Consider the following 126,987-nt stretch of genomic DNA (forward strand, 5'->3'; position numbering starts at 1 on the left):
AGGAACGTCAGCGTGCACAGGACAGGAGGAGCAAGAAGAAGAGCAGGGCAGGAATGCGGCTGCAAAAGCTTCTGCAGGTGGGTTGAGGACTCCCGCCAGTCAAACCAGGGGCCCGGATGAAATTTGTGGGGGCCCAGGCCCCCCGTAGCTACGCCCCTGCTTTCCATATTGCAACAATAAAACTGGAGGATGCAAGATGAAGATAAAGGGCTCTGTGAATAAACAGTGTATTTTAAGCCTGTAAAATGTATTGGATATTTTCCTGTATTGATTATGTTCTGGTGTATTTCTCCTATTTGGTGAGCAGGTGGTGTTTTCTTTGATATAAAGCTGTTACAGCAAACTGAGTGTTTTTTTTCTTTAGTTTGACACAAACAGGAAGCAAAAAGCAGTATATATTTGAAATCTTGTTGACTGGGCTCTGATTGGCCTGGAGTTTGAAATTACCCAGCAGTTGTTGCTTCAGTCTTAGCCTGGGAAGAAACAGAGACAGATCTCTTTGCTGAGGCTCTGTGAACAGTTATATGTCCTGACCTTCCCAGGTACTGTTTAGACAGTATATAGATGTTTAGTTAGTGTTATAATTGATCCATATTTCAGTTACCTGTTATTGTTTGCTGATTGCACATTTTTTGTTCATTGTTCCAGTGTGACAATAACCTGTTTAGTTTGTTGACTCTGCTGTCTGGACTGATAAAAAATCCTGGTGGTTTGTGTGTTGGGTCTCTGAGTGCTACCTGGGAACTGTGGGACTACTGGGAGTGTGGCCCCAGTAACCTAGAAATCACTGGGAATAATTTGAAAGTGGGAGATTCGCCCAGAGGTGGCTTTGACCCAGTCGGTGGGAGGAGGTTGCTAGTGTAGAGAACAAGTGGCAGGTGCAAGCTGACCTGAGCTGTGCTGGTGATAGACCCTCTTAAGCGGCTGCGGGGTTACCTCAGGCGGGTAGCTAGGCGTTTTGTGGCAGGCTTCCTTTACTAAGTCAATGTAGTGATTCCTGGCACGGCAAATGCCCATTCAGTTCTTATGGGCTATGTCGCATTTGCTGAGTGGAAATCACTACCGCAGCTTAGTGAAAGGAGCCCTAAGGGTGGTAACTGCAAATTCCTTACAAAAATAAACAAGTTGATAGCTATTGCTTTGTAATGCTGTAGTGTTACCATCAACAGCAGCTGTTTCCCAGAACCCCCAATTGCTACACTCAACCAAAGTGCAGTATGCACCCCAGCAGCAGCATATGCTTCAAACATCCCTGTTTCTGCTAATGGGCATATAAATTCTGCCCCAGCACACTAACTTGGGCAATGACCCTGCTACTAAATGCTACTAAATGTTGCTCCTGCCTTGACCAACCATCCAGCAGAGGCAGTTCCTATTCAATCAGTGCTACCCCTGCTTCCACCTTGGAGGTGGCTGCATCAGTGGCCAGAGAGAATAGTGTTGTTCCTTCCTCAGCAAATCATCCAGTTGGGGTGGTTTCTGCTCTGGCCAATGCCACCCATTTTTAACTTGGAGATGGCTACATTATTGACCAGAGAAAGTACTGTTGACCCTGCTGCTGTTTATACCGCTCAAGAACAGCAGAACAAGGAACGGCTCAGATCCTAATTCCCAATCAATCTCCTGTTGTTGCATCCACTTCTGCTGTAGCCAATCCAGTCTGCAAGATCTTAAGCTGTGGTTGCCTGTGACCCAGGTGGCTCTGCTAAGAAATTTGGGACAGAATAAACCTAGTGCAGACAAGAGGGTATCTCCCCAGAGATTGGTACCTACCCATTTGCTGGATTAATATAGCTGATATTTAGTATGGTTATGAAGAATCAGGGGTGGTAAGTTCTGTCCATTATATCTGGGGTTTATGCACTAGCCCTCTAATTCTATAAAGTGGCATGCCAAAATTTGCAACTAGTGTGCAAATTTGCATGCACAATTTATAGAATAAAGCCAGTTTAATGTGTAACAATAATTAGCTGCTAATTGGCATTAACCAGTTGGTAATAATTGCCATTAATTGGTGCTAATTGGCCGTTATGCAAGTAAATGCCCTTAATCAGGATTCTAGAAGTTGCATGCTCAAATTCTATAGCACACAACTGTAAGGGGTGGCATGGACCTGGGAGGAGCATGGGTAGGTCAGGGGTGTGGCAGGCAGTTAAGCATGTAGGTTATAGAATACTTACATTTATGCGCTTAGCTATCAATAGTTAGGCGCAAGCATTTACACTAGCCATTTGGTTGGCATAAGTGCTTGTGCTTATATTCAAATCTGTTTATTGAGAAAGCAACAAGACAGTACACCGCCTTGGGTGAATCTCTTCATAAAAGCAGTTATGTTTCAACAATTTTTATTGATATATTAATATAACCATGAAACTTGACTGTTATAACACATCCTTGTTATATGGATATATCCATAGTCCCTGTCATCATGCTTTTCTCATTTTCTCCCTCCTCCTCCCCTCCCTTACAACCAATGTGTTGGTGTTTTTGTTGTTAAAGAACAGTAAAATAAAATGATGAGTTCAACAGAGACCTTGCATTGTGTATTTCTTCTACTTGCTCTATCCACATTTCCTTTCGTCTCCTCTTTCTTCACTGGTTGTTTTATGTGTCAGCATTTTATTACTGACAGGTCAACATAGGTAAACCATCATTATGCCCATTAGCCTAAAACTTAATAACAGAGCTCACCGAGTTATTGACATATAAACATACCTACTATTTTGTCATCCTATTTGTGTTATTTCCTCTCCCTCAACCCCCTCCTTACCTTAACAGATCTCTTACTTCCTATCATTATCCCCCCCTCCCTCCCTATTCAATCTCTTAAAGGCAGTTAATAAATCCCAATAAATAAATAAAATTAAATTAAATAACCAGAAAGTAAAGAGTCAAACATCGCTGAGAGCTTGGTTTCTTATAGCCTCTGTCAGAAGTATAAACAAATTACAACTGTTCCTCCAACTGAACCTCTCCCCCCCAACCAAATATTCCGATTACGTGGAAACAATAAAGCAACACCAAAACCTCTTAACCTGTACTAGGTGAATAGATGTGATTCAGAATCAAACTCCTTGCTAGCTGTGTGAGAGACTGTAAATAGGGATCCCAAACAGATAAATAAATCTTCTCTCTCTTTGCAGAAAGGGCTGCATCTCTCGCCTCCCAAAATGCCACACGGTGGACACTGGAGCACCATGTCCAAAAAGATGGAGGTTCTGGATTCACCCAGGACCATAAGATGCACTTTCCCCCCACTATTATAAACTTTCTAGGTAGTGCCTTCTGTGACTTGCCCAATGTGCCCAACCCCCCTCCCCCATTAGGTCAAGTAAAACCAAGTCCACTGTAATATGAATATGAGTGTGTAATAAAGTACTCAAAGAGCAATGGCAGGCCAAAATTGCTGTATGACAGTACAGTCCCACATTGTGTAATAGAAGGTATTGTCACTGCCATTACACCTGACACATGTCAGAGAAGTCAATTTCCCTGCTCTGTGCATCTGCACCTGGGTGAAATATGCCTGATGAAGCACTCAGAACACACACTCTCTCAAATCAGTTCCCCAGACCAACTGGGGTATTCTATGGCTACATTTCATACTACCTGAGCCTCTTTCCTCCCGCCAGTGGCTGGATTGACTTACAAAGCCCTGAAAGTGAGCCTTCCAGTAACCACCAATTCAAAATTCTCCTTAATTTGGTTCCCAATTTCAATTTTACAATATTGGGGTCTAGGGAGTTAATGTGGAGGGGCATAATCGAACGCGAACGCCCATCTCCATGAGCGTCTATGTCCGAAAACGGGTATGTGATGAGGTGGGACAGACTGTATTATTGAAAAAGATGGACGTCCATCTTTCGTTTCAAAAATACGGGTTGGACGGACCAAATGCCATGGATTTGGTCCTGAGATGGGCGGTTTTTTTTTTTTTTTTTAGCGATAATGGAAACTAAAAACGCCCAGCTCAGAAACGTCCCAATCCAAGCCATTTGGTCGTGGGAGGGACAAATGTACAACACTACCATAGCTCTTAGGGGTGAAGGGGGCAACTACATGTGGGTACAGTGGGTTTTAGAGGCCTCCCATTTACCACCACAAGTGTTACAGGTGGGGGGGGGGGGGGGGGGGATGGGCCTGGGTCTGCCTGCAGTGCACTGCAGTACCCACTAAAGGTGCTCCAGGGACAGGACTTGTTGCTGGTGTATAACCTTGGCACAGCAGTTCACACCTGAAGACTAATCTTGCTGAAAATGTCCTTTATTTGAATAACTACTACTACTACTACTACTTAACATTTCTAAAGCGCTACTAGGGTTACGCAGTGCTGTACAATTTAACATAGAATGACAGTCCCTGCTCAAAGAGCTTACAATCTAAAGGACACGTGAACAGTTAGTTTGATAGGGGCAGTCAAATTGGGGCAGTCTGGATTTCCTGAAAGGTAAGAGTTAGGTGCTGAACGCAGCATTGAAGAGGTGGGCTTTAAGCAAAGACTTGAAGATGGGCAGGGAGGGGGCTCGCCGTAAGGGCTCGGGAAGGCTGTTCCAAGCATAGGGTGAGGCGAGGCAGAATGAGCGGAGCCTGGAGTTGGCGGTGGTGGAGAAGGGTAATGTGAGGAGGGATTTGTCCTGTGAACGGAGGTTTCGGGCGGGAGCGTAAGGGGAGATAAGGGTAGAGAGGTAGTGCGGGGCACGTTTACTCACAGTTAACTGCAGATCAGAGGTTGTGCCCCACTGGCAACGAGTCTCCCTGGTACTGAGATTAGCAGTAGGTCCGAGCTGGCAGAATGGTGTACAATGCCCTCTTTCAGCAACATTCAAGGTAAGAACTAAGTGCTGTAACGTGGCTAACACATGAAAGGGATCTAAAACTGTCTTACACAAATGGCCACTACCTCATGGACTACCGGAAACAAAACAAGGCACACTCTGACCCAGTAAGCAGAGGGAAAAGCACCATGGGAGTAGAGCCTACCAACTACCAACATCGTGAGCATTTAACACAAGTTAGTGAAATCACGGAGCCCAATACCCTACACCCACCACAATGCATTGCTGATGTGACCCTGCAGTGCCCTTAACAGAAAAGGTGTCACACTCACCCGAGACCCACATCAGAACCAGGGAAAGGCTGACAGAGGATAGAACACATTCTGCTGTCATGGAGGTGGGTACGGCATTTGAGGCTGGCATACAGGCTGGGAAAAAAATTTTTTAAAGTGGATTTTTTTTTGGTGGGAGGGGGTTAGTGACCACTGGGGGAGTCAGGGGAGGTCATTCCTGATTCCCTCCGGTGGTCATCTGGTCAGTTGGGGCACTTTTTTGGGACTTGGACCTGAAACAAAAAGGGTCCAAATAAAGCGGACCAAAGTCTTGTCAAAAACGCCCTTCTTGTTTCGATTATCAGCTAAAGACGCCCATCTCTCCTTGGCCGATAACCACGCCCCAGTTCTGCCTTCACCACGCCTCCAACACGCCCCCGTCAACTTTACCCGTTTCCGCGACGGATTGCAGTTGGAAACGCCCAAAATCGGCTTTCGATTATACCGATTTGGGCGCCCACGGGAGAAAGACGCCCATCTCCCGATTTGGGTCGCAATATAGGCATTTTTCTCTTTCGATTGTAAGCTGGATAGTAGCCTATGTAAGTCTAAGTGCTTTGAAAATGAACCCCTAAGGTCCTATCAAGGATCATCACTAACCACACCCTCTCCAAAGGACATTACGTGATGTGATACCTGCAAGCTAGCCTTCTCCGGAGTAGCCCCCACACTCTAAAATGCACTGCCTGAAAGGCTCCGCTTAACACAAGAGTACGTCTACTTTTTAAACCCAAAGGTGAATCCGAAGGGTGGTTGAACAATTCAGTGTAAACTGTGTTGTTTTTGACTTTACTTGTTTTGGAGTGCTTTGGGTCCTGCTAATCTGTACATCTGCTGTCTGGAATTTTGGAAGGTGGAAATAAGAAAATAAAAATTCAATTTTGGATGTACTCTGTAGACGTTGTTGATTACTTCTGCAATGTGATGGATGCCTGTTCAGGTGTCTTTAAATAGCTGCGTATACTTATGGCTATAATTTCTGAACATGTGGCATCATGAAAGGACAAACTTTTTAGTGCCCATTTGGGTACATATGCTAATCTCAACTTGTTAAATGTTTCAGACGTTTCCATCTATTTCTTCTCATGATATAACTGAATTCTATTATTCTGTCTCACTGTATTTTCAAATATAAGCCACACTGAACCTGACTTTGCTTGGTTTAATCCTCCACCTTTTAAGACACTGCCTACCTACTGAATAGTGAGGGCATAAGGAAAGCAAGTTTGGTCCAAAGAAGACTCGCTCAAAATAACCTGTTCCTTAGCTGGACCCTAGTATTACCATATTGAAAATGTGACCATACCATGCATCTGTGGTTATGTTCCACCAATAAGTTAAACGATTAACTGGATTTCTTGAAAGGATTATATAAACTTTGGATGCATAACTAGGGGCACAAACATTCACTTTTATTCAGTATCACAATTCCTCAAGTACAGCCACAAAACAGCCTTTTAGAGTGGATAGTGTTCACAATGAGCTCCTTTTATTATCGACCAGATAGAGATAAGAGTTTTCAGTTTTGGCACAGTATAAGTCATCACAAGAACAAAATGTAAGAAAACCAATGGACTGCATTAAGGGCTTATAGCCAAGTTAGTTAGAAACATAGAAACATGACAGCAGATAAAGGCCAAATGGCCCAGCCAGTATGCCCATCCTCTGTAACCACTAACTCTTCCTTTTCCTAAGGGATCCCATATGCCTGAACCATGCTTTTTAAAATTCTGACATAGTCCTCATTTCCACAACCTCCACCGGGAGTCCATTCCTTGCTTCCACCACCTTTTCCGTGAATGAATACTTTCTTAAATTCCTCCTAAGCCTATTTCCTCTTAACTTCATTGTATGCCCCCTCAGTTTTCCTTCATTTGAAAAAGGCTCACTTCTTGTACATTAATGCCCCTCTATCATATCTCCTCTGTCCCTCCTCTCTTCCAGCATATACATGTTGAGGTTCATAAGCCTGTCCCTATATGTTTTATGTTCAAGACCACTTACCAATTTTGTAGCTGCCCTCTGGACCAACTCCATCCTGTTTATATTCTTCCATAGGTACAGTCTTCAGAATTGCACACAGTACTCTAATTTCTAGTTATATTTAAACACAAGAGATCTGCATGAAACAAAATATTTATTTTTATTTTGACTTATAAAACCACTTGCTCTTGAAACATATTCAAAACAGAATAATCCATTTGTGCATCTAAAAGGTAAACCTCTACAAAACAGATGATGTGATTCCATGTGCTCCAACGAAAGCAGAGTTTAATTCTACCTCCTTTTTATTCCATCATCCTTATAACACCAGGCTTCTCAAGGCAGATTACAACAACCGTTAAGATGTACCCATCAGGAGACAGGATATCCTTACTGAAATGTGGCCATCTGTATTGTATAGAACAGTGTAGCAAAAGTATTACAAAATACGTTTATCACTGCTTTTACTACCAGCTACAATGATTTTTTAAGCTGTTTTAGTGATATTCAATTTTTATTTCATTATATTATATCTACATATGGGAAACTTTCTAATAAATTAAAAAACTGTCCACAAAAAATAAAAAATCTTTTGTCCTCCAACTTTTAAAGCACTGCCTAGACTTACATAAGAACGTAAGAGTAGCTATACTGGGTCAGACCAATGGTCCATCTAGCCCAGTATCCTGTTTTCCAAACAGTGGCCAAGCCAGGTCACAAGTACCTGGCAGAAACCCAAATCGTGGCAACATTCCATGTAGAACCCCAAGGAATAGCAAGATTCCATGCAGAATCTCAAAGAGTAGCAACATTCCATGTAGAACCCCAATGAATAGCAAGATTCAGGAATCCTAAAGAGTGACAAGATTCCATTCAGAATCTCAAAGAGTAGCAACATTCCATACTACAAATCCCAGAGCAAGCAGTTGTTTCCCATGACTGTCTCAATAGCAGACTAGACTTTTCCTCCAGGAATTTGTAACATAGTAGATGACGGCAGAAAAAGACCTGCACGGTCCATCCAGTCTGCCCAACAAGATAACTCATATTTGCTGCTTTTTGTGTATACCCTACTTTGATTTGTACCTGTGCTCTTCAGGGCACAGACGGTAAAAGTCTGCCCCGCACTATCCCCGCCTCCCAACCACCAGCCCCACCTCTCAATCACCGGCTCTGGCACAGACCGTATAAGTCTGCCCAGCACTATCCTCACCTCCCCACCACCGGCTCTGGCACAGACCGTACAAGTCTGCCCAGCCCTATCCCCGCCTCCCAACCACCAGCCCCGCCTCCCGATCTTGACTAAGCTCCTGAGGATCCATTCCTTCGGCACAAGATTCCTTTATGCTTATCCCACGCATGTTTGAATTCCGTTACCGTTTTCATTTCCACCACCTCCCGCGGGAGGGCATTCCAAGCATCCACTACTCTCTCCGTGAAAAAATACTTCCTGACATTTTTCTTGAGTCTGCCCCCCTTCAATCTCATTTCATGTCCTCTCGTTCTACCACCTTCCCATCTCCAGAAAAGGTTCGTTTGCGGATTAATACCTTTCAAATATTTGAATGTCTGTATCATATCACCCTGTTTCTCCTTTCCTCCAGAGTATACATGTTTAGTTCAGCAAGTCTCTCCTCATACGTCTTGTAACGCAAATCCCATACCATTCTCGTAGCTTTTCTTTGCACCACTTCAATTCTTTTTACATCCTTAACAAGATACGGCCTCCAAAACTGAACACAATACTCCAGGTGGGGCCTCACCAACGACTTATACAGGGGCATCAACACCCCCTTTCTTCTGCTGGTCACACCTCTCTTTATACAGCCTAACAACCTTCTAGCTACGGCCACCGCCTTGTCACACTGTTTCGTCGCCTTCAAATCCTCAGATACTATCACCCCAAGGTCCCTCTCTCCGTCCGTACCTATCAGACTCTCCCCGCCTAACACATACGTCTCCCGTGGATTTCTACTTCCTAAGTGCATCACTTTGCATTTCTTCGCATTGAATTTTAATTGCCAAACCTTAGACCATTCTTCTAGCTTCCGTAGGTCCTTTTTCATGTTTTCCACTCCCTCCGGGTTGTCCACTCTGTTACAGATCTTAGTATCATCCGCAAATAGGCAAACTTTACCTTCTAACCCTTCGGCAATGTCACTCACAAATATATTGAACAGAATCGGCCCCAGCACCGATCCTTGAGGCACTCCACTACTTACCTTTCGCTCCTCCGAGCGAATTCCATTCACCACCACCCTCTGGCGTCTGTCCGTCAACCAGTTCCTAATCCAGTTCACCACTTCGGGTCCTATCTTCAGCCCATCCAGTTTATTTAAGAGCCTCCTGTGGGGAACCGTGTCAAAAGCTTTGCTGAAATCTAAGTAGATTACGTCCATAGCTCGTCCCTGATTCAATTCTCCTGTCACCCAATCAAAGAACTCAATGAGGTTCGTTTGGCACGATTTCCCTTTGGTAAATCCATGTTGTCTCGGATCTTGCAACTTATTGGCTTCCAGGAAATTCACTATCCTTTCCTTCAGCATCGCTTCCATTACTTTTCCAATAACCGAAGTGAGGCTTACCAGCCTGTAGTTTCCAGCTTCTTCCCTATCACCACTTTTGTGAAGAGGGACCACATCCGCCGTTCTCCAATCCCTCGGAATCTCTCCCGTCTCCAAGGATTTATTAAACAAATCTTTAAGAGGACCCGCCAGAACCTCTCTGAGCTCCCTCAATATCCTAGGGTGGATCCCATCCGGTCCCATGGCTTTGTCCACCTTTAGCTTTTCAAGTTGTTCATACACACTCTCTTCCGTGAACGGTGCTCTATCCACTTCAATCTCATTTGTACTTTTTGCAGTCCATTGCAGTCCTTCTCCAGGATTTTCTTCTGTGAAAACAGAACAGAAGTATCTATTTAGCAAATTTGCTTTTTCTTCATCATTATCCACATAGCGGTTCGCAGTATCTTTTAGTCTCACAATTCCCTTTTTAGTCATTCTCCTTTCATTAATATACCTCAAGAAAATTTTGCCACCCCTCCTTACATTTCTAGCCATTTGTTCTTCCGTTTGCGCTTTCGCCAGACGTATCTCTCTCTTGGCTTCTTTCAGTTTCATCCGGTATTCCTCCTCGTGTCCCTTTTCATGAGTTTTTTTTGTATTTCTGGAATGCCAACTCTTTAGCCTTTATTTTCTCAGTCACTTGCTTGCAGAACCATATCGGTTTCCTTTTTCTCTTGCTTTTATTTACTTTCCTTACATAAAGGTTCGTGGCCCTATTTATAGCTTCTTTCAGTCTGGACCACTGTCCTTCCACTTCTTGTATTTCCTCCCATCCCATCAGCTCCTTCCTCAGGTATTCCCCCATTTTACTAAAGTCAGCATGTTTGAAATCCAGGACTTTGAGTTTTGAGTGGCTACCCTCCTCTTCAGCCGTCATATCAAACCAAACCGTTTGATGGTCACTGCTGCCCAGGTGGGCACCCACTCGGACATTTGACACATTATCCCCATTTGTGAGTACCAGATCTAGCGTCGCTCCCTCCCTCGTGGGTTCTGACACCATTTGTCTGAGCAAAGCACTTTGAAAAGCATCCACGATCTCTCTACTTCTTTCCGATTTCGCAGACGGAACCGTCCAATCTACGTCCGGCAGATTGAAATCTCCCAACAACAGCACCTCTCTTTTCTTCCCCAACTTTTGAATATCAGCAATCAGATCTTTATCTAGGTCCTCCAATTGTGTCGGAGGTTTGTAGACAACACCCACATGGACAGAGGTTTTATCCTCTCTTTTTAAGGTGATCCATATCGCTTCTTCCTTTCCTCAGTTCCCTGTCATTTCAGTCGCTGTGATATCATTTCTCACATACAGAGCTACTCCTCCACCTTTACGCCCCTCTCTATCCTTCCTAAAAAGATTATAGCCTGCATCCCATTCATGGGAACCATTGAGCCATGTCTCTGTGATTGCAACTATGTCCAAGTCTGCCTCCAAGATTAGGGCATGAAGGTCATGAACTTTATTGCTTAGACTGTGAGCATTTGTGGTCATCACTTTCCATCTACAATTCCAAGTATGTGTTTTGGTTTTAGTGATTTGGGGGTGTCTTTTCTCTTTGGGTACCTTCATATCTTTTTGTTCCACCTTCTTTGCTTTTTCTTTCTCTTCCTTTTTTAAACCGAGATACGCTAACCGCTGTTACCATCTCCTCGAGTGAAAAAAATATATCCTATTTGTTTTAAAAGTATTTCCATGTAACTTGGAGTGTCTCCTAGTCTTTGTGACTGGTAGGTCTTGCATTCCTGCACTACAGCTGTAGGACTATTATCTGACCACTTATCCCGGCATTTAACTCTAAAATCATACAAGAAAAGTGCACTTATTCCAGTGGGGAACAAGTGGATGAATGTTGAGTACCATAGATTATATTGATTTACTAGTACACAACTCATCCTGCTCTGGTGGACGCAACCCCTTGTACCACACACATGGTTGCGTTGTAATTTAACATAATATCCGGATTTATATTCTGACTTGTTACAGATGGGCCACGCATAGGCAGTCCCTTCTTTCTAATAACCTTTTGCTATAGCGCTTTAGAAATTATAAGTAGTAGTAGTTTTCAATACCGTTTGCTGTGGTTGGGGTGTACTAAAACCGCGGCAAGCTCCGCCTCCGCGTACTGGCTTCAGCTCACATAATGTACTAGACAGGCTCACTTCGTCTTCTGTTTTAACCAACCTCCTTGCGCTCACAAACACAATCCCTTTTATGTCTTCTGGCGCTGCGTCTTCTGAACGTTCCTAAATCCATCCGCCAGGCTAACACTTCCAACCCTGCCCAAGAGAGGAGCATTATTATTATTTTTTTTTTTTTTTTTGGGGGGGGGGGGGGGGATTACACTATTATGTCAATAGTTATCTGAAGCTGAAAATACCCAGGAGGACCCTACACAGGTCAGAGTACAAAATGAGGCAGCTACCATAAGAAGCAGTCTGCTCACCCTGTTCCTACCATTGGGCTGGGCGAAAAAGCAGACAGACAAAGGGAGGGGGGGGGGTAAGACTAAATAAACACACCTTCAACCACGCCCCTCCGCGCCTGTCCAATCTCTAGCGTCATAACCAAGAAAGCTTATTATACTACCTGGTCAGGGCACCAATGAGCTGCGTAGGGCTTAGCCTGTTTACCACGCCCTCTCTAATGGAGATGTGTGCCGGCCTACGGTGTACGCATGCGCGGTATAGCTAGTAGCGCTGTCACCCAGCTCGGCTTATACCGCGGCGCCGGTTGTTCTGTCTGCGTGCTCGGTGCCGAGAAGAGCCGAAGGCCGTGGCTATCTGAGCTGCCGGAAGAAGGGAGAAAGTGGCCCTTACGAGCATCGGGCAAAGCGACCCGCAAGTGAGTGTCTGAGCCGCAGGAGACTGCCATCTGCTGCATGCCGGAAGCTCCTGTTTCGCTCCGGCCACGGGTGCTATGGGACTGGGTTAGAGCTTGCGCTATTGGGCTCCAGAAGTATGTTCCTGCCCCTTGCATCCCGAGGCAGGAACGTTGCAGTGAATTTTTTATAAACATAACTTGTGGGTATTTGCCATTTCTGTACAGAGCTCTGTACGAGCTACAGGAAGCGTTAGAAAACGAAACTAAGCCTGTGCCCGTGCAAAACACAGTCGTACCGGAAGTAGTGGAAACCGGGAACGCTAGAGAAGGAGGCACATTTCCACGTTAGGATGTAGCACGATATCTGGCAAGGCAACATAGAGGAATCTGAGGGAGCCTGCTGACTTGGGGTGCCAACCTTTTGTCCAATTGGAGGCTGTATGGCTGTATGATGGGTATGGCTGTATTACGCATGATCAATCTCACAATTTGAGAGAGCTGATAATAATAATAATAATATTAAAGTATTAGTGACCTGGATTGGCCACTGGTGGAAGCAGAATACTGGGGTACATGGACCATTGGTCTGACCCAGTACGACTATTCTTATGTTCTTAAAAACCTTACTAGACTTATCTTATTCTAAGGGCATGTCATTAAAAAGATATCCAGCTTCTTCCACAGTTTCACAACCTTCCTCAGTTTCTTGGAAAATAACAAATCTTAACAGTTCACCCACAGTTAATTAAATACAGGGATTTTGGTAAACCTCGAGATAGCCCCTATATTTCGTACAGAAGTACTAAAAAAAAAAAAAACCACACATTACCAAGACAAGGAACAATATGGTTAAAAATCACCAGGATCCAGTACTTTACGTAACCTCGGTTATATTTGTATCCCACATTATCCCACCTTTTTGCAGGCTCAATGTGGCTTACAATTCATCGTGGATACTGGAAATAGAAAAGAATGTGCATTTGGTTTTGCAGCAAGTTTTGGGTACATGATGGTGAAATACATAATATTGGAAATAGAAAAGAGTATACATTTGTTTTAGCAGAAGTTTTGGTTACGTGATAGTGTTAAAGCCATAGACATTAGGTGCATGATAGTGTGAAAGCAGAAGAAATTAAAGAACATTCCTGGATATCTTAAAGAAGGTAGAGTTACGCATGTTGTTCTTTATGATATATTTTGTCGAAGAGATAAGTTTTCAGGAGTTTGCGGAAATTGGTCATTTTGTAGGCCGATTTCAGGTTACGTGGCAGTGAGTTCCAGAGCTGTGTGCTTGTATAGGAAAAGGTTGATGCATGCATTGATTTGTATTTCAAGCCTTTACATTTGGGAGGATGAAGATTGAGGAATGTGCGGGAGGATTCTTTTGCATTTCTGGGTGGTAGTTCTATTAGGTCCGACATGTAGGCTGGGGCGTCACCATGGATGATTTTATGGACCAAGGTACAGAGTTTGAACGTGATGCGTTCTTTGAGTGGGAGCCAGTGTAGTTTTTCGCGAAGGGTTGTTGCGCTTTCGTATTTTGGTTTGCCGAATATAAGTCTGGCTGCCGTGTTCTGGGCTGTTTGGAGTTTTTTTGAGTATTTGCTCTTTGCAGCCGGCGTAGAGTGAATTACAATAGTCCAGATGACTAAGTACCAGTGATTGCACTAGGTATCGGAAGACATTTGTTGGGAAAAATGGTTTGACTCATTTCAGTTTCCACATTGCATGGAACATCTTTTTAGTTTTTTGCATGGTTCTCAAGTGTTAGGTGTCGGTCAATGGTGACTCCAAGGATTTTTAGGGTGTCTGAGACTGGTAGACTTAGATTAGGTGTGTTGATGCTGGTGAATTCCTTCTTGTTGTATTGCGAGGTGAGTACTAGGCATTGGGTTTTTTTGGCATTTAGTTTCAGTTGAAATGCATCTGCCCAGGAGTTCATAATGTGTAGGCTTTGGTTGATTTCGTCGGAAATTTCTCTTAGATCATGTTTGAATGGGATGAAGATTGTTACATCATCAGCATATATGTATGGATTTAGATTCTGATTCAATAATAGCTTAGCCAAGGGTGTCATCATTAGGTTGAATAGGTCGGTGAGAGAGGGGATCCCTGTGGAACTGCGCATTCAGGTGTCCATGTGGCTGATGTTGTCGAGTTTGATGTCACTTGATATGAGCGGGTGGTTAGGAAACCCTTGAACCATCAGAGAATGTTACCTCCAATTCCGAAGTATTCGAGGATGTGTAATAAAATTCCATGGTCGACCATGTCGAATGCACTTGACATGTCAAATTGTAGCAGTAGTATGTTGTTGCCGTTTGCTATCAATTGTTTGAGTTTGGTCATTAGCGTGACTAGTACGGTTTCTGTGCTGTGATTAGAGCGAAATCCTGACTGGGAATCGTGCAGTACCGAGAACTTGTTTAAATACTCTGTGAGTTGTTTGGTCACCATGCCTTCTGTTATTTTGGTGAATAGGGGAATGGATGCTACTGGTCTATAGTTCGTTAGTTCATTAGTATTTTTCTTTGCATCCTTAGGTATGGGGGTGAGTAGAATATTACCTTTCTCCTTTGGGAAGAGTCTATTTTGTAGCATGAAATTCACATGGTTTGTTAGGTCCATTATAAATTGTTGGGGGGCCGACTTCATGAGGTTGTTTGGGCATATATCTAATTTACAGCAAGATTTGGCGAATCTTTTAAGTGTCTGTGAGATAAGATCTTCTGGTAGTATAGTGAATTCAATCCAGGTCCTGTCTGCTGGGTGGATTCTGGGTTCTGGGTCTAGGCATTCTAGGAGTGTAGTATATTCTATTGGGCTGGCTGGTATTTTGAGTCGTAGTTTTATGATTTTCTCGTTGACGTATTTCGCCATGTCGTCGGCTCCTGGAGTGTCTTTGTTGTTATTGGTGACTGGGGTTGTGTCTAATAGTTTATTCACGAGTTGGAAGTGTTTGTGTGTGTCTTTGTAATTTGGCCCGACTTCGGTTTTGTAGTATTGTCTTTTGGTTTGTCTTATGGCATATTTGTATTTCCTTCGGAGTAGTTTCCAAGCGTTAAGGGTGGGATCATCTTTTTTTTTAGTTCCACGTACGTTCTAGTTTCCTAACTTGTGTTTTGAGTTTTTTCAGTTCTTCATTGAACCATGGTATTGAGTTTTTCCTGTGTGAGGTTCTGGTTTGAATTGGGGCGATGTTGTCTAGTATCAAGTTTGCATCTATTATCCCAATTAGAGAGGAATTGGATTGTGTCTGTCTTTGTTGTCCATCCGTCAATGTAGATCTGTTGCCAAAATTCAGCTGGGTCTATTTTTCCTCTTGTGATGTAGGTTTTTCGTATTTGTTTGTTAGGTAGGTCTTTCCTTCTCCATTGGAGGGTGATGTTTGTTGTGTAATGGTCTGACCATAGTACAGGTGACCAATTAGTATTGGTTAATTTTAAGTTTGCGTTGTGATCAAATTTGTGTGTTATGATGTCTAATGTGTGTCCTTTTTTGTGTGTCGGTTGCGTATTTGGTTCTTGTAGGTCCCAGAGCTGTAGGAATTCTTTGCAGTCTTGGGTGCTTGTTGTGGTGAGATCTTCCAGGTGTAAGTTGATATCTCCTATTATGATAAGGTAATACCTGACAGAAACCCAAATAGCAGCAACATTTAATGCTACCAAACCCAAGGCAACCCCCCCCCCCCCCCCCCCCCCCCGTGTCTATCTCATTATCGAACTATGGACGTTTCCTCCAGGAACTTGTCCAAACCTTTTTTAAAAACAGATATGTTAACTGCAGTTACCACATCCTCTTGCAGCGAGTTCCAGAGCTTAACTATTCTTTGCGTGAAAAAATATTTTCTCCTGTTTTTTTTTTTTTTTTTTTTAAGTATTTCCTTGTAATTTCATTGAGTGGCCCCTAGTCTTTGTACTCTTCTACCCATTCTACAGCACTCAGGGTTTTATAGACCTCAATCGTATCCCACCTCAGCCTTCTCTTTTCAAAGCTGAAGAGCCCTAACCTCTTTAGCCAAGTTTCATCCCCTTTATCATTTTGTTCGCTCCTCTTTGAACCATTTCTGATTCTGCAGATTTTGGTGTGTTTTTTTTTTTTTGAGATAAGACGATCAGAATTGAATGCAATACTTGAGGTGAGAGCGCACCATGGAGCAATAGAGGCTTTATAATTCCTCCAGTGGTCATCTTGGTCTTATTTTGCATCCTTTTCCTAATAATTCCTAGTGTCCTGTTGGCTTTTTTGGCTGCTGCTGCACGCTGAGCAAAAGATTTCAGCATATTGTCAACAATGACACCTGGATCTTTTTCTTAATGCTGACTCCTAAGGTGGACCCCAGCATCAGGTAACTATGATTTAGATTATTCTTTCCAACGTGCATCTCTTTGCATTTATCCATATTAAATTTCATCTGCTATTTGGATGCCTAGCCTTTCAGTTTCCTAAGGTCTTCCTGCAATTTTTCACAATCCGCATACGTTTTTACAACTTTGAATAGTTTTGTGTTATCTGTGAATTTAATCACCTCACTCGTGATTCTGTTTTCCAAGTCATTTATAAATATGTTAAATAGCGCTGGTATGAGTACCGATCCCTACGGCACTCCACTATTCATCCTCCTCCATTGAGAAAAATGGCCATTTAACCTTACCCTCTGTCTTATTTATTTGTTACATTTGTATCCCACATTTTCCCACCTATTTGCAGGCTCAATGTGGCTTACATAGCGCCAGAGAGGTGTTTACAAGCTCCGGGGTAAACAAATACAAAGTGATGTTAGGTAGAATAAAGGTAAAGTTCATGTGTCACTGCCACATTAGGGGATCGTTCAATGGAAGAATTGTGTTATGTCCATTATGTTCTTTATTGATGTTGTGTCGCGGGGAATCTGTTGGTTATGTTGGGTCGGTAGGATATGCTTTTTTTAAACAAGTGAGTTTTTAGCGTTTTTCTGAATTGTAGGTGGTCGTAAGTAGTTTTCAGGGCTTTTGGCAGTGCATTCCATAGTTGTGCGCTGATGTAAGAGAAACTGGATGCGTAGGTTGATTTATATTTGAGTCCGTCTTCTGTCCAATAACCAATTCCTAAACCATAGAAGGACATTTTTAATTTTCTCAGGAGTCTTTCATGAGGTACTTTGTCAAAAGCTTTATGAAAATCTAGATGCACTACATTACCTCACCTTTATCCTCATGTTTATTTATGCCAACAATGAAATGATGCAAATTGATGAGGCAAGACTTCCCCTTGGCTGAACCCATGCTGACTCTGTCCCACTAAACCATGTTTTGTCTACGTGTTCCGTAATTTTATTCTTTATAATAGTTTCCACTATTTTCCCCTGCACTGAAGTCAGGCTTACCGGTTTGTAATTTCTAGGATCACCCCTGGAACCCTTTTGTTACAGTGGTCACCCTCCAATCTTCAAGTACTATGGACGATTTTAATGACAGGTTACAAATCATTAACAACAAATTAGTGATTTCATGTTTCAATTCTTTCATTACCCTGGGGTGCATACCTTCCAATCCAGGTGATTTATCACACTTTAGTCTATTTGACTCAGTACATCTTCCAGGTTCACAGAAATCCGCATTGTCACCCATGAAAACCATTTCTGGTACAGGTAGATGTCTTAACATCTTCTTCTGTAAAGACCTAAGCAAAGAATGGCCTTGTGCTTCTTTTGCTCCTTCATGATCTAACTGTCCCATAGATTTCCTCGCAGGCTTTCTGTTTCTGACCTGAAAAAAGGTGTTACTATGAGATTTTGTATTCGTAACAAGTTTTTCTTCATATTCTCTGTTAGCCTTCATGATGAATGCTTTGCATCTAGCTTGACAGTGCTTATGTTGCTTCTTATTTTCTTCATTTGGATCCATTTTTCATTCTTTGAGGGGTGCTCTTTTGGCTCTAATAGCCTCTTTCACTTCACCTTTTAATCACGCTGGCTGTTTGCCTTTCTTTTCACCTTTGTTAATACATGGAATACATCTGGTCTGGGCTTCCACAATGGTATTCTTAATGTCCACACCTGATTTAAACATAAGAAGAACATAAGAGTAGCCATACTGGGTTAGGCCAATGGTCCATCTAGCCCAGTATCAACAAGCCAGGTCACAAGTACCTGGCAGAAACCCAAGCCGTGTTAACACTCCATACTACAAATTTTATTTATTTTATTTTTGTTACATTTGTACCCCGTGCTTTCCCACTCATGGCAGGCTCAATGCGGCAGGCAATGGAGGGTTAAGTGACTTGCCCAGAGTCACAAGGAGCTGCCTGTGCCAGGAATCGAACTCAGTTCCCCAGGACCAAAGTCCACCACCCTAACCACTAGGCCACTCCTCCACACACAAATCCCAGGACAAGCAGTTGCTTTGTCTGTCTCAATAGCAAACTATGGACTGTTCCTCTAGGAATTTATCCAAACCTTTTTTTAAACCCAGATACGCTAACCGCTGTTACCACCTCCTCCGGCAAAGAGTTCCATAGCTTAACTATTCATTGAGTGAAAAAATATTTCCTCCTATTTATTTTAAAAGTATTTCCATGTAACTTCCTTGAGTGTCCCCTAGTCATTGTACTTTTGAAATGAGTAAAAAAAATCGATTTACTAACTTTTACGACTGAACCTTTTAGCTTTTTTTTTAACCGTTTTTTTCATAGTCGCCCTTTCGAAAAGCTGCTACAGTACATTTCTTTAGTGACTTCACTCCAGATATCAGCTCAGATTTGATCAAGTTATGTTAACTGTTTCCCAGTGGATCCAACACCCTTACCCTCTTGTACCATGCCCTGCATTGCACTAAGGATTAGATCTAACATAGTTCCCCCTCTTGTTGGCTTTTGGAATCCAGATTTTGTGCTATTCTATTTAGAGCATTTTGAAATTGTGATCTGTAGGTGCTGTATAACATGTATCCTAGCGTGCTTTTGGAACCATAAGTATTATGTTTTACAAACTGGGGAGCTGAATCACTTTTCTTCTTTATTAGTTAAGTAATATACTTTTAAATGGCATCTCCCATTGACTTGTTTTAGCTGCCCAGTCTGGAGTACATAGTTTTTCTGTGTTTACCTATTTAAGAGATTGAAGCATTGCAGTTCTGTGTTGTGACCCAAATCTAGGGATTTGTAGAGTTTCCTTGATTGCAGTTCCGTATCGTAGTAATATTGCCATAAGAAACTGGATGAAGGATACTACGAGTTGACACTTGCTGTTTTTCCTACATTTTTCTTTGGTTGCTCTAGGATCAGGTAAACTCAGTCCATGAGAGAAATTATGGGTGATATTCTGATGCAACACACGAGATTAAACTAATTATCATATGTTTGACATTTGTGAGCAGTAGTGCTAGTCAAAGCTTCAACCCTAGCTAAGGTTTAATATTTCTTGCAGATGCATTCATAATAATCTTTAAAAAGACTTTGCATATGTTTTTTCAAAGTGAATGCACATTTTAACATTACCCATTGTTCTGGCAGTCCAGTTCAATGGGGGTGATATCTGAGAGAGGCTAATTAGGCATATTTTTAAATAGCAGAAGCAAATCTGTTTACTTCTTCAAAAAGTGCAGAGGCTAGGGAACATGGCATGTAGTTACTAAGTAGTACACTGGAGCACCGATTATACGTGCACCATTAATGTATGTGATCGGTTTTTATGCGGTAATAACCTACTTCCCAAAATCATAAAATTGATTTGTGGTACTCAATAATATGTGGTAGGCTGTACTGGATATGACCTGTCAGTAGCAAGAACAAATGTCCTTTCTGGTCCAACTGTGACAGAGGTGAGATGTATTTCTGCCTAATTCTGCATTTTTTTTTTCAATTTGAGATGGATGGAAATAAGCGAAAGCGCTGCTACTTAGTTTGGATAGAGTACACAAAAGAGTCTCAAACTAAAATTTTGAAGGACCTCAACATTTCTTAACACACAGAGGTTTGCTTGGAAATGAAGGTAAATTGCGTGACTTAATTAAAAACATTGAAACTTCACAAGGACTGGATCGAAAGCGTGTGCTTTAGGCAGCCAAACCTGAGCTTGATAAAGCGCTGCACACATGGGTCGCATAAGAGCGAGATAAAGGAACAGCTCTTAGTGGCCCAATACTCCAAGCATAAACTGAAAGATTTAGACACTTGATTGAGCATGAATTTTGTGCTAAATAGGTTCAAGAAATGCCATGGAATTTCAGAAGTGTTGATTTCTGGGGAAAGCTGATCGGCAGACAAAGCTGCCGTCAGTTTGTTGCCCAGCGAGTTAAAGGCTGTCCTTGAAAATGGAGGCTATACAGAAGAGCAAGTATATAATTGTGATAAAATGGCCTTATTCACAAAACTGTTACCAGATAAAACTTTGGTGTTTAAACATGAGCCCAATAAAACAGTAGGCTATAAGAAAATTAAAGATTGCTTCACTCTGCTGTTATGCACAAATAAAGCTGACATTCAGAAACTACCTTCGCTGCTGGTTGGATGATTTGAAAATTCATGGTGTTAGTCACTTAAATAAATCAACATTTCCTGTAATTGATAAAAGCAGCAAAAATACTGGATGACCAGTGCCTTGTTTGATGAATGGTGATTATTTGTTCCATCTGGTTGGAAGCATTTGCGTTTAAAAAGGCTTAAGGAAAAGGCACTCCTGTTGCTCGATAACTGCCCTGCACACCCTTCAACGGAGTCTTTGATCTCTAGAGACGGGAAACTTTGAGTTCTTTACCAAATTCCAACCACTGGACCAAGGCATAATTAAGAACTTCACATACAGTTACACATGAGAGGTAATTTTTGCTCTTGTTTCATCAGAAAATCCTAACATTCCTGAATTTCTGAAATTATTTATATCATTAAGAAGGCATTGGATGTTGTAAACCTATCCATAGCTGGGTGATGCCTTTGCCAAAAGCAGTTCTTCCAGTGACTATGGGAGCGAGTCTGACTTAGAAGGGTTCACTGAAGCAGGTGTCATCAATATGGTTAACCAGACAAATGAACAAAAAGCTGCCCATATCTACAATATATTAAGACTTTGATATAGAAACTTTTGCAGAAATGATTAGTGACATGTTAGAATAGGACAAAAATAATGATGCAAGTGTTCATTATGTCAGAGGAGGACATTATACAGGCTGTTCAACCACAGCATGCTATCCCAGAGAACACCAGTGACAATGATGATGATGTGCTAACTATGAAAATTTCACCTGTTGAAGCAATTGCTGCTCTTGATAGAGTTATCAGACAGGAACAAGGGATAGAACCTTTGGAAATCGTGCACCTAAGACTAATGAGAGATTTTGCAAGAAAAAAATAGTTACCCTGTAACAGCTAAATATTACCAACTTTGAAAAATATTGTACTGTAGAGTTTTGTTTTGTTTTTTAACAGTTTGTTGCAGAAATAACTGTATATCGTCTGTCAATAAGGTGCGCCACTGTACATTTAAAACAAATCGGAGAAATTCTCATTCAGGGGATATTTGTTCTGAAATTTATTGCCGGAGGCTGTGTTAAAAGCAGTTATAGCGGGCTTAAAAAAGGTTTGGACACATTTAAGGAAGAAAAGCTCGTGAACCCAGGATTTTTGCAAGGATATTAGCTGCCCTAGGCAAATTTTGAGCCTTGTAGTCTCCTGCTGTCATGCCATGAAAGTTTTTAGGCCCCTTGGAGAGGGTCCCCCCCCCCCCCCCCCAACAATTATTCCCAGAATAATTTAGATAAATGGGCTATTAGCTGTTTGCTTTGCCCACTCAATGCTAGTAAAAGTATTTCCTTTTGAGACTCTGGAAACAGGGTACTGAGCTAGACCCTTGGTCTGGTCAAGTGTGGCAATTCTTATATTCTTGTATTATGTTGTTTGAGTTTGTGGAATTGTCAGGACTTATCCCCTCTGGCCTCATGAAAAAGTTGTCAGAAGCACTGACTTCTTCCTATTATCTGTGCTCACATCCAGCCTCCCTAGGGCTATGTACCGACTACATGGAAAGCCACCACTATAAGACCTAAACTTAAAGGCATCATCAAATCTTCAAATGACTAGCAATAGGACAGAAATTGTCACAATCTTACCCTTACAGCCAAAATAGCAGAATCAATTCAATCACAACTATAGGACTTTCTTGAGAAAACTAATGTGCTTCAGCTTAACCAAACTGGATTCAGACACCACCATAGTACAGAAAGAGCTATGCTGGGCATTACCACTTAAATCTACTACCACCTAGCTCACACTAAATCTATTCTCCTTCTTTCCATAGGCCTTTCTGCTACCTTTGTTCTGGACAATCACTCTCTTCCACTGCTAAAGGATAATGTTCTTGTTTGGTTCGTCTCTTATCTATCAAATTGTATTCATACTGTTCAAGTTGATGGATCTACTTCACCGCCTTTTACACTTGCCCTAGCACCTACACTATTTAACATTTTACTGGTACCCCTCCTGACACTGCTCCAATCACTGGACTAGTCTCGATTTGGGATTTTCTCACCTACCTCTCTCCCCACACACTGTCACCGAAGCCGCTGTTGCTATTTCCCTCCTTTTTTCTCCTCATGCTGTCACCCAAGCCACTGCAGCTGCCCAAGTTCTCTATGTTAGCGCAGGCAAGAAAGTCTCTCTATTGGCATGTAGCTGGAACAGGAACTGACTTCGGGGGGCAGGACCGGCAGACAAGCAAGAAGGTTTAATAGACAGAAGTGGAAGTGAGCCGCCTATCTAGTCCACTGTAAGCAAGTAAGCCAGTTTGGTTAATCTGTGTGTTCACTTCCCCTGCGCCGCCGTCATTGCCATACACTCCAAACAAAGGAAGCAAACCTGTGAGCTGCTGCTTTCCACGATGTCGTTCTTTATTGTTGGTCCACATCTGTAACAAGTCTAAAGCTATTTCAGTTGGATAGGCAATGTCTTAAAAGGTGGAGGAGAAAAGAAATAACAACTGAATATCACTAAAACAGCTTCACAAACTATTGTAGCTGGTAGAAACAACAATTATAAACTCTGTAGCAATTTTTCTTCACTGTTCTTCTATACAATACATATGACCAGATTTCAGTGAGGATATCCTGTTTCCTGATGGGTTTATCTTAACTGTTGTTGTAATCAGCCTTGGGAAGCCTGGTGTTTATAAAGATGATGGAATATATTGAAATTAAATGGAAGTAGAATTAAAACTCTCCTTTCATTGGGGCACATGGAATCACATCTTTATCTGTTTTGTAGAATTTTAACTTTTAGATACACAAATGGATTATTCTATTTTGTACGTGTTTAAGGGGCAGGCAACCCATTGGTTTAGCTTTGAGCAGCAGCAATAAAATCACAAAGAAAGGTGCACCTGCCGAATGTGACTATGATCTTGCCCAAAAACTCGTTTGTTTTGCAGGCTTTTGAGGAAGCCACAACAATTGCGTCTGAAGAACAGTATGTTTCTGTGTAAGCCAGCCAGCTCTGTGCCCTCAGAAATATATTTTTTTGCTTCTGGACAAATTATAGCTGTAAGACGCAGTTGTCTGAAGCCAGCCAAAGTGGACAAAATGAATTTTCTTAATAAAAACTGGAAGATGTAGGCCTTGACCAAACTTCACTTTCCACATGATGTAACACTGCCGTGGTGTACTCACACTAAAGTTTGCCTTTGTTCAGTTGCTGCTACCTGTGTGTTATAATGTTAGCATGTGGGCCTCAATATTTCAATCAAGTTAAATCAAATTGAATCGAAAAACCAATTTTTTGAAAGAATCAAGTTGTATCAAATTGAAATTTTCTTTTACTGAATCGGACAGCACTACTCTATACTCCTGCCCGGGAACTCCACTCATTGGGTGAATCTCTTACCTGCACCCTTTCTCCTCCACTGCTAATTCCAGACTCCATTCCTTTTATCTTGTTGCACCATATGCCTGGAATAGACTTCCTGGGCCGTACATCAAGTTTCATCTCTGGCTGTCTTCAAATCTAGGCTAATAGCCCGCCTTTTTGATGCTGCTCCTAACACTCACTCTTTCAGTACCCATGTTTTATCATTCCCACCATAGTAATTCCCTTATCCTTTATTTGTCCTGTTTGTCTGTTCTAATTAGACTGTCCCTGCTCGACAGAGCTTACAAAATCTCTTCATGTTTAAGTGTACAGCGCTGCATATTTCTAGTAGCGTTTATAGAAATAAATAGTAGTAATAGTATAGGAATTAGGGCCAGAGATCTCAAACACCTTCAAATAATAAAAAATACATTAAACTCCTCACCAGACACAGAAATATGATCATGTTGTGCCACTAGTGAAAGAAGCCTACTGGTTACCAATCCAACATCATCAAACATATAAACGGCGAGTGACTGACTCACTCGCAAATGCGCAGTAGAGACTTCCCTCTCTGTCCCGCCCCCGCGTCAATACGTGATGACGAGGGCGGGACAGAGAGGGAAACTGCACTGCCGAGGTTGATACCGCTCCCCCCCACCCGCCCACCCGAGGTCGCCGCTACCGTTACCCCCCCCCCACACACACACACACACCCGGCCCGGGCCCTCTCTCCGCTACTAAACTACACATCCATTCGCCGGAACGCAGCACGCACATCAGCTGAGCTGCCGTCGGCCTTCCTTCCCTGCCTGTGTCCCGCCCTTGCTGACGTTACGTCACGGGAGGGTGGGACACAGGCAGAGAAGGAAGGGCCGACGGCAGCTCAGCTGATGTGCGTGCTGCGTTCCGGCGAATGGATGTGTAAGTTTAGTAGTGGAGAGAGAGAGGGCCCGGGCCGGGTGGAGGGATGGCGGCGGCGACTCCGGGGAGGGGGGGGGGGAACGGTAGCAGTGGCGACCTCACGGGGAGGGGGAAGGAAGGAAAACCCCAATACCAGCCCGTTTTTACGGGCTCAACGGCTAGTATATATATAAAATACTCCTTTTGGTATATAAAATCTGGACCTCCAGTGAACTTCTATTCCTTTCTCGGTAGTTAACTCCATACTGCCTGCCTAGCGCACTCGGATCATCTCAACAAAACCAGAATCTCGTCCTCTCTTAGAGAAATCATTTATGACACTACCAGGTGGTCTGTCTCGTTGATCCAGCGTCCGGAGCTCTGGAATCTACTGCTTCAACAACTCGGCCATCAAACATCCCAACTAAAAATGTAAGGTCTATTAAAAAAAAAACAAAACATTTCTGTTCACTGATGCTTACACTTGATTACATGACTTACTTGGTTTGAGACTGGGCTACTATGTGCTTCTCCTCCTTTTCTTGCTGAAATTGTAATTCCCCCCTTTTCCCATTCTCTAGTGTTGAATTTTTTATTATTATTTTTTTTTAACATTACATTTTCATTGAAACTTTTTATTTCCAGTGCAATGAATATGCATAAGATAGATTTACATACCAAGGAGGTAGTGAATGCAAAACCAACTCATGTATATTTCATTGTGGAGACGCTGAAACTCTGACTGACTGGGTGTGCCCTGAGGACTGGATTGAGAAGCATTGCCTTAAGGTTCCACTGCACATCACCCCTTTAACAGGTGAAGCAAAGAGACAATTGCCTCTCACACAACCTCACCCCCCCCAACCTTCACTGAGTCTCATATAGTTCCTGTTATTCTCTCTCATGTTCTTCACTCCAAAGCAGAAGTTCTCAACCGAGTCCTCAGGACACACCTAGCCAGTCAGGTTTTCAGGATATCCACAATATGCATGATAAATCTGCATTCACTACCTCCATTCCATGCAAATCTGTTTCATGCATATTCACCATAGCTATTCTGAAAACCTGACTGGCTAGGTGTGTCCCAAGGACTGGGTTGAGAACCCCTGCTCATCTAATGGGCTTGTGAGCATGTGGTCTATTCACCTCAGCTCACTAGCTGCAGAAGAAACAGCCATGTTTCCCATTCCCCTGCTGTGAGTTGGCTTCTGTAGGCTTGAGCCACACAGTGCAAAAGTTCAGGCTGTTATGAAATGCAAGACCAGCCCAAACTTCCTGCAAGAAAAATAAAGCGGACTCAAGGGAAATCCAGATCAGGAGAGGGAAAGATACACCATCTTCTAATTATCTTTCTCCTTACCTTAGACTCCCCCACACACCCCCACACAGACACCGAACCTCCACAAACCACTACTCTGATCTCTGAATCGCACCAATGTGAACCTTTTTCTGTCCCTGCACTAATCCAGGCTTGCTTGGAAGACAGCAGCAGTAGTGCCAATTTCTCCTTCCATGAAGCCCAAGTCACTCTTTGACCAGAGACATGGCAGCATTGCACAGTTCAAAGCTCAATCCAAAGATACACAGAAAGAGGTGCAGCTTGAGTCAGCACTGCTGTGATGTCAGAACAAATTCTTGTGGTTTTCCAAGCCATAACATAAAGGGCACATCCAGTGATCTTCTGCAAAGCTGTCAGATCCTCAGAGCCATTCCTGATGGCACAGTGATATAAAAAGGGCACCATCCTTTAACTTGGCCTCTCTAAGCTCTCATGGACTTAACATAACTCTTCCGCTCTACGATTCCCTATTGTGTTCCACATGAACCTTATTTTACCACAGCATCACTTTGTATTTGTTCATACCGGAGTCAGCGAACACCTCTCCAGTACTATGTAAGCCACATTAAGCCTGCAAATAGGTGGGAAAATGTGGGATACAAATATAACAAATAACTTACTATTGGGCTAATTTTTATATTTCAACAATTTGATCAATCCAACAAAGCGTACATCCAACACTTAAGGCAGAACTATGATCATAGATATATTCAAGAACCGCTACACCTTGTAGCACATCATCAAAGTATGCCAAAGTTGATTAGTATGCTTAGTAGAACGAGAGGACATGAAATGAGATTGAAGGGGGGCAGACTCAAGAAAAATGTCAGGAAGTATTTTTTCATGGAGAGAGTGGTGGATGCTTGGAATGCCGTCCGGCGGGAGGTGGTGGAAATAAAAACGGTAACAGAATTCAAGCACGCGTGGGATAAACATAAAGGAATCCTGTTCAGAAAGAATGGATCCTAAGGAGCTTAGCCGAGATTGGGTGGCAGAGCCGGTGGCGGGAGGCGGGGATAGTGCTGGGCAGACTTACACGGTCTGTGCCCTGAAAAGGACAGGTACAAATCAAGGTAAGGTATACACAAAAAGTAGCACATATGAGTTTATCTTGTTGGGCAGACTGGATGGACCATGCAGGTCTTTTTCTGCCGTCATCTACTATGTATGTTACTATGTATTATGATCTACTATATCAAATTTGCTAGACATATCGAACTGCATTATTAAGATCTTAGACCCTATGCTAATTTCTTTTCTGAGATTTGATACTAGGGTAGTAAGGACAGTCTCGATGCTATAGCATGGTGTGAAACCTGATTGTGATTTGTGTAGTAGGGAGAAATGTGAAAGGTAGTCCATAGTTTGTGCTTCTACTATTCCTTTCATCACCTTTATCATCAAAGGAATGGAGGCTACTGGTCTGCAGTTTGTTACTTCAGTTATCGTGATTGAATTGTTTTTTGGTATTGGTGTTAGCTAAATGTTTCACTCAATTTTTAAATCTTCTCTTTGTAAGATTGAATGTTTAGTCGCTTATTGGTTACATGAGTTTATCCTTTTAGAGTTTATTTCAACTCCCCAGGCATAGATAGGTTTAGTTTGGGTTCCTTCCTTTTCAAACTGTTGTACCCTTCATCAATGGACATTGAATGGACACCCGGCTGATTATTATCTGTACAGGTGATGATTTCTCAATCATCAAGAGGGGAATGAATTGATTTGCACTTTCCTGACCACTGGCAGGCATGACCTATGACCTACAAAGCTAAAGGCTTAAATCTTAAAACTGCCTGAAAGCTGCATTTTTTTCTGTGTTCTCTGTATTATTGCTAAGAGCTGTACATACAAGGTCACACTGTACCAGCAAAGAGTGCTCTTCCCCTCACCTGACAGAAATGGTGCTGCTGATTCTACGCTGACAAGGACACTGAAGAATATGTTTACAGTTTGGGAGTGAAAAGTGTTGAGGACTTAGATAACACTATGATAAGACCGGGGTCCTAGGCAAATTCTTGTAACGAAATGGCACTGCAATCTTCAGTAAAAAAAAAAACCTTGGACTTATTTTAAGATGCTGGGTTTTGTAAACATTCAGATATCGTGTTCTGTGTTCCAGAACATTCAGATACTGTGTTTCATTCTATGTAAACAATGGGGTGAGACAGAAAGTAGCTGAGATTGCAGGTTGTGGACTGGCTGGGAGGGGGATTGATGCTCAATCCACTTTATATAAGGCACGGTTATGTTGTATCTAGTTAGAGTGGGTGAGATGGCCAACTGAGTGACTCTTTATCACAGTGGTCTCTCTCTCTCTAGTAACAAATTGCTACTGCCTGATTTCTTTGCTATTTGTTACTCTACCTAATTACTTTGCCTAATTCCCTAATTACTATGCCTAATTACTTTGGTTACTTTTTCTGATCACCCTGTCCAATTACTTTGTCTAATTGTTTTATTGCCTAATTGTTGCCTAATCATCTAACTGCTTTGTTATCATCTATGCTGGAATAAAAACTATCCCTTTGGAAGGAAAATAGCCTCTGTCTTTGCTGTCACCCCATATCTCATAGGTGGCTGGTCCATTGTATCTTGGGTGGGTGTTAGGAGGTAGAAACCCTATTTGCCCCATATTTCCAAATTGTATATTTCTTATGGTAAGTAGGTATATCAGAGAAATAATTACAGCCCTCACTGATACTAGGTTGTCAGAGGGGGCCATGTAAGAACTCCACTAAAAAACATAGGATAATAGAACCTTTATTATCAGGGAAAGTGCTGTGGTATAGTAGGAAGGAGATATGCTGCTGAAGCAGATTGATGAATATCTTAGGAGCTTCCTTCATTCATAAGGTAACTAGGACAAGGATCTAGTATACATTGTGTGTTTGAAATATTTTAGGAGGTAATGTTTTACTGTGTCATGGGTTGGTAGTTGGAAGGGAGACCAGATTCTGTTGGTGGCTATTCCTGTATGTGTATCTGACTGTTTTTCGTAAATATCTTGATGGGGTTGAACAGTGGACAGAGGTTAAATCTGGAGCTGCTGGGGTAAGTGGCCAATGCAAAGAGAGCAAGTGTTGTAGCTTCTGGGGATTAGTGGGTGGGTGCTCTGCAGCTTTAGCCTCTTCCCCATTGCCCCAGCAACCACAGCCTAGTGCATCTGGTTTCCAGACTATAAAATTGATGCCTTGGGCTCTGATTGGCCCTGGATTTCAAATGTAGCCTGAAAGTACTGGATTTTCCCCAGACTCAGCCAGGGAGCGGAGAGAGAAAGATCTCTTTACTGAGGCCCTGTGAGCAGTTATTTTATAACCTGTGAGCAGCTACATTTCCTTAACTCCCAAGTACTACCCAGGTAGTAAACAAATGTTTAGATTAGTTTTATAATTGATCCATGTTCAGTTACCTGTTATTGCTTGCTGAGTTCACCTTTTTCTGTTCATTGTTCAAGTTCTGTGACATTATTTATTGACTGCTGTCCTGAACTGACTAAGAATCCTGGTTTGCGTTTTTGGGTCTGTGGGTGCTTTCTAGGAACTGTGGGACTCCTGGAGTGTGGCCCCAGTGTTCTAGAAATCACAGGGGAATAACCTGAGAGTGGGAGACTAGCTCAGAGGCAAGCGGGTCCCAGTCGGTGGGAGGAGGGTGCTGGTATAGAGCACGTGCCCAGGTGCAGGCAGGCCTGAGCAGTGCTGGGGACAGACCCTCCAGATGGCTGCAGGGTTAACCCCAGGCGGGTGCTAGGAGTTTCGTGACAGTACGTAAGAAGGTAAGAGAGATTTTTCATATTACAGCAAAATAGTATCCTCTTGTAAACTTTCACAGCAAATCCTTGATGAATCTGTACACACAGAACTAAATTACACTGCCTCCCTCCTTTAAAAGTACAGTTTCAATCCTGCTCTTTGCCTAGCATAGGCAGCTTCTGCTGTCAGTTTTCTGTCAAGATTGAAAATATTTTGAGTACTGACTGTGCTTAGTGCAAGGATTTCCCCATAACCCAAATGTATCAGCTCTACTTCCATTTCATGAGGCATAAATGCAGCTGCTGTCAGTGTGTCAGCAATGTGTGTCTCCTTCTGAGGATATGTGGTACGGTTATGTTAAAAAGTATACCACCTTCACTATTCAGTGTTTAATATGGCTAATAGTGATAAAGCCCCCTCCTTCTTTGTAACCACATGCACAAGGTAATGTATAACCTTTAGGCTGTGTTTGAAAATTTTACCCTATTACTTTAACATGGGTGGTCATATAGGGATAGTGTCACAGATGGCAACATACATATTGTACCTGCATGAGCTAGTTGGATACAGCTCATATTAGGGTATCTGTGACTCTGTTTCAGCTGTGATTTTTTTTTCTAAAGATCAGAATAGTGCAAGGGTGCAGCTTTAATTTTAGAACAGACCAGCTGAAGAGAGGCTTATTTCAGCTTTCTTAGTGGGCTTTGAAAGGTTGCACTTGGGTATGGTTTTCTTTGAACTGTTTGGCCATTTTTGGAGAGGGGAAGGTAATCTAGCTTTGGTGTTTTATTGCTGTTTTTCATCATATGCAGCCCTGGTGGCATATATTGGCACAGGACTGCCCTCCTCATATACCAGTCACTTCCTCACGCTGTGACCTTGGACAGATCTCTTGACCTTTCCTATGCTCATTCTGTCTCCCCTCTCCATTTTGCATTCCCTAATTCTTCCCACAGATTTGGCAGCTAGAAACTTAATATATAATGACTTAAGTATACTCCATTTTTAGTTTTTTGTGTAGTTTAAGGAAGCACATTGATTCTGATTTTCCCATGATAAAGCCTTTTAAATGTTTGTTATTTAGGAGTCATAGGCTTCAGGTTATGGGTAAACTTTTGGATACTGCAGCGTAAAAAAATTGTAAATAAATAAAACTGAAGGAAATGATGGATGCTGAGTGCATAAGGAGAAATGGTCCTCAACAAGCACCAATGTTGTTCATATGTTTTCCAAAAGTCTAAAATTGGTCATATGACACTTTCATATTCATTTTTCTATTGATTTTCCTTTTTGTTTGAAGGTTTCCCTTTAGTTCAGCCCTTTTTCTTGGCTCTGTGGCTGCATTGTCTTTTATATCAATTGAGAATTCTAATTTATTCTCTTTGCTCTGTGGCTGTGCACTAATGTAGAAGATCATAGGTGTGTTTTATTAATTGTTATGTTTGAAAGGATGGTTGGGTGTTTTCTTTTCTGAAATCTTTTTATTTTTAGTTGGTTAGATATGAGTTTTGTTTTCTCTCTCTGTCCTCATCCCTTTTCTGTGCCTAGAACTCTAGTAGGTGGTGCAGTGTGACTTCCAATGCAGAATTGTTTTGGCTTTTTGGCAACTTGCCTGGCAAACAGTTGTATGAGGAGCTGTAGTGCTGGGAGGCTCTCTTCTGTGATTTTACAATTTTACTGAGCATTTTATTTCTCTTTTATGGATTAGTTGCAGGCTAAATGATTTAAAATATGGTTTCTCATTTTAACCATGTAGCAGCTTAATCCATTTGTCCTTTTTATGTAGAATCATTGTACCCTATGATAAATTCCAACTGCTGCTCACATTCTTTCATTCCAAAGTTGTCAGAACTATATTACTCTGGTTAGTTTGAGGAAACTGTAGTGCAGAATAATGAATATTCTGAACAAGTTTAAAACTTAATGCCAACAATGGGCAAATTTGAGTCTGAACCGATCCAAACTTAGACCAAACAAGTGGAGAAAGCATGCAGAGTATATGAGGCATTCTTTCCAACCCTTGTGTGTGTATATTTGTATTGGTGTTGTCTCTGTGTGATTTGGCAGGAAGGGGGGGGCTGTACTTTGATTATTATTATTAACATTTGTATAGCGCTACCAGACGCACGCAGCGCTGAACACCTGACATAGAGAGACAGAGTGGTACTCAAACATTATGTTGGCTTGGAAAGAATAATAAAATTGGAAAAAGTATAATTTAATATATTCAACCATTAGATGCTGCTTTCAATAGATTTCCAAAGGATGGTGAAGTGGGCCCCTGTTGGGGTTCTTAAGGAGGCTCCGGCCCTCGATTGCCTGTATTCCTTCACCCTCGAGGAGGTGGAGAAGTGCTAGGCATATACCCTAAGTTGGATGTTCTCTTTACGACATTCACTAAGGCGACAACTGTCCCTGTTTAAGGGTGGTTCGGTTCTCTGGGAGCTCCACAATAAATGTGTGGTTTATCAGTAGAGGCATCCAGCATTCAAGCAGCAATCTACAGTGGCTATATGGCATGTGCCATGTCACACTGCTGCAGCTGCTGCCGGAGTCCACAGAAGATTCCCATCTTGACAGCCAACTCAGAGCTCCAGTGGTCCATCCTACTCAGTGAGAATGCACTGGGCCTCTCGGTTGTTTGAGTATAGGTCAGGTTGTCCCTCTTCTGTAGTGAGTAGGCCCACATCTCCCTGATCCGGTGGGTTCTGGAGGTGGTTCAAAAGGGATACTACCTGGCGCTCTCCTGCCCTGTTCCCAATGTCTTCCCTGTGTGGCTTGGAGCAAAAGCAATGGGCTGTTGCCCTTACTCTCAAGCACCTGTTGGAGCTTGGTGCTGTGGAACTGATGCTTTGCGAACAGTGCAGTCTGGGATGTTGTTCCGTTTATTCTGTGCTCCCCAGGACCGGTGGATCTTTCCTTCAGCATTTTTACACGGAAACTCTTGGGTCAATGATCGCTCCAGTTTGACTGGGCGAGTTCTTGATGGCCCCCAACCTCATGGAGGCCTATGTGCACATTCCCATCGCAGCCCATCACATGCTTTACCCTTACGAGTTTCAGGACTTACCCTTTGGACTCTCCACGGCTCCCTGCACTGTTTCCATGGTTATGGTGGTGGTTGATGCTTAACTGCACTGCTAGGGAAATCGGGGTGCATTCTTATGTGGATGACTGGCTGATTCAAGCATACTGCAGCAGAGGCCAGCCTGGCCATTTCTTGGTTGGAGACTCTAGGCTGGGCTGTGAATTGGAGCAAGAATCACCCAGGCTCTAGAGTACCTGTAAGTCTACTTCGACACTACCCAGGGGATGGTGTTTCTCCTGGAGGACTGAGCGAAGAAGTTTTGAGTGAAGATTGTGCGAACTCCCAATTCCCATGATATGGGACTACATGCAGTTTCTGGGCTCCACAGCAGTGATGCTGTAGTTCCTTGGGTGAGGGCTCACATGGGCCCCCTGCAGTGGGCCCTATTGTTTTGGTGGGCTCCAGTCTCATAGGTCTTCCACCATCCATGTCTTTTGCCAACGTCAAGAATCGATCTATCCTGGTAGGAAAGCACACTTCACCTCCTGTGAGGTTGTGGGGGGGGGGGGGGGTGCCATTGGATCCCCCAAAGTGGGTGGTTGTCACAATGGATGTGAATCTCAGCCGGGCTACATTGCCTGGGCTATGTAGCTCAGGAAACCTGAACCCTGCAGAAGGCAGTTTGGTCCATCAATTGTCTGAAGACACAGGCAGGTTTTCCTGGATGTTGGAATTCCTACCACTTCTTTGACAGAAGGCGGTCAGGCTGATGTCAGTCAGTGGCACCTCAATGGCTTAATATCAACAAACGGAGGCACCATGAGTTAGGCGGTAGCCTTAGATGCAATATGCATCTGTCGATGGGCGGAGAGACACCTGCAGGCTCTCACAGTGGTTCCTATTGCGGGCAAGGACAATGTGCAAGCAGACTTTCTCAGCTGCTCTCACCTGGATCCAGGAGAATGGAAGCTGGTGCAACAGGCCTTTCAGCTCATTGTGAACCGCTGGGAACCCTGCTGTTCGATCTTATAGCTTCTGCAGCAAATGCAAAAGCAGAGCATTTTGTTCTGTTGTTGGAGGAAGCCAACCTCTCAAGAAAGAGGTAGTCTAGTTCAGCCATGGCTAATGGAGGAACCCTGCTGTCTTCCCTCCTTGGCCTCTGATAGGCCGTCTGTTACCTAGGATTGTGTGTCATCCTCATCTGGTCTTGTTAGTAGCTCTGGATTGGCCCTGCCGGCCGTGTTATGCAACTCATGTTCTTGTTAGAGGGTGACCCTCTCCCATTGTGCAGGGGCCAAGATCTTTTCCTTCAAGGGCCAGTACAAATGGGAGATCAGATTCCTTCCAGCTTACTGTGTAGTCATTGAGAAGAGGTGCTTAGAGAAGCGTAGTTTTTCTCCTTGCTGTGCTCTTGGAAGTCCTCCACATCTCTGGCTTAGGACCAGTGTATGGAAGGCTTTTGAAACCTGGTGTGTGGGATGGTTTCTGTTCCTTTGGAGGGCACAAGTCCCCAGTTCCTAATATTCTAGGCTACTTGCAAGAGGGACTGGACCAGGAGGATCTGACTCCTCAAGGGTCCAGGTAGCTGCTCTTTCCAGTTTTCAGGGTCAGCTGAAGGGCACCACCCTGGCCTTGCATGGGGAGGTGTGCTCAGCCTCCATTAATTTCTCACTCTCAAGACAGTCTTTGTGGTTGCCATTACCTTGGCCTGAAGTGTTTCAGATCTGCAGACTCAGTCTTGTCGGGACCCATATCTCCATTGCAGAGGATTCGGTTTCTCTTTACATGGCCCCTTTTTCCCTAAGGGGGGTTTCTTCTGTGTGTATCAGAAAGTTTGCTTGCCCTACTTTGTGAAGGAGGGCTCTGTTCTCTGGCCTTCTTCACAAGCTGGGTGTCCGGAGGATGCTGCTATGGTACCTGGAGGAGGTGAATGATTTTCACCTCTTTGTTCATTTTTTATGGCCCTAGAAGGTGCCAGGCAGCCTCTAAGGCCTCCATTGTGAGGTGACTCAAGGTGGCCTTAGGTTCCATCCCTGGCAGATGCCCAGGCGGTAGCTCTTGAAGAGATTTGTAGAGCGGTGATGTGGTTCATTTGTCAAGCACTACAGATTGGATGTGTCGGCCAGGGTCCGTTTTTGGACTTCAGCAGGGCTGTTGTTTGGTGGGGGGTGGGGGGCCTTATCTTTTCCCTCCCATTAGTTCTGCTGTGATAACATCTTACTTGTGTAAAACAGTGTAGCTAGATGCTAAGGAAAAAGAAATTTATGCCTTAACAGAATTTATCTTTCCTTTTGTTAGCTGCACTGTTTGCTACCTGTCCTTGGTAGGCTTGGGCACAGGACTCTGGGTGCACTCTGCACTTTCCCTTTCAGTGTTTATTTAAAAAAAAGTCAAATCACACATTACAATTACAGCAGTACAGAATTCCTGTGAGATTGCTATATCCTGGAGTATGCAGGGTAGTGACTGCCAGCCTGGTGGTGGTATGCCTGCTTGATTATCATTGCAGCTGCAGTGATTGATTGGGGGCTTGAGTGTGTTTAAAAAAAAAAGGGACCTAGATGTATGCCGGATCTTTCCAGGGAGCACCACCAGCTAATACCGGTGCGGTCATTCAGGTTTTTTTTTCTCTATTTCTATCTGCTGCTAGGATTGGATAGCACCCCCACTTGCGCAGAACAGTGTAGCTGACAAAAGGAAAGAGTTATCAGGAAACCCTGGTCAGATCTGGTCCATATTCAAACTCTCTTCACCAGTTTTCTTTCACTTGGTTCTGTTAAATTTTCAGTTATTTTTGCCGCAGACACACAGTTTTTTTTTGTTGTTGTTTTTGTTTTAATTTTTGTTTTAAATTTTAATATTCAAAATGAAATTAAAAGAAAAAAATTGCATATTGAAACTAAGTCAAATTGAGTTGGTGTCATTCAAAAAGAAATAGGAAATAACACAAATTTTTTTCAGACTCTTTCAAAATGGGGAAATAGATGGGGAGAGAGAATAAGAAAAATGAAAAAAAAAAATAGAATTAAACCAGAGTACCTGTATTCGACAAATCCTGTTACAACTAACATTCCTCATATCCTCAGTTACTGGAAGGTGCTAAACTAACTTGTTCTTCACACATTACTTGAATAAACGTCTTTATGTACAAGAGAGAGACATTTTTTGACCCCTTTATATATAATTTCTTCCCAACATTCCTTAGGGTTGAAAAGAAGAAATATATTGGGTTTGTACTTTGGTCTGATTCCAGCCTTTTTTCTGAGTGCATTATTTTAGTTGAGAGCTGTGATTTTGTTATACCAACCATGATGTATTTTGCATCTGTTATTTTATTTGATGTAATTTTATTTTTGGGCCTGGCTTACTCATTTGACATTGAGGTGTCGTCAGCCCCTTGCAATTCTACACACCTCCAAGGACACTATGGTCCGTTCAAGGACTATTACTAACCATGCCCTCTCCAAAGGACACACAATGTGATACCTGCAAGTGAGCCTTCTCCGGAGTAGCCCCTACACTCTGGAATGCACTGTCTGAAAGGCTCTGCTTAACACAAGACTACCTCTCCTTCTGGAAGCAGGTGAAAGCTTGGCTTTTCAAGTCTCACTCACACACACACACGGAGTGACACGGACTGCACATACTGCAGCAGGATATGTTTATCCACTCCTACCCTAGCTGAGAAAATATTTAACCATCTCTCTGACCTCATGTGCAATTTTCGTCACCTTACTTTCTAACTCTTCTTACTCTCTTACCTATATATATGTTCCATCTTAGCGTTACCCTTCGCTGTCATTTAAAATGTTCTATTACGTATTGTGTTGACATTGTAAGTAGTATACTATGCCAAACTTTGTATTGTTGTTTGAATATTTTTACTGCTATAATTGCCTGTTGCTCATGTTTGATCTATTCTTACTGTATACCGCTTTGAGTGAATTCCTTTAAAAAGGCAGTAAATAAATCCCAATAAATTACTAGATATTTTCCCATTTTATAACCCCTCTTCTGGTTTTTCGGATTTAATTTTGGACTTTCTAAGAAGATAGGAGTAGAGATTGAGCCTTGTTTCATACAGATGCAGGTCCAGGATCCTGAACACCTGAGAAGCAGCTGCTCATTTGAGTGGCTTAAACCTCAGCTAGAGCAAACAGTCACATTCTGACTGGCATTTTTACCTTTTTTTCCAAGAGGGTTTTGTTGCTGCTGTTCAAATATTGCATTTATAACCTGTTTGTTGTCCTATAAACATATAGACATAAGGTCTGTCCTGCATCAGTATTTCAACAGAAGTAAGCCTTATGTCCACAAACAGGATGCAAAATGGAGTTTCACTCTTAAATAGAAGTGTTTTTCAGATTAAGAAAGCTGGAAATATTGGCTTCTTCATACTCTGTGTGCAAGATATACACCAAGGCTGGTAGTTTCGTCTCTGTGGCTTTTCTTAATTTCCCCAAAAGTAGTTCATGAGAGCTACACTTTGATGCTCCACCATTATATGGTAGAAAGTAGCATAGTAACATAGTAAATGTCTGCAGCTAAAGACCTGCACAGTCCATCCAGTCTGCTCAACAAGGTGGTTAGAGTTGTATTTGGCACTCTGCACAGGTTCCACTTCTTCATGATTAAATACTGGCATTCTTTAGAGGCTCATTTTCAAAAGAGAAAAATGAGAAAAAAGTCATAAGATGACAGACGGCCATTTTTCTCTCAAAAAATTCTAAGCTGCAATTTTCAATACCTTGATTTTAGACATTTGCTCTACAGTTAGCCCAGATTTGAAAGGAGCGTGGTGGTGGTGGGGGGGGGGGGGGGGTGCATTTTGGGTGGGACATGGGTGACACCAAAAGAGATGGGTTTTTTTCCTGCAATAGTGGAACAAAATGAAAATATCTAGGGCCAAAAGTAGACGTTTTTGGTTAGACCTGTTTTCAGTCACGACTAAGTGACCAAAACTTGCCCTGGATTTTCAGAAAGCGTTTGACAAAGTACCTCATGAAAGACTCCAGAGGAAATTGGAGAGTCATGGGATAGGAGGTAATGTTATGGATTAAAAACTGGTTAAAAGATAGAAAACAGAGAGTAGGGTTAAATGGTCAGTATTCTCAATGGAGAAGAGTAGTTAGTGGGGTTCCCCAGGGCTCTGTGTTGGGACCGCTGCTTTTTAACATATTTATAAATGACCTAGAGATGGGAGTAATGAGTGAGGTAGTTACATTTGCTGATGACACAAAGTTATTCAAAGTTGTTAAATCACGGGAGGATTGTGAAAAATTACAAGCGGACGTTACGAGACTGGGCGTCTAAATGGCAGATGACTTTTAATATGAGCAAGTGCAAAGTGATGCATGTGGGAAAGAGGAACCCGAGTTATAGCTATGTCATGCAAGGTTCCATGTTAGGAGTCACGGACCAAGAAAGGGATCTAGGTGTCGTCGTTGATGATACGTTGAAACCTTCTGCTCAGTGTGCTGCTGCGACTAAGAAAGCAAATAGAATGTTAGGTATTATTAGGAAAGGAAAGGAATGGAAAACAAAAATGAGGATGTTTATAATGCCTTTGTATCGCTCCATGGTGCAACTGCACCTCAAATATTGTGTTCAATTATGGTCGCCGCGTCTCAAAAAAGATATAGTGGAATTAGAAAAAGTGCAGAGAAGGGCGACAAAAATGATAAAGGGGATGGAATGACTTTTCCAGCAGAGCCTTAAAAAATTTAAAAAAAAACAAAAAACGTTTGCTGGAGAGCATGGGACAAAGTATCACTTCTGAGCTTTCTCACCTGTGGTAAGAGTTGTAGAGACTGTGAGCTTAGGGGCAGAAGCCTGCAGTGGTAAGTCCAGTTTAACGTGTGACTCAGAACCACTTGGAAGACTTCAAGAGATCCTGACTTACTGCTTGGGACACGTGCTGTGCTTATGACAGTCGGGGTGAATAGTGACTCCCGCAGAAGGTGGTGTTCTTGTGTGAGACCTGCTAGCCAGCATTGGTGCATTGCAGTGCGTGCAAGTCAGGAATCTTACGGGTCACGGAGGAAACAGTCATCTGCAGAATATCTTCAGACTTGGCACAGCATCTGAATATGCTGGGGTCTTTGAGCTGTCCAGCAAGGTTGGTGTACAATTTAATGCAGGCGAGTACCAAAGCAGGCACCATTATGTCGGGGCCAATTGGTAGTGAAGAACAGCCTCTGTCTAATCATGTGCGGAACATGGCCGCCATTTTACAGCCTCTGGGCCTGACAAAGCATTCAGCTGCATTGGGATCTTTGTATTCTCCAGAGTTTATATTGCTCTTACACCAGACCTATTTACTGAAGCAGGGATGGCTAGAGTTGCTCTAAGGTGCTTGAGTTTCTTGCCCCTCCAACTCCTAAGAGATCTCATGTAGACCTCCAGGAGTAGGCAGATGAGGCTATCTTCGTTTCTTCCTCCTTATCTGATGTGGGCTCAGACTATTCAGAGAAACTTGTTGAAGGAGGCATTGTTGGAGCTCCTTCTTGAGGAGGGGGGATGATCTGAAAGTACTGAGGTTGTTTCATAAGAGGAGCTCGTTATTCTTATTTCTGAGTCACTGGTGGTGGTTTCCATTGAAGAGCCTTCTGCTTCAGGGTTAGGAATGTCATCTTCATCTATCATGAGGGGAGCTTACTACTACTACTACTTCTTAACATTTCTGTAATGCTACTAGACATATGCAGTGCTGTACACTTGAACATGGAGAGACAGTCGCTGCTTGACAGAGTTTACAATCTAATCGGGACAAACAGGACAAATGAGGGACATACTTAGGTGGGAATGATAAAACGGACATGGGTACTGAACAAGTGAATAGGGGTTAGGAGTTAAAAGCAGCCTCAAAAAGATGAGATTTTAGCCTAGATTTGAAGACTGCTAGAGATAGAGCATGACATACTGAATCAGGAAGTCTATTCCAGGTGTATGGTGCAGCAAGATAAAAAGAATGAAGTCTGGAGTTGGCAGTGGATGAGGAGGATACAGAAAAGAGACATTTACCCAATGAACGGAGTTCCTGGGGTTGAGTGTAGGGAGAGATAAGAATGGAGAGGTACTGAGGAGCTGCGGAGTGAATGCACTTTATAAGTCAATAGGAGTTTTGAACTGTATGAAGAAATGGATAGGGAGCCAATGAAGTGACTTGAGGAGAGGGTTAAAATGAGCATAGTGACACTGGTGGAATATAAGCTGAGCAGCAGAATTTTGAACAGATTGGGGGAGAGAGGTGGTTTAGTGGGAGACCTGTGAGAAGCAAGTTGCAAGAGGTCCTTTTAAGGCCTTCCCGATGAATCCAGACATTCAGGACCCGATTACAGTAGAATGGGTCTCACCTGATATGGGGCTGAGAGTGGGAAGAGCTGTGGTTTGCCTCTCTTTACCTGTTAGCTCTGGAGGAGAAAAATAAATTGCAGCTTCCCAGGGTGGACTCCCTGGTTATGGCAGTGGCTAAAAAGACTACCTTGCTGGTGGAAGAGGGCATTCCCCTAAACAACCTACAGGATAGGAATCTAGAAGTCTTGCTGAAACAAGTCTTGAAGTGGCCTCTTTGGGCCTTCAAGAGACAGTGTGCAGCTCATTCATGCTAAGAGCATGTCTGAAGTGGCGTCAGCAGTTGGCAACACAAGATGGGTGCTATAACACCCAGCTGGAAGCAGGGTTGGCCAATTGGCAGATACTATTTATGACACGTTATGGCCCGCAGTATGTCTTTGGCTTTCATGGCAAGTTGGCAACTCTGGTTGCAGCCTTGGGCAGCAGATGCAGTGTCGCTCACATCTAGTTAAACTGCCCTTTCGGGGCATGATTTGGAGATCATCTCAGGAACTAGGTGAAAGAACTGGGGAAACTAAGCCACTCCAGTTGCCTGAGGATAAGTTGAAATCCTCATGTCGTCAGGCAGGACTCATTTTGAGACTGCAAATGGTATTGATCTGGTTGTCAGCAATATGGTCAGAAGTCCTGCTTTCAGGCATTCCAGTCTTTCTTTTGTGTGGACAGGGCCTTGGAAGGCCTTTCAGTCAGCTAGAGCACTCAGTGCCTCCTGAGCTTCGCAATGATGTGAGGCTGGTCCACTATTCTCTTCCTCTGGTCGGAGGGCATCTTTAGCAGTTTCAGGAGGTATGGGCCAGAATCACATCAGACCAGTTGGTTCTGGATATTCTTAAGGTTACAAGTTAGAAGTTAGAGTTCTCCTGCCCAGTCGCTCCTCTTCTTGGAGTCTCCTTGACAAAAGGGAACCAAGGCATCAAGGTTCAGGCAGATTCCTTGTTGGCATTTAGGGCTATTGTACAGTTCCCCAGGCCAAACCAGGGACAAGGCAGATACTCTGTCTACTTAATTGTCCTAAAGAAGGAAGGCACTTTTTTCATCCAGTCTTAGTGTCTCCATGCGAAAGCAAGACACTTGAAAGCAGCAGTTTAGACCTTTGAGATCTAAGAGCAGTCATAGCCTTGGCAAGTGAGAGAATTTCTCATTGCCCTCGAACTCGAGGCATACTTGCATATACCCATATGGCTGCTGCATTAGAGGTTTCTACGTTTTGCAGTGTTGGGCCATTACTTCCAGTTCTGGACTTGGCCCTTCAGTCTCGCCACTGCTCCAAGGTTATGGTGATGGTAGCGTCCTTTCAGCTCTAGGGAATCAGAGTTCATGTGTATCTCGATGACTGACTGGCTCATTTGGGTCATCCTATTTGGACAGTATAGTGGTGATAGACAGTCTTCTACAGTCAACTTGGGTGATCAGTTTTGAGAAGAGCAGACTAACTCCATTGTAGATGCTGGAGTATTTGGGCATTCTATTCGACACAGCATGAGAGACTATCTTTCTCAGGGAGTGCAGGAGTTTGAAGCTGGTTCATCTTCTCGTCAAGGCAGGCCCAGGATCTGAGACTACATCCAGGTTCTGGGGTCAGTGACAGCAGTGATGGAAGTGGTGCCATGGGCAAGAGTATATATGCAGCTGTTACAGAAATTTCTTCTCAGTTGCTCATCTCCAGTGTTTCAAAAGTACAACCATCTTCCTTGAATGCTGGTTGCCAGACGGAGTATGCAGTGGTGGTGGTCACCCAGGAATTTGAACGTTGGAGCTCCCTTTTCCGATAACACAATGGGAGATGGTGACAATGGATGCCAGCAAGTCTGGTTGGGGAGCTCATTGCAAGTTCCATCTTGGCATAGGGCACCTGGACAGAACAGGAGTCTCAGTGATTGATAAATCAGTTGGAGCTTAGGGCAGTACGGAATGCTGTGCACGACTTTTCTCCTTTTCTGGTGAGGGTGCGGTCTGAGTTTTCTCTAACAATGCGGTGGTGGTGGCTTATATCAACAAGCAAGGCAGGAACCACAGTCTCATGGCAGTGGAAGCAGTCTCCCTCATGGGTGGAGAAAAATCTTCTCTGCTTGTCGGCAGCTCACATCATTGAGACCTTGAATATGGAGGTGGAGTTTTTCAGCAGGCACTCTTGGACCTGGGAGAATGGGAACTATCCAGCCAGGGGTTTCAGCTAATAGTGGGCAGAGTTCTCCACTTCTGGACTTGATGGCAACAAACAAATGCCAGAATTTCCAAGTTCTTCAGCTTTTGAAAAGACCGGGTTCGATCAATGCTTTCTGTAGCCCTGACTGGAGGCACATCTATTGTGTATCTTCCCTCCTTGGCCTATGGGAGGCTGTGTGTTGAAAAGGAATGCATTGCACTGGGGTAGAATAATTCTCGTAGCTACAGAGCGTGCGGTACATGGACTTGATTCGACTACTGGACAGGGTTCTGTTGAAACGAGGTCCAGTTCTCATGGGGGAATCAGTGTTCCTTTGGTCTTATGACTTGACATTGAAAGGGTTTGGTTGAGACATAAAGGTTATTGTGGTTCGGTCATTGCTACCTTGCAGCAGGCTAAGAAATGCTCTACATCCAAGGCGGATGTGAGGGTGTGGAGGGACGTGCACGGGCTGGTGTTCTGAGATCAGACTATCTTCCTTCTCTACTCAGATTGCGCAATGTTTCTCCAGGCAGGTCTTCAGAAACAATTGGTGTTGGGATCTCTCAAAATTCAGGTTGTGGCTTTGGCCTGTTTCGGGGCCAACTACAGAAGACATCTTATTTATTTATTTTTGTTACATTTGTACCCCGCGCTTTCCCACTCATGGCAGGCTCAATGGGCTTACATGGGGCAATGGAGGGTTAAGTGACTTGCCCAGAGTCACAAGGAGCTGCCTGTGCCTGAAGTGGGAATCGAACTCGGTTCCTCAGTTCCCCAGGACCAAAGTCCACCACCCTAACCACTAGGCCACTCCTCCACATCTTTTGCGGTTCACCCGGATATTATTCAATTCTTGCAGGGACCAGAGTGGAACCTTAATTTAGTCCTTTAGGGCTCTTCAGAAACCTCCTTTTGAGCCAGTCCAGATAAGTACCTCGAAAGATCTTAAGCTAAAGACAGCTTTCTTGATGGCTATTGTGTCAGTGCATAGGGTTTTGGAGTTTCAGGCTTTGTTGTTGGGATCCTTTACTTTGTTTTTTTGGATGTGGGAGGGGGTCCCTGTGCAAGGTTCCTTCCTTTCTTCTAAAAGTGACATCAACTAATCTGTGGAACTTCTGCCCTTTCACAGAGAAAGCTTCTTGAAGCTTTTTGATGTGCATTGTCCTCATTAGGAAGTCATGAATGAGTTTTGCAAATCAGACAGACTGGGCTTTTTGGTAAACAGAGGTTTGGTCTCATGGCTTCCCAAGTCAACATTTGCTAGGTGACTGAAGGAGACTGTCGCATCATTTCATTTGCTTGTGGGGAAGCAGGCTCCTCAGGCCTCGCGGGGCTCATTCTATGAAGCGTACATCAACATCCTTTCTGTCTCTAGGGAATTTTTGCAAGGGGGCATCTTGGTCAATGCTGTATACTGTTGTAGAACACTACAGTGTGGACTCTGGGGCTTCGGTCCTCAGGTGGTGGGGGTGGTGCCAGGATCCCACCCACTCTAGGGATTGCTTGTGAACATCCCCCAGGTTCTGGAATAGAGGTGAGCTATGTAATGGAAGAAGACATTAGGTCTTACCTGATAATTTTTCTTTCCATTAGTCCTTTCCACAATTCCAGAGGCCAGCTCAAGGTTTCTGAGATGTTTAGTTGGTGCGAACTGTCACCTTGCATGGTGCTTCCTGCATATTTCTTCTCTACAAGTTGCCAAAGATGAGAGGTTCACATGTTTGCTCATATGGTTAGTGTTAGATTAGCAAGTTGTTTATGGTTATTAAATTTATTCTGAGTTTCTCCTTACTACTTATCTATGTAAATACTGAGAAGCTGGACTGGATGCCAAGAAAGATGTCTTGGCTCAGTTTTCAGTTCTCTATCTCCACCTGCTGGTTGATAGACTTTACTATCCCTATAGGTTCTGGAATAGTGGGAAGGAGTAATGAAAAGAAACTTATCAGATTAAGACGTAATTTCTGGGGGGGGGGGGGGGGGAGCTGCACACAGTGGTGATTTGGCAGATAAAAATATTTTAAGTCAAAGAAAAATTTCTTACATCTAAGTTTAAAAAAAAATCTTTATAGCACTGATCATCGGACCCTTGTTTGCTTTGTCAAACAAGTTCTTCAATGACAAATCTGGTGCATACTGTTTAGTTCTCAGACAGACAAGGTTCTTGGTCCCTCTGTGCCAAGAATTTGGAGCACAGCCTGCTCTCTGCTGTTGAATATCATTTTGTAATATTTTTAATAGTAAAAATCAGTATATTTTTACATTTAATAGACTAAAGAGAGGAAATGACTAAAAATGCTTCAGCCTGTTTGCTTCTGCAGAAGCATTTGGCATTCATAGACACTGCTTAGTGATGGCTTAGTATTCATATACACTTATTATGCAGGCAGACCAAATGATCTTTTTAGTGACGTGGGAAAATATTTGTCTTCTATGAAAAATCTAGAAAGACTATTAATACAACTAAATGCCTTGAAGGAAGTATTTGCAAATAACACAGTTTAAAAATATTAATCATTCAGCATGAATACTAAACTTTTAAGATTGGATGTTGTGGATAGGTCAATAAATCATGACATTTGAGGGCTTTACATTTTAATTAGAAAGCAACTTTCCTCATTTTCCATAGTAAGAATGATAGTGTTTAAAGGCGGCTCAGTGAGATTTGATGTCATAAGGGTCATTTTCTGATGGTTACAAATAGCAATGGAACTATAATGATATGGGTGGCAATTCTATGAATTGGAGCCTTGGTCTAGGTGCCCCAATGCCCTGGGCTTAGTGCCAATTCTATTATAGCATCTTGATGCCAAGATTCTGTTATTGAATACTGGTGTAAGACAGCATTGGCATGCCCATGTTTAGGGGTGCGCTCTTACACCATGTCAGTGGCAGCTGTAATTGGTGGGCATAGTTTATAGACATACCTGTGGTCCACCAATATGTTCCCCCCTTGCAGTTAGGCAGTGTGGCACTTAGGCACTACTTTCTATAATAGCATCTAGTGCACATAGGTGCCTATCTGTCAATTAGTGGCACCTATCTTGGTGTCACTTTATAGAATTGCCCCCATGCTTTGCAGTATCTTGTTAAGATAGTAAATTTGGGCACTTATAACTGAGACCACCTTTTTAAAGCTGCTTTTAACTCTTAACTCCTATTCACTTAATTCATTCCCACTTTAAGTAATTCCCCTTATCCCTTATTTGTGCTGTTTGTTTATCTTGATTAGATTGTAAGCTCTGTCTGAGTAGGGACTCTCTTACTTAGGGAAGCTCAAAGCAGCTCTGAAAACTCACCTTTTAAAAATTGCATACCCCACTAATTAGTAACTTTGTATGTGTTTTCTCTCTGACTTTCTCTTTTCTTGGCAGCATAACTTGATTTATTGTGAACTGCACAGAAGCCAACCTTGGCCTTTTGCGGTATATCAGAACACTGTAAATAAATGGTATACAGTGCTGTGTATGTCTAGTAGCGCTATAGAAATAAGTAGTAGTAGTACTACTATATACCTCTCCTGAAGTTTTTTTTTTTGGGGGGGGGAGTAGGGGGGAATCACTGCAGCTTCTTTAGCCCCCTTCCCCCCCCCCTTTTCTTTGTCTGTGGAAAAGAGCATAATAAATCAGCCCTTAATGTGCCACTGCACAGTGCTGGCTGAAAACAGCCCCTGTCCTGCACCAAACTTGCAGTCAGTAGCATGCTGGCAAATGCTGATGCATGAAACAGAAAGGCAGTCACCTTGGGTAGCATCACCATAGCTTGGGTCCTCAGTATGTGTGTGTCTTATTTCCCTGTCATTACCCAGTGCCTGACTCTTATTCCCCTGAACCTTGTTATCCACTAGTCTCTCATATTCCCCTGCATGCTGTCATCGTTTTTTGGTTTTTTTTTTCTCATTTCTCTGTCCCCCATCTCCCTGTCTCATTCATGTATCCTGTCAAACCCATGTCTTCCCCACCAGTTCCAATCTCCTCGCCTCCTCCAACAAACCAGCCACCAGTCCCAGTCCTTGGACAAGGATAGTCCTGCACGGTGCAGCTTGGATATAATACTGATTGAGATGGGCTCTGGTTCTTTCAGCAGTGGCAGCCACATAAGAAAATCATTGTGAGTGAGAAATCCTGGGTGCCATGGTGACCTGGCACACATTTGTCGATCTCTGAGTTGTTTGCCTCCACTGATAAACCAGTTTTACATTGGTGTCCCACCAATTTATGAATGGCACTGGGGTTTGTGTTGACTAAGGCATTACTATCTAACAAAGGGCAACAGTGACACAGGAGTCTGAAGGGAAAGAGAGAAAAATCAGAGAAGAGAGAAAATGCAAGGGGATCTGAGTAAAACAGCACAAAAAAAAAGTTACAAAGAAATATTTTTTTACTTTTGTTTCTTAAAAATTTTGACTAGTGCTCAAGTTTTTGAAATGTCTGCATCCCCGTTTTTTCACATGGTAGAGGTCATTCAGAGGAGGGCTACCAAACGGATGCATTTCCTGCATCATAAGCCATATGTACAGAGGCTGAAGGGAGTTAATATAATCTTCAGTACAGTCACTTTCAAACACTGGGTGGTACACTAGTACTGAATCATCGCCCCATTCCTGTCTTTGTACCCATTCCGGTGGCACTGTTGCAGCATTCTCCTGTCAGCTTATAGCTCCATGCAGTCCTCTATATCATGATTCTCATTGAGAAGTAGAGTACGGGCACCACACAGTTCCAGAAGTTGGCATACACATTAGAGAAATTGATCAGTTTGAGGGACTGGGGTGGGGCTAAGAGTGAGGGCTAGAGGGAGGTTACAAGTGTCAGTAGTGTGGGGGCTGTGTGTTTGGGGGGGGGCAGAGGTTACAAATGTGAAGATGGTGAGAGGAGGGTTTATTTTGCTTGTTAGTGCTCTGAGTCAGGGGCATATCTGAGGTTTGGCGGTGGGGGGGCAGGGTCTAGAGTGAGGGGGCATATTATAGCCCCCCCTACCGCCGTCAACCCTCCCCCCCTACCGCTGTCACCTACCCCCGAGGTCCGCTTCCTCCTGCCGGTTTTTTAAAATATTACTTCAGCTGGCAGGGGACCCCAACCCCCGCCAGCCCAGCCGAGGTCTTCTTTAACTTCTTCATCCTCGTGCTGTGAAAGCTGCATCCTTCCAGTTGGACGGAGTCTGACGTCGCAGCACGTTGTACGTGTGGACGTCAACGTGCTACGACGTCAGACTCCGTCCAACTGGAAGGATGCAGCTTTCACAGCACGAAGATGAAGAAGTTAAAGAAGACCTTGGCTGGGCTGGCGGGGGTTGGGGTCCCCCGCCAGCTGAAATAATATTTAAAAAAACCGGCAGGAGGAAGTGGACCTCGGGGGTAGGTGACAGCGGTAGGTGGGGAAAGGGTTGATGGCAGTAGGCGGGGGAGGGTTAACAGCGGTAGGGGGGTCCAGGGCGAAATCTGCGGGGGCCCAGGCCCCTGTGGCCTCACGCAGATACGCCCCTGCTCTGAGTTGTAATGAGTGCAGCCTCCTTTCTCTCAACAGCACAATGCAGATTAGTGGTGGCCTGTTTGACCCATCTCCTTAAAGGTATAAGGTTGGGAAAGCAGCATATCTGTTTTAGAGTACTAGTGCTGCTAGCCTGCAAGCTCTTCATCTGTCAAGGAGGCAGGTCCAGTGGGATTGTCCACCAGGATGGAAGGAGCACTTGCTCACTTTTACTGCACTGGTTTTTAGCCTTTTTTTTTTTTTTGTCTGTTGGGACACTGGGCGATTCTCACATATGTGACCATCAGAGTGTAACATATAAGCATACACGCTGTTTTCCAAGATCCCTCATTTCTGCATCAGTGGGTATGAGTTTCCCCATAAAACCCATTGTAACAAAAAATAAAATCAGATTCTGATGTCATCAGCAATAGCAACATAAGCTTTTTTTTTACTACAGGGATGTTGTAAAATGCAAAACCTACAAAAACAAACCCCACTCCACCTCATCTCGTCTAACATGTATACTTACCACATGAATAGCAAAGCTGCCATATCATAGTAGCATTAAATTCCAGGAGTCAACAGCAACAACCCTACCTCTGAAAAGGCAGCACTGCAACACCAATTCATGTCCTGTTGAGAAAATACAACAAAGACTGCTACATATTCCTCTGTAGTAGAAAATTCTTACCTTGAAAATACATACAACAGCTGTATTGTCAGGTACGGAACAACTGACAAATACAATTGTGACGACAAAATTGAAACAGAAACACCAATAATCCACTTTCTCTGAGGACAAGCAGGCCATAGGTTCTCACAAGTGGGTGACATCCTCCAATGGAGCTCCGGTGCAGATTTTACCCAGAGTACCCAGAATCTTAAAGAAGCCTTGGGTAAGCCCGCACCGTGCATATGAGAATGCCTGCCTGCCTGCCCAAGCCATTTCATTTAATCCACGGAGCTGTCTTTTGTCGTAGTGTAGCAAGTTGTGATCTTTGTTTCACTTTTTTGCCTTTCTGCTTCTCTTTTGTGAGTAACGCAGGATTTTTCTTATTTTGTTAGACTTTTCTCCCTTCCTCTTTTTTTATTAGGTTTTTTTGGCTCTTCTGTTTCCTTACATTTTTTCGCAGCTCCCAGTCATTTTTAGACCTGAGCTCTGGCCAGGTTACCTCCAAAGCAACAAAACAAAAAAAAAGCCCATAAGGCTTCTTTTCCCTTTTTCCCCCCATCCTTGAACCATTTTATTTCACTCCCAAAAACCTCCATTGGGTTTAATAGGACCATGTCTGTTACTGACCCACATGATGTGGCTATTATGTCTGGGACCTGATCATGACAAGTCCTCTGATCTCTTCTGCATTTTAGCATAGGTTATGCTAAAATGCAGAAAAGAACTTGGAAAAAGTAGAGAGGATATGCGTTGGAGGTTTCTCAGCACAAGGAAGTCTGATATATCATCTTCATCATCACTACTGGAGCTGCATTGGTGCTGAGGAGGACTCCCCCTGCCTTGATGTTGAGTATCGGTAGTGATCACCCGGGCTGAGCATCCTTGGATACAACTCAGGAAGCATGTGGATTCTGCATCATCTGGCTGCCAGTAGGAAGGGATACCACCCATTAGTTCAGAACAGTGTTGCTGACTAAGGAAAGGAAAATTTATCATCTAAGACATAATGTCTCCATTGCCCTGCCAACATTTTTTCCCAAAACCTCATGCCCATTCTGGCAAAAGCACATTTACACACCTTGGACTGCAAGTGAGCATTGGTCTTCAATTTGGAGTGAATGAAAGCCCATAGACAGACCATCCAGCTTTTTGTTTCTTTTGACCCAAACAGGATGAGGCAGCCATAAGTAAATACATTTTGTCCAATTGGCTAGCAGACCTCATTTCCTTTACTTATTTCCATCCTGGGCTAACTCTCGAAAGTCATGTTACTTTTCATGTCAGAGCCATGGTTGCTTCAGTAGCCCTCTTGAGGTCAGCTTCCATTGAGGAAATTTGCAGAGCTGCGATGTGGTCTTCAGTCCACACATTCACATTCTGCTTTGAGGAGAATTCCCAATGTGATTGGTGGTTGGACAGACAGTTCTGCAGAATTTGTTTGGGGTCTAGAATCCAACTCCACCATCCTAGGGTCACTCATTTCTGTTCCAGGCTGCACGTTCACAGCAGTACTGTTTTTTGTTGTTAGTGTTATTGGCTCTGGTTGGCCTTGCCATTGCAAGTCCCTATTGACTGTTGTTTTGTTTTCGGTGAGTCTTGTAGCTAGGGATTCCCACTTGAGAGAAACCTATGGCCTGCTTGTCCTAGGAGAAAACAAAGTTCACCTGTAGCAGACGTTCTCTGAGGACAGTGAGCCAAGGATTCTCACAATCTCTCACACCTCCTCTAGTAGTTGTATTCTTTTTCTCTCTTTTTTTTCTTTTTTTTTTTAAGTAGAGAGGTGTGGTAGCCGTGTTAGTCCACTCTTAAAGGTTATCAATAGAAATCAAACAAAATAAAACATGGAAAAGAAAATAAGATGATACCTTTTTTATTGGACATAACTTAATACATTTCTTGATTAGCTTTCGAAGGTTGCCCTTCTTCCTCAGATCGGAGGAAGAAGGGCAACCTTCGAAAGCTAATCAAGAAATGTATTAAGTTATGTCCAATAAAAAAGGTATCATCTTATTTTCTTTTCCATGTTTTATTTTGTTCTCTTTTTTTTTTTAATCCAAATGCGATTCTCGCATGACTCGTGCATGCATTGTGCAGACCTACCAAAGGCTTCTTTAAGGTTCTGGAAACAGGAAACACTGGGTAGCATCTGAACTGGGGGAAAAAGTGTGTCTTATAGTCTGAAAAATATGGTACTTTTGGTCCTGATGAAGGAAGACAGAATTAACGGCTCACTGGGTCCAGAAGAGGAGCTGGCCATGTCCTGCTTAGATCTGATGATGACTTCTTGAACAGAGAAACTTTTCTGGGCATGTGTGAACCATTGCTTTTAGCGATCCCTGCTTGACCTAGTGTCCAACTGATTAAAAAAGCTATCTGCCTGAGGTAAGGGATGACCTCGCCGTCTGCTTCCTCCACGGCACAGGGAAAAGAGATTAGGCCTCTGTTCAGAGCTCATGTCAAGGAACTGGCTAAATGTAGGTGCATGACTGGGGCAGTGTCTGGGGCAAGAGTGTGTGTGTGTGCATATATGTTGGGACAGGAGAGTATGAAGAACAGGGGCTCTATGTGAGTATATATTAAGGATGGGGGGGTGGAGTCAACTGTATGGTGGTGTGGTGTTTGCAGGTAGCAGGTGTTTTGACATAGGAATTCAGGTATGGTGTTAGGGGTGCAGTAAACGGTTCAGGAGAACACTGTCTCCACTCATGCTCTCTTGTTACTTCCTTTTCACCCTCCTCCCTCTCACACGCACATACATAAAGTTTCAAATTAGGCTGGGACAGTGGGAGGACATAAGTGGGGCAGCTGCTTGGCTTACTTCCAGGAGTGTGTTACATCCTCTTGACCATCTACTTTCATCACCCCAGCAAGACTGGCACCAGAAGAAGCACATAAATGCATACCTGTCCTTGGGAGCGAATCTTGGGGTAAGAGCTGTATCAGTTGTTACTTTGGTACTTCAAGCCTTCGTCTGCTGCCAGTCTTATTAGGATTGATGAAAGCAGCAAGATATCATTGCAGTAGGTATGCTCTGTGTCTGCCCTACTTTCCTTCTCCCTGGGGCCAATGCAGAAAGCTACTGCGAGCCTAACTGCATACTATATGTGTACATTATAGAGCACAGAATGCAGAGAGGACTTGAACACACAAATTAACTTGCATAGACGACATGGTCCAGGTGCTGTATTAAAATGTATGGTAATAAGGTCATTTAAGTATTCCGTGATGAGAGTATGCCACTCTTTTGATGCACATACAATGCGAGAATTTTCTCACCAGTTCCAGGGTGGCGTAGAAGGATTTGCAGAGGATTTTATGGCTGTTTTTGAAGTTTCAAAGGCAGACAGGAGATAAACATGTACGCACGTTCAAACAAAACCGGAAGTGAAAGTGCACATCTACACTTGTTCTTCTGCACCTAAATATGAGCCTTGCAAAAATTGCACGAGCAAGCAGTTTTTGCAGGGCTCATATTTAGACGCAGAACAAGTGTGAAGTTTCATCACAGTTACTCTTCACATTAGCCACAAGTTTTCCGCTCTTAAAATTTGAATGCTTTAGGTTTCTGCATGGCACAGTATTACACTCGTAGTAGAAGCTATATATATGTAAAGACATTTGCATGCAGTTCGACTGTGAACCTTTTTGCATCGGCCTCCTAGTGAGTCACTACCAGCAGGGAGGAACAGATCAGGCGCCTTCTGAGCCCATGACACACCTCCCAGTTCTTCCTGACAATACCCTAGTTGAGAACCACTGCCTTAGAGGGAACTATGTGCTTGGTCTGGAGAGCGGTAAAAAAATCCCCCCTCCCCTTTCACACTGCTCTCACCAAGTTTTAGGTACTTGCTTTCCTGACCATCAAAATGTTTTCTTGAATGGTTTCTAATTCTGATTGGGAACATAAGAGACACAAGAATAATGGAAAAAATGATGGTTGCAGTAGAGGGGAGAGACAGAAAACAGCAGGCCTTGATATTTGAACAAGAACTTCCATCATTTAATCCATTTTGGAAGGGATCAGCAGCAGTCAGGCCCACCTGTTACATTAAACCTAGGTGAAACAGCTTGTTGTTAGGGTTTGTTTCCCTTTACCATGTTGACTTTTTTATTGTGTTTTAAAATGATTTCAAGTAACATAATCTAATGTTACTCACATTTTAAATATTTAGAAGATTCAGTGAAGTACCAGGGGGAATATCATGTTCCTTTGAACAGCTCAAAAACAAAAGGACATATTTTGAGGCTGAAAGAAGGGGAACTCTTTAAAATAATACGAGAACTTTTTTTTATTGACTGGGCATTTGTAACAGATTTCTAGTGAATGTAGTAGAAGCTTAAATAGCATGGAATTCAAGCATGTATGAACAAACCTCAATAAACGTAGAGCAAAAATGAGAGGGTATTGGTGATTGCTGAGGATGTGCTAATAGAATAGGTACAACTTGGCAGATTAGACTAAGCGGTTCACGTTCCGCCAATATCATTTTTTTAAAAAGGTATGTTAATTATGGCTGAGAGCAGAATTTATCTTAGGAGGACCGAACAAGATCAAATCTGTGTTGAAGGCCTGGAATTTATTCTTTGGAAAATAAGAGGTCATAGTTGGGGGGAAAAAAACACACATGTTTCTGTGGCAGGCAGTAACACCTGAACTGCACAACTGTTTAGAAGACTGACTAGCTTTTTATTGTAAATAGACTTGTACTTTTCATAGTCCTTTCTTTCCCCCCTTTTATAGAGACAAGATGGCTGAACCCAGCAGACCACAGCGCAAAATGTCCCGGACGGGAGAGAGTCTGTACCTAGTGCTAGGGCTAGAGAAAGGGGCTTCACAGGATGATATCAAGAAGGCATACAGGTAGGGGCAACCCCCCCTGAACTTTAACAGTTGTACTTTTAGGACTTGAAGGCTGATTGGAGTCAAGCATGGTGATGTTCTGGCAGGGGCTCTTGGGTGCCCCCTTTTTAAATTATAATTCTCTGTTGGGTAGAATAGCTATTTTACTTTTGACAGTGGATTACAACCATTCTTCTTTAGTCTTGCCCTTAGTACCATCAGACATCATAAGAAGATAGCATGTGACTTGAAAAAGGTCTGACTTTGTAGCAGACACTGAATGAAAACTTAGACATGACCTGAAGTTCAGACAGTAGAGATAATGTATTATAAACAGATCTCTGAAAAGGGGCATTGAGCAATACATAGACACTTAAAAGTATTGAGACTTTTATAATTGTAGGTTACTAATCATACATTATTGAATTTAAATGGTCAAAAATAATTTTAAAAAATGTATAAAACCCTGTAGTAGAATGACCAACCCCCAATAAATTAATTTAGTGATGCAAGCAGAAAAGAAACTTGGTTCGTTTCCCAGTTCAGGCTTGTTTTCCTCTGACCAGTTGTGGAAAGGCAGAGTGAACCAATACTTAACGACCCTTCCTGCTTAATCAGCAAGTATTGTTGAGCATGGCTTTGAAGGAATGTCTTGCACTTTCTGCAGAAAGATGGAGTAAGCCTTTGTCTATCCTAAGCAGGATGAATGTTGTGAGTGGTGACTTCAATTAGATCCAGAATGGGAGGCGTAAGAGGGACTTTTCAGAAAAAGGGAAAACCTAGCTATGCCTCTGAGACTTGCCTTATGGTGTGTTTGTATAATGCCACATGAATCATGGGTCCCTTTAAGTTTGCAGTGTTTTGCTTATTGTTGTATAATACACAGAACATTTCCAAGGGTCATATTTGGATTACTGTCCTCACTCTGTGCCTGTTAAATTTTTTTTGTTAAATTTGCTCACATTTCCTGTGTATAGAAAACTTGCACTGAAGTATCATCCAGACAAAAACCCAGACAATCCTGAGGCAGCAGAGAAGTTTAAAGAGATCAACAATGCCAATGCCACCCTGAACGATGAGAACAAGAGGAAGATTTACGATGAGTATGGTTCCATGGGGCTGTATATGGCTGAGCAGTTTGGTGAGGATAGTGTCAAGTACTACTTCCTGATGTCCAAGTGGTGGTGCAAGGTGTGTATGTAGTGTTGAATATTACCTCTAGGCTCTAACTTGGATCCTCCTCCCTAAGCAAGGCCTGTTTCTCATACACTGTGGCAGCAACAGCACCCCTAGACATAAGTCTGCCTCTTCTGTTCTGAAGGCTTCAGTACTGGTACAGGGCTCGTCCCTCATGTAGCTGATGTTCTGTCCTGTATTTTGAAGGCAAGAGAGATCCTAAAAGTGGGTTATAGCTTTTCTGTCAGGTGAGAGTTTTTCTCTCCGCTCCTCACTGCAGTGTCTGTGCAAAGAGCCTTGGCTAGATCTCTCCCCCCCCCCCCCCCCCCCCCCCCCAAGAAGATGCCTTTCACATGGGACAACGTACTCCTACAGAGATCTCCTTCCTATCTTAAACTGTCCCTTTCTCTGTTCAATAGCTTGTTGAATTTGTGGAACTTCTTTAAGACCATAATAGCTTCTAAACCTGAATTAGTGGATCACTTTCTTTTCCCATTCTGCTTCTCAGATAGTTCCCCTCCTTTCTGTTTTTCCTCTTCTTAGCTGTGATTTTTCAAGGATCTATCCCCTTTTAACAGTAATCTTCTGACATATATAACCTCTTTTTCTTTGTTAACTGGGGCTTTGTAAATAGTAGGCTCATTAAGGGAGATTAGCTCAATTTATTTGAAAAGCTATGTAGCCAGTATTCTGATTTTCAGTTTCTAAATTGTAACCCAGCACAAGATGCTCAGGGGTCCCAGGTTTTAAGCTTTCCTTCTATGGTATTTTGTCCAAAGCCCAGCAACAGGTAAATCTCCCACATGCCTCACACTTCATGACTTCCCCCCTCCCTCCCTGTGCATGATGATAATGTTTTGGGAAATATTACATGTAACCTGTCTAAGCATCACACCCTAGTTTTCATGGAAGGCATTGATGGGATTATTTTGGTTAATCTTCCTCTGTCCCTTGCATGCTTGCATGACATGAGATGATTAGGTTTCTCATCTGTAGGCAGTGGCAGGGTATTTTTTATGTTTTCTGTATTGTAATTTTTAGTATATAATCACAAGCAAGACATCTTGCTAAAGAAAAGAAATTGGAATATCTATAAAATAATTAACAAAAGAAAAAATTATAATCTAGTATAATTTCCAATTTTCACTAGACCAGTACTTTTAAAATGATCCATTTCACAATACATAGGTAAAGGAAAAGAAGAAAAGTAGCCTGTGTTCTGTAATTAGTGACAGCATAATTAGTAATACAATTTACTAGCAACCTTAACTATAGGTGAGCTAGTCAACAATCTCTACAGCTGGAACTGTGCCCAATGAGATTTGGAGATCACTAATATAGACAAAGGTTGAGGTTCATAAATATATAGCGAACACCCTGGTATTTAACTAAACATTTGCAAGGATAATGCAAAAAAAAAAACAACAACAAAAAAACCCACCCAGCTTCAGTACAGTAGGTTTAATTAAAAAGAATTCTTGCCACCTTTTCTGTGTATCTTTAGACACATTAGGGAAAAACTGAACTTTAGAATTCAGAAAAGTATTACAGTACAGTCTCGGTTATCCGACTTTGTAATCCAACCATCCAGCATATTCGACAGACTCCCCGGTGATGTCATCGCATTTATTTCTGTTAATCTTTGTGTTAGAACAATTTTTGAAAATCCAGGAACTTTACCTTTTTGTTTGTTTTGTGAGGGGATTATGCAGTATTTTCCATATTATCCGACTTTTTCAGCTATCCGACAACTGGTTGATTCCGTTTACGTCTGATAATCAAGACTGTACCGTATCTTTAACATGAAAGAACATTTTAAGGAGCCAGTCTCTGTCGAGGTCCAGAGGACAAGTTGTCAAAGGCAGCAGCAGGTTCTGATAGAGCTTTGCCTGATAGACTACTCTGTTCTTGTCCATGGTCACTGCACTGAGTGAGAGCACAGATTTTTAGTTTGGGAAGCTATCAGCCACTCATTTATGCTCAAGGCTGATTGCTATTCATGTCTGTCAACGAATGACATGATGCCTGCTGATACTGACAAGAAGTCTCACCTCATCACAAGAAAGATAATCCTATTGTCTTTTGACAGTTCATCATTACATTAATTTAGGTTTATGCTGACTACTAGACAGCTGCTTTGCAGCTCACAAAGCATTGTGACTGTGTTTGCCTTTGAGTTGTAAATGATAGTCTAGCTCTGAAACATTAAAGTGATCTGTAAAATTCCAATAACTCCAGCTCCCACGTCTTGCACACCCTCCTCCTGAGCTGTTAGCAGCCAGCAGAGTCATTGCTGGCGGTGAATAACATTTTTTTTTTTTTGCTCTCTCATTGTCGCCTGCTTTTTCCTAATTCTTTCTTTTTCCTCCTTTGCTTTATTCTCAATGTTCTGACTTAGTGAGTGGTTTATGTTGTGGCTATGTTCCAGGCCCTGGTGATCTGCTGTGGCCTTATCACGTGCTGCTGCTGCTGCTGTTGCTGCTGCTTCTGCTTTGGACGCTGCAAACACCTTGATGAGGATGATTCCTACAAATATGTGGACCCTGAGGATTTGGAGGCACAGATCCGAGCTGAGGAGGAAGGTAAGTGAGGGCTTAGGATGGGAAGGTTTGGCAGGATAAGCCAGAATTAATTTCGTCAAGAATTTAAGTTTGCATGTCACACATGCACTAGGCTTCAAAGCCCCAAAAGTCTGAATGTTACACAAATTCTAGTAGAACAGGGAGAAGCAGTCCCACCTTTTTGGTTGCTTGTGATGTCGAAGCATACCACCTGAGAGATGCCTGCTGCATTATTTTTTGTTAGTGGCTCAGTAGTAGTGATTGCTACACATTACAATGTGTGTCACTCATGTAGAAACAGCAGTTCCATGACTCCCTCTGTCCTGTTTGAATTGGTTTGGGACTGGGAGACTTCTAATGAAGTAGCACTCAACCCCTGGGAGTAGAAGAATGAAGTACTAGTCTACAGTAACAACTCATTAACTTATAACAACCTGCATTGGCCACAGTGTTTGTGTTTTCTCTAGGAGAAAGTATGAAAATTTCAGGAGATTGCATTCAGTGATTTCCTGATGAGACTGGGATAGGAAGGAATAAGTTAAGAGGCATTTGCAGGGAAAATAAACAAGGGAGGGGATAAATCCTATGCACAGAGAAAACAGTAATGTATACAGCTACAAGAGTCTCCCTGCCAGTTACATGCAGCATTCAAATTTGAGGTTCCAGTGTTAAATCTTAAAGCTAAAATGTTTACTTGGTGGTATGGTATGTGCCATGAGGCAGCAAAAGATGAGTTTTTCACATTTGTCCATGTTTTAGTGTGCCAAAAGTGCAGTATTGTCACCCTGGGAGGTAGGAGCAGCTGTGATACAGGTGGTTACACCTTCCTGGCTGACTTTATAGATGTTGCTATGCAACTATGAGATGTCAGTTTAGTGTGGGAGGGGGGGACAATGTGCATATATATGTCTTGGGGGACATTGGGTAAATGAGGCTCAAGGCAGATAGTTCCTTGAAATCAGGAATGATGGTCCCATGGCACCAGATTTTTCAGACTCCTCTGTGGTAAGCACTGCTGTGGATTAGAGAAGAAATGAGAGAGATTTTATATGTACATTACTGCAAAAGCTGTAGGTATGAGTTTAGAAACTGCATCAGTTTTAAAATCCATCCATCCTTAAAGATTGTAATATGGCATAGCCAGAGTTTAGTCTTTGATCCTGTATATCAGAAACCAGTGTCCTGTTGTTGCAGAGCTATGTTAAAATAAATACAGTTTAGTTTTCTTTTCACGCTGATCCTTGTGTCCTAAAACAACAAGCCCAATAGAAATGATCTCTGTAATTCAGGAACTGGATTGGGCCAGGAAAGATTTGTTTGGCGAAGATGTCCTTGTGGGGCAAAATGTTAAAAGGAAAATAATCCTTTATAGAGAGAGAATTTTAAAGGGGGAATTATCAGTTGTTGGCTACCATTAAAATGGGTTATTTTACTCTTAAGACCTGGTCACTAATAACTGGGGTTATTTGCATAAAATGGAAATTGTTTCTAAAATAGCAAGAATTATGATAAAGCAACATGTCTTTAATAGTAGCCAACATTAAAAACTCCCCCTCCTTTAGTGTTTTACAGCAGCTTTATAGAGTTTTTTTGTGTGAGAAGATTAAAGGCATAGGAATCCAAAATTGCCTTTAGCAGATTTATTTTGGTATTAGTCATCTATTTTCTTAGACTTTGTATTAATAATGTATTCTTTACAGCTCTGGTTTGTCTGACTTTTGAACTAATCACTGCAATCAACCACTGTATCTAGTTCCAAGATTATAGTCCAGTGTTGATGTCGGTGTGCACTGACATTTCAGAGCTGGTTTTTAAAGGTGTAGTCTTCCTGTTTTGGCTGCTCCAAGTGCAGTGTATGGCCTTTAGTAGAGACGAGAAGCTTTATAATATGGGAAGATTATATGCTGCCACATGAGTGCATAGGGGATAGGGTGATAGCAGTATTGCTGAAGCAGGAGGATTGCTCTCCCCCTCATTTTTAAAAAGTTTTTAGTTTGAATTAGGAAAATGAACTTAATGGGCAAACAGTATCAAATAATAATGGTATAATCAGATCAAAGAGGATTCATTAAGCCCAAAAATAGTTCATAATTGTAGGGAATTGAGAAAAAAATAATAGAGGAAGCAGTTATACAAAAAGGGTAGAATTGAGAGGGGAAAAAAAGGCTAGTTAAAGCCTATTCATAGGACATTCTAGACCACTCCTAGATCTACTACTTCACAGATCCCTTGGCCTCCAGAAAAAAATACATAAAGAGTGATTATTATAGACTATCAGATGTTTACAAGAGTATCTCAGCTGAAATTAAACCCCAATAGTCAGGACCTTGTTGTCTGAGGTTTAGGAGCTGCTTCTGTCTGCCTTTGGTCTATCTAGAAACAAGAATATTGCCCCCCCCCCCCCCCCCCCCCCCCCCCCCCCCGGAAACTACAATCCTTAATTCTGGAAAAAAAAAGGCATAATAAGGAATCTTTATCTTGGAGGAAAACAAAGGTAACCAGTAAATTTGATCTGTACACTATTTCTTCAGTGGAACTCTCCAATTTGTCAGAGGAGACATCCATGACTGATTGTGTATTGTGTCTCTGGTGTTAAAGGTTTCTTAGAGTGATTATTATAAACTATCAGACATTTACAAGAGTATCTCCGCTGAAATTTAGCACCAGTGTCCAGGACTCTTGCCTCAGGTTTAGGAACTGCTTCTGTCTGCCTTGGGTCCATCTAGAAACATGAAAATAAGAATATTGCCGCCCCCCCCCCCCCCCCAACAAACTACAATCAATTCTGAGAAAAAAAAAAGGTATAGTAAGAAATCCTTATTTTGTAGGAAAACAAAGGTAACCAGTAAATTTGATCTGGACACTATTTCTTCAGTGAAACTCTCCAATATGTCAGAGGAGACATCCACTACTGATTGTGCTTCTGGTGTTAAAGGTTTCTTAGGAGTTGACAAATAGATTTTAATGAAGAGGAAGCTAAGTCTCCTCTATATTTAAAGACTTCTTTCAATAACTTATAGTAGAGGAAGTCAGAATCTGAGGAAAATGTAATATCCTCAAGTTTTAAGTGTTCTGTATATAGTTCCCAGAGTTATCTTTCTCTGAAACAGCCTGTCCTTTCCGAGGTTTACACTTGTTGGATATGATGTACGTGGGCACTTAAATCATTCAGCCTTAACAGAATATCCAAGTTGTGTTTCCTACATTGTAGGCAGTACTCCAGAGCAAAGCTTGTAGAGGGATTCGGTGGCTGATCAGGGTGAATCCAGAGTGAGCTCTTCAGGTCTCACTAATGGAGGGATTTCCAGTGGTCTTCCCTCTAGGGTCCCATCTGCATTCTCTGGAGCAGGATCCAAAACTGTCACGACTAAAACTGGAATTCTTTCCTGGGGCACCAATAGATGCCATCCTTCTTTTAGATGCTGTTGGCTGCACTTGTGATTCTGCCGCCAACAGTCCCATTATCAGTTACAGTAGAAACATTTTAATAGTAATGAGGTGAATGAAGAGCCACAGAATAGCAAATGGTCTGCTGTCATTTTATTGTGTGAATCCTCTGCAGTTAGTGTGTATGTATGTTCACGTGTAACATGATTTACATATTGCCCAAATTCTTTGTGTGACATATTTATAATATAAATTGCATTTTTAGGAGTAGACTATCCAAAGAAAACTAATGGTTGCCTTAGAGAACCCTTTTAGCGAAAGGTCCTTTTGCTGTAGCACAGGGTTATGTAAATGCAGTCCGCAAGGGCCACCAATCATTTTACTTGCAAAATATCTACTATAAATTTTAATTAAGTATGTTTGCATAAACTGCTTTAAGAGTTGCAAATTTCAATAATCCTGAAAATCAGACTTTAAGGAACACACAAATTGGTCTCATGATCTGGACATCCACAATAAATATTCATGAGAGAAATTTCTGTTCATTGGTTCTAAGAATCTAGTTGTCATTGGTTTTGGTACTACTAACTAAAACCAGATCTGTAAGATCTGGGTTGCTATGCTGTCTGGTAATGACCTCTCTTGAATTGACCAGCAGTGAGAGTTCAAGCCTTATAAATCTGAGAAGCCAGCCATTGAGCCTAGAAGATCCTTCAGTTGAGCAGCTGTAGTCATTGCAAAGATGTATTTAATATAGAGTAATAATCTCTCTTGGTTGGACACCGAGTACATATTGGACCAAATTCTGTAATTGGCTATGCTGTAAACCTTGCCTAAAGTCAGGCACGATTTATAGACTATACATAGTGACCATTTACACCAACAAAAACCTGGTGTAAATGCCTGTGCCTGACTTAGGCATGGATCAAGCACATTCTATTCTGTGTGCATAGTTTTTAGGAACTCTCATGATCTCATGCAGCTTCCACTGCCACATCCCCTTTTGTGATCTGCATATTAGAATTTACGCGCAGCGCTTTACAGAATACGCTTAGAAAGTTGCACGCATAAATTCTAATTATTGCTGGTATTTGCTTTAGTGATCAATTATCAGCACTGATTGACTCTTTAAACAACTAAGCTGACTTGCAATTTGGCCACTTGGCCAAAATTGCACATGCATCTTTAGTTGCTATAGATTGTATCTCTGTCAGGGTACTAGTAGGGATGTGTTCTTTTATTTATTAATAAATACAATTATACAAAGCAATTACAAGAAACATCTTGCTTTAGGAAAGACCAGAAATAATCGAGTAATATTTAAGCAACTACAACTTTGAAACCGTCCACAAAGAAGGAGGAGTTACCAACTTGATCTACCTGACCGTCCAAGGGTTCTTCACCTCACCTCTCCAACCTACCCATAGCTGCTTCCTGTACCTGGCAGTAAATTCTTTTTTTATTTATGTAGTGTGCCAAACATTTTTGTAGCATGTATTAAATGTTTTAGTGCATACAGACACAAACATACTAGTTCAATGCACATTAAAATAGCTCGTGTATTTAAAAAAACAAAACAAAAAAACACACACACATTGAAATGGAAAATAAAAATCAAAGCAAAAAATGTAAGAGCAGAAAGATGAGCTCTGCTGAGTCAGACCAAGATCCATGAAGCCTAGCAGGCTGTCAAAATAGCCAAGTCTTTAGTTTCCTGTGAAATAATTTATTTATTTCTAATCAGAGTTTAGTAATTTGATTCCATTCACAAGATCCTGCTCCTGATAGGTTTTTGTAGTCCTATTAAATCTGCATTCATAGGAACATAAGAATAGCTATACTTGGTCAGACCAGTGGTCAATCTTTCTCAGTATCCTTCTTCCAATAGTGGCCCAATTCAGGTCACAAGTACCTGACAATCCCAAATAATAGCAGCATTCCATGGTAGTAGTCCCAAGTCAAGCAGTCGCTTCCCCATGTCTGTCTCAATAGCAGACTAAGGACCTTTTCTCCAGGAAGTTGGCAAAACCTTTTTTTTAAACCCAGATGTGCTAACTGCTGTAACCACAACTTCTGACAACGAGTTCCGGAGCTTAACTATTTCAGTGAAAAAATATTTTCTCCTATTTGTTTTAACAATATTAACATGTAGCTTCATTGAGTGTAGGGACTGTATTTGTAAGCAAATATTAGTTGCAGAGGTTAGATTGCCTTGGCGAATATAGTGATGCAAGTTTACCTAAGTATTGTAGAGCTTCTCTCCCAGATTCTTATGTACTGTTACCAGAAGTTTAAATCTAACTCTTTGGGGCACAGATAATAATGAAAATGTTAGTATTGGCGTAACACTATCCCATTTTCCTGCTCTTGATAACCTTGGTGGCAGTATTTTGAACAAGTTATGTCTATATAATGATCTCTTATCCAATCTCAAATATAAAAGATTACAGTAGTCTGAGAAATAACTAGATGTGTGCATGGGGATGGGGGCAACTGGGAAATCCATGAGTATCCGCGGTGTTTGTCACAAAACAATCATTAATATGGGGATGGGAGGTGATGGATCCAAAGTGAATGGGGATAGGAGGGGATGGGGACATTGTTATGTCCCTGTACACACCTCAACTCAAACTTCAAAATCCTTATTTGACAAAGTGTAATGCCTATTGTTAAAAAACAAGTTAGTGGACACTTTTTAATGTCTTTTCTGAATATACAAGATCTTTTAAATGTGGATGGTGGAGGGATGGTACCAGTATGATGAGGATGGGGTGGAATGGAAAAGAATTGACTAGGGCAGTGATGGGCAACCTTTTGAGCCTGGTGTGTCAAAATTCGCCAAAAAACCGAGCATAACTCGGGTGGTGTGTCACTTCGAGAAAAAAAACCATAATTTCGCGATATTTATAGTTTAAATAACAAAAATGTATAATTGTAATATATAACTGTATTTAATAAACCAAAAACTAATTATTTAACTTACCTGCCGCTATTTCTAATGGCGGGAAATGGCACCCATGATTTATTCTCCCTTTTTGTTTTCCCTCTCTCATAACGAATTGCTTCAAACAAGTAGTGAAAGGAGCATTATAAAAGTGATTTCTTAGTTGGACCGGTATTTTTAGGAACTTCCCAAACAAGTGTGGAGCAGGAGCAGCAGTCAGTGTCCAAGCACAGCTGAGCTAAGGCTGTAACAGGATCACAGAGAGGAAGAAAGCAGCCGCTGACCCGACTTTATTTGTCTGAAGAGAGCAGCAGCTGCCTGGGTTACTCGCACTCAGGTTCAACATTTAATCACAATTGCCTCGAGCCTCAGGCAGTTTTTTCATCTGGCTGAGCTACAACTGCAGTGAGCTGTGATTGGTTATAGGGAGCCTGTCTGGCGCCTAAAAGGGCACTCCTAATTGGATGATTCTGACGAAGAGGACTGCTTGTTACCAAGGCTGCGAGGTGGGGTGGATCAGGGGGGTTCCGACTTGGAGGGGGGTTCTGAAGCTGCGATAAGACCACCAACGCCCCTGTTGCCCCTGCCTAAGACCGGCCCTGACAGTAAGAGCAGGTAGGCTGGGTTCTATTTGCTGCGGGCTTTCAACCCGCGTGTCATCCAAAATGGCTACGCGTGTCAGTGCTGACATTCATGTCATAGGTTCGCCATCATGGGACTAGGGGATAGTGAGGGGATGGTAGCAATCTGATGGAGATGGAAAAGAATTGACTGGAATGGGTGGGAATGGGAACGAGTTGTCCCCATGCACACCCCTGGAAATAACTGCTACTTGCTTATATGTTTCAAGTTATCCTTTCTAATTTGAATGAGACACAGGCTTACTATCTGTTTACTATCCGTTTCTCCTGCATTAATCCTGAATCCATTATTTACAGTAATTTGATATATCGTCTGAACTAACACATAGACCTAAGTGGTTTATATTAAAAAAAAAAAAGTAAAAACAGAATAAGCACAAGGAACTACACATTTCTGATAGGAAAGCAGATAGGACATATGCTCATATGGACCAAGACATCCAAACAGGTGAGGCAACCACAGGAGGGAGGGGAAAGGGGATGATGTTTGAAAAGGACAGCTGTAGACCACGAACGGCTAATTTACACCAAGACTTCTAATTTCATTTTCTAGCTTTGTCAAGTGTATATATGGGTTGCTGAGATTGAAGAGCCAGCACCTCCAGTCAAAAGGATTTCAGTTTTTTTAATTGTTTTTTTAAAATACACTGTAATTTGTCCTAATCCATATCTATATTCTGTAATACAACCGACAGTTATTATACAGGTGTCCTCCAGAGAGGAGCTCATCAGAAACCACCATATCTGTATATTAACATAAGAATAATAGAGCAAATTTAAATCTAGCAACTGACAAAAAAAATTAACTCAAATATACATTGAATGGTATCTAGGATAATGGTGAGCCCTGTGATATACCGTACTTTTCTACCCAAGAAGTTCATCACCTTGTATCGCCATACAAGATCTTCCAGTTAAACTTATAAACTAGCTTAGAACCTTTTCCTGTTATTCTCCATCTGTCAAGTTGTGAATTTTCCGACTTGTTCAGACCTCTGTTGCTAATATCTCTTGTTGGTCAACCTTGAGCAATATGTTTGAACAAACAGCATGTGTGTGAGCCAGAGCACTGGCATTTTATAGTCGTCCTAGTTCTCAGCACTGCAGCCTGTCAGTCAAAATTTGTTTTTCTCAGGGTACAGCTGCTGCTATAGATCACTTCAGTGACATAAGATACAGCTTTAAGAAAGCATTTAATAGTCTGGTTCAAGACTATAACAGTTGTTTTCCTTCTGTCCTTTAGATTGTCAAAAAGTACCTAGATTGTTCTAATAATGGAGCAGCAACCTCTTTATAGTAGCTACAAAACCAAGTAGTTTAGGCACTCTGATAGAATAATCCTAGGTCCAGCTGGACACAAGTCCCTCTGTCTATATCTTTAGAGTGGTTTGCCAATTGCCATTTTGGTATGCTAAGTTTTTTCCACAAAGATGCAGTGCAGCCTAACAAGTGCCTGAATCCACAGCACCAGAGAGACTGGTCCCATTTTTCATATTTTGTGTGCTTATTTTACTGATTCTTAGTAAATTTAATGATGGTTGGCAACCTTTCTGACATCTGGGTGTACAGGGTTGTGTTTTTTTTTAATTTTTATTTATTTTTTATTATTTAAGAAGAAATAGAGCATTGGGCAAATAGGACCTCCTTTTACCCCCCCCCCCCCCCCCCCATGCAGTTGGGTCACTTAGATTCCAGCATCCAAAGTAGCCTTAAATAATATGTTAACTGCAAAAATCAAACATTTGTTTGAGAAACTGAGTAAGAAATCAGACACCTGTAGAGAGACTGGTATAAAGTGCCATATGTCATATGTATGATTATCTCCCAGTTGGTGAGAGATCATGTGTATGTACTTGGTGCAGAGAGTTCCTAGCTCTTAGAGTCTGATCTCTTGAGGCTAGAGTAGCAGACTTGGAGGAGCTGAGGCAGACAGTCTGTGTTCAACTTAATGAATGGCTAGAAAAGAGTAACTGGCTAGATCCATGTCAATCTGGATTCAGACCTGGTTATGGAACAGAAACGGTCCTCATATCCTTGCTAGATGATCTTCACAGCTTTTGACTCTGTGGATCTTGATACCTTGCTAGCACGACTGACAGAAACAGGTATCAATGGAACAGTACTTGCCTGGTTCAGATCCTATCTATCAGGCAACAATCCATAATGATTGGCAGCAACTCATCACCACCATGGACACTGACCTGCGGAGTACCACAAGGATCGATACTGTCACCTATTCTGTTCAGTATCTACCTCAAGCCACTTGCTGAGCTGATTCGGTCAATGGACACTCAGTTCTACATCTATGACAACACAATATGTACTAGAACATTATAATTGGTAGTGAAGGGTAAGGCAAAGTTGTAACATATAGATGAGTAAGAAAGTAGGAAGAATTAGAAAGTAAGGTGACTGATTTGAAGAAAATTGCAGATGATATGAAACTATTCAAAGTTGTCAAATTGTGAAAAGTTGCAGGAAGACCTTAGGAAATTGGAAGACTGGGCATCCAAATGGCAGATGAAATTTAATGCGGACAAATGCAAAGTGATGCACATTGGGAAGAATAATCCGAATCAGTTACCTGATGCTAGGGTCCACCTTAGGAGTCGGCACGCAAGAAAAAGATCTAGGTTTCATTGAGGCATATTTTCAAAGCACTTTGGGAGGCTAAGTTCCATAGGTTTCTATGGAACTTTGGGAGGCTAAGTGCTTTGAAAATGAGCTTGATTGTGAACGATATACTTAAATTTTCTGCCCAGCTTCTTACAGGCAGCATGGCTACCAAAATGGCTGCAGGAATGAAATGCCAACACTTAATTTTCCACAATGATATGGATAGGTTCTTCCCCTGGAAGTTCAAAGTCATGATGTAAAATATTGGCTCTTTACCTCACACTAACAAAATTCACTTCATTCCACTACAGTGTTCAAACCACTTATCTCTACTATATTTAGAAAATAAGGAAGACTAAAAAATAATTTGAAAAGATGCTTGCTGTAGATGCAAAAATTTGTAATAAAATATTTTTTCAGATGCATTAGAAGCAGAAAGCGGTGAGAGGAGTCATTTAGACCATCAAGGAATAAAAGGGTCACTTAGGGAGGACAAGGCATTAGCATAGAGACTGAAAAAAAAATATTTGCTTTGGGCTTTACTGAGGGAGGATGCAAGGGAACTACCTGTGCTAGTTAGCAATGGTATTTTAAAAGTGACCAAAGGGGAGGAATTGAAACAAATCTTGGTGAAGATGGAAGAAGGTGGTATTGGTACAGATCCCCCTGGACAGATTTAAGGGGGGAGATATCAGTACTCGTTTATTAGCTATAGAACAACGTTACATTTATACATGGGGAACAGTGGTGCCTATGGGCCTCAATCAGGAAGTAGAATGGGTGTAAGGGTATGTCTCTTTAAATTCAATAGGTGGGGCTGTGCATCATGGGTAGATTTAAATTTGGCGTTGGACACTCCCCAGTAAATTCAGAGACACGGCAGTTGACTTCCGTGCTGAGAAAGTCTCATTCAGGCATGCAGCCGAATAGAATTGAATGAAGTAAGTGAAGTTAAACACATGAAGTATTGTAATTTAGTGAGTAGAAAGTATATTTTGAATTTGGATTCGAAGGGGTGATAATAGGATTGTGTTATTGTAGATGATGTGGTGGTTCCTCCTGATGAAGAGAGCGAAATGCGGTCCTGCATAGAGGAACCGGCGTTTGTATGAGGACCAAGTTAACAGCAGATGTGGGAGTGACATACTCATTCTGCTCATCAAGTACCTGAAAACGACTGAAAGTTGTTTTACTCATTTTGAAAACTGTGTTAGAGACTATTACAACCATCTCCAGAACATCATTGTGAAATTGGGAAATCACAGAGAACTGTGATAGACGGTTTTTCTAACTCTGTGGAGATCACTTGTGATTTGTGAAGTAGCAAGTATTTATGTGATAAGTGGTGTTAAAATATTCAGGAAAACATCACTAACGCGAGATGGTAACAAATTATAAAAGCATAAATAAGTATAAGCAAGATCAGTACGAACATTATATATATACATCCACTAGACAGGTACTACGAATGAACGAATGTGTATGGAAGGTATGAGTGAGTATTTTTTGTTATAGGTGGTTTTAAATGCATGTGCGTTGTTTTGAAGCACATGTGTTCAATAAAGATATTTTGTAACTAATAGACTGGAGCGAGTTTGTAATTCATAGTAGGCGTGTTCCAGCAGCTCTATTGTGTCCCTAGTTGAGCGGTAGAAGATGGAAGAAGCCAAATCAATAGGTTATAAGAGTAAATCACTTGGACTGGATGGTGTACATCCTAGAGCAGCGATTTTCAACCGGTGTGCCACAGGTAGCCAAGCACTACTTTGAGGATCCAGATCACCAAAGGGCCCAGCATTTCTTCCACTCTCCTCTCTTCCCCCTGCCCTGTTCTACCTTAAACCGCATCTTCCAAGGAGGTTCCCCAGCAGCGCCAACAATTCACAACTGCTGCTTGCAGCCTCTCTTCTGCCATGACCCGCCCCCTTCTCATGCAACTTTCTGGTTATGCAGGAGCAGGCTGCAAACAGTGGCTGCGAATTATTGCTCTGCTGCTGCTGCGGAACCTTCTTGAAGTTGTGATTTAAGGTAGATGGGGGGAAGGGGTTTGGAGAGAAGGAGAGGTGCACCTGGGGGAGGAGGATGAAAGCAAGAAAGAAAGAAAGACAAATGCTGGAACCATGAGGAGGGAATGGAGGGAAGAAAAAGAAAAATGCTGGACCCATTGGGGAGGGGAGAAAAATACTGGTTCTGGGGAGTGGAGGTGAGTTAGGGAAGGAGAGAAAAGACATGTATCGGAAGGGAAGGGAGGGAAGAAGTGAAGAACAGGAAGTAAGCAGAATTGATGGACCTAGAAGAGGAGGGGAGAAGTGATTAGACCTAAGGGGAAGGAGAGAAGAAATGATGGATCCAAGGAGTAGAGGGGAAGAAAGAGACATAATGGCCCTGAAGGTGGAGGGAAGGGAGAAAGAGATGTTGGGCCACAGGAGCAGGGAAGGTGGGTGTGGAGCCAACAATTGAGGGATGGAAGGAGGAAGAGGGAGGGGAGAAACTGAATAGGGGAACCATGAGGGAGAGGTCATGGGGGGGTTGTCAAGGAAATGAGTGAGAGGAGAATAATTTATACAAGAGTAAAAATGCATTAATGGAGTAGAGGAAAGATAGAAGGGATTAGGAGACGGGAAGGAATGAGATGAGAACTGGGAGAGCTAGGGGTGATAGAAAGAGATGGAAAGTTGATAGGTAGTTGAAAAGTAAAAAGAAATAGAGAACTGCAGAGTGAGAAAGCAGTTGAAATCTGTATTGACAGAGGCAGAAAAAGAAAGGGAGGAAAGAGCTAAAAGAGAAATCAATATGTCAGACACATGTAATAAGAGAATGGAACGAGACAAGTGGAGAGATGAGAAATGGATAGCAGTCCCTGGAAAGAGGAGAAAGACAGGAAAACAGAAAAGAAAAATTAGAATCACTATGATTTGGGGGGGCGGGGTGTCCATACAAAAGTAGAAAATGTGTTATTTTGAATTAACTGTTAGCATAGGAAATGCATATCATGGATGTCTTTGTATTATGTTCAGTATAAAAGGACATGCGTTTCTGTTTTTTTTTATTTCTCCCAATGTTGTGGTACATGCCTAGTTTGATGACTAGGAGTTCCCAGCAATTTTTGTCTTTGTATTTCAAATTTGTGATACAGTTCTGTAGTTGAAGAGGGTCTGTCTTTGTGTTGCGTGTGACTGGGATATGCTATTCTGTGAGCCTTTAGCTTCTGTGTAGAGATCTGTAGTTGTCCCACTTGTTCTGCTTCACCAGTAGGAGTAAGTGTCTTGGTGTGTTTGGACCCCAATGTAATATTTGTAGTGCTGCCTGTTCATACGTAGGGTTCTTGCTATTTGAATTATAGGAATTAGTACTACCGTTGTATGACATATTTGTACATGAATGTTAGGATTTTTTTTCAGGCTTTTTATTTCAAATGGAAAGTTTTTTTTTATTTTGCTATAGCTCAGATGACCTGAGAATCAGAATATTTGAATGCCTTCAATGTTTTTGAATGTGTGTTTGTGGCTAATTTTGTTATCTTTGAAGTGTATTGTTGCCCTTTTGCCAACTTTTGACTTCAAGAAAAATGTTCATCTATAAAGATAACACAATGATTAAAAATGTAATCATTGAACTTTGTATCCTAAAAACATGGGTCTAAAAACATGGGTTCTTAAATCAGGGTTCTCAACACAGTCCTCAGGACACACCTTGCCAGTCAGGTTTTCAGGATACCCACAATTAATTTTTATGAGAGATATTTGCATGTCCTACCTACATTGTATTCAAATTTATCTCATGAATATTTATTTTGGGTATTCTGAAGACCTGATTGGCTAGGTGTGTCCTGAGGACTGGGTTGAGAACCCCTGCCTTAAAGGGGGAAAGGGAAACAGACTTGGATATACTGTGTTTCTGTGGTTTCTGCAACTACATTCAGAGCGGTTTACATAGAGGCTCATTTTCAAAGCACTTAGCCTCCCAAAGTTCCATAGAAACCTATGGAACTTAGCCTCCCAAAGTGCTTTGAAAATATGCCTCATAGTATATACAGGTACTTATTTGTACCTGGGGCAGTGGATGGTTAAGTGACTTGCCCAGAGTCACAAGGAGCTGCAGTGGGAATCAAACCCAGTTCCCCAAGTCCGCTACACTAACCACTAGGCTACTCCTCCACTGATAGTGTGCCTTGACTATCTGCTCCTTGTGTGCCGCAAGATGAAAAAGGTTGAAAATCACTGCCCTAGAGTATTGAAAGAACTCAAAAATGAAATTGCAGATCTACTGTTAGTATCTCATTAGATTGGAATGTGGCCAATGTAATACCAATTTTTTTTAAAGAGGATTCTGGGGGTGATCCATAAAATTAGAGACTGATAAGTCTGATGTCAATGATATCTAAAATGATAGAACGAAATTACTGAATACAGACAAACATGGTTTAATGGGACAGAGTCAGCATTACTTTAGCCAAGGGGGCCTCACCAATCTGCTACAATATTTTTGAATAATCATGTAAAGTAAGGTGAGTTCATGTGTGTATCTAGATTTTCGGAAAGCAAAATGAAAAAACCATGGGATAGGAGTCAGGGGTAGGGTAAATAGTCGAGTTCCATAGGGTTCTGTAGTGAGACAAAATTATTCATTTATAACAGGTTGAAAAACACCGGTCCCAACTGCAGATTTGATCACCTGACTTATTGTTCCCATTTCTAGATCAGTTATTAAATCACATGCAGAACTTGCAGGGGGACCTTACAAGACTGGAAGACTGAGCATCCAAATGGCAGATGGCCTTAGTATGCCCAAATGCAGGTCTTTCCTGTGCACTAAGGCTATTTTTACCGTAGGCTGAAATGGCGGATTTTCTGAATTATTGTCAACTAGTAAAAAAAAGTCCATTTCTCATTGAAATGAAATGGGCGCTAGCAAGGTAATCACCTTCTGCCATTAATATTTTTAAGGGAAGTTCCAGGGTCCCCCCTCCCTCCCTCCCATTTCCAGGGTCGTCGTCCCTCCCTCCCTCCCATTTCCAGGGTCGCCGTCCCTCCCTCCCTGCCTTCCAGTTCCAGGCCCCCACCCTCCGAATTTTAAAAGTCTTCCTGACTTACCTCGTCGGTGTTACGGCAGCAGCAGCGGTAAAAAGTGTGCAGGCTTGGCACTTACTGCAGTTTTCCTTTCTCTGTCTCTCAGCTCTGGTCCCGCCCTTGCGGAAACAGGAAATGAGGGTGGGACCAGAGCTGAGAGACAGAGAAAGGAAAACTGGAGTAAGTGCCGAGCCTGCACACTTTTTACCGCGCGAGGTAAGTCAGGATGACTTTTAAAATTCGGAGGGAGGGAGGGACGACGACCCTGGAACTGGGAGGGAGGGGGGACCCTGGAATTGGGGTGGGGGGATGCTGGAACTGGGACGGAGGGGGGACGGACGACGACCCTGGAACTCTGAGGGCGGGAAAGAACTTCTGGTGGGTGAATATTATATGCAGCCTTCCCTTCTCTCCGAGGGCGGGGCACTGAGAGCGAGTGCGAGGCCTGTGATTGGTCCCTTCTCCTTCTGACGTTGCGTTTCTTTCCCTGGGCGATTACAAACCCTACGAACACTACACGGCTTCACTGCCACGGAGTCAGCTTCAGAACGTTGGAGGTGCGAATTATATTAGATATGCTAATTTTACCATTAGTGTGCAGCTAACCCCCCCCCCCCCCCCCCCCCAAAAAAAAAGGCATGTGAGCCTATTTTGTAGGCAGTATGGGCTTAGGTGCTAATCATGAAGTAATTTAGATGCAGAAATTCCCCCTCCCAGAAAAATTACATAATATTTTTAGCATGTGGCTTGCATGCACAGATCTAAAACTTACCACAGGACACCTAAGTACATAAGTACATAAGCACTGCCACACTGGGAAAAGACCAAAGGTCCATCAAGCCCAGCACTCCGTCTCCGACAGCGGCCAATCCAGGCCCCAAGAACCTGGCAAAACCCCAAAATTTAATAACAATCAATGGACTTTTCCTTCAGGAACCTGTCTAGACCCCCCTTTAAATTCGGCAAGGCCAGCTGCCGTCACTACCTTCTCCGGCAATGAGTTCCAGAGTCTAACCACGCGCTGAGTAAAGAAAAACTTTCTCCAATTTGTTTTAAACCTACCACATTCTAATTTCATCTTGTGTCCCCTGGTTCTATTATTGTTAGAAAGCGTAAACAAACGCTTCACATCTGTCCGCTCTACCCCACTCATTATTTTGTAGACCTCTATCATATCACCCCTCAGCCGCCTTGGTAAGCCATTTTAACCTGAGGTAGGTATGTGTTGGTGCTTACCACAGCATAGTAAAAGACACTTTAATGTAAACGAGTGCAAAGTTATACACATTGGAAAGAATATTCAAATTATAGCTGCATGGAGCACATTATGAGTCACAAACCAGGAAAAGGATCTAGATGTCATTGTGGAAAGGAATGTTGAAATCTTGTGCTCAACGTGTGGCAGCAGCCAAAAAAGCTACCAGAATTACGATTTATCAAGAAAGGAATAATAAAATAAACCCAGTAATATTGTAATGTATTTATATTGCTCTGTAGTGTGACCTCACTGAAAGAATTGTGTGTCTCAAAAAAGATATAGCAGGAGGATGATGTGGTAAAAGCAGGACTCTCTCTCGTATATATTACATGAATATATTTTGGCCATATTAATACTAAAAATATGAATAATTATTCCTTTTGTTTATTAAAGGCACCCTGTAAGACATTTTCAATGCATATAACCCAGGAGCTGTCACAGCCAGTTTACTTCTCTTTGCGATTGTCTTAGGACACCTATTAAAGAGCTTTGAGTACCTTCAGTCTCTTGACACAGCCACAGGAGTGTGTACACCATGTCATAATAAATTGAGTCTCTAGATAGTTTAAGAGAAGGGTAGCAGCAGGTTGAGAAGTGAAGCTTGGGCTCAGAAGACAGTGTGCATATTGAAAAGAAAACTTAGAATTAATTAGGAGCTGCATCAGAAGATTTATATATTTAAACGATTTTTATTAGATTTGCAACAAATATAATCACAGCCATACAAGGCTCTGCAGTTAACCTTTAACATATCTCAAACTGATTATACAACCATTTGTCAATAAACTTATGGCATTTATACATGTTATGATACAGCCTTTATTTTATTGCTCTTATCCCATTTATCCTACCCCTCCCTCCCCCTCCCTTCCTCCCCCCCCCCTCGCGACCTGGAAGTTATTCATTGTAATCTATGGATTATCCTTCATTTAAGAGCAAACTTCGACCTCTCTGGCTTAGATTTTTCAGATAAGGCCCCCAAACAGCCAAGAACGTGACTCTCTTGTTCTTTGAGAGCCGGGATTCCCTAGTCTCCCAAGAAGCCATCTGGTGCAATTGATTCCTCCAGTGCCAATATGCTGGAGGATCTTTGCCTGTCCAGGACTGTAAAATACATTTCCTGGCTAGTAAACTCATCTTTCTGAGCAATATTGTTTCAAATTTATTTTGCCCTCTGAAGGCCCCGGGGATGTCCAGAATCAACTGCTCCGCTGTCCCCAAAATCCGAAGCCCCAGTCGCTCCTTCCAAAACCTTCGGACCTGTGCCCAAAATCTTTTTAAGGTGGGGCATCTCCAAAACATATGCAACATTGTGCCAAGGTCTTTTCCACATTTAAGACACATTGGTCTCCGATTCTCTCCCATATGGGCTAATTGGACTGCAGTTATATATCCCCTGTGAATACAACGATAGGCACATTCTCTTAAGCGAGCATCAGCTACTAGCAAAGGTATTCTTGCTATTGATTTAGTAATGTCCCATGAAACTACTCTAGTCCCTAGTTCTTTTTCCCATGCGCTCTTCAAATTGCTATAATCTCTGGGGGGTCGCCATCCTGATATTGTTTTATGGAGCAGGGATATCGTAGGTTCATTTTCACCCAAAGAGTGAAAAAAATTTATTACCCTATCCCCCATCCGAGTTCTCAATGGGTCTCCCGGGAGAGAGGCCACATAATGTCGCACCTGTCTTAAGGCAAATTTATTACCCCAGGAATCACCCACTTTCTCCAGTATTTCTTCTTCTGTAAGGGGCTGCCCACCTCCATCCGCCAGATGTGCCAAATTGGAAATCCCCTTCTTTGCCCAAGCTACAAAGTATCGGCTCGACAAGCCTGGTAAGAATTCACAGTTTCCACGTATGGTTAATAGATCTGTTACTTTAGGGTCTCCCCCTAGGTGTCGTATAAGTACTTTCCACATCTCCCTGAGCGGTCGCAACAGCACACACTTACTGAGCCCTTCTGGTAAATCCCCTGCTTTGTGATGTAAGAGTGAGAATAATTGATAAGGTTCCCAGAGTGCCGCCTCCAGCACAGTGGGGGTGTATCGTTGTGTGTCCAAGCACCAATCTCCCAGATAGCGCAATTGGCATGCCTGGTTATATAGTTCTAGATCTGGCATACCCACCCCTCCTCGACTCCAAGTACCTACTAAGGTCGCGAAGCGAATTCTTGGTTTTTTGCCCCTCCAGCAAAACTTTGATGCTAATTTATAGAAATTCTGTAAGTCTTTTCTTCTAAGCCACATCGGGATGGTTTGCATTACGTAAAGCCACCTAGGAAATAACACCATTTTAATCAAATTCACTGTACCTAGCATTGATAGTGGTAGATCCAGCCATCCTTGTAACACCTTCTGAGTTTCCTGCAGCAGCCTATTGATATTAAGGTCATACAGCCTTGCTGGATTTATGGGCATCAGTATTCCTAAATATTTGAAAAAAGTTTGTGCTTTCCTCAAGGGAAACTCGCCTCTCCACTGTTGCCATACTTCCTCCGAAGAGGCCAGAGCCTCTGACTTCTCTAAATTTAAACTAAGGCCCGCATAATCTCCATATTCGGAGAAGATCTCCAGCAAAGCCTCCAGAGAGTTCTGGGGATCTGATAAGTGAACCAAAATATCATCGGCGAATGCTGCCGCCTTAAAGACCTCTCCCCCTATTGATATCCCCGCTACCGCCTGTTGCTCCTCAATGTCTCTCAGCAAAGGGTCCAAAGTTAAGACAAATAATAGAGGCGATAGAGGGCAACCTTGTCTAGTTCCCCGATTTATTTCAAAATCTCTAGTTGTTATTCCATTGACTGATATTCTGGCCTTCGGTTCTGCATATAAAGCTTTTATCCCTGACAAAAATCTATCCGTGATTCCATATTTCTGAAGAACCGCGTATAGAAACTTCCATTTTACTTTGTCAAAGGCTTTTTCAGCATCAAAGCTTATTAACAAAGACTGTTTCTTTCCTCGATTTCTGGCCTCTAATGATGCCAGGACTTTGCGGACATTCCTCGTAATTTTCCGTCCCCTCACAAACCCCACTTGGGAGTCATGTATAAGTTTCGGCAAGAATCTTGCTAATCGGTTTGCTAAAATCTTAGCCATCAATTTCACTTCATAATTCAGGAGCGAAATAGGTCTATATGACTCAGCTAGCTCCGGATCCTTCCCTTTTTTTGGAATTACTATAATACAAGCTGTATTTAGATCCGGAGGCATCCTTTCCTTCTCTATTAGAGTGTTAAACATTGCGGCCAAGGGTTCTGTTATTTCTTCTCCCATGATTTTATAAAATTCCGCTCGGTACCCATCTACTCCCGGCGCTTTAAGTAGTTCACTTTGGTTAATCGCCAGATACACCTCATCTGGCGTGATAAGTGTGTTAAGCCATTGCCCTTCTTGGGGAGATAATTTTGGCAATCTGATCTGATCTAGATATGAACCACCCTCTAGGCCATCATCAGGTGGGGCCTCATATAGCCGTTTGTAATATTGGTAGAAATTCTCACTTATTTCCTTATCCGTATGAATTTGTTCTCCCTGTCCCTTCTTCATAGTCAAGATCCTAGCTTTGCCCTGTTTAGCTGCAATCAAGCGCGCCATTAAACGACCGCACTTGTTTCCATGCTTATATAACTGATATTTGTAATATGTTTGCGATTTCGCAGCTTTATAATGAAGTATTTCATTTAATTTCGTCTGTAAAAGCATTAAGTGCTGTCTATTCTCGGTGGAGGCCTGTTGACCATACCTCCTCCGAGCTTTACACACCAATTGACTTAGTCTCAATATCTCTCTATTCTGAGTTTTGCGTTTATGTGCTGTGTAGCTGATAATCTCTCCTCGAAATACTGCCTTAGCCGCCTCCCAATACAAAACTGGATTTTCCGCATGTATGACATTATGTTGTTTATAGTCTTGCCAACTCTGCTGTATAACAGCCTTAAAACTCTGATCTCGGTATAGCTCTGCAGGAAAAACCCATCTCTTTTCCCCTCCCTTCTCCTCTTTGGGCGCCCAAATCATCTCCACCCAGGCGTGATCAGATATCACAGCTGCTCCTATAACCGACTTCGTCACTGAACTAAACATCTGTTCTGAGATCAACAGCTAATCAATTCGTGCCTGTGTGCTGTGCGCCCCGCGAAAGGTGTGTGTAGTCTTTCCCCTGTGGATTTAATATCCTCCATACATCTACCAGTCCCACCTGTCGGCAAAGATTAGGCAGCCCTCTGGATGTCTGATTAAGCTCTTGTCTCCTTATTCCCGTACAATCCATCAATGGGTCCATTACCATATTAAAATCCCCCCCTGTTATTATAGGTAACGAATTATTTGTTAATAATTTCGAGGTGATCATCTTGTAGAACTTCCTCTCATATTGGTTCGGGGCATATACATTACCAAACAGCACCATCTGGCGTTGGATATGAGCCTCACATAGTATGAATCTACCCCCAGGATCAGTAAAATGCACTTTAACTTTGTCTGCTATTCCCTTTCGGAACAAGATGGCGACCCCTCCTTTCTTCCCCTGTGCTGCTGCAGATACACATTCCCCCACCCACCAAGTTCGAAGTTTGGCATGTTCCTCTGTCGATAAGTGGGTTTCTTGTAGCATGGCTATATCAACTTTGTGTCTTTGCAAGTGTTGCAGGATTTTAGAGCGTTTTATAGGGGACGAGATCCCTCCCACATTCCATGTAACTACTTTTAGAGGTCCCATAACATATGTGTTCCCTGTTTCTGATATGTATACCACTTATTCAAGGATAAGGGGTGTCCCAGCCCCCACCCCTCCTCCCTTTCCAACCTAAGCCATATGTAATCCTTATTAGGTCTAATTAATCGTCTCTCCCAGGTCTCCCTTCCTCCCCGTCCCCTATTCCCTCCCGCTGCTCCCCTTCTACATTCCTCTACCCCCTTTAATCCCAACTTCCCTTCTACGGAGTCTAGGTCTCGACATAAGACCATCACGTATAACGCCTCCTACCCTCTCCCTCTTACAATCTAGGAGGCATGTATATACTCTTCCTTCCCCCCTCCTCCCTCCAGTATATCTTTCTCATATATGCGCTTAACATATCAACTTAATTCTGTTAACATCAGTAACAACTTCAAATAGAAACGAGAGAAAGAGGAAAGAAAGGAGAAAAGAAAAGAAAACTCTCATTTCAAAGTTTCCAGATGTCCCTCCAAACCAGAAGCTGGCTCCTCTGCGCCTCTCCTTAATGACACTTCTGGGTCTTTCTCCAGCCTTGTTACATTGCGATCATCCAGGGCTTTCTAGCAGATTATCCCAGTTCTACAATATAACTTTGTTGCAGGTCTCTTGTACATTTATCTCAATCCTCAATAGCATTTTGTTCAATTATTCCGGCCTATCTTTCAAAATGCAATCCAACATAAAGTCCGGAGGGTTTGGTTATTCTTCGTGTTCTCCTAAGATTTTTCTCCAGCTTTTGCCTCTCTTGCCAATCCAACAATTCTAAATCCTCATTCTGGATTCTGAGATCCTTCAGATTCACTTAAATCTTTATAATCCAACGCCTGTTGTGATTTACCTTCTTCTATCCGTCTTCCATAATATATCTATAGTTCCTGCATATGGCCTCCCAGTTATCGAAGTTCAACAGAGTTCAAAAATGCTTGCGCTTGCTCAACTGTATTATACACTTGCGTGGCCGCCTGGTAAGTGACTCTTAATTTGGCTGGATACTGGAGTGCAAATCGAATTTTCTTTTCATAGAGTTTTGAGCATATGGGAGAAAATTTCCTTCTCTGCATCGCCACTGATGCAGAATAGTCTTGAAAGCATAAAATCTTCTTATTCCCATAGTGCAGTTCTTGTTCTTTCCGCAAAGCTTGTAGTATTGCTTCTTTGTGTGCAAAATTTAAGATGCGGCAAATTACCACTCTCGGGCGTGTTGCTTCTGCACTTTTAGGCCCTACTCGATGCGCTCTCTCTACCTGAAGGGCTCCAAGGCCTTCTGGGAGTTGTAGTTGTTCTGACAGCCATTTTTCTAAAAACACTCGCAAATTTGTTGTTTCTAATGCTTCAGGCAGTCCCACAAATCTTAAGTTATTTCTGCGGGAACGGTTCTCAAGATCTTCAAGCTTCTCTTCATAGCCTTCCACCATGGTTCTGAGCTTCGTGTTTTCCTCCTCCATCTTGAGTACCTTGTCTTCCAGGGCCCCATGCCGTTGTTGATATTCCATCAGTTCTTTGGTTAGCTGCCCTAGATTTTCTTGTACTGCCGTTATTTTGTTATCTATTGGCCCTAATCGTCGCTCAAGTAAGGGTTCCATAGCGGCTGTCACCTCCGCCGCCACTTCCGCCACCCACACTGAGCTCATGGCAGTCGCAGTCGGGCTCGCCGGAGCCGCCATTTTTTCTTCACCGGCTCGCGTTTTTTCTCTTTCTTTTCTAACGTTCTTCGCCGCCATTGATTCTCTGTATGCTTCGCGCCGATTGTGTACCTTAACTTCTTGTGTGTGGTGGTGAGTTCAGCGATCTGTTTTCAGGTCAATTTCCGCGATTTCGAGGGTTTAACGGGCAGGTTAGTAGGAGCGGAGACTTTTTTCAACCGCTCCTAGTCATGACGTCACGTGATCTCCGCATCAGAAGATTTAGTCTAGTTTAATAATCTGAGACTGGTTATTAAGTGGACTAGAGATGTGTTGCCTCTTTTGCTATTGGAAGGTCTGGGGGGGGGGGGGGTAAAAAAAACTCATTGCACCATTGTAGTTGTCCTTGAAGAGAATGTGTGTTCTTAAAAAAAACAAAAAACATAGCTGTGACTGCTGCAGTTTGAAAACATTTCAGCTTGAAAACCTATGGCTACAAATATGCTGTGTGTGTGTTTAAAAAAAAATGATAGTATACTAACCCTGTGATTAGAATAGTTCTGTTTGCTGTAGACTCTGTACTGCAGTGTGCTCTGTTCTGAGAGGCTTTGGATTAGGTGCCTCCTCCTCAGGACACTTTATTTGCATGACACACAATTATCTGGTGACAATTTCTGCAGAAGTGGGATCCATTGTTCATTATGAAAGTGATTTTGATAATGGCAAGTTGTGTGTGACTGGAAGTAGAAATAAATGATAGCGCTGGTTGCAGCTTCAGTGCTAATATCATTTCTGATGATGATTCAGTACTGGTTTTGTTGATCCCTGGAGCATCACTACAAGTCCTCAAAATTTTAGTATAAAACCTAATAGTTGTGCTGGCACCTGTAAAAAGACTTTCTCCCAAGTATATGGGTGTGTTTTTCTAGCCCCTGCAGTGCTTCAGAAGCAAAACGCACATGGATGTGGAACACAGCGGGGAGGGAATACATCGAGCATCAAATCATGCAGGAGAAAAACATCTATTCTATTAAGTTCTCCCCTCCTCCGCTGTTGAATGTACAGCACTATATTTTGGCACTATATACACTGACAGCATTTCAGCTTTATTCACTGAGTCACTGCAGCTGCTATGCATCTTTCATATATCTGCCAGTCATTGGCAGTGTTAGAAACGTTATTTAAAAGCTTGGGCATCGGCCACAATATTTAGGAGTCAGAAAATGATTTCCCTTAAAATTGTACTTTGTTGGGGAGGGGAGGAAGGGGGTGCATATTTCTGGGATGAGTGTACATATTTCTGGTATTTTTTTTTCTTTTCTTTTTATCCTCCCGGCAGATGGAGGTAGAGAGACTGAACTATTCCAGCAAGATCACCAGTATAAGGGGCTGGTTTGGGCTGGAATTCTCCAGTATTTCTCTACCTGCAACAGTTGGTAAGTCTGGGCTGGTGCAGCCATGTACTTCGTTAGGTGTGACTTCCCAGACTACAGCTTGTAGTTTGTGCCTGTGAGGTTGAGACCTGGGGCTAGTAGCTCCTAATGTCTGGGCTGAGGTCCTGACTGCCAGTTGAGCATGGAGGTGTATGGCCCTCTGCTGCCTCAAGCTGCTGTCTGTGGATGCTAGCTTGGTGAGACTTGGGTTTGAACCCTCGGAGTCATTGGTGGGGTAGTGCCAGGGAGATAAAATTTCTAGATATAATAAATGACTGCTTCTTGGAGCAGCTGATCCAGGAACCGACGAGAGGGGGAGCCATTTTGGATCTGGTCCTTGGTGGCATGCAGGGCATAGTACAAGAGGTGGTGGTGTAGGGTCCCCTGGGAAACTGTGATTATAACATGATCAAGTTTGAGCAAAAGAAATCTACTTTAGCTGCGTTTAATTTTTGAAAGGGTGGCTATAATAAAATGAGGGAAATGGTTAAAAAGAAACAAAGCATTGGCCGCAAAGGTTAGGACACTAATTCAGACATGGACGTTACTCAAAAATACCATCTTGGAAGCCCAGTCCAGATTCATTCCAGGTACTTGTAAAGGTGGAAAAAAAGAGAAAACATCAGCCTGCATGGTTAAAAGGTGAAGTAAAGAGGCCGTTACAGCCAAAAGATTGTCCTTAAAAGAATGGAAAAAGGACCCAAATGAAGAAAATAAGAAGCGACATAAGCACTAGCAAGTCAAATGCAAAGCATTAATAAAGAAGGCCGAAAGAGAATATGAAGAGAAACTTGCTGCAGAGGCTAAAACTCACAGTAACAACTTTTTCAGGTACCTCAGAAGCAGAAAGCCTGTGAGGGAATCCGTGGGACCGTTACATCATTGAAGGAGAAAAATGGGCGCTCAGAGACGACAAGGCCATAGCGGAGAAACTGAATGAATTCTTTGCTTCTGTCTTTATGAAAGAAGATGTAAGAGTTCAGCCTGTACTGGAAATGGTTTTCAGGGGTGGTGATGTGCAGTAATTGAAAGAAATCTTGGTGAACCTGGAAGATATACTGAGCCAAATTGACAAATTAAAGAGTAGTAAATCACCTGGACCAGATGGCATACATCCAAGGGTACTCAAAGAACTCAAGCATGAAATTGCTGATCTGCTGTTAGTAATATGTAACCTGTTGTTAAAATCATCCGTAGTACCTGAAGATTGGAGGGCAGCCAATGTGATGCCGATTTTTAAAAAGGGTTCTAGGGGTGATCCAGGAAATTATAGACCGGTAAACCTGACATTGGTGCTGGGCAAAATAGTGGAAACTATTATAAAGAATAAAATTACAGAGCTCGTAGACAAACGTGGTTTAATGGGATAGAGTCAGTATGTGTTCAGCTGAGGGAAGTCTTGCCTCACCAATTTGCTTCATTTCTTTGAAGATGTGAGTAAACATGTTGATAAAGGTGAGCCGGTTGTATGTATCTAGATTTTCAGAAAGCTTTTGATAAAGTTCCTCATGAGAGACTCCTGAGAAAATTAAAGACTCATGGGATAGGAGGCAAGGTTCTGGTGTGGATTAGGAATTGGTTATTGGACAGAAAACAGAGGGTAGAGTTAAATGGTAATTTTTCTCAGTGGAGGAGATTGAACAGTGGAGTGTTGCAGGGATCGGTACTGGGACCGGTACTATTTAGCATATTTTTTTTTTTTTTTTTATATCATTTTTATTGATGGTCATAAGTTTACAAGTGATAATGAAGTGAAGAAATGCATTACATTGCAAGTATATTTCAAACAACTTAACAAACATCCAACTTATTCAAACTGGCCATCCATAATTTTGTTCTTTCCCGCCTTATTCCTTCTAACTCCCCTCCTTCCCACCCCCCTCCCACCCTCCCTCCCGTGAGCATTACCCATTCAGGATTCTACTGCGAGCCGTGGGGGTCAAGGTATCCCAGAACAGTAACCAACATTGTAATAGTCTATCTCCCCGTGGGGATGCTAAGTCATTCACCTCCCTACGTTCCAGGGCACCCAGGGAGATCATGAGGGATCGCCATCTTGACACAGAAGGTGGCTCTGCTGAAATCCAGTTCAGTAGGATCGTTTTCTTTCCCATAGCAACCGCCCTTCGGAGGAAAGGCAGCATACCCCTTCTCCGGTTCCCCCTCACTCTGTATTTGTCGAACAATAAAGCGGGAAAGGGGTACCATGTCAACTCCCAAACAGTTGAGACAAAGGCACAGAGTTGAACCCAGAAAGCACGGACCGGGGGACACAACCAGAACATATGTCCCAAGTGTGCTCCAGGTCTCGCACACCTGGGGCAATCATCCAAGGGACGCAGGGCAGCCCTGAACGCCCTGTGTGGTGAAATGTAGAGCCTCATCGTAAATTTATACTGGGATTCCCGTAGTGTCACATCTCTGAAGGTCCTATATCCGATAACCAGATTAGTTTGTACCATTGCACCAGTAATAGGACAACCCAAATCTCCAGTCCAAGCCCTGGCAATCTGATCATATGTTATCTCCGGGCAGAGTTCTTTAATTTTAAAATGGTAGAATTTAAGAGGAACCAAAAGCTGCGCCTCCAGGTCAAGCAAATCTGTGAGTTGCCTCCGTCTCTGCGAGGTCAAAGAGACTCGAGGGAGGGAGGCAATGTAATGACTCAGTTGTAGATAAGAAAAAGTGGCCTGTACCGGGAGTCCAGCAGTCTCACATAAGTCTTTAAAGGACCTACATTTTCCTTCTTTTGTTAGCACCTGGAACAAAAAAACTGTCCCCCCCTCTCTCCATTTCCGGAAGGTCACAGTATCCGTGCCCGCTGGGAAATCTGCGTTTCCTCCAATCGGCAGGAAGGGGGAGGAGTGGCACTCAAAGTCCCCAGCTTTGCACAACCATCGCCATGTCCGTCTTAGTGGCATAAAGATAGGAGAACATCCTTTAGCAGTAGGTGCTTTGCCTGCTGGCGCATGTAGCCAATAACTAAAATGGCACCTGCTCACCATTATGGTTTCAGTGATGGGAAATGAAAAATAGGACGTTCCCCTGAACCAGTCTGCAATGTGTCTCATACAACCCGCCACAGACATACGCTGTATACTATGAACCCCAAGCCCTCCTTTAGGTATTGGAAGATATGTCTGTTTTTGTGTGACCCTGGGCCTTTTCCCTTTCCAGAGATATCTAGCAAGTAGTCTGTGCAATTTCCGTTCATCTTTATATAGAAAGAAAAGGGACAACACCTGAACCACATATAACCATTTAGGGACCAAAATCATATTGTACAGAGCCACCCGTCCCCACAAAGACAAGGGGAGGCGCTGCCACATTTCTAAGGTGTGTCGTGTCTCCCTCCACAAGGGGGCTAGATTAATTCTGTAAAGTTGTGTTAATGAAGTTGGTATTCTAATCCCCAGATAGACCAAATAATCCGTGGTCCACTTCAACGGGAACCTTCCCTCCCAGCGCTCCCGCACCAAAAGAGGTATTGGCAGCGCCTCAGATTTCTGTGAGTTAAGTTGAAAACCCGAATAGTATCCAAACTCTGCTATGTGGTCTAAAGCTATTGGCAGCGATGTTTGGGGGTGTGTCAACACTAAAAGAATATCGTCCGCGTAGGCTAGTACTTTGATATGGAGATGTGGCAACTGAACTCCCTGTACCTCTGGATCTTTTATGATGTTACGGAGCAAGGGTTCTAGATAAATCAAAATAAAAGTGGGGATAGGGGGCAGCCCTGTCTAGTGCCCCGTCTTACCAAAAAACGCGGAGTGCACATTCCGTTCACGAGGACCCGGGCCCCAGGGTCAGTATATAAGGTATCAATTGCATGCAAGTACCACCCGGACAGCCCCACGTATCTGAGTATTTGAAAAAGGTAGTCCCAGTTCACTTGGTCAAATGCCTTAGTAGCATCCAGGCCCGCCAGCAACAGTGGGTGATTCGTGGCCTCAGCTTGCGCTACAGCCAACAAGGCCCTACGTACATTTAGACCTGGGTGTCTCCCCCGTACGAATCCCACCTGGTGGTCTCCCACTAAAGTCGGGAGATGTACAGCCAATCTATCAGCAAGGATCTTAGCTAAAATTTTTACATCAACATTGAGAAGGGAAATTGGTCGATAAGACCCCGGCTGATCTGTCGGCTTACCCGGTTTAGGGATTAAGACAATTAAGGCTTCATTCGATTCCCTGGGTAGTCTCCCCACCTCCACCGCTGCATCAAGGTGAAGAGTCAGGGGAACACTCAGTTGAGTCGACAGTAATTTGTAGTATTCTGTAGAGAATCCGTCCAGGCCCGGAGTTTTACCCAAAGATAAACCTCTGATCGTTTGTTGAACTTCTCGAGCCTGGAGGGGGGCATTCAATTGGTCCCTGATGATGGGGGACAGCACTGGGAGTCCTGCATCTCTCAAGTATTCCTCTAATTGTGGTCCACCCTGCTGCGCCTCTGGTTGGTACATTCGAGAAAAATAATCCCGAAATATAGTCAGTATGTCTTTAGGGCAGGATTTACGAGAGCCATCAGGCGCCAACATTGTAGGGATAAATGTCCTGTCTGACCAGGCTTTGGCAACTTTAGCTAGCAGTTTCCCAGGTCTGTTGCCCAATTTGTAATATTGATATCTACGACTAAAGGCCTGCTTCTTGGCACGTTCGTGTAGTAATGAATCTAGGGCCACCTGTGCCGCAATCACATTATCGTAGTTGGTCTGGGTTCGACAGCGCATGTGTGCACGTTTGGCTTGTTGATATTTCCGCTCCAGCGTAATTATTCCTTGGGAGATCTTTTTGTGTCTTGCACTTAAGTAGCTAATAATTTCCCCTCTCATGACCGCTTTAGAAGTTTCCCAGAATAATGTCGGGTTATCCTTATGAGCCACATTATCAGACTCAAACAGGTTCCATTTTTGTACTAGAAATTTACCAAAATCTCTGTCCCCAGCTAAATAGGATGGGAACCTCCAAGATTTAAATCTATCTACGGCGTGTCCCAGAGCCATATCAGCCCAAACTGGAGTGTGATCTGAGATCGCCATAGGTGCCATGTCCGTCTTAATTACCCGGGAAAAAAGTGATGTAGAGACTAAGAGGTAGTCTATACGGGACCAGGTCTTATGGGCTTTCGAGAGGTGTGTATAGTCCCGCCTCTGAGGGAATAATAACCTCCAAGGGTCCACTAGGTCCATCATTTTACACAGATAAGGCAATCCTTTACTACGGGGAAGTGCACTCCATGCCCCAACCGTCGAGCGGTCAATTTCCGGGTCAAGTACTTGGTTGAAATCTCCCGCTACAATCCAAGGGGCCGTGTCATATTTAAGGCCTAGATTTATCAAAGTCTGAAAAAAATCTGCATCATAAACATTTGGGCCGTATATAGCACATAGATAATACTCCTGTCCCATAATGTTAAGATGGAGCAAAACATATCTTCCCTTTGGGTCTTTTCCTATTAATTTAGAAGTACACGGGAGCCCTCTCCTAATCAGAATGGTCACTCCTCCCCGTCTGGCCCCAGAGGAGGAGTAATAACACTCCCCCACCCACTGTTGGCGCAGCTTCTGGTGTTCCTCGTCAGAGAGTTTAGTCTCCTGTAGGCAGACTATGGAAGCCTTTAGGCGGTTTAAGTGTGTTAAGATTTTTGATCTCTTGATCGGGGAGGTGATCCCAGCTACATTCTAGGTCACCAATCGCAAAGGTGCAGTCAGCATAATCCCCTCAAAATGGCCAAATTAACATGTAACAAAACCAAATCGGTGCCTTGGTTGCCCAGCCTCAACCAAAGGCCGTTTCTCCACCATCCAATTATTACATCAAATACCATTTGGTTATACAAATTTCCACGTATTCTCACAGCCCGCCATTTTGTTCCTGCATCATTCCGCTTGCCTCTACCCCTAAACCCACCCTCCCCACCCCCCACTCCCTCCCCCCCCCACTGCCCTCCCCCCATCTTCCCCCCATTACCCATCTAGCCTGTCTAACCAACCTCACTCCTCCTTAGTGAGTGTATGAGGCAGAGGTCTAGATGCCAAAGGGACCCCACCCTTTGTGCAAGTTAAGAATGTTCTAGAAATGTCTCACATGTCTCCAAAATCTGCAAGTGTCGTGGCACAGGACACTGAAGTGTCTTCCCCGTCCAGCCCATTCTTCAACCGTTCTGCTGTGTGTCTCCGGTCTGCCATTTTGTTCACCAACCATTCAAACTCACTCTTAGTCCACAAGCAGTTGATCGGCATTAGTAATCCAACAGGAACTTTTTGGAACTGAGTCAAATTAGAAGTTCAACTAGCAATCACCAACCAAAAACTCTGTCAACATTCCGGCATGGTTTGGTAACCGGCCATCGATTAAATTAGTGATCTCCCCCAGAGTCAGGTCTGGTAACGTTCCAACCAGGCCACCGCGTCTTCCGGGCTAGTATAAGCTGTCCAGGTTCCATTCTCCAAAATCTTCAACGTTGCTGGGTATTGCAAAGTAAACTTGATCTTGTTTCCCACCAAACGGGTACAAACTGTAGAAAAAGCTCGCCTTTGTGCTGCCAAGGCCGCGGAGTAATCCTGAAAGATACGAATTAAAGTTCCATCATATTTTGTAGTTTCCCTACAGCTTTTATAACATCGCAATATTGCAGCTTTTTGGGCATAGCAGTGAAATTTTGCTATCACCACTCTGGGCTTCAAATCTCTGGTAGGTCTGGGCCCCACGCGATGTGCACGTTCAATTCGGATCGCTCGGCCTTCACCCGCCTCCGGGAAGTTCGCTTGCAGCCATGTCTCTAGTGTTTGTTTTAAATCTTTATCTGCCAAAGATTCTGCGAACCCCACAAATCTGAGGTTATCGCGGCGCGAGCGATTTTCCAAGTCTTCTACTCGCTGTGCATTCTCCTGGATAAGGCGTTGTAATCTTTCAATCTCCCCCGAGTTGGTTTGCTGCCCGTCTTCCACCTCCGCAACCCGGGCTTCCAGCTCCCCCGTGCGACGCGACAGTTCTGTGGTAAGCGCCGACAAGCCTGTTATCTGGGCAGAAAGTTGTTCAAACTGAGGGGCCAGCGCTCCCACTACTGCCTCTGTAAGTTCTGGGAGCGTAAAATCAGAAGCCGGGCGGGAGGGTGAGTTCGCCGGCGAGGCGGTCGCCATCTTGGTTTCGCCGAGTCTCAGTTTATCTTCCTTTTTCTTTATGTTTTTCCCGGTTTGCGCCATCGCCGATCGCGTCAAATATTTGTCCATGCGTTGGGGAAGCAAGTTCTTCCTAAATCATCAGTTTTTGATGACTAAGACGCCGTTAAAACCTCGATTTTCGGGCAGGGTTCCCAGCAGCAGAGACTACCACGTCTTTCCCTGCTCACCGCATCACGTGACCTCACTATTTAGCATATTTATAAATGATATGGAAATTGGAATGACAAGTGAGGTGATAAAATTTGCAGATGATATAAAACTATTCAAGGTTGTTAAAACACATTTGGATTGTGAAATATTGCAAGAAGACCTTAGGAGAGTGGAAGACTGAGCATCCAGATGGCAGATGAAATTTAATGTGGACAAATGCAAGGTGATGCACATTGGAAAGAATAATCCGAATCACACCTGATGCTAGGGTCCACCTTGGGGGTCAGCGCTCAAGAAAAAGATCTGGGTGTTGCAGCAGCAGCCAAAACAGCATGCTAGGAATTATTAGGAAAGGGATGATGAATAAGACTGAAAATACTATAATGCCTTTGTATCGCTCCATGGTGCGTCTGCACCTTGAGTATTGCATTCAGTTCTGGTCGCTGTATCTGAAAAAAGATATAGCGGAATTAGAAAAGCTTCAAAGAGCGACTAAAATGATAAAGGGGATGGAACTCCTCTTGTATGAGGAAAGGCTAAAGAGATTAGGGCTCTTCAACTTGGAGAAGAGATGGCTGAGGGAAGATATGATTGAGGTGTACAAAATCCTGAGTGGTGTAGAACAAGTGGAAGTAAATTGATTTTTTTTTACTCGTTCCAAAAGTACAAAGACTAGGGGACACTCGAAATTTTGTGGAAATACTTTTAAAACACATAGGAGGAAATAGTTTTTCACTCAACGAATAGTTAAGCTCTGGAACTCTTTGCCGGAGGAGGAGGTAACAGCTGTTAGCATATCTGGGTTTAAAAAAGGTTTGGACAAATTCCTGGAGGAAAAGTCCATAATCTGCTATTGAGACAGACATGGGAAGCAACTGCTTGCCCGGGGATTTGTAGTATGGAGTGTTGCCACAATTTGGGTTTCTGCCAGGTACTTGTGACCTGGCTTGACCACTGTTTGGAAAACGGGATATTGGACGGCTAGATGGACCATTGGTCTGACCCAGTATGGCTACTCTTATGTTCTTAAGTAGTTGGTCCCCATTCCCCCCACCCCCTCAGGCAAGCTCATTGGCTTGCTTCATCTAGCTACTTTGTTTTTCTGATGTAAAAAAACAAAAACCAGAACTGCTTGGACAAAAAGAAAGCCAGACAGCAGTGCAGCTACAAGGGAGAGCAGGTAGGCTATTCAGGAAGAAGTGGTTAGTTCTTTGGGGGAGGGGGGAGTCCTGGAGCAGGTAGCAAGCAGGCCTGCACCAGGCAGGGAAGAAGGTGGTGTGGTTTTGTGTTTCTTGAGGAAGCTGGTAACTTAGCACAGCTGATGGCTTCTTTTGCCCTAGTTGCAATGGGAAGACCCCGAATCTGAGTCCGGATCCCAGCAGAGAGGTTCCATCCACATGGTCTCTTAGGATCAAAACAGATGCTTTTTGATGCTGAAAATAAAGCCATTTCCCACAATTTCAGGTCATGGCACTGGGGGAATGTTTACCCAAAGGAGGAGCAGGCATGCCCCCCCCCCCCCCACACACATCCAGTGTGCATAGTAATGTAGGGACTTCGGGGGCTGATTGGTCCTGAGAGAGGAGCACCCCGTCTCTTGCTGGACCACTTCAGGATGGTCTTTCAGGGACCTGCCAGTATCCTGACCCTTAGGATCAAAGATCCTAAAAGGCACCTAACCACTACATCTGTACTCAGGAAATTTAGACTGCCCCAACTTGACATTTCGTCCTTTAGATTGTAAGCTCCTTTGAGCAGGGACCGTCCTTCTTTGTTAATTTGTACAGCGCTGCGTAACCCTAGTAGCGCTCTAGAAATGTTAAGTAGTAGTAGTGGAGGATCCTTATTTGAGTAGGAAGCACCTCATAACCCCTCACTAGTTGAGGCAGTCTGGGAGAACCCTGGGACCTGGCAGAGATTTTGAGTGGGGGGAGGGCTCTCAGCCTCTGGGAACTCTCCAGACAGAGGAGAGGAGAACTCCCTGAGCATCCTTATTTTTTTGCCTAGAGGAACTGTCAGCTGATCGCTTCAGTGACCATGGCTTTGCAGATCACTCCTTACACCTGCAGAAACTTTAGATGTGGTTCCCATCTTGGAAGGTGTGTGGGGCCCTCCTAAGGCATTCCCTTTTCAAAGTCCTGTCTCAAGTGGGGATTGCAGAGTGAGAGGCCCTGGAGACACCCCTCAGGGGTTAGACTCCTGGGCAGTTTCTACCCAGTTCCCAGCAATGCCTGTGAGTATGTGCTGCACCAACTGGATGTGGATCTGCTAATGTCAACGGGCACAAAAAAAGACCCCCATCCTGGTGGAGGGGGACACAGCCCTCAAGGATGCACATGAGAGATGTTAAGGAATTGCTTAAGCTTAGGTGGTCCAAATGGTGGTCTGTGGGGTCTCTCTAACCTGTGCGCTAGATCCAGTAGGTCCTGACTTGACTTTGCTTTTCTATAGTTGAGAGGTGCCTTCAGTGTTTGTCTTCTCATGGGTGGTAGTGTAAGAAGTGGTGATCCGTAGGTGGCTGGCTGCATCATCGGGCGGACAGTGTGGTTTCCAAGGACTGGCTGAATAAGTGCAATACTTTTCTAGCTCTTGCCTAAATAGTTGGTAAAGTATCTTGGAGAACCCAATTCTTAGCACCTTCCAAAAGATCTTGGCCTACTGGGAGCAGATTGTGCTCCACTCAACTAGATTCCTGGGTGAACCACCTCAGGGCTCAGGGGACAGAGGCAAGGATCTTTTCGAGGAGCGAGGAGGTCATGGGACTTTGGTTTTGCCCCCATTACTGGCCCTCCACAGGGCCCCAGTGAGAGTCAACCTGGCACCTCAGTGGTGCAGGAGGGAGAAAGGCTGTTCCTTCATCACAAATGGGCCCACATTGTCTTTGAAGGTAGTTGGCCAGGGCTATGGTCAGTGATTCTGTTGGTAAAGATGGGCAATTCTTAGGTTAATATTCATATTGAGGACCCTCACAAGTGTTTTCTCTGCCTGCATCCTGGGGATGCCCTTTCAGTTCAGAACACTCCCCTTTGACCTAGTAACAGCTCCATGCTCCTTCTCCCAAGGTGATGATGGTTGCTGCGTATCTTCCAATGCAGGGTGTTCAAGTGCACCATTATTTGGACAATTGGCTCATCCTGGCAGACTCAGTGAAGCTAGCTAGGGCAGCCACAACAGAAGTGATCTTCTTATTTCCCACCTCTCTCATTCCTTTTCATCTCCCCAAGCTGGCTCCTGTCTTCACTTAAACAGGTCTTTCTTTTTAAATCTATTAATGTTTTATTGGGATTTAAGAAGAGAAACAATACAAAGCCATGACAAACATTGAAAATACTACCAAGTAATCCCATCCACCACCCCCTTGCAGATATTAGATATTCTGAGGGCACACTGGTCATTCAATATCCCCCTTTCACCCGTTACCCAACCCCCCCATCAGCCCACCCTCTCCCTTTCTCTCAATATAATGTCCAGATGAAACCATTCCTTCTGGTCAGGATCATAACATCCATGCAGTAAATCAGTTTCTCAGCACTCTCAAATGTGCCAGGCATATCAGCCAATTTCACAACCTGGGTCTCAGGGGTTTCTTCCAGTGTGCAGCAATCTCACGTTTAGCAGCAGCCACACAGCTGGAGAACTAATACCTAATGCTAGTTAGCTTCTTATTTCCAAGTGAAGATTCAATCCCTATTTGAGTAAAGTACATATGATAGTAATATGGATAGATCTTGTAATTGTTTCCCATCTGCTGAGGGCTATTTGGCAGATTGTAGTTGGATTACCTTTCTTAAGGTTTCTCTAGATGAGTTGGATTTTCTATGTCAGAAAGTTGCAAAATCCCACTGCTGTCTAGATAACTGTCCAACTTACCTAATGAAATCGATGCCCATAGAGTTTAAGGAAGTTTTGCTTCATTGGATTAATGATCATTTTGACTCTAGTAGTTCCCCAAAACTTTTGCTGAAATCATTCTAACACCTATATTAAAAATTCCTCAGTTTCTAAGGGGGATGTGGTAAATTATAGACTGGTGGCATCTATGACTTATTTTACAAAAATAATAGAGGCATTGGTAACTAAGCAGCTGGTGTCTTATTTGAATCAGTTTAGTTTATTGCGGTTCACAATTGGGTTTTCGCATAAATCATAGCACAGAAACTTTTTACTAGCTGTATTACTGGATCATGTGAGAAATCTTTTAAGTAGGAGACGGCACCCTTATTATGCAGTTGGATCTGGAGTGGAGGAGTGGCCTAGTGGTTAGAGCACCGGCCTTGCAATCCAGAGGTGGCCGGTTCAAATCCCACTGTTGCTCCTTGTGATCTTGTGCACGTCACTTAACCCTCCATTGCCTCAGGTACAAACCAAGATTGTGAGCCCTCCTGGGACAGAGAAATATCCAGTGTACCTGAATGTAACTCACCTTGAGCTACTACTGAAAAAAAGGTGTGAGCAAAATGGTAATAAAATCTATATAGTGCTTTTGACCTGGTGGACCATAAAGTACTACTGGAAATCCTAGATAAATTTGGTGTAATCGGAAATGTTTTGTCTTGGTTTAGGGGATTCTTGACACTTCGCTCCTATTATGATAAATTGCAGGGAAATTTGTCTGAAAGACCCTCTGGTGTACCTCAGGTTCACCTTTGTCACCAGTCTTGTTTAACATTCTTATGTCCTCCTTGGGTAGACTCTTGGAGAAAGAGGGTTATGTAAGTTACATCTATTCAGACGATATTACTGTTATTTTCCCTGTTTCTACGGGTTTACAGAAAGTGAAGATACTTACCTGTAGCAGGTATTCTCCATGGACAGCAGGCTGATTATTCTCACACATGGGTTGACGTCTGCGTCAGCCCGGGAATCGGCATTTGCCATAGCAAAGCCAAAAACTTTGCTAGAGCCTTCTGGCGCATGCTCACCGTGCACACGCGGACTTACTTCCCGCATGCTGCGCAAGCCTTTACCTCAAGTCTAAAGCATAAACAAACAACAAATAACTCCAAGGGGAGGTGGGTGGTATTGTGAGAGTAATCAGCCTGCTGTCTTCTGAGCATACCTGCTACAGGTAAGTATCTTCGCTTTGTCCAAGGACAAGCAAGCTAAATTATTCTCACACATGGAGTATCCCTAGCATCCAGGCTCACACAAAACAATAAACATTGGTCAATTGGGTCTCACAATGGCAAGGACATAATGTAGGTTAACCTGAAACTATATACATCTAGCTGAGAGTGCAGCCTGGAACAGAATAAAACAGGCCTAGGTGGGTGGAGTTAGATTCTAAACCCCAAACAGATTCGCAGCACTGACTGCCCAAACTGACTGTCATGTCGGGTATCCTGTTCAAGACAGTAATGTGAAGTGAATGTGTGGACTGAAGACCACGTTGCAGCCTTGCAAATCTCTTCAATGGAGGCTGACTTTAAGTGAGCCACCAACGCAGTCATGGCTGTGACATTGAGGCATATTTTCAAAGCACTTAGCCTTCCAAAGTTCCATAGGTTTCTATGGAACTTTGGAAGGCTAAGTGCTTTGAAAATATGCCTCAATATTAGCCGTGACATGGCCCTCCAGAGACAGCCCAACTTGGCCATAAGTGAAAGATTTGCAATCTGCTAGCCAATTGGAGAATGTGTGTTTTCCGATAGCGACTCCCCTCCTTTTGGGATCAAAAGCAACAAACAACTGGGCAGATTGTCTGAAGGGCTTCATTCGCTCCACGTAAAAGGCCAATGCTGTCTTGCAGTCCAAGGTGTGCAAGCTGCTTTCGCCAGGGTGGGCATGAGGACGGGGAAAAATGTTGGCAAGACAATTGACTGCTTCAGGTGGAACTCTGACACCACCTTAGGCAGGAACTTAGGGTGCATGTGGAGGACTACTCTGTTGTGATGAAATTTAGTATAAGGTGCATCCACTACTAAGGCCTGCAGCTCACTGACTGAGCTGTAACAGCCACCAAGAAAATGACCTTCTGGGTCAAGTACTTCAGATGGCAGGAATTCAGTGGCTCAAAAGGAAATTTCATCAGCTGGGTGAGAACGACGAGATCCCATGACACTGGTGGAGGTTTGACAAGGGGCTTTGACAAAAGCAAACCTCTCATGAAGCGAACAACTAAAGGCTGTCCAGAGATAGGCTTATCTTCTACACATTGATGATAAAGCACTAATTGCACTGAGGTGAACCCTTACGTAGTTGGTCTTGAGACCAGACTCTGAGGAGTATAGAAGGTATTCAAGTAGGGTCTGTGTAGGACAAGAGAGAAGATCTAGAGCCTTGCCGTCACACCAAACATCAAACCTCCTCCTCCTCTTCGTGGAATCTTCCCTGGAAACAAGCAAGACTCGGGAAACACCCTCTGAAAGACCCAAGGAGGCGAATTCTAAGTTCTTAACATCCCCAAGGAGACGAATTCTAAGTTCTCAACATCCAGGCCGTGAGAGCCAGAGACTGGAGGTTTGGGCTGTAGAAGCGACCCCTCGTTCTGAGTGATGAGGGTTGGAAAAACACTCCAATCTCCATTGTTCTTTGGAGGACAACTCCAGAAGAAGAGGGAACCAAATCTGATGCAGCCAGTAGGGTGCAATCAGGATCGTGGTTCCGCGGTCTTGCTTGAGTTTCAGCAAAGTCTTCCCTACTAGATGTATGGGAGGATACGCATTCAGAAGGCCTGTTCCCCAATGTAGGAGAAAGACTAGTGTCGGATGCCTGTCGTGGGCCTGAAGCCTGGAACAGAACTGAGGGACCTTGTGACTGATCTGAGAGGCAAAAAGATCCACTGAGGGGGTGCCTCACGCTCAGAAGATCTTGTGGGCTATGCCCGTATTCAACAATCACTCGTGAGGTTGCATTACTCTGCTCAGTCTGTTGGCCAGACTGTTGTTTATGCCTGCTAGATAATTGGCTTGGAGAAACGTGCAGTGACAGCGCGCGTCCAAAACCACATCTGGGCGGCTTCCTGACACAGAGGGCAAAATCCGGTGCCCCCCCTGCTTGTTAGTATAGTACATCACAACCTGATTGTTTGAATCAAGATAATTTGGTTGGAAAGCCGATCTCTGAAAGCCTTTAGAGCATTCCAGATCGCTCGAAGATCCAGGAGGTTGATCTGAAGACCTGTTTCCTGGAAGGACCAGGCTCCCTGAGTGTGAAGCCCCTCTACATGAGCCCCCCCACCCCAGGAGGGATTCATCCGTCGTCAGCACCTTTTGTGGCTGAGGAATTTGGAATGATCGTCCCATGGTCAAATTGGGCCGGATTGTCCACCACTGAAGTTGCGAAAGTCTGTGGACAGATGGATAACATCTTCCAGATTCCGCGCAGCTTGATACCACTGGGAAGCTAGGGTCTATTGAGCTGATCTCATATGTAGACGTGCCATGGGTGTTACATGAACTGTGGAGGCCATGTGCCCCAAGAGTCTCAACATCCGCCAAGCTGTGACCTGCTTAGATGCTCGGACTGTGGACACCAGGGACAGGAGGTTGTCTGCCCGAGTCTCAGGGAGAGAAACCCGAGCAGTCTTCGTATCCAGTACTGCTCCAATGAATTGCAATTTTTGAATAAGAGTGAGATGGGACTTGGTGTAACTTATTATGAACTCTAGAAGCTCTCACCTGAATAGTCATCTGCATAGACTCCCGAGCACCGTCTTCCGAGGTGCTCTTCACTAGCCAATCGTCGAGATAAGGGGGCACATGCACTCCCAGTCTGCGTAGCGACGCTGTGACTACTGCTAGGCACTTTATAAACACTCTGGGCGCAGACTCCCAGCCAAAATCGAAGATACTTCCGGTGAGCTGAAAGTATCAATATACAGTGAGGGAAATAAGTATTTGATCCCTTGCTGATTTTGTAAGTTTGCCCACTGACAAAGACATGAGCAGCCCATAATTGAAGGGTAGGTTATTGGTAACAGTGAGAGATAGCACATCACAAATTAAATCCGGAAAATCACATTGTGGAAAGTATATGAATTTATTTGCATTCTGCAGAGGGAAATAAGTATTTAATCCCTCTGGCAAACAAGACCTAATACTTGGTGGCAAAACCCTTGTTGGCAAGCACAGCGGTCAGACGTCTTCTGTAGTTGATGATGAGGTTTGCACACATGTCAGGAGGAATTTTGGTCCACTCCTCTTTGCAGATCATCTCTAAATCATTAAGAGTTCTGGGCTGTCGCTTGGCAACTCGCAGCTTCAGCTCCCTCCATAAGTTTTCAATGGGATTAAGGTCTGGTGACTGGCTAGGCCACTCCATGACCCTAATATGCTTCTTCCTGAGCCACTCCTTTGTTGCCTTGGCTGTATGTTTTGGGTCATTGTCGTGCTGGAAGACCCAGCCACGACCCATTTTTAAGGCCCTGGCGGAGGGAAGGAGGTTGTCACTCAGAATTGTACGGTACATGGCCCCATCCATTCTCCCATTGATGCGGTGAAGTAGTCCTGTGCCCTTAGCAGAGAAACACCCCCAAAACATAACATTTCCACCTCCATGCTTGACAGTGGGGACGGTGTTCTTTGGGTCATAGGCAGCATTTCTCTTCCTCCAAACACGGCGAGTTGAGTTCATGCCAAAGAGCTCAATTTTTGTCTCATCTGACCACAGCACCTTCTCCCAATCACTCTCGGCATCATCCAGGTGTTCACTGGCAAACTTCAGACGGGCCGTCACATGTGCCTTCCGGAGCAGGGGGACCTTGCGGGCACTGCAGGATTGCAATCCGTTATGTCATAATGTGTTACCAATGGTTTTCGTAGTGACAGTGGTCCCAGCTGCCTTGAGATCATTGACAAGTTCCCCCCTTGTAGTTGTAGGCTGATTTCTAACCTTCCTCATGATCAAGGATACCCCACGAGGTGAGATTTTGCGTGGAGCCCCAGATCTTTGTCGATTGACAGTCATTTTGTACTTCTTCCATTTTCTTACTATGGCACCAACAGTTGTCTCCTTCTCGCCCAGCGTCTTACTGATGGTTTTGTAGCCCATTCCAGCCTTGTGCAGGTGTATGATCTTGTCCCTGACATCCTTAGACAGCTCCTTGCTCTTGGCCATTTTGTAGAGGTTAGAGTCTGACTGATTCACTGAGTCTGTGGACAGGTGTCTTTCATACAGGTGACCATTGCCGACAGCTGTCTGTCATGCAGGTAACGAGTTGATTTGGAGCATCTACCTGGTCTGTAGGGGCCAGATCTCTTACTGGTTGGTGGGGGATCAAATACTTATTTCCCTCTGCAGAATGCAAATAAATTCATATACTTTCCACAATGTGATTTTCCGGATTTAATTTGTGATGTGCTATCTCTCACTGTTACCAATAACCTACCCTTCAATTATGGGCTGCTCATGTCTTTGTCAGTGGGCAAACTTACAAAATCAGCAAGGGATCAAATACTTATTTCCCCCACTGTATGTGTGTAAGCATCCTTTAAGTCCAGAGAGCATAGCCAATCATTTTCCTGAATCATGGGAAGATGGGGGCCCAGGGAAACCATCCTGAACTTTTCGCAGACTAGAAATTTGTTCAAGGCCCATAGGTTTAGGATGGGACGCATCCCCCCTGTTTTCTTTTGCACAAGGACGTACCTGGAATAGAACCCCAGCCCTTCTTCCCCTGGTGGAACGGGTTCGACTGCATGGGCCTTCAGAAGGGTAGAGAGTTCCTGTGCAAGTACCTGCCTGTGCTGGGAGCTGTATGAATGAACTGGTGGGCAGTTTGGATGTTTGGATTGCAAATTGAGGGTGTATCCTAACCAGACTATTTGAAGAACCCACCGGTTGGAGGTTACAAGAGGCCACCTTTGGTGAAAAAACATTAACCTCCCTCCAACTGGCAAGTCGTCTGGTACGGACACTTTTACTGTGGCTATGCTTCGCTGGAGCCAGTCAAGAGCCCGTCCCTTGCTTTTGCCGGGGAGCAGCATGGGCCTTTGGCGCACACTGTTGATGAGAACGAGCATGCTGGGGCTGAGCTTAAACAGGCTGTCGGGATGCTGGAGTGTACCTAGGCCTAGCATAAGAATAGGGAGCACTCCATGCCCCCCTCCCCAACTAAACCTCCTGGTTAAGGAGGTTGTAGCAGAAGGCGCCCGGCGGGAGAGAGAAGCCATAGCATCATTTTGCTTTTTGATCTGGTCAACCAGATCTTCCACCTTCTCTCCGAAAAGGTTATACCCCCGGCAAGGTACATCCGCCATCCTCTGCTGGACCGAATGATCCAGGTCAGAGACATGCAGCCATGAGAGTCTGCATATCGTTAAACCCTGAGCAGAGATTCTGGATGCCACATCAAAAGTGTCGTAAGCACCCCTGGCCAGGAACTTATAACATGCTTTCTGCTACCTGACCACCTTGCGAAAAGGCTTGGCCTGCTCCAGAGGGAGGGCATCGACCAAGGTAGACAGTTGCCTTACCGAGTTCCGCAAGTGAATGCTCGTGAAGAGCTGTTAAGATTGAATACGGGCAGTGAGCATAGTGGCCTGATAAGTCTTCCTCCCAAAAGAGTCCAAGCTAGCTTCTCTGCCTGGGGATGCCGAGGCATAGTTTCTAGTACTCTTGGCTCTCTTGAGGGCGGAGTCCACCACCATGGAATTGTGAGGTAACTGAGACCTCATCAACCCAGGTTCACCATGGCTCCGATACTGAGAATCAGTTTTCTTAGGGATCATGGGGACCGAGGGAATGACTAATTTCACATAAGGCATTCCTTGAGTACCTTATGCAAAGGAGGAGTCACAGCCTCCTTAGGTGGAGAGGTGTAGTCCATGACCTCGAGCATCTCAGCCCTGGGCTCATCCTCCACTTCCATAGGGAATGGAATGGCCTCAGCCATTTCCCGCACGAAAGAGGTAAAGGAGAGGCTGTCAAGAGGCGACAGTCTCCTTTCAGAGGGAATCCCAAAAGACTCATCGGAGAAGTACCTGGGATTTTCCTCTGACTTCCATGAGCATTTCTCCTCAGTATCAGAAAGTACTTCTCTAAGGGATCTCTAAGACTGAGCGTGCCTCGACGTCCTTGATGGTGGTGTCGAGACTGTGGATTGCAAGCAGCACCGAGGATGGGGACCTCACCGCAGGTGAAAGGACAGATGTCACTGCAGCAGATAGCATGGAAGGTGTAAGCACCACCGACGCCGAAGCAGACTGGTGTGGCAGTCCTTCCAGAATGCGTTCATCGAGAGCCGCCATCGGAGAAGGTTGGGGGGCCGGTGGAGCAGCCGGTGGCAGAATCAGTTGAGGCTGATGAGCAGGAACCGGACTGCTAAGAGGTTGACGCATAGGCACCTCCTGTATTGAGGGGGAGCGGTCCTCTCGGCGCTTCTCAGGTGCCAAATCCTTCGACGCCCCGGAGCTCCTGGCACCATATGTCGAAGGAGAACGGTGACAGTGCTTCACCTTTGCTTGATGCCCATCACAGAGACTCCTCGGTGCCGACGAGGATGACGTCGAATCGTTGCATCACCTCGGGGTCGGGTCCGGGGAGCCTGCACAGCAGGAGGCCTCGAAACAAGTGGAGATCCATTCGATGCCTCACTGCTTCCAGCATGTCTTGACTTCTCAGCAGCCATTACCTCTGCTCCTGACGTTGGTGCGTCTGTTGATGTCAACGCCGACCTCGGTATCAATGTTAACGTCGAAGGACCGGACCAAGCCCCAAAACGTTTCTTGCGTTGGTCTTCTCGAGCTAGTTGGGTCCGTTTCTTCATACAAAGACACAGCACAACGAGTTGGGCTTTGGTCGGGCCCAATGCGCTGGATATGCCAAGAATGGGTATTATTTATTGTTACATTTGTACCCCACGCTTTCCCACTCAAAGCAGGTTCAATGCGGCTTACATAATAATAATAATAATAATAATATGGATTACAGAGTATTGATAGAGAAAATATTAGTTAATAATAGCAGAGTAATAAAAAGAGATAGGTAGGTAGAGATGGGGAAGGGTGAAGGGAGTATGAGGGTATCTGTACCTGAGATAGTCCGGTTGCACTGAGTACAACGTTTGAAGTCGCTGGGTGTCTTCAATGACATGGAAGGGAAAACGGCACCGGCGAAATCAAAGGACTCTAGTGTTCCTAAGTAAAAGGGAAGAAACCCGACCACGCAGCCTAAAGCGGGCCACGTCGAAAAAGAAAGACAACTTAAAACAGGACAAAAAGAACTGAGGAAATAAAGGAAAACACTTTTTAAAAAAAAAACAAACTAAAGAAGAGGGAAAAACACACGACAAAAAGTCGCTCAAAAAAGAAGGTTCTTCTTCCCAGACAAAAACGAAGAGTACAGGAGGAACCTGCCGCAACTTGTCGCAGAAAAAAAATGAAACTGAGGTACCCGCTTGCACGGCAGGCGGGAAGTGAGTCCATGCATGCGCGCTGCATGAGTGCCAGAAGGCTCTGGCAAAGCTTTTGGTTTTGCTATGGTAAATGCCGATTCCCGGGCCAACGCGAATGTTGACCCATGTGTGAGAATAATCAGCCTGCTTGTCCTTGGAGAATGTGTACAATATAACTTTTCACTGTTTCTCACTTATCTCCAATTGGATGTCTTCTCATTATTTGAAATTAAGAAAAAACTAAATTTTTATTACTAGAGACGAAATTGGATCAGGAACTGAAATCAAATCTGATTATTGATGGGGAAAGATTTATATTAGATCAGTCCATAAAAATTTGGGTGTTATCCATGGAATCTCAGATAAACTCACTTGTTAAGAGTTTCTTTTATATTATGAGAAGGTTAAGGGCTATTTGTAAATATCTGTCAACGGACCTATTCAGACTTGTGGTCCAGTTATTGATTCTTAGCAAGTTAGACTATTGTAACATTGTTTATTTAGATCTGCCAAAATATTTACTGAACAAAATGTGGCTGTTCGCCTGATATATTCTCTCAGAAAATCAGACAGAATCACAGTTTATTTTATTAAGCTTCATTGGCTTCCTGTTGAGGACAGGATAATTTTTATATTAGGATGCTTGTTATGGAAAATTGTACATGGATTAGTGCCATCTTATCTGATATTCCTTGTGCACTACTCATTAGGAGGAAAACTGCATAATACTTGTAATTCTTTTGTTTGATTTTCCGAGCCCTAGGAGTATTAACCTGAAGAAATTTATTTATTTATTAGAATTTATTTACTGACTCTTTGAAGGAATTCACTCAAGGCGGTGTACAGTGAGAATAGATCAAACAACACGAGCAATAGAGAATTACAGCAGTAAAAATATTCAAAAACAATACAAAGTATGGCATGGTATAATGATGCATGTGGCACAAAAGAACCCGAATTATAGCTACGTCATGCAAGGTTCCACGTTAGGAGTTACGGACCAAGAAAGGGATCTGGGTGTCGTCGATAATACACTGAAACCTTCTGCTCAGTGTGCTGCTGCGGCTCGGAAAGCGAATAGAATGTTGGGTATTATTAGGAAAGGTATGGAAAACAGGTGTGAGGATGTTATAATGCTGTTGTATCGCTCCATGGTGCGACCGCACCTTGAATATTGTGTTCAATTCTGGTCGCCGCATCTCAAGAAAGATATAGTGGAACTGGAAAAGGTGCAGCGAAGGGCGACTAAAATGATAGCGGGGATGGGACGGCTTCCCTATGAAGAAAGACTAAGGAGGCTAGGGCTTTTCAGCTTGGAGAAGAGACGGCTGAGGGGAGACATGATAGAGGTATATAAAATAATGAGTGGAATGGAACAGGTGGATGTGAAGCGTCTGTTCACGCTTTCCAAAAATACTAGGACTAGGGGGCATGCAATGAAACTACAGTGTAGTAAATTTAAAACAAATCGGAGAAACTTTTTCTTCACCCAACGTGTAATTAAACTCTGGAATTCGTTGCCGGAGAACGTGGTGAAAGCGGTTAGCTTGGCAGAGTTTAAAAAGGGGTTGGACGGTTTCCTAAAGGACAAGTCCATAAACCGCTACTAAATGGACTTGGGAAAAATCCACAATTCCGGGAATAGCATGTATAGAATGTTTGTACGTTTGGGAAGCTTGCCAGCTGCCCTTGGCCTGGATTGGCCGCTGTCGTGGACAGGATGCTGGGCTCGATGGACCCTTGGTTTTTTCTCAGTGTGGCATTACTTATGTACTTATGTACTAATATTTTCAATGTCATCACAATACGAAATAGAACATTATAAGCAGTGGGTTTTTTTGTGCCAGTATGCAACGGTACGTTTCCCCCCCACCCCCCCCCCCCCCCGGCGACCCCCTGGTAAGTCCTGCATTTCCTCTCAGTCCCCTACTTACTTTTTTTTTTAAGACTCAGCAGCGGGAACGGTGCAGGCAGTGATTGAAAGAGGCTGTCGGCGTCAGAGCTTCCCTCTGCGAGTCCCGCCTATGTTGTTTCAACTTCCTGTTTCCGCATAGGCGGGACTCGCAGAGGGAAGCTCTGATGCTGACAGCCTCTTTCAATCGCTGCCTGCACTGTTCGCGCTGCTGAGTCCGACACTGGCAGGCAGTGGAGAAGGAGGATGGGCTGGAAGAAGAATCACTGGACATGGGAGAGGGGAGGGCAGGGGAGAGAGGAGAATCGCTGGACATGGATGGGAGGGCAGGGGAGAGAGGAGAATCGCTGGACATGGATGGGAGGGGAGGGCAAGGGAGAGAGGAGAATCGCTGGACATGGATGGGAGGGCAGGGGAGAGGAGAATCGCAGGACATGGAGGGGGAGGGCAGGGAAGAGAGAATCTCTGAACATGGATGGGAGGGCAGGGGAGAGAGGAGAATTGCTGGGCATGGAAAAGAGGAGAGTTGCTGGACATGGAGGGGTGGGCAGGGGAAAGAGGAGAATCGCTGAACATGGATGGAGAGGAGAACAGGAGACAGAGCAGAATTGCTGGACACGGATGGAGGGGTTGGCGGGGAGAGAGGAGAAATGCTGGACTTGGGTGGAGGAGAGGGGAGAGAGAATTATTGCTTTATATGGATACAGGGGAGGGAAGAGAGGAGAAATGCTGGACATGGATGGAGGGTAGGAGAGAAGAGAGGTGCTGGACATGGATGGAGGGGTGGAAAGAAAAAAGAAGATGCGCACGGATGGAGATGAGGGAAAGAGAAGAAAGGAGAAAAACTGCACATGGATGGAGAAAATAGGCAAAACTGGATCCACGTTATACCTCCTTCAGTCAATTCCATGGAGGAGGACCCAGCTTTTACTTATAGATGTATGGCAAGAAATGAAGAAGAAAAGAGGAAAGTAAATAAATGGAAAGGAAGCTCTGGAAACGGAGTTAAGGGAACAGATAAAGAGCAGCAGAATCAGAGACTGGGATGGATAGAAAAACAAAGTTACCAGACAACCAAAGAAGAAAAAAATCATTTTATTTTCATTTTAGTGTTTGAAATATGTCCAATTCGAGAATTTACATCTGCTGTCTTATTTTGCACTGGACAGCTTACAGAAATTATTTCTGATGAAAAAAATCACGTTATTTTTTCTCCTATACTAGTATATTTTCAATGATATCTGTTTATATGCCTCATAGCTGGTATAAGGGGTGTGGCTAATGTGGATGTGGCTATCATAGGGGTGGGGCCATATGTGGTGACCCTGCCCATAATGAGTACCGACACCTTTTTTTCTACAAAAAAAAAAAGCAAAGATGTAACATATAGAAGGGTAAGAAAGTAGGAAGAGTTAGAAAGTAAGGTGATTGATTTAAAGAAAGTTGCACATGAGGTCAGAGAAATGGTCAAATGTTATCTCAGCAAGGGTAGGAGTGGATAAACATGTCCTGCTGCAGTATATGCAGCCAGAGTACTCCTTGTGTGTGAGTGAGACTAATGAGTTAGTTACTTCTTCCATTAAAGGCCTTGGTGAAGAGCCAAGCTTTCACCTGCTTCCTGAAGTAGAGAGAGGCTCCGCTTAACACAAGACTTTCAGGCATTGCTTTCCAGAGTGTGGGGGCTACTCCGGAGAAAGCTCGCTTGCGGGTATCACATCGTGTAATGTCTTTTGGCGAGGGTGTGGTTAGTGAAAGTCCTTGGGAGGATCTTAGTGTTCGTGGCGGTGTGTGGAGGATCATCCTATTTTTCAGGTACTCAGGGTCATCTCCTTTGAGGGCCTTGAAGATCAGACATAGAGTTTTAAATTTAGCCCTGTATTGTACTGGTAGCCAATGAAGTTTTTGCAAAAATGGTGTGATATGGTCACGTCGCTTGCAACCTTCTATGAGTCTTGCTGCTGCATTCTGAATCAACTGGAGCTGGTGCAGGCCCTTTGTAGTCAGACCATTGTATAGTGCATTGCAGTAATCCAGTCTTGATGTTATCATGGCATGTACAACTGGGATAAGATTTACCTTCTTGATGTAAGGAGAGAGGCAGCGTAGCTGTCGCACATGGTAGAAGCAGCTCTTGAAGGTTGCTTGGATTTGGGGAATCAGTGTAAGTGTTGAATCTAACTGTATTCCAAGGTTTCTGACTTGTGATTTGAGGGGGAGTTTGTACTTCCCAAAAGGGATTTTGATGTCTGGTATGTATCCACTTGTGTTAGGGACCCAGAGAAGATCGGTTTTACTTGGGTTCAGGCAAAGTTTGTTGTGTTTAGCCCATTCTTGAACTGATGTTAGACAGGTAATCAGTTTATTCAAGGCTGTAGGTAAGTCAGGTTCAGTGGGTATGAATAGCTGTACACCATCCGCATAGATGTAGAACTGAGTGTCCATTGACCGAATCAGCTCAGCTAGTGGTTTCAGGTAGATATTGAACAGAATAGGTGACAGTATTGATCCTTGTGGTACCCCACAGGTCAGTGTTCATGTTCATTTGCATTCCAGGCTTCTAAGTTTTGGTAACTGCTACCAATTCATTTATTATTATTATTATTATTATTATTTATTGCATTTGTATCCCACATTCCCCCACCTATTTGCAGCCTCAATGTGGCTTACACAGATTTGTTAACATTGTCATTTCAGGATATCGGATACAGTTAGTAATGTGTAGCGATCAAGGAAGGGAAGAGAAAAGAAAAGAAAAGAAGGAAGAGAGTGATTAGGGTAGTTATAGAGTTGGGCGTTCATGATTGAGTGGATTGGTGAGGTGACTTAGTGAGGCTATAGGTTCTCATTGTAGGCCTTGTTGAAGAAAAATGTTTTCAGAGATTTTTGAAAGATAGTTGTTTCGTTGATTGCTTTCAAGTCTGTAGGTAGTGCATTCCTTAACTGCGTGCTCATGTAAGAGAAGGTAGTGGCATGCATCAGCTTCTATTTAAGTCCTTTGCAGCTGGGGTAGTGCAGGTTGAGAAATTTGCGGGATGATCTTTTGGCGTTCCTGGGAGGTAGGTCCACGAGGTTTAGCATGTAGATTGGGGCTTCTGCGTGAATGATTTTGTGTACAATCGTGCGGATCTTGAACGCAATGTGTTCCTTAAGTGGGAGCCAGTGAAGTTTTTCTCTTAGGGGTTTAAGGTTTTTACCCAACTATGATATGTATAAAAAGGGTTTAAATACTTTATTGTTTACTGAATATGTGAATAAGAAATAGCCAGTGTTCTCAGTTGAGCTTTTGACATTTGTTACATCCTAGGCGCATTGTGTTCTAGAGTCTTGCTTTAATCTGCTGTGAACTATGTAAATGGTATGTAAACAGTATTAGCGGACTATAAGAAAACTAACTGTAAATGTGTAACATAAATGTTTTAGCCAAACCTGCCAACCAAGTCCTCTTTTGTTACTGAGCCCCAACAAACAAGACTTGGAGTCCCATGGAAACCCCATACCCAAGCCCTTCTCCATACACTGCACCACCAAGGACCAATAAGACTGTATTTTCCCACTCTCCCACCAAATATGATTTAAAAAAACAAAACCCTTTAGCTTCCGTACATCTCCAACATAGTCTCAGTGGCGTAGCCAGACAACCAATTTTGGGTGGGCCTGAGCACAAAGTGGGGGGGCACAAAATTTTCTCTCTCCCCCTCTCCCCCAACACTTCCCAACTCAAAATATAAATACTTTAGCTGATGAGGATCTCCAATATCCGTCAGCTGGGGACCTCCACCAGAGATGGCCAGAACTCCTCCCCGCCAAGCCCAGCAGGCAGTAGCAACTCCTCGAGCCACTGATGCCAGCACCCCATACATGCTTAGTTGTCAGTGGCTCCAGGATGCTGCCCCCATCTGCAAAGCTCGGTGGAAGGCAGCTCTGGCCAGCCCCAGAAGAGATCCCCAGCTGGCAAGGCTTGGGGATCCCCACTAGCCACAGCAAGGTTCAGGGCTGCTGTTAACCATGCTGGTGACCAGGGCAGAAAATAAAGAAGCCCCTCCCCCAATTACCTCTCCTTTCCAATCTCTTCGCCTGCCATTACAGTCACATTGACAGACCCTCACAAATAACAGAACAAGGGATCACAAATTAGAAATAAAAATATGTATACAAAATTGAACTGGGAACCCTCAGCATGCACTGCAACACTGGAGAAAAACAAAAGTGCATTTCCTTTTCTACTTAACACAATAAAAAGACATCCACTATGCACATTTCCCAAAGCTAACATATTCCATTTAAAACATTCAAAATAAAATGATTTTTCTACCTTTATTGTCTGGACATTTTATTTTTCCATCATGTTGGTTCCAAATTCTTTCCCGCTTTCCTGTCTAATGCTAATTCTTCAAGCGACTGTCCATTTGTCTTTTTTCTCCTGCCATTTCATTTCCTCACTACACCTGCCTCTGAAATATTGATCTTTCCATTTTAGCTTTTTCCTTTCTTTTTTTTCTGCCTCTGTACACTCAAATTTCATCCTCTTTCTAAATCTTTTCCTTCTTTTTACTTTTCAGATATCTATCACATTTCCATTTCCTTTCACCCACTAGCTCTCCCATTCCCCATCTCTCTCCTTCCCAGCCTATCATTCCTTTCTATCTTCAATCTACGCACCATTACCATATTTCTACCCCTGTAATCACTGTTCTCTCATTTATTTCCTTGCCATCTCCACTCCTTGGGCCTCTTCCCCATGCTTTCCACCATTCCCAGTGTCTCCCTCCCTCCGCCCTTCCAGCCCAGCATCTGTACTCTCTTTCTCCCATCCTCACCCTCTAGCCTGATATCTCCCTATCCCTTTTACTTCCCACCACCAGCATCTTCCAGTCCCATCTCTCTCCCCTCCGCCATTGTTCAGCATTTTTCCCTTTCTCTTCCCTACCATCCATTGTCCATGTTCTCTCCCTGGATCCAGCTTCCTTCTTTCTCCCCTCCCCCGCTTGTGCATCTCTCCTTTCCTTTCCTTTCCTCTCCTCCACCTTCATGTCCAACTTTTCTCCCTCTCCCTGCCTTGAGCCCCTGGTCTAACATCTCTTTCCCCTCCGCCCAACACACACACAGCATCTCTCCATCCTTCCTTCCCCTCACCTCAGTGCCATGTTCAACATTTCCCCTCTCATCTCTCCCTCCTTTCCTTCCACTTCCATGTCCAACACTTTTTTTTCTCTCTGGTCCTTTACCACTCCTATGCAGCCTTTCCCTCCCTCTCCCCATCCCACCCCACCCCACCCATATCCAACAATTCTCCCTCTCTTTCCCCTTGCAGCATCTCTCCATTCCTCCACCCCACCTAGCACTACCCTGTCTCACTCCCTCATCCCAACAGTGCTCCTGTCTCTCCCTCTCTCCCTGACCCCTCAAGCCACCTGCCAGCATGCTGCACCTTTTCCCCTCTCCCCCCAGCCACCCGCTGACATGCTGCAGCTGCACCTTTTCGCCGTCATTGTCGTTCTCTCCCACCTCCAAGCACCCGCCGGCGCGCCACGGGCCCTCCCTCCCCTTCCTCCCTCCCGGACGTCTGCAGCGGAGCCGCACGCTGCCACTACACAACTGCTTCCTTCCGGCCGGCCTCACCTTTTCCGATACTCTTTCTGAAGAGACGGGGCCAGCGCAGAGGAAGCACTCATAGCAGCGTGCGGACGGCCCCGGCCCCACCTCTTCAGAAAGAGTATCGGAAAAGGTGAGGCCGGCCGGAAGGAAGCAGTTGTGTAGTGGCGGCAGCAGGCGGCTCCGCTGCAGATGTCCGGTGGGGATGGAAGGGGAGGGAGCAGGCCGGGAAGGAACAAAACCTGCGGCGTAACGGCAGGTGGCTGGGAGGAAGGAGCTGAACGCGCGCTTTTTTTGTTGGCTGAGTTGCACTGTTGCTGGGTGGGCCCTAGCCCAAAGTGGGTGGGCCCGGGCCCACCCGTGGCTACGCCCCTGATATGTCTGTTGTAACATTAGGAAACATGGCTTGCAACTTGTCTGGGTGTAATACCAATGGGTGACCACTTTTATATTCATTCTCTTTAATCAACACACAGATGGAGGCTTTCTGCATTTCATGAAACACTCCCGCCCCCTCTCTGAAAAAAAAAATAGTTTCCACTGCCGCATAAACTGAAAACCCCTCCCTTGCAAAAACAGATATAACAAAAAAAAATAGGACCATCTCTTCTGGATCGGACTTAAGCCACCCCTGACCCATTATATAATGTTTCACTTGCAAATAGGGAAGAAGATCCCTAGATCACAAATCATATGCTGTTTTCAGTTCTTCAATAGTAGAAAAGGCACCCACATCCAAAAATTGTTGAAAAGTATTTAATCTCACGCACTCACCCTCCCCACCCCCCTTTCCAAGTCTGAGCTGGGGATTCCATAGCTGATTAGGCTTTTGAGATACACACATGAACGAGAGAAATCTGTATACATGTTCTCCAATGTATACAAATTTATCTCAAGTGTATTCACTGTGAATATGTTATGAGGTCTCCATGACAGGTTTGGAAAGTTCTGCACTCAAATGTGAGGTTCATATAATAGATGGGGTCTGGAGAGCAGATGTAAAGTTGAAATATTATGCTGTTATAGTGTGCCAGTGACATTGTTTTCTGCATTGGTTTTATTATATTTAATTAGTGTTGGTAGGAATTACTTTGATCCTGTTTGGAGGAACAGTTTTATTTTCACAATAAAAATATTTTATAACTGGATGAGAGGAGTTGGCATAATGCTATCTGTGCCTCCTGCTTTCTGGCATGCCAGGTCTTATGATGCCTCTTTGGCAGCCATACAGCCATATTGCAGGGCAGATTTTGATGGTTTGTCTTTGCAGACCCCACAGACTTGTGATGTGAAACATTCTACATCAGTAACCAACATAAACTAGGAATCTGTGATTGGGGTTATGAAGGGGCATATCAGAGGGAGTAAAGTTCTAGATCAATTTCTGCAGATGCCCTTCTCTGTCCCCCCCTGTTCTATTCTCTCTACCAGTGGATTGTAACTTCTTTCCCTTGCGTATCTGAGTTTTAAAATGCCTGATTGTATGTCTGCCACACTTGCTAAGTAACAGAGAGCAGTATAACACATTTGCCAAATACAAATAAAAATGTAATGGTTACCATATCCTGCTTATCCTTTTTTCTTCCTTCCCCTAAATCTCTGCTGGTGATTTTCTATAGGCCAGGAGACAACTTTCTCTCTCTCTCTCTCTCTCATAGATGCTATCTTACTACTTTTTCTTATCTCCGTTTCTTTCCTTCTGTAGGTGGTGGACCCAAGAGAACACAGCCGACCCCTAGTCCTGTATACACAACAGATGGAAAACAGGCACAGTCCTAACACTGTAAGAACTTGTGGTTGAGGAATGAATAGCCACTCCTCTTATACCTACTGTTAATTTATTATGTTTGATTTACCATAAATCATGCTTCCTATGCTTGGATACTTTGCCCCCAGGTACAAAACTATCGGCTTGCACTGATATCACAAAGGCCTAGGACACAGAGTTGCCACACAGCCCTTTTTGATCACTAACAGCCAGATGATTAAAAGCCCTGCGCTGTTCCAAATAGCGTGGGGCGTTATTAGACCTATGATCAGAGATAATTGCGTGCAAATTTAAGCACACAATTCTCTCTGATCATGGGGTAGAAGTGCGGGAGAATTGTGCCTGAGCATTCGCTCAGCACAATCCTCCTGCACGTGTTTGAAAGGTCTGGGCTGTCAAAAGCCCAAACCTGTCAAACAAAGGGGCTTGAGGTCCATGGGACCACCGGACCCCAACTACCCCTGCCCCAAGCAAGGCAAAACGGGGGCTGGAGGTCCGGCAGACCGCCGGTCCCCCTGACGATCCCCTCCCCCCACCCAGGTCAGGGAGGGCTTGGAGATTCGGTGGGTCTCTAGCCCCCCCTAACTCCCCTCAGCATTTCAAAGAAGGTCCCTGGTGGCCCAGTGGGCGACCAACCCCCCCCCCCCCCCCCCCCCCCCCGCCATAGTTCAGGGAGGGCTGGAGATCCGGTGGGTCTCCAGCCCCAACCCCCCAACATTGGCAAGGGTCCATTGTGGTCCAGTGTCAATCTCCCCACCCCACCCCCACCTTGGGTTGGAGGAGGGAGGTAGCCAGCCTGCCTCCCTCCCTCCTCTTCCTTCCACGCCGCCATTTTGTGGCGTTGAAGAGGAGGGAGGCAGGCTAGCTCCCTCCTCCAACTCAAGGTAGAGGGGTGGGGGATTGACACTGGACCACAAGTGACCCTTGCCAATGCTGTGTCGGACTCCAGCCCCCCTATTGCTTGGGGGGGGGGGGGGTTCACCCACTGGGCAGCCAGGGAAATTTTTTGAAATGCCTTCCCTGAACCTGGGGGGGGGGGGGGAGATCGTCGAGGGGACCGCCTCCTGTCACTGGGGGGGGGGGGGGGGTCGTGTTTGCTTTGTTGGGGGGAATGGAGGCCTGCTAGCATGTAAATGCATGCTGGACAGGGCTCACCATTCCTCCCCAATGGTCTTCAAACCCTAATGCCAGCTCGGAGCTGGCATAGTGTTTGCCGCATCCAGCAACCCAGTCTTTGGCGCACTGGTCGCTGATCATTGGGGATGAATATGTTTAGTCCTGTTTTGCATGTATTTGCATGCTAGTTGCATTCAGAGCCCTTGAGCGTGTTGTTTCACTTGCTCGGGGACTGTGATCATGGAGCGGTAGCAAACGCCGGCGCTAGTATGGCGCTAACAGCCTCTAGCGCCGGCATTTTCTTCTGATCATCCCTGTGTAAGCAAGCTTGTGTGCCTGCTTGTCCCATCCCTTGTGCTATGTGAGAATTACCTTCTCCTTTTGCTCTTTCAGTCAGTGAACTATCTTGGTTTTTGTGATCATTGTGTATCAATATACAATGTATATTTTATTTTGTCTTCTATCTTTTACTGCTGTTTGCCCCTTGGTGTTCTGCACTTCCTAGCTTTTTGCAGCCTTGCTTGTTTGTATAAATGATTCTTTATTCTGCTGAATTTTGTACTGAGCATTTTCTGCTCTGATAGGCATAGCCATGGATTTCTAATGAGCAGCATTATACTGAAGCTTGTGACCCTCTAATGTTGGTGTGCATGTATTTCAAAGGGAGCACGATCAAAATTGCTGCTTCCTCTGGATGTGCCAGCAAATGCCCATGTATATGTTGGTATCCTTCTAGGTATTTTATAGAAGGCTCTGCATTCTGTTGAGCCTTTTGAAATACACTAGAGGAACTGACCACGTCCTAACTTGGACTTCTCAATTTCTCCTTTGACAAAATGGGGCTTTTATGAAGTGTGTTGAAGCATCTGATATCTTTAAAAAAAAATCAGATTCAAGGTGTTAAATTTCTAGTTCTCCAACTTTATTGGATTTTGCAAAAGTAAAACAAAAAGAACGTTGAATTGAAGGATAGTGAGAAATCCACCCCCCCCCCCCCACCCACAACAGTAACAATTAAATCCTGTGAGGCATTAAATTTCATGCTGGCTTTTGCAGAGTCTGTAACTGTGCCGTTCATATACAGTGTGGTGGTTTTGCTGTGGATGAGGTCAGTATTTCTGTTCTTGTACCACAATTGTCTCCAAAGAGCTCAGTTTTATTTGGCTTCATATACTCTTCTGATAGTGGTAAAGGATCTCAAATGCATAAATTTTAACTTTGCTGTCTCTCTTGCAGAGACAACCAAGCCAGTTCAAGTTCAGCCTGGGCCCGTAGCAGCCGCAACCGAATCCCATCCTATTCTCTTCAAACCAGAAGGCTAACTACAGGAATGAGTGAAGAAAGAAAGGGAGGGGACCAGCATGTGCCAATGGATTCACACACCAGCAGTCCAAACTGCTAGAAATGGCCTTCTCTTGCTTTCTTTTGTAAATGTGCTCATTAGGGGGGACTGTCAAAACCAAAGTGAGCCACACCCCTGACCACCTTGTTACTGCCTTGGCAGTTGGCACCACAGACTACCACCAGCATTCAGCTGCTGCCACCCTATGCTCTACAGTATAGAGGGCAGGAAATGAGCATGTTCTGTTCTTGCCATCACCTTTCTGATAATAACTTTGAATATGCCAAATCTCAGGTTGAATTGGGGGGAGGGGCAGAGGGAAGAGCAGGATGATTAACTTTTTTTTTTTTTTTTTTTTAAATAAATTTAGAAGTCTGTAACTGGATCCTGTTTGTCTGGCATATGGTATGGCTAAGTGAGAAGGCGGTACTGGGAAAAGTAGAGAATGAAGAATAGGCAGACGAGACCGTGTATTACCACTGTGCTTACAATACTTGACTTTGGGGGCCAAAGCTGGTCATATCTGCTACCTCGTCACCACTTAGTTTAGCTCCAGCCTTTCACTGTCTTGCGATTCTTGCCTAAGTTGTCCCTCTGTTTTTAATGTTTCTAATGTGATACCTGTATTTAACTACATGATGCCCTTCTGAAATGTAGTTGTACATTAATTTGCTGCCTTGCTGAATTTTTTTTTTTTAACATATAAAATGAAGCAAACTGATCATATTGTGTAAAATGCTGATGGAAACAGTGTTACCTCAAGTAGCCAAGAGACACAGACACATAGAAGTAAACTATTGAATGGAAATAATCCAAGTACCCAAATGTTTTACTTTTGTTAAATGGTTAAAATTCTTACGAAAGGCATGCTGTCACAAAAATGTATCTTTTCTGTCAGTAGATCCTCGCCACAGCAATTAACTAGAATTCTATATTTCAGTCTCCTGTGTCTTTGGTAGGTTTTATAAAGCGTGAAATAAATGTAAAGGATTTGCTTCAGATTTCCCAGCCCCTCCTCATACCTACCTGGTGGGAATGCACCAACTAACACAGGTTGCATCGGTCAGATGGATGTAGAAATACATTCAGGCCTTTTTGAGATCTGAGCCAGGAGGCTTAGATCTTACTTGGTCTGCCAGCGAGGTTGATTGAATTCTCTTTAACACTTCGTTATCTGTATCTCTTTTTTGCCCCACCATATTGTAGCATTATGCCTTCCAGTCTAAGTTGCTACAGTTTTGGCAGATACTACAGCCCTTTTGTGTCCTGTACTGGGATTTAATTTGGGGGGGGGGAGCACCTTGTCAATTTCTGGTCCACTAGAGGAGTGAGCGTCTTTTTGTACAGGCAGTCTTTCCTGTAAGTAAGGTGACTCTGATTTGAAAGAGGCCATTTCTAGAATGCCATCATCCTTTGTACTAGTGAATCATTTTTAATGCTTTACACTGATCTTATGAATCTTGTCCAGTTTGGTTAGTTGAATCATGTACAGAATTTTACTACTATGCATATAAAGAAGCCTTTATATTAACGTGCCATGTTTTCTGTCAAGATATGAAAAACTAAGTTCACTTGTGTTTGAAGTATCTTCTGTGGCACATGAGATATCAGCTGATATATCAAGGAGGACAGTGACACTGAGTAGCCAGGTGTTCCCTGACTAAACATTTTGAGCACCTCACTGTCTTAATTCTAAATATTTGCCAATTTCACATTTAGCTGTTTTAAAAATCCTATGGATGTTCCAGGACGAGAGCTTTTGTCAAGATTTTATGCCAGAATCCAACACTGCTCTTATTGTGACAGATCTCTTCAAGCTTGAAGCTGGCCACAGGGCTGCTGTCCACAGCAATGTTCTTTATACTGTTAGGGAAACACACCCTGTGTGCAGGATTGTAGACATGTGTGTCTGTGTCTTTGCTTCATGTTACAGTGATGGGCACTGCACTTTAACCCTTTGCATACTCTTAATTTTTCCACTAGCTATAGAGCACTGTGACTTTGGGGGGAAGGAGGGGCTAAAGAGGGACCATTGTGTCATGTTTTTGTCAATAAATTGTGAAAAATTGTGTATTAATCTGTGCTGCAAGTGTGTTTTCTGAGTTGCATGAGATGTCGGTGTACAAAGCAGGAAGACGGTGACACAAAACAGCTGGATCTTCTCTGAGCAGCTAGACAAGAACGTTCAGCATATCACTAACTTACCAATTTTACATTAAGTACATAAGTACATAAGTACATAAGTAGTGCCATACTGGGAAAGACCAAAGGTCCATCTAGCCCAGCATCCTGTCACCGACAGTGGCCAATCCAGGTCAAGGGCACCTGGCACGCTCCCCAAACGTAAAAACATTCCAGACAAGTTATACCTAAAAATGCGGAATTTTTCCAAGTCCATTTAATAGCGGTCTATGGACTTGTCCTTTAGGAATCTATCTAACCCCTTTTTAAACTCCGTCAAGCTAACCGCCCGTACCACGTTCTCCGGCAACGAATTCCAGAGTCTAATTACACGTTGGGTGAAGAAAAATTTTCTCCGATTCGTTTTAAATTTACCACACTGTAGCTTCAACTCATGCCCTCTAGTCCTAGTATTTTTGGATAGCGTGAACAGTCGCTTCACATCCACCCGATCCATTCCACTCATTATTTTATACACTTCTATCATATCTCCCCTCAGTCGTCTCTTCTCCAAGCTGAAAAGCCCTAGCCTTCTCAGCCTCTCTTCATAGGAAAGTCGTCCCATCCCCACTATCATTTTCGTCGCCCTTCGCTGTACCTTTTCCAATTCTACTATATCTTTTTTGAGATACGGAGACCAGTACTGAACACAATACTCCAGGTGCGGTCGCTGTTAAAAAAAAAAAAGTTATGCGCAGAGTGAGATGTGGGGTGATTTTTTTTTCTTCCCAAATTTTAGTGTAATAGCCTATTGCTGATTCTCAGTAATGCACACTGTGGTGAATAGATAGGGATTTTGACTGATCACTTCTTTCCAATATTAGTGATACAGGTACTCTTTACAGTGATCTTTCAAGCAGGCAACCCCCCCCCCCCATTATTTTTTTTAAGCCTTGATATTCTGTCTTTTATCTTGTTGCTGTTATCTTTGTTTATCTCTGTCCTGTTTTAGTAATACCTTGAGATCTGCTCACCTCTAACTTTGTAAAGAAATTCTAAAGCACTTTGGACAATTCCTAAATTATTTCTGTAAACTTATTTTTACAATCATGGTAAATCCACCCTTTTGGGTTGCTTTTATTGATTAGATTTTATATCCAGTTCAAAAGGCTTGCCTGTTTTGTCAGCAATGTTTGAAATTTATTGTGAAAAGAGTAGGTAGAGGAAGAAGAGGTTTGTTGGTTTATCTTGAAAAATAAAAATTGATTAATAAAGTAAGGATGCTTTTATAGTTTTTCTATGAACATCTGTTTTGAGTTGGATGGTTAATCCTGATTGCAACCTAACTTGGGAAGATTGACCTGGTTCATGAACAAGTTTACTATCTTTTTAAATTAAAAAGAAAAAAAAGTTTATTGGAAATCTGTCTGCCCTCTGCAGTGGATTCTTTTATAGAGAGTGAAGCAGGAGCAAATGTTGGTCCCGCAGCATTTTGGGTACCTTCTGTCAAGAATCTAGAGTGAAATTGCTCTGTTGACCTACTGTGATCCCCACAGTTGGAGATGTTTTGGACTATAGTACTACTACTACTACTACTTAACATTTCTAGAGTGCTACTAGGGTTACGCAGCGCTGTACAGTTTAACAAAGAAGGACAGTCCCTGCTCAATGGAGCTTACAATCTAAAGGACGAAATGTCAAGTTGGGGCAGTCTAGATTTCCTGAATAGAGGTATGGTGGTTAGGTGCTGAAGGCGACATTGAAGAGGTAGGCTTTGAGCAAGGATTTGAAGATGGGCAGGGAGGGGGCCTGGCGTATGGGCTCAGGGAGTTTATTCCAAGCATGGGGTGAGGCGAGGCAGAAAGGGTGGAGCCTGGAGTTGGCGGTGGTGGAGAAGGGTACTGAAAGGAGGGATTTGTCTTGAGAGCGGAGGCTACGGGTAGGAACGTAGGAGGAGATGAGGGTAGAGAGGTAGGGAGGGGCTGCAGGTCGAGTGCATTTGTAGGTTAGTAGGAGAAGCTTGAACTGTATGCGGTACCTAATCGGAAGCCAGTGCAGTGACGTGAGGAGAGGGATGATATGAGTATATCGGTGAACAAAGTTTTAACTGATATTGGATCAACTTGGGGGATCTCAACTCAGTCCTCTGGCACACCAAGTCAGTCTGGTTTTCAGGATACCTACCATGAATATGCAGCAGAGTGATTTCTATATAGGAGACAGTACAAGCAAATATTTCATTCATATTCATGGTGGGTATCCTGAAAACCTGACTGACTTGGTGTGTCCAGAGAACTGAGTTGAGATCCTGTGACTCCAATAAAAAAAAGTATATCAGCGTTAAACCTTTGGACTTTAGAAATGTCAACAAAAACTTCCAACTGTGGATACCAGAGTGGGTCCTGTGGAGCAATTTCAATCCAGATTCTTGACAGATTTGCATGCAGTAGAGACAGTGCAGAAATATTTTGTGCATATTCCTTGTAAGTATCCTCAAAATCTGACTGGCTGGGTATGTCCTGAGAAGCTGTGGACTGACTAGCTTTTGAGAACTGTGCTACCTTTTTGCCCTCTACTGAGTCTGTGGCTGATTTCTTTCATGATGGTGTTCACCAGATTTATCTTGAGTTCTCCATAAGTGTTTCTCAGGTTGTGTTGGAATACCACCATCCTATTCTAGATTTCAGTATGCTTATAAAGGGCTTAATAAGTGCTGTCATATGCAAATTTCTTGTACATATTCAGTATAGAAATTTTGTTAACCAGTTTGGATAAGAATATAAGTTTTGCCATACTGAGACAGTCTGAAGGTCCATCAATCACAGTATCCTATTTCCAACAGTGGCCAATCCAGGTCACAAGTACCTGGTAAGATCCCAGCATAGTCAAACAGATTTTATACTGCTTATTCTAGAAATAAGAGGCCTTCTAAAAGAGCATCACCTTCGTGAGGCTGGAAGTAATCCTGTAGACAGGACCACCACCCCAGGGAATGTAATACCCCCTCGCACCAAGGATGTCTCCAGGAGCTAGTGCCCAGGTGGGAAGGGTTAGGATGGCTGTTGTAGTTAGTGATCCGATTATTAGGCATGTAGATAGCTGGGTGGCTGGTGCACGTTAGGATCGTCTGGTCACTTGCGTGCCTGGTGCGAAGGTGGCAGACCTCACATCACCTAGATAGGATTTTAGATAATGCTGGGGGGGGGGGGGGGGGAGCCAGCTGTCTTGGTACATGTGGGTACCAGTGACATGGAAAAATGTGGGAGAGAGGTTCTGGAAGCCAAATTTAGGCCCAGGTAGAAAGCTCAAATCTAGAACCTCTAGGGTAGCATTTTCTGAAGTGCTACCTGTTCCACATGCAGGGCCCAAGAGACAGGTAGATCGCCGGAGTCTCAGTGTGTGGATGAGATGATGGTGCAGGGAGGAGGGTTTTAGATTTGTTAGGAATTGGGCAACATTTTGGGGAAGGGGGAGCCTATTCCGAAAGGATGGGCTCCACCTTAGCCAGGGTGGGACCAGGCTGCTGGCATCAGTATTTAAAAAGGAGATAGAGCAGCTTTTAAACTAGAGACTGGGGGAAGGCCGACAGTCGCTCTAAAGTACATGGTTCGGAATAAGGTATCTTTTTTTTAAGATATCACCAAAACAGGGAAGATAGGGTATCCTGATAGGTTGCAAAAGAGACCATAGTAGATCAGGTGTCCTTAAATAAAAATCAGACAAAAGATTGCAAATTAATACTGTCAAGTACTGAGCATGATGTAAATAGGAACAACAAACAATTTGAAATGTCTATATGCAAATGCCAGAAACCTAAGAAATAAGATGGGAGAGAATAAATTGCACTAAATGAAAAACTAGATATAATAGGCATCTTTGAGACCAGGTGGAAGGAGGATAACCAGTGGGACACTGTCATACCGGGGTACAAATTATATCGTAATGATAGGGTGGATCGAATTAGTGGAGGGTTAACATTGAACAGATTGAAAATTCTGCAGGAGACAAAACACATCTTGGAATCCCTATGGATTAAAATTCCATGTGTAAAGGGGAAAAGGATAGTGATAAGAGTGTACTACCGTCCGCCTGGCCAGGATGAACAGACATGTAGAAATGTTATTGGAAATTAGGGAGGCTAATAAACTTGGCAACACAATAATAATGGATGATTTCAATTACCCTGATATTGACTGGGTAAATGTAACATCAGGGCATGCTAGGGAGATAAAAATTTGTTGACGAAATCAAGGACTGCTTTATGGAACAGGTGGTACAGGAGCTGACAGGAGGAGGAAAAATTCTAGACCTTAGTGGAGCACATGATCTGGTGTGGGAGGTAATGGTGATGGGGCCTCTGGATAACAGTGATCATAATATGATCAGATTTGATATTAGCTTTGGAGTAAGTATAAACAGGAAATCCAATACGTTAGCGTTTAACTTTCAAAAAGGAGACTGATAAAATGAAAAGAAAACTTACAGGAGCGGCTGTGAGGGTCAAAAATTTACATCAGGCATGGGTGCTGTTCAAAAATACCACCCTGGTCAAATATATTCTGTGTATTAAAAAAAGGAGGGCGGAAGACCAAACGACAGCCGGCACGGTTAAAAAGTGAGGTGAAGGAAGCAAAGAGCTAAAAGAAAATCCTTCAGAAAATGGAAGAAGGAACAGTCTGAAAATAATAAGAAACAGCATAAGGAATGTCAAGTCAAATGCAAAGCGCTGATAAGGAAGGCAAAGAAGGACTTTGAAAAAAAAGATTGCGTGGAGGCAAAAACACATAGTAAATTTTTTTTTAGCTATATTAAAAGCAAGAAGCTGGCAAAAGAATCGGTTGGACCGCTAGATGACCCAGGGGTAAAAGGGGGCGATCAGGGAAGACAAAGCCATAGCGGAGAGATTACATGAATTCTTTGCTTCGGTCTTCACCGAAAAGGATTTGGGAGAGATACCGGTGCCAGAAATGGTATTCATTGCTGACGAGTCAGAGAAACTGAATGAAATCTCTATAAACCTAGAGCAGTGATGGCGAACCTTTTAGAGACCGAGTGCCCAAACAGCAACCCAAAACCGAATTATTTATCGCAAAGTGCCGGTACTCATTATGGGCGGGGTCACCACATATGACTCCACCCCTATGATAGCCACACCCCTTACACCAGCCATGGCGCATATAAACAGACGTCATTGAAAATATTATCCTAGTGTAGGAGAAAAAAATAACATGACTTCCTTCCATTATAAATCATTTCTGTAAGCTGTTACAGCTCCAGTATACCCAGTGCAAAATAAGACAGCAGATGTAAATTCTCCAATTCGACATATTCCAAACACTAAAATGAAAATAAAATGATTTTTCCTACCTTTGTTGTCTGGTGATTTTGTTTTTCTATCCATATTGGTTCTAGTCGCTGATTCTGCTGCTCTCTATCTGTTCTCTTAACTCCGTTTCCAGGGCTTCCTATCCATTGATTTCTTTACTTTCCTCCTTTCTTCTTCATTTCTTGCCCTCCATCCATGTCCAGCAACCATCCTCTCCCCTCCAGCCACAAATGTCCAGCAGCCCTCCTCTCCCCCCTGCCCTACCTCCCAGCACCAGGCCTCCCTCCCAACCAGCACCCACCATCAGGCCTCCCTCCCACCCAGCATGCAGCAGCAGCAGCAGGCCTCCCTCCCACCCAGCACCCACCATCAGGCTTCCCTCCCACCCAGCACCCACCATCAGGTCTCCCACGCAGCAGCAGGCCTCCCTCCCACCCAGCACCCACCATCAGGCCTCCCTCCCACCCAGCAGCACACAGACAGCACCAGGCCGGCCTCCCGCCCTCCCTCCAACCCAACGAGCATCAGCCCGCCCGTCCCTCCTCCCTCCCAGCACCAGGAACCCCCCTCCTCCTAAAATTTAAAAAGCGTACCTCCAACCTCAGTCGGGGTTAAGGCGGCGTGCATTGGCAGTGGCAGCGAAGCGCCTGTGCTTCGCTGCCGCTGCCGACGCACGCCGCCTTAACCCCGACTGAGGAGGTACGCTTTTTAAATTTTAGGAGGAGGGGGGTTCCTGGTGCTGGGAGGGAGGGAGGACGGGCTGGCGGGCTGTTGCTCGTTGCATTGGAGGGAGGGCAGGAGGAAGGCCGAACTGGGAGGGAGAGTGGGCGGACCGGCGACGGCGTGCGTGCCAAGGGAGAGGGCTCTTCGTGCCCTCTCTGGCACGCGTGCCATAGGTTCGCCATCACTGACCTAGAGGATGTAATGGGTCATTTTGACAAACTGAAGAGTAGCAAATCTAGATTGGATGGTATTCATCCTAGAGTACTGATAGAATTGAAAAATTAACTGGCAGAACTATTAATACGTAATTTGTCTTTAAAATCAAGTGTGGTACTGGAAGACTGGAGGGTAGCCCATACTACTACTACTACTACTCATCATTTATATAGCGCTGTAACGCAAGGTTCCAGAGGGGATCCGGGAAATTATAGACTGGTGGTCCTGACATCAGTGCCGGGCAAAATGGTGGAGACTATTATAAAAAATAAAATTACACAGCATATTTAAAAGCATGGATTAATGAGACAAAGCCAATAGCCGCATTGAGCCTGCCATGAGTGGGAAAGCGCGGGGTACAAATGTAACAAAATAAATAAAAATAAACATGGATTTAGTGAAGGGAAGTCTTACCTCACCCATCTATTATTATTTTTTTTTTTTTTTGAAGGGGTGAACAAACGTGGATAAAGGCGAGCCAGTTGATATTGTGTATCTGGATTTTCAAAAGGCTTTTGACAAAGTACCTCGTGAAAGACTCCAGAAGAAATTGGAGAGTCATAGGATAGGAGGTAGTAAAAACGGGTTAAAGGCTAGAAAACAGAGTAAGGTTAAATGGGACTGCTGCTTTTTAACATATTTATAAATGATCTAGCGATGGGACTAACTAGTGAGGTAATTAAATTTGCTGACGAAACAAAGTTATTCAAAGTTAAAGCGTGAGAGGATTGTGAAATATTGCAAGTACACCTTATGAGACTGGGAGACTGGGTGTCTAAATGGCAGGTGGTGTTTAATGTAAGCAAGTGCAAAATGATGCGTGTGGGAAAGAGGAACCTGAAATATAGCTACGTAATGCAAGGTTCCACGTTGGGAGTCACCGACCAAGAAAGGGATCTTGACATCGTTGTTGATGATACGTTGAAACCCTGTGCTCAGTGTGCGGCGGCGGCGGCAAAGAAAGCAAATAGAATGTTGGTTATTATTAGGAAAGGAATGGAAAATAAAAGTGAGGACGTTATAATGCCTTTATATTGGTCCATGGTGCGATTGCACCTCGAATATTGTTTTCAATTCTGGTCGTCGCATCTAAAAAAAAGATAAAGTGGAATTAGAAAAGGTACCAAGAAGGGCGACGAAAATGAGAAAGGGAATGGGATGACTTCCCTATGAGGAAAGGCTGAAGTGGCTAGGGCTCTTCAGCTTGGAGAAAAGATGGCTGAGGGGAGATATGATAGAGTTCTATAAAATAATGAGTGGAGTGGAACAGGTAGACGTGAATCATTTGTTTACTCTTTCCAAAAATACTAGGACTAGGGGGCATGCGCTGAAGCTACAAAGTAGTACATTTAATACGAATCGGAGAAAATGTTTCTTCACTCAATGTGTAATTAAACTCTGGAGTTTGTTGCCAGAGAATGTGGTAAAGGCAGTTATCTTAGCGGCGTGTAAAAAAGGTCTGGACGGCTACTTAAAGGAAAAGTCCATAGACCATTATTAAATTGACTTGGGGAAAATCCACTGCTTATTTCTGGGATAATCAGCATAAAATGTATTGAACTTTTTCGGGATCCTGCCAGGTATTTGTGACCTGGATTGGCCACTGTTGGAAACAGAATGCTGGGCTTGATGGACCTTTAGTCTGTCCCAGTGTGGCAGTACTTATGATTGTCTATCTTAATAGCTTATGGGTACCAGGGTTTAATTTGTGGATGAGGATGTGGGGCCAGGGCTGGAAGTGAACTTACTCCTACACACACACACACACACACACAGTATTTCATTTGTGGATAAAGAGGAAGCGGATAGGTACATATACTTGGAAACACATTTTTAAAATTAAATATATGAATTTATCACCCCAGTAGTACAAATTTACATTATCGACAAAACCTTGAACTAATCAGTGTTTTTCTCAACATTTGCAATAACATAAATGTCCCCAGAAATTTTTGGTACCTAGGTGGGGACAGAGAAATGCTTAAAATTTCCAAAGACCTGTGGTCTGATCAGTATAGCACAGTGGTTCCCAAACCTGGTCCTAGAGAGGCTCCCCAGTGCAGTGCATGCAACTCTTTCTCATGAATATTCATTGTGGATATCAAAACCTGACTGGCTGGGGAGCCTCAAGAACAAAGTTAAATGTAAATGTGCTCTTTATCCACGCAAATCCAGCCTCCCTCCAACAATGGGTAGAACATTTCTCTTTAGAAAATACCATACAAAAAGTTCTGATTCTGATATCTTCTGAGTAACAGCCATGGGCATAGTTTGACTGTTTCATTTGGGGGGAGGGGGCACAAAAGGGTGGTGCTTGGTGCATTAACATTCAGTTGCATACAGACATCATACAAATTCATGATTATTCCAAAGGAAAAAAAAACAGGCTAAGATTGAATATGAAGCAGCCTACCAAAATAGTAAAGATATTTGTATAACTGAAATGAGTCAGCACCATGGAACATTTCTCTTATAAAGCCTCCTCTTGCATTCACGTGAATGGGCACAGAAAGAGCACACTTCCCCTCTCTTTCCCTAGGCCCGATACCAACACCCTCCTCTTTTCTCCTTTTCCAAACCCAACTCTTTCTCCTTATCTCTCTCCCTGTTTACCAGCACTTCCCCATTTTATTTATTTACAAAACTTACATAACACACTATCTACAGTTCTATGCAGTGTACAAACTAACACACATTCATAAAATCGCATAAACGTAAACAAAACATTGTCTCCTGTTTAGTTCTATTTTAAAAACCACCAGATACTGTTACTACCATGCCATGCCACATGGATAGAAAATAATACCCCCCCCCCACACACACAGTGGTATCCTCATAAGACGGCACTCTTTCTGGGGCCATCCACAGGCAGCACTTTATCCTATCCCCTACAGGCAGTACTTGACAGCACTTTAGTACATAGGTACATAAGTATTGCCATACTGGGACAGACCGAAGGTCCATCAAGCCCAGTATCCTGTTTCCAACACTGGCCAATTCAGGTCACAAGTACCTGGCAAGATCCCAAAACAGTACAACAGCTTGCAAACTTCCAGTGGTGTTGCTCCAGATCTACACAAACTGTCCACTCCAAGTCACTGCACCCACTGGTGATAATTCAGGCAGGCTGGAGACCTGATCTCCCAAAGACAACAACGGGTGAGCCTGTTTTTCAGGACTAAGAGAAACTTCCAGCTCAGGGGCGCTAGGGCTGTCCCTTTCCACATCCATAGTTTCCAGGAAGCCTCCCAAGGGGAACCGGGTTTGATTCCCACTGCTGCCTAACAGTCAGCAGTTGGTTGAGATCCTGGGGAACTGGGTTCAATTCCCTCTGCAGCTTTGTCTGTTCCTGGGCAAGTCACTTAGCCCTCCATTGCCCCAGGTACAATATATACTACTTAGATTGTGAGCCCATTAGGGACAGTACTAGTACCTGTATAGAAAATTGTACGTGTTAACTGCTGTCCCAAGGATTCTATAGTTGCGCACACAAATCCAGTCGTATTCTGGATTTGTGCGCACAACTTAATTAGTTAACAAGCTAATCAGTGCTGATAATTAACAAGCAGTTATTGACACTAATTGGCATAGAATTTACATGCAGAACCATCTAAGTGTATTCTATAACGTGATGCATGTAAATTCTAAGTCACATAGTTGAAAAGGGGGTGTGGCCATGGGCATAGAATGGGTGGGTTGTGGGTGTTTCTAAAATCTATGTGCATGGTTATAGAATACATCCGGTCTGCGCATAATTTAAGTGTTGGCATTTACCCCAGGCTTTACTTGATGTAACTGTCCACAACTAAATTTAGTTGTGCGGACAGGCGCTAGGCATATTCTATAAACCATGTGGAAATTTAGGCTTATTCTATAAGGTATGCCTAAATTTAGGCATACCTTATAGAATATGCCTAGATGTATTTCTTTCAATGACAATTTTTAGATGTCATATATAGAATCTAGTCCTGTATGTCTACATGAAGGCCTCAGTGGTATATCAAATGTGCTAAATAAATAAAATACAGTTGTCCAGGAACATCATTCTCATCCAGAAAATTAGGTAACTATGTTCTACATGAACAAGCAAGGAGGAACAGGAGTGTAACTCTTCTGTTGGGAATCTAAGAATGGGGAACTGGGCTTTTTCACATGAATAACCCTCAGCAATCACACGAGTGGTCCCTAAACAGAATGGTAACAAACTGAATTTTCCATAAATGGGGAATACTTGCTTCTCCTCTGAAGGTTCCTCAGTAATGTTTAAAGGTAGGGACACATGTCAAACTGGCCTCAGGTGTCTTCCCAGATTGGGAAGACATAGTAACATAGTAGATGACGGCAGAAAAAGACCTGCACAGTCCATCCAGTTTGCCCAACAAGACAACTCATGTGTGCTACTTTTTGTGTATACCCTACTTTGATTTGTACCTATGCTCTTCAGGGCACAGACCGTATAAGTCTGCCTAGCACTATCCCCGCCTCCCAACCACCGGCTCTGGCACAGACCGTATAAGTCTGCACAGCACTATCCCTGTCTCCCACCACCAGCTCTGGCACAGACCTTCTAACCCTTCGGCAAGGTCACTCACAAATATATTGAACAGAATCGGCCCCAGCACCGATCCTTGAGGCACTCCACTACTCACCTTTCCCTCCTCCGAGCTAACTCCATTCACCACCACCCTCTGGCGTCTGTCCGTCAACCAGTTCCTAATCCAGTTCACCACTTTAAGTCCTATCTTCAGCCCATCCAGTTTATTTAAAAGCCTCCTGTGGGGAGCCGTCTCAAAAGCTTTGCTGAAATCTAAGTAGATTACGTCCATAGCTCATCCCTGAGTCAATTCTCCTGTCACCCAATCAAAAAACTCAATGAGATTCGTTTGGCACGATTTCCCTTTGGTAAAACCATGTTGTCTGGGATCTTGCAACTTATTGGCTTCCAGGAAATTCACTATCCTTTCCTTCAGCATCGCTTCCATTATTTTTCCAATAACCGAAGTGAGGCTTACCGGCCTGTAGTTTCCAGCTACTTCCCTATCACCACTTTTGTGAAGAGGGACCACCTCTGCCATTCTCCAATCCCTCAGAACCTCTCCCGTCTCCAAGGATTTATTAAACAAATCTTTAAGAGGACCCGCCAGAACCTCTCTGAGCTCCCTCAATATCCTGGGGTGGATCCCGTCCGGTCCCATGGCTTTGTTCTGTATGCATATCCTTCAATTTCTTAGTAGCAAAGACTCATCTAAAACTTAGAAAGGAATGGGGAGCTATGATACTCACAGTTCCTTATTGGTTGAAGCAGATGTGATTCTTGCTGCTGTCAAATTTGGCTATCAGCGAAACAATTCAGTTGGGGGTTGTCCTCAATCCTAATCATACAGAATTAGGAGACTCTGCTACATCTCAATATCAGCCCTTACAACCTGGATATTGAGAAAGTAATGTTCAGCTCACTAAATCAGTTTAATAATGTATCTCATATCAGTGGCTTAGCCACAGGCCCACCCAACAGTAGCACACATTTAGTGGTAGTTGGTGGGGATCCCCAGCTCCACCAGCTGAAGACCTCCCCCCTGATGGTAATGAAAACGCTACTCTCCTTCACCTGCACATGCTCAGTCTTCAGCACATGCCTGATGCAGACTGTCAAGGTGGAAAGAAGCGATTTCTCACCAGGTGAGATATTTTTTTTTGGGTGGTGGTGCGGGGGGGGGGGGGGGGGGAGAAACACTTGGTGCCCACCCACTTCTTGCCTAGGCCCACCCAAAATCTGTTGTCTGGCTACGCCCCTTCTGTCTTCTAGGAGAACCTACTGTAGAAGTTCTTAAGATTTTAAATGGAAGAGGCCCTAGACCCCTTTTCTTGTCTCACACAAAAACTGTTTGAACACTTTCTAAATGTATTGGAGCTTGGCCTCAAGAATTAGCCTTATGAAGTGGAGAAGTAGCCTAATAGTTAATGCAGATTCAATTCC

At 43.6% G+C, this 126,987-nt stretch overlaps 1 protein-coding gene across 2 annotated transcripts; it reads left to right on the top strand.

Annotated features, from left to right (window-relative positions):
• Positions 1-12,292: 12,292 nt before the first annotated feature.
• DNAJC5G (DnaJ heat shock protein family (Hsp40) member C5 gamma) lies at positions 12,293-114,841 on the top strand. 2 transcript variants are annotated; one of them, XM_030198596.1, is made up of 7 exons: positions 12,427-12,499; positions 25,448-25,624; positions 53,699-53,818; positions 54,775-54,988; positions 57,402-57,555; positions 110,104-110,181; positions 112,519-114,841. In XM_030198596.1, the coding sequence occupies exons 3-6, from the start codon at positions 53,706-53,708 to the stop codon at positions 110,175-110,177; spliced, it is 555 nt and encodes a 184-aa protein (XP_030054456.1). In that variant the 5' UTR covers positions 12,427-12,499; positions 25,448-25,624; positions 53,699-53,705; the 3' UTR covers positions 110,178-110,181; positions 112,519-114,841. The 2 variants fall into 2 exon arrangements, with proteins under 2 accessions (XP_030054455.1, XP_030054456.1); XM_030198595.1 differs by lacking the exon at positions 25,448-25,624 and having other exon boundaries at positions 12,293-12,499.
• Positions 114,842-126,987: the final 12,146 nt, after the last annotated feature.

This window comes from Microcaecilia unicolor, chromosome 3 (assembly GCF_901765095.1).
Source record: "Microcaecilia unicolor chromosome 3, aMicUni1.1, whole genome shotgun sequence".
Taxonomy (NCBI): Eukaryota; Metazoa; Chordata; class Amphibia; order Gymnophiona; family Siphonopidae; genus Microcaecilia; species Microcaecilia unicolor.

Excerpts from the sequence above, each read along its gene's own strand:
- DNAJC5G (XM_030198595.1), top strand. The coding sequence starts at position 12,333 with ATGCGCGGTATAGCTAGTAGCGCTGTCACCCAGCTCGGCTTATACCGC. Across the intron at positions 12,500-53,698 it reads TCGGGCAAAGCGACCCGCAA|AGACAAGATGGCTGAACCCA; the intron begins GTGAGTGTCTGA and ends CCCCTTTTATAG. Across the intron at positions 53,819-54,774 it reads GATATCAAGAAGGCATACAG|AAAACTTGCACTGAAGTATC; the intron begins GTAGGGGCAACC and ends TCCTGTGTATAG.